Here is a 107,430-nt window from a genome sequence, read left to right as displayed (position 1 = left end):
AGGGGCCTCTAGCTCGTCCCAGCTACGAAGGAAAGGCAGCCTGACGAGCCTCCTTGGGATCCACAACGATGACGTCCTCATCTTCGTCTCCCCATTGTCGAGCTCTTTTCTGGCAACGGGACGCCCTTTCAGAAGACCTTGGTGGAGGAACCACCTCTAGGCGGACCTGCGATTGGGCACTAGCCCAGTTCTGTCTTTGCCAATTCTCCCTCATTCGATGCACGATCTCCTCCTCGTTGGCCATCTCCACACTTGCATAGAGGTTGCGACACTCTCGTCCTTGGCTCCTGCAGCACAACCGGGAATGGGAGGCCCCCGGGACAATGCACGAAGAAGAAAATCTCATTCCAATGCTTCACAGAAGAGGGGGCCCCAACCAATAGCTTGATGCTCTTCCTAGTTGAGAAGTAGTAGTAATCCTACTAGTGAGGTTTTAGCTGAAGGAGGTAGCTCACCATGCCCAAGGTCAACTCCATGTCACGGACCACACAGTAGGACATAAGGCTGAACAAAAATCTAAAGGAGTTCGGCATCAACTGTACTGGCAATACTTGGTACCACCCTAGCACCCCGGCAATCCCTTCATTCAAAGGAAACCTTAGCCCGACCTCCAAACTGTTCTTGTACACACATATCTCACCTGGCCAAACATCAGTTGTCGTCTCACCAGGTTGCGGACACCTCATCCTGAATTCCTCGGGGATGTCATACATAGCTCGGATCCGAGCCATATCCCCAAGAGACAAAACACAGGGTGTGGTCCCAAACTGACGACCAGCCCACAAGGGAAGCTCTACTTCTACCCTAGAGGGACCAACCTTGGCCTCCTCAACCTTGACAACCTCAAAATCCCCATCCTCAGACTCATAGCCAGAGCCATTAGAGCTCGACGAAGAATCAAACATAGAAGAAGAATGGGGGGATGAGGAAGACATCTTACCAAACTTGAAGCCAAGGAATAAGAGCAAAGGCTGAGCAATGCCAACCACACCTCGCCGAGCAATCCAGACAACTTCTCTCTCAAATGGCAAAGAAGAAATGCCCGTCCACCCCTTCTTATAAACCCTAGGAGCGCAAATCGATGCCAGATCAACGGTGGGGATCAAGTGCCGCCCTGACGAAGCTTGGGAAGACCAATCAACGGGATTGTCACCGCACATGCAAGGCCTCGGGAACCAAAGTGATGTTCATGACAAGCAACAGTCAGGGCATTTGTTGCCCCGGTTTGCCCTGTAGCACCAATCCAACCGACGCCGTGGATGCTCGAGGTTCACCCAAGACCATCAGTCCAATCAGCCTCTTGGGTCTCCTCGGGATGCTCAACAGCAAACACTGACCAAGGGAGGTTGCTCTGTGCCTCAGCCGAACACTCCACTTTTTGACTTTGGAACTGCAGGAGTGGTGTTTGCATTCTGAAATTTCAAGAGCAAGTTCCTCTGTCGAAGAACAGAGAGCCCTTCCTCGGCACATCGTTGTCGAGCATTAGAGAGCTCGACACCCTCCTCGATGCAGCATGGCCGAGCATTAGAAAGGCCCAGACCTTGAAACTCGGCCCCTTCCTTGGCACAGTGCCACCGAGCATCAAAGAGGCCCAAGATTCAGAGCCTAACTCGATGCCTTGACACCTTCCTCAGTGTAGCATTGCCGAACAAGAGAAAGCTTGGCACCCTCCGCGACGCAGCATGGCCGAGCATCAGAGAGGCCTAGACCTCGAAGCTCGGCATCACTGAGCATCAGAGAAACTCAAATGAAGCTCAACCCAACACCTCGGTGCTTAGATCTTGGTTATGCACGGCACCACGCAATACCTCGGCCGAGCACCCTCCCTCCTCGGCTCTAGAACTGGGGGAGTGGTGTTCTGATTCCGAAGTTAGGATTTTGGAAGTTCTACAGCCGACGATTGAAGGACTCCTCAGCCACATTCCACATTGCCCGGATCCCAAGCACTGAGGAACACCAAATGGACCAGACGCTCAACCATACTTCAACTTGGAAGTTCCTCAGCTGAGGAACCAAGCGGGAACACTTCATTCCTCAACTTCAAAACTAGGGGAGTGGTGTTTGGATCATGGTTGAGCTGGTCTTGAGAGACATGTGGCCACCCATTCATTGCCTGGTCAGCCCAACCACGTCGACATAGCTCTGCCACATCGGGATAGCTCAGCCGATCTACGCTACTATTGTGGCCCCCCATCTTATCCCCTTAGTCATGTCAACTACACGTCAATGCCGATAAACACAACTACATATAAGAGGAGAGAGGAAGACAACTCCGCCGGGGAATAGGACTCTAGCCCGAGGACCTTGGTGGAGAACCTCATCCCAATAACCCCGAAAGCCCAATCCGACCAGGACACTGATCTTCGGCTATAAAGAGGCATTCCCTACTCAAGGTAAGGGATTCCAACTTCTGATACCCATACTGTTACTCTGCTCGGACCAGCATCCTTATAGCTCGACTCGACCATCCATCACCTCCTACTAACTTGAGCGTCAAAGTGCCTACCTGGGGATAACACCTCGGGCCTCTGACTTCTCCTTTCTTGATCCCAGGTCTTGAAGTGCGGCCTCATCCTTGTAGCTCGGCACCGCCCTGTTGGCAAGGACTATCTAGTTGCTCTCCTCAGTTCGTACACCTTGGATTGAGCAACATCAAAATGTTATAATGAAACTATGTTAATAACTTTAAAATGTTTATTAAAAATACAAAAAAAATATAATAGGTTTAATAATATTCATATTATTAATAATTTTATATTTTTATGAAATTCATAATGAAATTATGTAATAACAATATAAGTTATAATTTTATGGATTATTCAATTTAATAACTAAATAATATTTTAAAAGCAATAATACAAAATTATTTAAATAAAAAAATATTAAAAATAGCTAAATAATTATGTAACAAAATATTTAAAATTACATAATAAATTTAAATAAATAAAATTTAAATAAAAAAATGATTAAATATTTTACATATTATTTGAATATTTAAATAATGAAATATTTAACATAATTAAAATTTAAATAGTTAAAATAACGAAATTATGTAATAATAGTATAAATTATAATTTCATGGATTATTAAATTTAGTAAATAATTAATATTTTAAAATTTTAAATAATGATATTATTTGATTAATTAAATAATATTAATAACTAAATCATATCATATTAATAACAAAATTATGTTATAACTTAAAAAAAATTATTAAAAGCACAAAAGTAATTATAACTAACGGGGCCCCATGCGATGCATGGGATGTGGCACCCCTCCCTATCCGTCGCCCCTATAGTCAAGACACTCTACCCCATCCCTGCTCTGTCCCTGGTGGATGGGCGGGTTGGAGGCGAGGCACTCATTCCCCATTGAGGAATGGAAATCCTCAAATTTTACATATTATTTGAATATGTAAATAATGAAATATTTAACATAATTAAATTTTAAATAGTTAAAATAATGAACTTATGTAATAATAGTATAAATTATAATTTCATGGATTATTAAATTTAGTAAGTAATTAATATTTTAAAAATTTAAATAATGATATTATTTAAATAAATTAATAACTAAATCATATCATATTAATAACAAAATTATGTTATTAAAAGCACAAAAGTAATTATAACTAACGGGGCCCCATGCGATGCACGAGATGTGGTACCCCTCCCTGTCCCTCGCCCCTATAGTCAAGACACTCTACCCCATCCTTGCTCCGTCCCTGGTAGATGGGCGGGTTGGAGGCGAGGCACCCATTCCCCATTGGGAATAGAAATCCTCAAATTTCTCCACCCCGAGGCAATCACCTAAAAATAATCTAATTTGTGGGTATTTTAAAAATAGGATAATGGGAATTTGGGGTATTTTAGGAATTCGATTATGACAAATTAGGGGTATTTTATAAATGAAATTGTGGAATCCTAGGATTATAATAATATGAGGGAAAACTTAGAGATATTTTAAAAGTCAATATCAAATCTACTAATATCTTACTGATTTACCATCGGGTTTGGGGAATTATATGAAAACTCCATCCTTGACTTGGAGCAAAAATAATTTTCCCATCCCCACCCTATCTCTTCCCCATCACTGTTTAAGATTTGAGAAAACTTTCCCCACTCAAGGTGGGGCAGAGTATTATTTATTCTTTATATACTATTTTTTAATAATTATTTTATGTTTTATATACTATTTTTAAATAAAATTTAAATATTTTCAATATAAAAAATTGAATACTAAATAATATTTTAAACATTATTTAAAAAAAACATAGTAAATAATAAAATTCTGTAGTAACTTTACTAAGAATATAAAATATAAATAAATGAAAAAATAAATATTATTGAAATAGTGGAAGTAGATTAAATAACTAAGAGGTATTAAAGCTTTTTATTAGTTATTTATTGTATTTTCATTATAAAGATATTGCCAACAATTACGCATTTTTGCTATAAATTTTCAATAATTATTGGAGATTAAACTATTGTTATTTGTTAGAGATAGACTATTAATTTAGCTGAAATTAGGAGTGTTCACTAGGCAATTCAGTTCGGTTGGAGATTGTTTGGCGAGCCAAATTGATTTGGTCAGGTTAGGGGGTTGGTCACTTGAAAACGACCAACCATTAGTGAAAACAAACCATTGGTTAATTAATAAATGTTCAAGTTTTTAATGTTTAGTGTAATTTACATTAATCATTTTAATTTAATAAATTTTCATTAAATCTTTACAATAATTATTTATTTATAAAAGATATTACTAATTGGCGTAATTTTCTAATTTCTATAAAATCAATAATTATAGTTAACAATTATCAAATAATTTAGAGGAACTCTTTAACTAATAATCCATAGTTTTTTAAATAAATAATAATTAAAAAATGGGAAATTAATCTACGAAAAAAATATTCTCCAAAACTATTTAAATAATAGTCCATTATTATTATTCAACTAAATAATTATGAAAAAAATTGGAAAATTAAATTAGGAAATTAATCTATTAGAAATTGTTTCATATTTATTTAAATAACAGTCCGATATTATTATTTTAATAAATAATTATGAAATAATTTAGGAAAATTATTAAATCTGTCCACACCGGTCTAGACCACTTGGTTGATTTCAACCACTCTTGGTTTTACATTAATTAACAAAAAACGATTTACTTTTAATTAAAATTAATGTAATTAACCATAATTACATTAATTTACTATAATTACATGACATTGATTAATAGTAAATAATTTAGGCTTAAAAGTAAATAGTTTACATTATTTCACATTAATTTATTGTTATTATAAATAACTAATTTACTGTACATTTTTGCTAATCAACAACAATTTCAATAATTTTTAGAAATTATCATAAAATATTGTAGTATATTGTTATTTAATTTACTATTAGTTAATTAGTTATAAAAAATTATTAGAATTGTAGGGAAGGCAACAATTGTTGTTGTACAAGAGCCGTGCAACTTGACTAGTGTTTCCTCCCAGCATCTCTTCCTCTTCTCATTTCATACCACTGGACGGCATCCGACCATAGGTAAATCTGTGTGTGTGTGTGTTTCGGTGGTTGTTTTTAGTTTATTTAAATTGGTAGATAAAGAATTGTAGGATGATGTTATGCTTTGAGTTTATTTAAATTGGTAGATAATGCCAATGTCTTTCATTACGACAGCTGCTAAATTCTTTATGATTCATCGAATAAATCCATTATATGCTTCTTCTTTTGCTCCAGTTGAATTTATGGAAGTGAATCCATCTACCATTTAGATTTTGCATTTGGTTGCTATCAAAGTATTTTTTTTTAATAATTGTGGTTGCTTTCAAAGATTATAACTCTTGTGATCAGTTAAATAATATTTTATTTGTTTGATAACATGCAAATATCTTAATTCAATCATATGATATTCTGCAATATCTTTAGGTTTGGATATAGAAGAACACTTTAAAGCCAGTTCCTGGGGATATGATATTCAATCATATGGGGGAATGGCCATTCCCGACTCTCCCCCACGGAATGTGACTCCCATTCCGGTCTTTGAGCTTTATTTTTTATTTTTGACAAAAACATCCCTTCGTTTCAACCCCTAATTGACCAAAACTGTTGTATGAGGAACTCCTTTTGTCCTTCAACCTTCATACTAACCGTTGCCGCCAATCTCATCTCTAGCAAGGTAAGACCACCGCCGACCATCCTTCTTCCTCTCCTCCTCTTCCTCCCCCTTCTTCTTCTTCCAAATCAATTGGCCTTCTTCTTACTCCTCCTCCTCCTCCTAATATGGTGGTTCGTTTTACAGATCCACCCCTATTTTGATTTGGATCCGTCCTTGCTCTGATTCATTTTGTAGATCTACCCTGCTCTGTTTGTTTTACAATTTGCCTCTTGCTTTGGTGAGACATAACTTGCTCTGTAACTTCTTTTGTTAAAGTTACATAATTAGATAATTAGTAGACATTTTACATTTCTGCGTAGTTAAACACAGTAAAGATTTCACGTCACAATATCTACATCTAATTAGTTCATCATCAACGTTGGTAGCAACAACTACATCAACAATTATCTTATCCCCATTATCAGCAACAAACAACTACCCAAAAAATAGAAAAGCATATCGGTTTACAATTATAAGTAGTATTTGGTATTTGGGTTTTGATAGGGTCACCTTACCTAATAGTTCTAATCCAGTTTTTACATAGAACTGATAAGAGGAAAGAAAAGAGTTTTGTCATATACATTTGATTTTACTCATTTGTCAAACCGTCATCCATAAAAGGGATTATAAGTGATTGGATTTGTTGAGTCTAAGCCAAGTTTCAATTCATAGTTAGAGATAAAGTGAATGAGAAAGCAATGATCCAATGGTGGGAAAGAGCTCAAACAATTTCATTACCTTTGAATACATTTATAGATTGAGTGAATAGAAAAGAATAAGAAAATAAAGAGAGAATCTCTCAGTTACATTATGTTATTTTAGAGCCAAGTGATCACTTAGATTTTAGATCTGAAAAGTTAAAAATATATTTTTTGTCTGAAATTTAAAAAGAAACATAGGTGCATTTCTACCTTTTAGAGGCTCTGAATTCATTAGTTTGTTTGTGTTGGATCAACCCTTTACCATCTGAAATTTATTGATTTTACTATTTTACCCCTAGAACATACTATTTGGAAATGTTGAATTCAATTTGCATTATCTCAAAAAAAAAATTTTCAACCTCAAAATAATATTGAAACAATACAAATAAAAAATAATAAATTAATAATTAAAAATTACTAATTAATAAATGAAACAATTAAAAATAAAAATATTTAACAACTATAAAAATATTAAAATAATTAATAATTACTAATTTACACAAATAAAAATTAAACTAATTTTTAAAAATAATGAAATAATTAAAAATTACTAGTTAATAAAAATAATTAATAATAATAATAATAATAGTAATAATAATGATAATAATAATAATAATAATAATGATGATGATGATGATGATGATGATGATGATGATGATGATTATTATTATTATTATTATTATTATTATTATTATTATTATTATTATTATTATTATTCACCGAACCACCATTGCAAGTTGTAGCGGTGGCAGGAAGACAGGGTAGAGAGAGAGTCATTCACACATGCAATGGTTAAGATCATTTGATTGCAAAGTTGAACATCATCCTCATATATTAGAAAAATCCTTGATGAAGGCCATCAAAATGCTACTCCTGATTAGCTAATTCCCCTCCTCTGTGCAACATTTATTGGTAGAGCAAGTGTTGCCATTTAGACAGCTTTTTGATAACACCTTAACGAAATGTTCCTACTATTTCCTTCCTTCCAAGGAAACAAAAAATAGTTGGTTTTCTGTACCACAGGTTTATAAGTTAGTTGTATTACTTTTGCACTATTGACATTAGTTCATCAAAATCATTTTTATGTGGAGGACAAAGCCCCACTCTTATTTTGGAGTCAACTAGCATGCTTTGCATGCCTTTATCAATGGACAACTTTTAGGTATATTTTCATGGAGCTAGTGATTCACACAGAAATGTTGCTTGAATATTTATTAGATCCTTTTTCATTTTTCCCTTCCTTGGGACAAGGGAAAACATGAGATTTATGTTTACTGGAAAGGTCAATCTGTAGGCCGGAATCAATAAAATTGCTCTCCTCAGTGTTTGACTGTATAATGATTTCTTTGAGCTGGATTGTCTCAGCTACTAGCATGAATTCTAGTTATCATTCATTTTTTCATATTTTCTCCATATATGCACTAGTTAGCAGGTTGTCAATGTGTGCTTGTTGAAAATATATAATAATTGGACTATTTTGAGATTTTTTTAACAGGGGCAGAATTGGAAATTTTGGATAATTTTGATTCCAACTTCTAGTTGAACCAAACAGCAACAATCGGAATCTGATTCCGTTTCCTGACTAAACCAATCTGGTGTCAGGTGATTCCGATTCTGATTCCGATTCCATTCCTGTCCATGAACCCTTCCAATTTGTACTTCCTAACAGTTAACAATAAAGACATTAATTATTATTTACTTATAATAAATTAGTATTTTATAATCATACATTTACCTCATATGGGATTACCACTACATTATAGCAACTAACAGAGGAATGCATTTGGTGTGGAGAATCCAAAGAAACATTTTCATCATTTTGGGCCTAAATTACAATAAACAAGTATCATTATCATCTATTGTCAATCCAACTGGTATATGTATAATTATTCAGGAATTGTAAAAAACAATACTTGTCTACCTAGCACAAGACTCCTTAATTTAGAAAAATTTGTAGCCATATCCTTTATTTTGCCTTCTAGGTAATTGATTTTATCTTTTAATTGTCGATTTTCAATCTCCAATTCAATACTCGAGACACATCTCCTTGGTTCAGGTCCCCATAAATCTGTTGGAGTTGGACTTAATCCCATCAAGCGCACTCGATCATGCCTTTCTAGCTTACTGATGACTTGAGCAAAAATATCATCTTGGGCAATAGTACTTTTCTCTGAGGATCTTTCATTATTTTGTTGAGAGGATGCAAACTCATCGATCTTTGACTACAATATATTAATTAAACAATTTAATTTAATTGTGTTCGTTTAAAAAGAGTAGCCCTATCTAATACTTCCCCAGCCTCTTTTGCCTATTTTCATATATACACAATTAATACCATTTGGTTAGAAAATAAATTTTAATAGTTACTCAGAAAATATAAAATTGAAATTTTACCTCTTTGCGAATCCGTACTAAACTTTTTGTTTCTGTACCAGTGGTTTATTTTCTTCAAAGCACAATTATTTTTGTTTACTTTGTTAAATGTCTAATAAAGAAAAATCAAAAAAGCAATATATTAGTATGTTTAAATAAAAAAATTTTAATAAATTTAATTTGCATACCTTAAAATTTTCAGATTGCCACATTTGAAGCAAATTTACCCACTACTCTTTAACAACACAATCCGTTGGAGGAGTAAGTTGTTCCGCTATTGGAACTTTGGGCTTATAAAGATCTCGATATAAAATACATTTCCATTGTTTCCATTTTTCATTTAGGTCCTTTAAGCACCACTCTTTACGATCATCTAAAACATCAAACTTATCCTGCATTGCATATGTAAGAATGAAATTTTATATATCATCACACATATTTCATTATTTGAAAGAAGTTCAAATCCAAAATACAAATAGTGAATAAATTGAAAAGAGTACCTTGATAAAACCCCAGGCACAATCTTTAGTTCTATTATTCAGTACTTTCTTCCAACTATCCACATCAATAGGTACAATATTTCCATTACGTGCTATTGTGCCAATAAACTAGGACAATTTTTCATCTTCTGGTTGATCATACTTATTGAAAGATACAGAAATACACTCATTGTCATTCATTTTATACACATCTTTACAAAAAGTAGGGCCTCTTGTTTTCTTGTGCTGTGGGGACTTTGCTTGTAGAGGTAATTAGTTTTCAGTTTCCTCCTAAGAATGATGAGAGGGCGTAGGGTCTATTTGGGGTTGAGAAGCTTGAGGGTATTGCAAATGAGATTGTTGTGGTTGTTGTGTTTCAGTCTCTTGTTCTTCAACTTCCCTATTTAATTAAGAATTTGGGACTTGTTGCACTTTATTTGTTTGAGATTGTTTTCTTTTTGATGCCCTAGAAAAAAATCCAAGGGAATCAAAATCAAGATGGTGCAACAAAGAAAGCCCATCTATGGTGTGGCCTTCAATATTCAGTGTTTCTTGAGGTAAGCTGGAATCGTGTGATATTATTTGCCAATATTCAGTCTTTCTTGAGGTGTGGCCCTCAATGCTAGACTGATAAGATCAAGTAAGTTGAGCACATAGTTCATAGATCATCTACACTAAACAAACTGATATGATTCCGTTTGTAAGCATAACCATTCACTCAAATATGAATCATTAAATGAAATGTAATTAAACTATGATTAGATGAATCAAATTTAGAACTGAAGCAAATCATAGCCCAGATCAATAAAATTAAGCTATGACAAAGAGAAATGCAATAAGTTGGTTATAGTTGTTGGAGTGAATAGAAATATCATCCATATGAATTAATATTGTCTTTGTAAACTCTTCATTTGCTTAATGTCATGGGTATGGGTCGGCTACCTAACTATCAACTGGGCTACCAAGTTGAGGTCAGGTCAGCTCAGGCACCAAATAACCACAACCTGAACTGCATAAATTTTGAATTGCCCAGAAAGATTCATGTTGAAGCATACATCCATAAGCACAAAAGGCTTATGAGATGATGAGTTGTTAGCTCCCTCCAAGGCTTAGTTTTTGATGGGGAAAGCAAATGAAATGTCTCACATCTGGGCTCAAACTACCTCTTTCATCAGACAATGCCTAACGTCACAGCCTCTTTTTAACAACTACTAGTTTTTTGTAGATGTCTCCACAAAAGGAGGTTCACCATTCTTTTCTTTCACTGAAAAAGTGAAAGAGAAACAAGTTCATGGGTTAAAATGGAACATTCCATCTCATTTATAGAAAACAGTTACAACTCCAGCTCGATTTGGATAAAACCTTTATGGGGGTTTATGGATTGGAGACATGTTTCTTGGTCTTGTCTCTGAAGCCATTTTCTCATAGCACAAATTAAGAACATGCTCAAGCATCAATTCATGGTACTAGAATCAATTCAAATACCCATTAATTAATAAACAAGTCTACATTAAAACAATTAATATTTGAAAAATTACATTAAGTGAAATTAAATAACGTATGATGTGCACTGTAAGACTTTTTTTACCAAGTGTATATTGTTGGAGGGAGGGGAAAAGGGAGAGGGGGAGGGGGTTGGGAGGGGGGAAGTAGGGGTTTAATGGGATTTAGTAGTTTTTTTAAGGAAAATGTTGCTTAGCCCTATAAAAGGCAATAATAAGGATATTGACATTTTTATTTTGGATAATCTATTTTTAGTTGATTTATTTGTAGGATTCTTCCATGATGGCTCCGTGTATCCACAAAATAATTAGGTAATATGTTTTTCAAAATGGTTTTACTTTTGCTCTCAAATAACATTAGATTATATAGGTATCATTTTTGGCATCAATTTAATTTTTAATTTTCATTAGAAATTTGATATAATGTGAACTTCAAATTTTACAACCAAGGGGGCCTTTTTTCGGATTTTGAGAGAGGGGAAAGTTGGTCAATGGGATTTTGATTCCCATTGACCAAGAAACCCATGTTCTTTTTTCAGATTTATGTGGGGACTAGGGAAAGTTTGTTTTCTTGGGTATCACTTGTAAGTGATACTCATCTCCTAGGTGGGTAAATAACTTTCTCACCTAGAGAGAAAGTTGCCAACACTTGTAAGTGATACTCATCTCCTAGGTGGGTAAATAACTTTCTCACCTAGAGAGAAAGTTGTCAACACTTGAATGGAACAAAAATGCCCCTTTTAATAATGGATTTTTATGGCTAGAATGGTCATTGCCTTATTTATATGAAAAATAAAAGAAGATGGGTAAATGCACATCCAAGTAAGTGTTCTCTCCTAGGGCCCTGTTCGCTTTTTGGTAAGTTACTCACCCGAGTAAATGCAAATACCTGGGTAAGTTTTTCCTAAGAAATACTTACCCAAGTAAGTGCATTTACCCATGTTCTTTTATTTCTTAGGTAAATAAGGAATAACCCATCTTAGTCATAAAAATCCATTATTAAAGGGGGCATTTTTGTCCCATTCAAGTGTTAGCAACTTTTGTCGTAGGTAGGAAAGTTATTTACCTACCTAGGAGATACCCAGGAAAATAAACTTTCCTTAGTCCCCACATTAATCTAAAAAATGAACATGGGATTTGTTGTAGGCACTTATAGCCTGGGCCAATGGCATGCATGCGTGTGGCAAGAGGCAGTGTGCAGTGCGGATCCAATGAGTGTGCGCACAAAGCAGAGGCCGGCGTGCAATGCGGGGCCAATAGCATGGCCACACGTGGTGGCCTCGGATGGCCACGCCCTCAAGGCCGGACCACATCCTGGCTGTCCACGTCCACCTACCTCCAGGCGAACTTAGGTATAAATAGGGGATGACGCCCCAAGGTGAGCACCTAGACACTTTACTACTAAGAACCTCTTTGCCTCCCTTGTTGCCTTGTTTGAACATTACAACCTCAGGCCTCGTCCACTTCTCATCACCCTCGTTCTAACTTGACTGCCGAAGCTTCCGCCTCAAGTTAGCACCTAGCGCCTCTGACATTCTCTCTCTCCACAAGTTCGACCTATCAGCCCTTAGTTACAGCGGACCTCAGACTCATTAATCAGCCCTCGGCTTGAAAGCGGATTTACCTTGTTGAGCCCATCCTAGGCAGCAACAATTGGCACCATCTGTGGGAATGTCGCTAAGACTTTCCTTAACGGAAGTTACACTCTAAAAAATACTTGTCTTAGAAAACTAACTCCTAAGCTTCAATTGAGATGGCAAGGAACACCAGGAATGCTCAGAACTTGGTCACGATGGACCAATTTCAAGCGGTCCTTGATCGGCTCAACAACTTTGCACAGAGGTTGGACGAGGTGGGGTGCCTGACAGGAGGCCGCTCTCAGGGTGGCTACCCCATTGGAAGCTTGGGGAACCATGGCGGACGGCTGTCTCTGGACCTACTGGCCATTGGCCCAGTCGGATCCAATAGGGCCAACCCCTCAGAGTCCGATGGTAGCCGATGTGCCAGTCAGCCGACGAGTGGACAAATCAACATAGTCTCACAATCACCACCGAGATCAAGGACACTGCTGCCAACGAGAAATCCCCTAGGACGAAGGCGGGTGATCAGGCCACCACAACCCTCCTTCAAGGGCCAAGGGCCCCGATGCCACACCTCTCCTCTCGTGTCTCGGAACTACGAGATCTCTTGAACGATATGCGGGCCAGAAGGAATGAAAATGTACCCACATCAGAGTACTCGGGGAACCGGGCCAACCCGTTCTGCATTCGAGAGAACCAGGATGAGGCCTAGGCCCCCATCAACCAAAAGATTGTTGACCTACAAGCTTAGCTTGGCGCCGTCAAAGATGAACTCCGTTAAGTTAAAGAGAGAGGAGCCGACGCCTCGGCAAGCCAAAACCCATCGTCTAGGAAAATGGACACCTTCACCACTACCATCACCTCGGAGCCCCTCCCGTTGCACTTCAAAAGAGTGTCGTCTCACTTATAACCATGCTATAGAAGCGTGGGGAGAGCTTGCGGTCCTACATCGACCGCTTCAAGAGGGAGGAGCTCAAGGTCTGGGACCTTAACTCCATGGTCTCTATGCCTGTAGCCATCAACGGCCTCTTGCCAAGCTCGGCCCTCAAGTGCTCCATTGCCAAGATCCCTTCCAAGTCCAAGGCGGGATTTCTAAAGAAAGCCCAGAAGTACATCGTCACCGAGAAGGCCTCGGCCGGTTACCATCAGGAGGAAGAGGCCGACCACCACTGCGGAGGCCCAGAGAAGAAGAGAAGAAATGGAGACAACCACAACAACAACAGCAATAACAACAACAACAACAATAGTAACAAAGACAACAAGAAGCCACCAGCCTCGACCTTGGCTTATAACAAGTATACACCACTCAACTCCACCCGAACACAAATCCTAATGCAAGTAGGGAAGAAAGAGTATGTGAAGTGGCCCGAGAAGATGAAGAGAAACCCCAAGAGGGGTAATTCGAAGAAGTACTGCAAGTACCACTGTGGCACCAACCACGACACCGAGGACTACTACAAACTAAAGAATGAAATCGAGTCCTTCATTTGCCGCGATCACCTGAAGCAATACATGAGCGGCAAGGCCGATGCCTCGTCCTCCCAGTAGTAGCAGTTAGTAAGCATCATCGACATCATCATCGGGGGAACGACCTCGGGTGGCTCCTTGGCCTTGGCCTGGAAGGCCTACGCCAGGCAATTGAACATCTAGGGGCTGGCTCCCAAGAATCCTTAGCAAAGTTAAGCCCTCACCTTTACGGATGAGGACTTGAAGGGGATCTTAGTTCCCCATGACGACGCGCTGGTGGTGTTGGTCGTCGTCGCAAATTTCATGGTAAAGAGGATATTGGTCGACAACGGCTCCTCAGCTTGCAAACGTGCCATTCGTTGGCTTCTCCGAGAATGTTGTTAGACCGGAGGGAAGAATCACCCTACCAGTTACGGTAGGGATAGAACCTTGGCAGGTGACGAGGATGAATGAGTTCCTGGTCATGAAGATCAACTCCTCCTACAACACTATCATCGAGCGGTTGACCCTCCACGCACTCAAGGCAGCCATCTCCTTCTACCACCTCGCCCTCAAGTTGCCCACTGAGCACGACGTCGGAGTCGTCCGGGGGGATCAACAAACCATTCGCTAATGCTATGTGGTAGCACTGAAGGGAAAGAACAAGGAGGAACCAATGCTCAAGTTCCCTATGGCCTCGACCTCAGGAAGGAACCAACAAGCCGAGACCAACTAGCCAAAGACCTCATCTCGGTACCCCTAGACGAGGCCGAGCCCGAGAAAACGATGCGCATCGGGTCTAACCTTCCTCCAAGAAGCCTTTCCAAGCTGGTAAGTTTCCTCAAAGCTAATGCCGACGTCTTTGCTTGGTCTACCACTAACATGCTTGGAATTACTCTTCGGTCATTACTCACAGGTTGAGCGTGGACTTGAGCTCTAGGCCAGTTCGGTAGAAGAAGAGGAACTTTGCACCGGAGTGATGGAAAGTCATAAGAGAAGAAGTTGACAAGCTACTCGATGTCAGCTTCATCCAATTGGTACATTACCCTAACTGGTTGTCCAATGTGGTTATGGTAAAGAAAGCTAATGGGAAGTGGCGGATCTGTATTGATTTCACAGACCTCAACCGAGCCTGCCCCAAATATAGTTTTCCTGTGCCAAGGATAAACCACCTCATTGACGCCACCATAGGGTATAAGCTACTCAGCTTCATGGATGCCTTCTCCAGATACAATCAGATCAAGATGCACCCCGAAGACGAGGAGAAGACCTCGTTCATCACCGAGCACGACACATATTGTTACAAGGTCATGCCCTTTGGCCTCAAGAACATCGGGGCCACCTACCAATGCCTAGTGAACAAAGTCTTCAAGCACCAGATGGGGAGAAACGTTGAAGCCTATGTGGAAGACATGGTTGGAAGACATGGTTGTGAAGAGCCTAAAGGCTGACCAGCACACCTCGGACTTGGCCGAGACCTTCTACATCTTGCTTGAAGGGAAGTTGTACAGAAGGTCTTTCACCTTGCCCTAACTCCGATGCCTCCACCAGGAGGAGGACAAGTACGTGCTCCAGGAGATTCATGAAGGTATCTGCAATAACCATATTAGAGGCAGAGCCCTGGCCCATAAAGCACTAAAGCAAGGGTATTTCTGGCCGATGGTTCAAAAGGACGCAACTGAGCTGGTGCAAAAGTGAGACTGGTGCCAGAGACACTCCAACATCTCCCATTGGCCAGCCACAACCCTTTCATCCCTCATTAGTCTATGGGCCTTGGCCAAGTGGGGTATAGATCTCCTCGATCTCTTCCCTCAAGCCACCGAAAATAGAAAGTACCTCGTCGTTTCCATTGATTATTTCACCAAATGGGTCGAAGCCAAGCCCTTGGCCACCATCATGGCCAAAATGATACAAAACTTCTTCTGGAAAAATATTATTTGCCGCTTCGGCCTCCCCCACATGTTAGTCACCAACAACGGGAAGCAATTTGACAATGTGAGGTTTAGAGAATGGCTATTTGCACCTGTAAACTTGTCTATTTTCTTCAAGTGTGTGCACCTTATTGAAGATTTTTCATTCTTCTCAACCCGCTCCCTTAGTTCTTGAGGCCAGCCCTGGTTTCTTGCTCTTTCCTTGGAATCTTGGATGTATACAATTCCTTACTCGACAATGACTAATTTCCAGGTCAAGGTTTATGGGTAGAGTATCAAATTGAAGGAATGAGAGGTCCATCATATGGATGGCCGAACCCTGCAGGAAGGTTGGGCGAAATTTCAAAAATTTCCTCTCCCCTCATCTGGGAATCACATTCCCTGTTTTAGAAAATCTGCATTTTCAATGATCAATCTTGAATCATAAACCGAACCAAATCTGAAACCAGAAGCAGGAGAGGGATATACCTGAAACGGATAAATAATATCTTCTAACGAATGTGTTCACGCCCAAAGAAAGACTCCAAAGACCGCTCCCACTAAAGATGACACAGTGAATGTTGGAGCAGGATCACTAGTGTTCGTCTAACGAACCGAACCCTTCACAAGAATTCGCTGGAGGCTGTGAGCACACCTTCAAATCAGCCTTTCTCCAAAGGCTGATATCAAGATCCAATCTTGATCGTTCCTGCTTGAAAGAGGAGATCAAACTGGCAATGTGGCGGCGACAGAGAGAAAATAGCGCAGTGATGCTATGTTCTCTCTTCTGTAACTCTTGCTCTGAGAGTGAGGATGTGATCTTCTAAGAGGCTGCCGCCCCCTCCTTCTCTTATAACCTTAAAGGGATCAGCTCCTAATCCTATTAGGAGTGGCTGGTCCAAATCATATTTGGATATGAATTCCCATTAAGTGATAAAGATAGACCCTTATCTTATCTGCAGATTAGATCAACCCTCTCCTAATCTTATTAGGAGGTTTCCAAATCTAAATCTCATTTAGATCTAGACTCTCTGAGTGGATAGGGTTAAGACCCTATCCTATCTTCTAATCTAATCTCAGATCCGCCCTTTAATTTAACTGATCAAATCAACCCAGTTCGAAATGGGCTTTAGGCCCATGAAGTCTTAGTGCTCAGTAAGTTTCCAAACTGTTGCCCAGTTGGGCTTCTTTGTATGGCGTGGGACCCAAACATTGATCTACACATCAGCCACATGGGTTCAGCCCAGCCTCTGTTACAAGGCCTGGTCGAATACACAGTTATGGACAATGCACCCCCTGAGCCCATGACATGGGCTCCTAATGGGCCCAACACTTACACTAAGTGATCCCTGGGCCAAACCACCTTATAAAAACCCAGGGACTGGGTAGATGCAAGATTAGCCCATCAGGTATTACCCTCAATGGTCTTACACTTAACCTCTCAGCCCATAATGATCATGCACTGCCCGACAAGAGAGGACCTCTCCCTCGGCTGCAAGGAACAATGCTGCACTCTCTACTCACATGGATCTTGGGAATTAAAACCTCTTGCAAACATTTTGAAATCATATATATATATATGATTGAAATCGGCTGCCGGCAGTCTTGGTTTCCATCAGAGAGAGTGCATCCCCGATCATTACCTTTGTCTGACAAAGGGGCTGATCCTGTCACTATGATCACCCACTCAGATGAATTCTCAGACTGTCCCAACATACCCAGGTTTTGACCCCCGCTAAGGATCTCACTGATTGGCATATAAAAGACAGCCCAATCCGACACCTAGTGCAGTATCATAATCGAGTCTAGGGGTCCGGTGTAATTTTTCAGTTTTGCCCACTAATCACCAAGGTCCAGGGCAATACTGGAAATCTGGTCCAGTTCAGGGTTTCAAGTAAACCTACACTGCATGTACCTCGGGTCTCACCTTGGCAGCTGAGACAGGCCACCCCAACACTTGGCGGCACACCAGTGTCAGCCTTAGCAAGATAAATCTCCCCAGACTTATCCAATGGTTGTGAACATTCTAAACTAACACGATTCTCATTAAGTGTCCAGTTTAAGGGTGTTACACAGAAACACACCACAATAACATGAATCAAATATGTATTTTATTCATTTACAATAAATGTCATAAGTACATCAATCTGATTGGAGCTAAGGGCATACACTATCTAACAGCTCCCACTTGCACTTAGGTCCAATTGGGTACAAGCTGGAGTCCCAGATTTTCCACGTGTTTCTCAAACACTTTTTGTGTGAGTGGCTTAGTCAATGGGTCTGCTACATTCTCCACTGACACTACCTTTTAAAATCAATCTACCGTAGATCCAGTGTTGTCATACAACAGTGGAATGGGTGATGTGCGGAATTCCAAATTCCAGAATGAACACCTTCATTCATAAGGCAGCCTCACTTATGGCAATGTGTTCGGCTTGGGTTGTGGACTGTTATTTTGCTACTTAGGACCCCTGTTTACTGACTTTCAGAAAACAACACACGATTCTATCGTGAAAACATACCTAGATGTAGACTTTCTATCATCTGGATCCGACTGGAAATCGACATTAGTATACCCCTGGATCTGTAATGAACTACCATCGAATACCAAACAAAACTCTTTTGTCCTTCGAAGGTACTTAAGTATATTTTTTACAGTAGTCCAATGCTCCTGCCCTGGGTTGGCTTGGAATATTCTTATTACACTCACTGCCTGAGCAATGTCAGGATGAGTGCATAACATGGCATACATGATGCTCCCTACGACTGAGGTATAGGGAATGTCTTTCATGCCCTCAATCTCCTCAGAGGTCTTGGGAGACATCTTCTTGGAGAGAGTGACTCTATGCCTGAAAGGAACATTTGCTTTCTTGGAGTTCTCCATGCCGTATCTCTTGACTATTTTGTCAATGTAAGCAGATTGAGATAATGCTATCATCCGCTTCGATCTATTTCTATAGAGTCGAAGACCTAGTATATAGGAACTAGGAAAGCTCGGCCCCAACTGGGAAGGTCCCTACAGAATCAAGCAAATCGTCAGTACAAGAAAAATGACTTTTAGCGGCAGTCCCTAAAACTGCCGCTATAGATTTATACCGACAGTCGGAAAACTACTGCTAGACGTTCTAGTGGCAGTTTTTACGGCTGCCGGTATAAATCTAAAACTGCCGCTAAAAAGCTTCAAATTTTACAACTAAGAATATACTTTTTTTTTTTATTTTTTGTTCTGTTATGAAGATAAGTCAAGTGCATGTTTCGAAAATAAAATTTAAAGAACAGTCAAGAGAGAGAGAGATTAGAAAATGATCTTATTTAAAAGAAAATTCATATTAATCTTGCCTTTCCCTTTACATCGCAGGGCCCCCCCTCGCTAGTTTTTCCTTGAAAAGGAAAGCTCATCCCATTGTTTTGGCGGACCAGTTTTTTAAGTCCGACAGATGAAGCACGACTAGAAAGGCAGGACAGTGGCCTGGACCAAGTTCCATTTTTGCAGAGTCTGTGTGAGAGAGATGAAGCCATTACTCATTACACAGCAAATAAAATGTGTAACAGGTACCCAATCACACCATAAAAAACGAATTTAGATGAAACCACTCGACCTGCCATCATCTTACATGTACCCGCCTGATAATTGTGCCAGATCAGCCCTCTCGAGAAGCACTCTTCCACTATACAACTTTACTAGACATGTTAGTCTCCACATATTTACATCAAATCATCAATACCTATAGACCAATTTGTGAGCAGATAAAAATCACGATTGTCGCCAATTAACACATGGACCAAAGTGCCCCCCATTTTATCTCGTTCAAAATCCAAATGAATCATTGCTTTCACCATCTGCACCTGTAAACTTGTCTATTTTCTTCAAATGTTTGCACCTTATTGAAGCTTTTTCATTCTTCTCAACCTTCTCCCTCAGTTCTTGAGGCCGGCCCTGGTTTCTTGCTCTTTCCTTGGAACCTTGGATGTATACAATTCCTTACTCGACAATGACTAATTTTCATGTCAGGGTTTATGGGTAGAGTATCAAATATTGCCTGAATAAGACAAGCCAGAATAATCAACTGTGTTTCATCAATATCAATATGACCCCTGATTAAATGAAGCTCTGAGTTCTCATCTTGAAGAGTCCAAGACAATAGATGCCCACCAGAATCCCCACTCAACAACTGCTTGAGATCACTTGTAAGACGAAGAGCAGTAACTGGATACTTGTGGGATTTGAGTACCTTGTAAAGGACCAACCTGTACTCTGGCACCTTATATCACTCAGCTCCACTCCTCCCATCCAATTAGTGGCCATCTTTTTAATCACATTGTAGTGATTAAAAATCCAAGGGCGTGCAGCTTTCAATTCAATGGACCCATAGAGCAGCAAATGGATTTGCAGACCAGCTAGCCAAACAAGGGGTGAACAGGGATCACTATTTCTGGGCTCAACTGTAAGAGTGCAAAACCAATTTAATAGTGGATACATCACATTGTAGTGGGGTATCCGAGGCTACTCATAAACTGTAACCCCTGTAATTTCTTTTTACTGATAAAAAAAAAAATTAGTGGCCATCTTGTTCAGGCTGCTAGCCTCATCAGAGGAATGCACCATGTGCCATACCTTGATGGCACCACTTTGATGGCCAGTAACATACCAATTTGTATCCATTCAATCAGAGAATGCTGCGTTTGTCACTGAGAGAATGAAATTAGACGGAAGTTGGGAGGTGTTGACCACCGCAAGGCCGTCACCATTAATGCTCCAGACTGAAAACAAAACTCCGGCAACTGCTGCTGTCATAATCTCTCCTGTAAGATCATTCACATAAATAGCTGAAATCGGTGCAGGAAACTCAGGTAGCTGCTTTATGAAAACCAAGGAGCTAAGGTCCCATAAAATAATGGTGCAATCATCTGAACCACTCACTATTAACATGTAAGGTTGGCTGACATAGAGACATGTGATCTTTGCTGTGTGAGCACAAAGAGTCCGCTCCAAATGCAAGTGTTGCGGACTACGGGGCCCACCCATACTGATTCTCCAGACACAAACCAACCCATCATCATCAGCACCAGTACCAAAATTATGCCATAATGGCTAACTCCAATACACTGAATCTGGTTGCCCCCATGAAGACTTTCATGTGTAGAGTGGAGTTTGTCTTGATCATAACTAATAAATCTCAAGCTACAATCAGGGAAAGCCCATGCAACATATTTGGTGAAAGTCCGGGGTTTAAGCAACTTATTTCCCCCAGCTACAAGGATCATATCATGATGAAACATGATGATCTGAGTTATTGAAGATGAACTCTTGCAGATTTCATATGGAACAAGATAGTTACAGTTTCGAAGTGGATGAGGAGAAGCTTCTTGTCACACCACCGCTTGACACGGGGTTTCAGGAATAACTGCTTTGGTGTCTGCCCAAAGTGATTAATCTGTGCAAGTATGGAGGCCTTCATTCTAGGGTCTGTGATAGAGTCAATGTCCACATTGCCTTCGTATGTATAATGGTAGAAAACATTCACAGCTTCTTCAGCTGCCTGTGAATTATTAAAAGAAAATAAAACATTGTAAGAAAAATGAAAATACCAAAGGAATACCAAGTTAAGATGAAAGCTGCTAGCAAGGATAAGTGTTATATCATTATATGCATAAGGATAAAAGATAAAAACTCCAAAATGCCCATAGATGAAGCTAAAATTATTAAGTGCTTGTGTAACATATGCAGATGAAAGAACCCACCGATTCATGAATTCCACCTAGGAGAACATACCCTAGTTTAAAACCTGAGCCCATCAAAATTTCCAGGCTCTCAATCAACCTCATCTTTCTGAAATGTTGCATTTCATCATTAATGGTCTAACAGAAATAAAAATAAAAATAAAAAAACTAATAGTTAAGCCATCCCACTCCAATCTCAACCACCATAACGAAAGGATGCCCATTGTCCATTCCTTCAATTCCTCTCCAATTTAGTTCATCAGAATATTGAGGTCAGATCATTCCATTAATGATGATATTCTTCTTCTATTTTCCTTTTTTTCCTTATAGGTGTGTCATCATGATGTATGATACCCTGGTACCTGTACAATGGTTCTGTACCATGTTGCATACCATATCCAACACTGTGTCTAGCAATGTCCTTGATGCATCTGGGTAACATAAAATTCAAACCACCTCTACCTCTTTCTTTTTATATTTATAATTTGAGCTAACAAATTTGAATCCAGGGCTTGCTAATGGTATTTTGTTTAAAAAGTGTGACACATTAATGTGCAAATGCTCACATGTTTTTATTAACTAATCATGTTGATACAAATGGTAAGCTACTACTTTTGTAGGATATACATGGATCAATAGACATGTATATGGTATTATGTGCATGTACATATACATCATATGCATATGCATGTAATATGTATACATTTATATTTATCTTGTTGCTTCACAATGAGCATATTTTGATTTTTCCCTTTTATTGGCTTCCACTTCTCCGTTGTGCTTCTCTTGTTTGCAGGTTTGTGGATGTTCTTCTCTTTGTATTTATTATGTTTTGCAGGCCTGTGCATATTCATTTGTTGAATATTTTTGTTAAAAGGTTGTTAATTCTCTAAGTATAGTACCACAGGGGTACTATTGTAATTTTCTCCTTTTATTTTTTATATCCTGTCACCCTAGTATATATACCAAAAAGCTGGCGCCGCCAGCAGTACTTTTTGGCTCTCAGATCTCTCTTCTCTCTTCCTCTCTTCTCTCCTGCATAACATGGTATCGGAGCGGGACTATTTGATCTAAAAGGAGAGGTCGAGTGAACAGTTTCCTTTGCACCAGATTTCCAGATCTGCCGCCCTCATCTACTGTTCGGCTGATTGAAGATCAAGGTTTCTCACAAACTGAAGTAACTTCTCTCCTCCTCTTTTTTTTGGTCGTGTGCCAGGGCAGAACCTGTACTAGGTCTGCTGGTTGGATGTGAGGTGATCAGCACCTCTTTCTTTCCTTTTTTGTGGGGTCGACTGACCCCTGTATAAATTGTAGGTCGTGAAGACCTTTTGTGAGCTGCAATAGCAGCTTTTATGGTGCACTGAAGGTCAGAGAGTGACCTGTACTTGCTGTAACAACATTTCTGTTGATGCGTAGGACAAGAGATGACCTGTATGCACTATGACAACACTTGTGTTTGATTCTGTAGGTCAAGGGATGACCTGTTAGTGCTGTAACAGCACCTGTGTTTTATAGAAAAGGGTTATGTTTCCAAAGAAAAAAGGGGTTTCCTTTCTCCCTTGGTGTTAGACCTTTTTTTTAAGGTTTTGTACCCACTTTAAGAGTTTTTGAATCTGTAATCATGAGTGGTGAAGATTCTACTACATCCAGTGTTTCCTCAATGCACAATGGAATGAGTGGGGGTGTAGACCTATCCTTTCCCATGGTTGTTATTCCTCTCGATGGATTAAATTATTTAGTGGTCAAGAGGGATCAAACTGTACATCACTGCAAGGGGAAAGATAGGTTATATAAATGGGAGAACCAAAGAACCCAATTCTGGGAGTGCTGAATATGATAGATGGAACCAGGAAAACAGCATGGTCATATCCTGGCTTTTAGTGTCTATGCAAACCTCAAATAAGAAGGAACTTTATGTGGGCTGAAACGGCAAATGAGATTTGGGAACAAGCAAAATCAACCTATTCTGAATTGCATCACTATGCAAAAATCTACCAGTTACAGGCAAAATCGTCCACTTGTAAACAGGGGGAGAGGTGTCTATCTATGTACTATTCAGACTTGACCTCTGTATGGAAGGAGTTAGACCATTATCAGAGTGTGGACTGGAAGTGTGATGAAGATGCAAAATTGTACAAAAAACTTGTTTCCCAGCAAAGAGTGTTTGCTTTTCTACATGGCTTGAACCCTGCATATGAATCTATCAGAGTTCAAATCCTAGGTAGCAAGGATCTTCCATCTGTCCAGGAAGTTTATGCTCTAGTACAATCAAAAGAAAGTAGAAGAAATTTGACAAACAATTCTGGAGGGGATGCAGTCATGTGGGCAGCGAAATGGAGTGTTACTACAGGTGGGGGAAATACCTTTAAGAAGGGGGGTTTTCAGAAAAAGATGGATGACAAGGACAAACTGTGGTGTACTCATTGCCAGAAACCCCGACACACCTGAGACACATGCTGAGATCTTCATGGGAAGCCGAAATGGGCTCAAGATCTGACTAAGAAGCAAGGTTCAGATTTGAATAAAAAGTTAGGACAGCAAGGTGCAAGAAAGCACACTATGGAAAATATGGCTACTTAGGAGAATCAGCCCCCCTTACTACTATGGCTCAAACGCATGCCTCTAGATCTGACCCAAGGGAGGATATTATTAATTCCTTCCATGACCATTTAGAGCTCTATGGTAGAGCAATTCGTTAGATGGATGCTCCTTCCTCAACTTCATTTGCGTCTACATCAGGTAACTCTGCCACAACTTTCCATGTAGTATCTCATACCCTTGACACTCCTTGGATCATTGATTCTGGAGCATCTAAACACATGACTGCTAAGCCCTCTTATTTTCAAACCTATCACCTCCTTTCTGGAAGAGACAAGGTATGACTAGCTGATGGATCATACTCTACCATAGCTGGTCAAGGAACCATTTCTCTTCCCTTTGGCCTTACCCTGTCTAATGTTTTACATCTCCTAAAATTTCCCATTAATTTGTTCTCTGTTAGTAGTATTACTAATTCCTTAAACTGCTTAGTAACCTTTTTCCCTTCTTAATGTGTGATCCAGGATCTGGCCTCAGAGAAGATGATTGGTAGAGGATGTATGGTGGATGGGCTTTACATGCTGGAGAATAAGGCTGGTCTTCAAGTCACAGAGTCTAAGAGTCAGTCTTGTAAGACTCAGGTCTATTTATGGCATAGTTGTCTTGGCCATTTATCTTTTAAGTCTTTAAAAATTGTGTTTCCAAAGTTGTTTAAGTCAGTATCAGTGTCAGAATTTACTTGTCAAACTTGTCAATTGAGTAAGTAGTGTAGAACTCATTTCTCTTCAAAGAATAATAAATCTAAATTTCCTTTCCACATTGTTCATTTTGATGTTTGGGGCCCTGTTACTTTACCATCTGAGAGTGGCTACAAGTATTTTCTTACCATTATCGATGATTACTCCAGATATACATGGGTATATACAATGCAAATCAAGGATGAAGTACCAAAAATTATCCAAGATTTTCAGCGGATGATCTTCACCCAATTTCAAACTGAAATACAAAATTTTCAATCAGATAATGCCAAAGAATATTTTCATAGTGATCTTATGGAGTTTTTTGCTTCGCGTGGCTCACTTCATCGTAGCTCTTGTGCCCGAACACCACAACAAAATGGTGTTGCTGAAAGAAAGAACCGACACCTTTGTGAAGTGGCCGGGGGGTTACTATTTCATATGAATGTCCCAAAACGTTTTTGGCTTGAGGCTGTCTTTTGTGCTACCTATCTCATCAACCGCATGCCCTCTCGTTGGTTAGAGTGTGTAAAGAGATTAGGCCGAATAGGCCCTAGTATCTTTTCTTGTAGTATGTTTTTATTTATCTATTAGCTAATGGGCCTGTCTTAATGGGCCTATTATTTCTTTTTTGCTAGTTCTCTTTATGTTATTGCCTAGCTGGCTGCCCACTTAAGGGTATACTTGTAATTATGCTAAGATTGAAGTTTAGTAAAAGGATTAGAGAAGGGAGGGAAGAGACATTCAAACTCTTCTTTTCTCCATCTTCTTTCTTTTGTGCTACTGTTCTCTTCTTTTCTCTCTAATTTTCCCAAGTTTACATCAGTTTTAGAGGACTAAATTACATCTTGGTATCAGAGCAGGTTTCTTTCTTCATTCTTTTCTTCTTTCTCTTTCCCATTCACCCTTCGATTAAGAGAGTGTATGGAGAGATAGGTTCTTTATAGTTCAAAGGATCTTTTGCCTAGTTGGTAGAGGGTTTGGAGAGTTTAAATCTGGCCGGAAATTGCCAAGAAGTGATGTTGTACTATTTTTGCCCAAAACCCTAGCCGATTAGAGATTTTCGAAGTTATAGGTAAAAGTGAAGCTTTGTGTGTGGTGCTCTGTGCTTGGGAGGTGCCTTTTGACTTCTAAAAGAGGGTGGTTCAGTTTTGGAAGAGGTTGGGAAGCTCTGGTAGGAGCGGCTGCATCTTCTCTCTTTCTCCCCAACAGCCGGACATAGTGAAACCCTAGTTTTCAAGCATCTGGGTACTGGTTTGACTTCAAGTAAGTTTATAAAGACCAAATCTCTGATTTTTTTATTTTTGTTTGATTAATGGAGCAATCTTGAAGTGAGTTCAAGCAAGTGCCGATTTCCGGGCTTGGCTTGGTAGATTCCGTTTTGACTTGTGTGACCATAATTAAGCTAGATGGAACAAATTATCTTGCTTGGGCATAGTCTATAAGGATTTATGTATGTAGTATAGGAAAATTAGGGTACCTCACAGGCAATAAAGTGAAACCCGAAGAGACAGACCCTAAATTTGAGAAATGGATGTAGGAGAATTATATACTCATAGGATGGTTGGTTAACTCTATGCAGCCTCATATAAGTCAACACTATCTCTGGATGTCCTCGGCCAAGGAGATATGGGACAGTGTTACTGAAACCTATTCACAGAAGTTGAATGTGTCTAGAGTCTACAAGCTGAAAAGTGATGTGAAGAACCTAAGATAGAGGGAAAAGAGTGTGGCAATCTACTATTCTATACTGAAATCCTTATGGTAGGAAATTGATGTTATGGAGACAGTTGTATGGGAGAGTAAGAATGATGTAGAAATATTTAGAAAGTTGGTGGAACGAAACAGGGTTTTTGAATTTCTTATTGGACTCAACCCTGAGTTTGACATCATTAGGCAAAATATTCTAGCTAAAGATGAAGTTACTCTCGCCTAGGCATATGCTATGGTAAGCAGTGAGGAGAGCAGGCGGCAGGTTCAATTACAGAATCCACCTATAGAACACTTTAAACATGCTGGAATAAAGCTGAAGGGTCCAACTGAGAAGAATGAGTAGGTATATGAATATTGCAAGAAACCGAGGCATACAAATGACACTTGCTAGAAGTTTCATCCTGGTTTTTTACCTGACCGGTTTAAGAATAACAACAATTTTAAGAATGGTAGTCAAACAGGAAAGCCTAAGACAACTAATGTTGCCACAATACCAGAAGGAGGAAATAAGGAGAGTGAAGAGAAGTCAACCATTGAATAGTTGGCAGCAATGAAGGCAAATTTTGAAAAGTATGGAAGGTTGTTAAATCATTTGGAGGCTACTGTTTCTACATCTCACTCTTCAGGCAACACATCATCATCATTAGCATTTGCTCACTTAGGTATTCGTGCTTCTGCAAACCATGCTTCAGTTTCAGGTAATCATAAAATCCCTTGGATCATTGATTCTAGTGCATCAGACCATATGACCAGTTTATCTAATCCTTTTTGTTCATACCACCTTCTCTCTAGTAAAGAGAAAATATCCCTTGCTCCCATTTCTGGCTAAGGGGACATAAAAACCCCTGATACCCTTTATTTATCCTCTGTCCTTCATGTCCTTAAACTTAATACTAATCATTTATCTATTAGCAGCTTAACTAAATCCATGAACTGTAGCATAACCTTCTTTCCCACTCATTGTGTTTTTCAAGACCTGCAATCTCAGTGGATGATTGGGAGTGGCCATGAGACGAATGGAATATACTTGCTAGACACGCCTGATAGAGCTCTTAGACCACCTCATGGAGTTGCCTTGGAGTCAAACTTGTCAGAGTCTGTTGACAAAGTCATGTTATGTCACTTTCGGTTTGGTCATTTGTCTTTTTCTGCTTTGAGTCATTTGTTTCTAGATATGTTTAAGGGAGTGCCTTTATCAAGTCTTCATTGTGAGTCATGTGAACTGGCAAAGCATTATAGACAATCTTATTCAGTAAGCAATAAAAGATCTATTTCTCCTTTTCATATTGTTCACTCTGATGTGTGGGGGCCATATCATTTGCCTACTATGGGGGGTTATAGGTACTTTATCCTTTTTACTGATGATTACTCTCATTACACTTGGATTTGTCTCATAAAATCCTATGATAAAGTACCAACTATTGTACAAAAATTTCATGAACTCATTCTTACCCAATTTAACACCCGGATCAAAATATTCCGTTCTGATAATGCTAAGGAGTATTTTAAGAAAACCCTCTCAGCCTATCTCGAAACTTTTGGGGGTATTCATCAAAGTTCTTGTTCCTACACTCCACAACAGAATGGAGTGGCAGAAAGGAAGAACCGGCATGTGGTTGAAGTTGCCAAATCCCTCCTTTTTGCATCCCATGTTCCTATAAAATTTTGGAGAGATGTTGTCTTTACTGCTACATTTTTTATTAACCGTATGCCTTTCCGGGTTCTTGGCTTCAAAACCCCCTTTAGCCTTCTCTTTTCGAATGATGATCTCTTCTCTCTTCCTCTCTATGTTTTTGGGTGCACCTTCTATGTGCATGTTCACAACCATCAAAGTTACAAATTTGAACCTAAGGCTCGTAAATGTGTTTTTCTGGGATATGCCCCCACGCAGAAGGGATATTGCTGTTTTGATCTAGTTAGTAGCACCCGCTTTGTATCTCAGGATGTCTCATTTGCTAAGTTCATGATTTTTAAAAATGAACCGGTGACCAAACCGGTCAGGGGTCCGGTTACCCGTTCGACCCGAACGACCGGCCCGTTCTGACAAAATAATAAAAAAATTAAAAAATTGGAAAACAGTCAAAATCGTTCAAACGGTTAACTGATCGGTTCAGCGGTTTGCTGACCAAAATCAACGGTTTTGGGGGAAAAAGCAGTTTTGGAGGAAAACAAAACCGGTCAGGTGACTGGTTCCCGGTTTTTCCGGTCCGAGCATTTGGTCCAGTCCGGTTTTGAAAACAGTGACTGAGTCTACTCCTTTCTTTAGTATTCCTCCTGAGGGGGAGAAATCTGAGGAACCCTTTGCTATCTTTCCAACAGTTCCTCTTTCTGTTCCTTTTGAGTCATCTGATGAGGTGTCCACTTCTCCCACTGAACATACCTCCAGTATTCCTACTCCTTCTCCACCTCATCCTCCTATAATTCCTCATCATCCTGTTCTCCAAAGGTGGTATCAAAGGCACAAATTCAGACATGGGCAGATTGTTTCCACTCCTACAGAAGAGCCTCTTGCTCCTCCCATCATTACTGTGGTAACAGGTCAACTTTCCTCTAACCCATCTACTTCTTTCCCAAACCTTGATCTTCTTATTGTTCTTTGCAAGGGCAACAGGAAGTGTACAACCCATTGTATCTCCAAACACCTGTCTTATAACTTTCTATCTCCTACCTGCTACTCTTTTCTTGCTTCTATTTCTTCCCATGTGATACCTAGGTCTGTACCAGAAGCCTTATCTAAACGTGAATGGTGGGATGCTATGATGGCTGAATTGGATACTTTGCATAAGAACCATACCTAGGATATTGTTGACTTGCTAGAAGGAAAGGAACCAATGGGTTGTAAATGGATATTTGCCATTAAATATTATTTTGATGGCCCTATTGAGAGGTTTAAGGCCAGGCTGGTTTCTAAAGGCTACACTCAAATATATGGTATTGGCTAAGAAGGGAAAAGACCCTTGTGCCCCTGCTGTAAGTGAGTACAATAACAGAAATAACAGAAAATAAAAAAACGCTTTAACTAGCCAAACATACACTAACACAAATAACTAAATTATTTCAACACTCCCCCTCAAGTTGGAGCATAGATGCCAATCTTGTCCAACTTGCCACACAAATCATTGTGTCGCACACGATGAAGACCTTTGGTGAAGATATCTGCAAGTTGTTCTTCTGAGCTAACATATGGAGTACACACTTCTCCATTTACAAGTTTCTCTCTAATAAAATGCTTGTCCACTTCATTGTGTTTCGTCCTATCATGCAGGACTGGATTAGCAACAATGTTGATGGCAGCTTTGTTGTCATAGTAGAGTGACATAGGATTGCTCACTACAAAACCCAGTTCACCTAACAGATTTCTTATCCACATGATTTCATCAACCCCATGAGACATAGCTCTATATTCTGCTTCAGCACTAGATCTAGCCACCACACTTTGTTTTTTACTTCTCCATGTGACCAGGTTTCCTCCAACAAAGGCACAATACCCACTGATAGACTTTCGGTCATCAACTGCTCCTGCCCAATCAGCATCAGTATATACTTCCACCTTTAAGTGACCATGTTTCTGGAACAACAAACCAGCTCCAGGAAACTTCTTGAGGTATCTAAGGATCCTCTCTGCAGCTTCAAGTGAGTTGTCCTAGGATTGTGCATGAACTGACTAAGGACACCCACTGCATAAGCAATATCAGGCCTGGTCATAGACAAATACAAGAGTCTCCCTACGAGTCTTTGAAACTTCTTCACATCTTTCAAAAACTCTTCCTGACTGTCTCCCCACTGATGATTAGATTCAATTGGTGAGTCAATTGGTTTTACCCCCAACTTGCCTGTATCTTCTAGTAGATCTAGTACATATTTCCATTGGGAAATAAAGATGCCCTTGTGAGAGCGGGCAACTTCAATTCCACGGAAATAACGTAAAGGGCCTAGATCTTTCACCTCAAATTGAGTGGCTAAGAATTTTTTTAGTCTCTGTATTTCACCCTCCCAATCTCCTGTGATCACTATGTCTCCACATACACAATTGGAGCTGCAATTTTCCCTTCACCTCTTTTCACAAATAGAGTGTGATCTGACTGGTATTGTTTGAACCCCATCTGTTGAACTGCTAAGTGGAACTTACTAAACCAAGCTCGAAGTGATTGTTTCAACCCATATAAAGATTTTTTTAACCTGCACACCTTTTGCTCACTGCCTTTGGCACAAAAACCTGGAGGTTGGGTCATGTACACTTCCTCTTCCAAGTCACCATTCAATAAAGCATTTTTGATGTCTAATTGGTGAAGTTCCTAGTCAAGATTTTCTACCAATGAAAGAAGAATCCTGATAGAATTCATCTTGGCTACTGGAGCAAAAGTCTTTGCATAGTCCACTCCATATACCTGTGTAAAACCTCTTGCTACCAGTCTAGCCTTGTACCTTTCAATAGTTCCATCAGCCTTGTGTTTTACTATGAACACCCATTGGTTCCTTCCCTTCAGGAAGATCCACCAACTCCCAAGTGCCATTTTTGTGTAATGCATCAATTTCTTCCTGCATTGCAACTATCCATTCAGGTTTAGATAAAGCTTCTGCCATATTCTTAAGAACGGGGACACTATCCACAGAAGAGAGGAATGCACAAGATGAAGGTGAAATGTGATCATAGGACACAAAATTAGAGATATGATGATTAGTGGTTCAAGATCCAACACCCTTTCTCTTAGCAATAGGAACATCAAGATCATTGATGACAAGGGAATCAACATTGAGATAAACAATCATATCAATAGGAGCAAGTGTACCTGGCTGATGAGACAGATCTTCCTCTGGCGAATCCGATGATGTTGGTTGCATAGTGTCAGGTTCCATGACTCTTGAACTCTGCTGGCTTTTATGGTGACGATGAAAGACCTGGAATGGAGGAGGGTCGGGTAAAGGAGGTAGTTGAGTTTTAGCCACCTGTTTCTCCTCAACTCTACTCTCCCTCTTAGGAGAAACTAAGAAGAAAGGTTGATTCTCAAAAAAGGATACATCAATGGAGACATAGTACTTGCGAGAGGTAGGATCATAGCAACGATACCCCTTTTGAGATAAAGGGTAACCAAGGAAAACACAAGGAATAGCCCGAGGATCAAGCTTACCTCGAGTAGGGGACAAGTTATGGACAAAGCAACGACACCCAAAAACATGCATCGGAATGGTGGACAACGGAGCTGTAGAAAACAGAAGCTGATGTGGGGACTTATACTCTAGTAACCGAGATGGAATATGGTTGATGATGTATGTAGCACACAAAACTGCGTCAATCCAAAAACGTTTTGGCACATTCATATGAATTAATAAGCCACGAGCTACTTCGAGAAGGTGACGGTTCTTTCGTTCAGCAACACCATTTTGTTGGGGTGTCCTGGCACAAGAGCTTCGTTGAAGTGACTCACTCGAAGCAAAAAACTCCATGAGATCACTATGGAAGTATTCCCTCGCATTGTCCGACTGGAATATATGGATTTCAGTTTGGAACTGAGTGAACACCATGCGTTGAAAGTCTTTTACAATTTTTGGCACTTCATCTCTAGATCGCATAGGGTAAACCCAAGTGTATCTAGAGTAATCATCAATCAAGGTAATGAAGTACTTATATCCAGCCTCAGTGGGTAGAGTAACAAGGCCCCAAACATCAGAATAAACAATATGAAATGGAAATTCAGATCTTTTATTTCTCAAAGGTAAAGAACTTCTACAATGTTTACTCAATTGACATGTCTGACACTATAACTGACTCACTGACAAGGACTCAAACAACTTTGGGAACATAACTTTTAATGACTCAAAAGAAAGATGACCAAGATGACTATGCCATAAATAGGCTTGACTCTCACTGGACAAACTCATGGACTCTGTAGCCACAAGACCAATTTTATTCTCCAACACGTAGAGACCATCCACCATGCTTCCTTTACCAATCGTCTTCCCTGATGCCAAATCCTAAAACACACATGAAGATGGAAAAAAAGTGACTGAACAGTTGAAGGAGTGAGTTATACTACAAATGGACAACAAATTTATAGGTAATTTCAGAACATCAGCACATTAGAAAGGGTAAGGCCGAGTGGGAGAGGTATGGTACCTTGGCCAGCTATGGTAGAGAAAGAACCATCAGCTAGTCTCACCTTATCTTTCCCAGAGAGAAGGTTATATGTCTGAAATAAATTTGACTTACCGGTCATGTGGTTTGAGGTTCTGGAGTCAATAACCCAAGGAGAATCAGTGGTATGAGATGACACATGGAAGGCAATGGCAGCGTTACTTGATGTAGACGCGAAAGAGGTAGAGGTAGTAGAACCAGAATCCATCTGGCAGAGAGTCCTACCATACAATTCCAAATGGTCACGAAAGGAGTTGATAATTTCTTCCTTAGGGTCAGAACCAGGATGCCTCTCCTGAGTTACCAATGGACTAGTCTCTGGCGAATTCATATTAGTTGAGTTATACTTTTTCTAATTCTGCTAACTTGGTTCTTGCCCTAATCAGGTGTTGACTTCTTACCCAAATCCTGTGCCCATTTAGGTTTTCCATGGAGATCCCAACATGTTTCTCTAGTGTGTCTTGTCTTCTGGCAGTGAGTGCACCAAAGTTTACTCTTATCATTTGTTCTCTTCTGAGAGTCACCTTTCTTAAAAGAACCTCCGACATTTGTATCTGAATTTCCCTGGACAGCAAGGGCAACTGACTCCCCCTCTACACAATTCATCACACTTCTTCTACTCTCTTATGACTGTACTAAGGCATACACTTCCTGAATTGATGGCAAGTCTTTACTACCCAAGATCTACACCCTGATGGACTCATATGAAGGATTCAGCCCTAGGAGGAAGGCAAAGACCCGTTGCTGAGATACAAGTGACTTATACGCCTTTGCATCTTCATCACACTTCCAATTCACATTTTGGTAGTGATCAAGTTCTTTCCATATCGATGTCAAATCAGAATAGTACATTGAGAGACTTCTCTCCCCCTGCTTGCAAGTAGAGGATTCAGCTTGCAGTTGGTATATCTTGGCATAGTGTCTCTGCTCTGAATAGGTAGACTTTACTTGTTCCCATATCTCACAAGTAGTTTTAGCCCACATAAAAGTCTTCCTTACCTGTGGCAGCATGGAAACCAAGAGCCATGACATCACCATACTATTCTCTTGATTCCACCTATCATATTCAGCACTTCCGTTATTCGGTTCCTTCACTCTCCCATTTATGTATCCTATTTTTGCCCTAGCAGTGATGTAGAGTTTTATTCCCCTAGACCACTCAAGGTAGTTCGGACCATCAAAGGGAATAACAACCATGGGGAAATTCATATCCATTCCCCCACTCACTCCATTGTGGCTCCCTAAAATCTCTAAAGTAGCAGAATTTTCAGACGACATGGTAAACACAAAGTTTTTTTTTATCTAAACTCTCAACTTAGGATCCCTCCTTATATCGACAAAAGCTCCACACACAACAATTCAGTTCTGGACTTAATCTGAGCACAAAAAACAACACCTATTTCCAAAGAAGAACTATGACGAGATTGATTTTCAGGTCTGCACGAAAAATAGTCCCAGCCTACTGGTTTTCCAGTAAGTTTCACCACAGAATTAATCAATAAGAGAGATCCTAACACACATGAGATCAGACTAACGAGCAGAGAAAACAGGTCATCTATGACCTACAGTCACCTTTTCACAGGTACAGGATCACACGATCCAAGAAATAAAAAAAAAGGGTATAACCCTCACAAAAGTCTGCTGACATTCAGTGGTTTGGATTCATTTGTTCTCCACTTGGTACACGACCAAGGAAAAAAAATAAAAGAAGAAAGAAAACTTTAGGGTTGTACCAGTTGCAGATCTGATTTGATCAGCCCAGATTCAGTCCTCTGTTCCGCCCAAATTCAGCAACTTGAAGAGAAAAACTTGGTCGCCCAGATTCAACAACCTTGCTCTGATACCATCTTGGCAATAAATCCGATTGAAATATGAGGAAGTAGAGAAGAGAAGGGAAGAAGAGAGAAAGAAGAATAAAGGAAGGAAGAAGAGAAGGTTTGGAGCAATGGAACAGTGCTGGCGGTGCCAGCTTCTATTATATTATATAGGGCGGCAGAACTAAGAAGGGAAAAGACCCTTGTGCCCCTGCTGTAAGTGAGTACAATAACTGAAATAACAAAAAATAAAAAAAAAACACTTTAACTAGCCAAACAGACCCTAACACAAATAACTAAATTATTTCAACAGTTACCAAATTTCTTACTTAGAAAGGTCAATGTGTTAAACAAGGTTCACAGTATCAGTTTCCAGAAAGACATCCATCCAAATGGAGTGACATTCAGAAGTCAGGAGAAAAAAAAAGCATGTGGTACAAAATTGAAGTGGCACACCAAGCTATTAGAAGGAACCTCTCAAGGGGAGACGGGGAGGTGAGGAGGATTGAAAGTACCGCTTCGGAAGCTGAGCTTATCACACCCCTCTTCCATGAGGGAGCAACTACAGCCTCTCAAAACACAAATGGAGTTAGTATAAAGGCACAGGATTTTCTGGTGGTCTGTGAAGATAGGCCAAAATGGAGGGAACAGGAACAAGCTTATCCGGTGGTAAGAATAGACAAAGGTGAAAGTTTAACCTTAACCACTTCACTGCAAACGCCAACTAAGGGGAAAAACATGGCACTACCTGTAATTCCTCAGATGCAAGCCTCGATTCTTCCTCATTCTCCTACTCTGTAATCAGGTATGGGTGTCCATTCGGTTTCTGTTACTGATATGCGTGTTCAGCCTGTTGCAGATACTCTAATATCCCATCTTGAAGGAGCAGATTTGGTGTCTAAAGGAAAGGATGAGGGTGTCAGTGGAAATCATGAACATAAGAAGAGGGAAGAGACAACTCATTATGAAGGTGCAAGGGAGGAGGTGGAGAGAATATGGAAGCTGATTTGTACAGAATGTGATTTAATCAGAATGAAGGTTACTTGGAAGTGAATCCTCGGAAAAAGGGATTGCCTAGTGAGGAAGGAGAGGGTGTTGAAATAGAAGGTGATAAGGGGACAAAATTGAATCCTAAAACAGGAAGAGATTATCAAAAGGTTGACCTTGGGGTGGGGAAAGAAGTAGTTGAAACATACCATAGGAAACTGTTTGAAAACGTGGGGTTACTGGTTCAGATCTGAAAATAGAATTGTATATATTCATAGGATTGTGGAAGGATTGATTTAGAAAGTTTTTTCTTTCTATTTCTTTCTTTCTATTTTTGTACTTTCTATTTTCTCTTCTTTCTATTTTTTCTTCTTTCTGTTTTCTTTTCTTTCTATTTTTCTTTCTTTCTATTTATTGCAGCAGCTTACTGTATAAATATGCCCATTGGCAATAGAATGAAACATCAGTATTCTACCATTCCAAATCATGGTATCAGAGCTCTAGGTTTGTCAATCTTGAGATTTTTTCGGCCTTCATTGCCAGTTTTTTGTGTTTTTCTCTTCTGGCCTTCAGTGTTGATCTGTAACCAGAAGTGTTCCTTTATTCTCCTTTCCTGCTGGCCTTATTTTTCCTCCATTAACAATGTTCGACATGACTGCAACAAGTGCTCCCATCCAAACCAATGAAGGAGCAACAAATTCTCATCCTCACACTGGTGATTTGCAGAATATTCAGGCAACATATAGACTGAATGGCCAGAATTACTTGAAGTGATCACAACTAGTGCGTACCTATTTGATAGGAAAAGGAAAAATTAGTCACCTCCTTGGAACATGACCAAGGTTGGGCGAGCCAAATTTTGATGCTTGGGACGAAGAGGACTCCATGATTATGTCATGGTTGTGGAGTTCAATGACACCCGAGATCAGTGATACTTGTATGTTTCTTCCCTCTGCAAAGGCTATTTGGGATGCTGTCCGACAAACCTATTCCAAAGCCCATGACGCTGCTCGTGTCTATGAGGTCAAAGTGAAGACTGTGGCAGCCAAACAAGGGAGCAAAAGTGTTACAGAGTATGCAAATCTGCTGCAAAATTTATGGCATGAGCTTGATCATTATCGGGTTCTTGAGACAAAGTGCGCAGATGATGTTGTGATCTTGAAGAATTTTATTGAAAGAGATAGGGTGTGTGATTTTTTGGTCGGACTGAATGCTGAATTTGATCAGGTCCGAATACAAATTCTTGGCAAAGAAGAAGTGCCTCCATTGAATGAAGTCATATCCCTTGTCAGAGCTGAGGAAAGCCGCCGTGGAATCATGCTTGAGCCTAAAGATCCCGAAGGCTCAGCCATGGTGGCAAGGGGAGGAAGTTATAGTGGTTCAAAGGGTGAGAACAATCTGGCTTGTGACACAACCACCCGTGACTCTAACGATAACCTCTGGTGCACCTATTGCAAGAAGCCCAGACACACGAAAGATCGGTGCTGGAAACTTCATGGGAAACCTCCCACATCCAGCAAGGAATGGGGAAATTGAGGAGTTTCAAAAGGAGTTCAACAGGCCCATAATGTCTCCACAACCCCGCAGCAAGAACACTCAAGTCAGGGACCATTTAATGATGAAAAAATTGAAAGGCTAAGGTGCTTCCTGAAATCCTTGAAACCAGGAAGTGGTTCTACCTCTCTTGCTCTCTCAGGTGAGTCTTTATCTCTAGGATTACATGCCTCGGCTAGTGTTTTTCCATGGATTCTTGATTCTGGAGCTACTGACCACATGACACCCTCTTCACTACATTTTCTCACCTATACACCCTGTCCTAGTAATAGAAAAATTTATGTTGCTGATGGTTCTTTCACCACAGTGGCAGGGATTGGGAATATTCAAATTACTCCATCCCTATTACTTAAAAATGTGCTTCATGTTCTTAAGTTATCCACTAGCCTTATCTCTATACATAAACTCACCCAGGATGTGAACTGCAATGTTGTGTTCTTCTTTCTTACTGTGTATTTTAGGACCAGGTTTCGGGGAAGAAGATTGGACTTGCTAAGGAAAGAGATGGACTCTACTACCTTGAAGCAACCAACAAATTATCTCACACTGTTATGCATGTCACACACGAGTTATTCTTATCTACCTCCAATAAAGATTTAATTTGGCGTCATCATTTCCGTTTTGGTCATCTTTCATTTCCTATTTTAAAAACAATGCTTCATTCCTTGTTTAAAGGAATTGATGTTGAAACCTTTCATTGTGATGTTTGTGAACTTGCTAAGCACAAAAGGGTTTCTTTCCCAATCAGCAATAAAAGATCTTCAACTCCTTTTTATTTGATTCATTCGGATATATGGGGCCCTTCTCAAATTCCCAACATTACTGGGTCCAGATGGTTCGTCACCTTTATTGATGATTGCACTAGGGTCACATGGATTTTTCTTCTTAAGTCTAAATCTGATGTGGGTACGATTCTTCCCAACTTTCATAACATGGTCCAAACTCAGTTTGGTGTGAGAATTAAAAGGTTTCGATCTGACAATGCTACAAATTATTTTAATCAGAATTTGTCCTCATTTTTTCAAAAATAAGGCATTGTGCATGAATCCTCCTGTGTTAACACTCCCCAACAGAATGGGGTAGCTGAGAGAAAAAATGGCCATCTTTTGCAAACCACCCAAGCCTTTCTCTTTCAAAATCAGGTGCCAAAACAATATTGGGGGGAAGCTGTCCTTACTACTGCCTACACCATAAATAGACTACCATCTAAAGTTCTTGACAACCGAAGCCCAATACAAGTCCTTTCTCAATTTTACCCTGATATTCGAGCCTCAAATAATCTCACACCAAGAATTTTCGGCTGCACTGCCTTTGTTCATGTCCATAATAAGGGAAAATTAGATCCACGAGCAATCAAGTGTCTTCTTGGGATATTCCTCAACTTAGAAAGGTTATAAATGTTATCATCCAGCCACCAAAAAATTCTACACCTCCATCGATGTCACATTTGAGGAAGGAAAATATTTTTTCACTCAACCTTATCTTTAGGGGGAGCCCTCATTAATGGAAGATAAGGCCTCGGATCTACTCTCCCTAGATGTATTACTCTCCTCACAGACATTCAATCATCAAGAATCACATCCCTCTGAGTCACATTCCTCTGAGCCCCACATTCCCGAGTCTCAACAAGAGTCAAACAACCCGACCATTGAACCAAATTCGGACACTATTAACCCCACGAATGATGTGCATGATAATGTGAGATATATGCAGGTTTACTCTAGGAGGAAAAATCCAGATCCTCAACCTGTGCAAGTCCAAGATTCAACTCCTAATCCAGATCCTGAACCTACACCTTCACAGTCTGAGTATTAGTATGACCTACCTATTGCACTGAGAAAAGGAACTAGAGAATGTACCAAACGCCCATTGTACCATTTAGCCAAATATGTATCATTCCAAAGATTCTCTAAATCCCATAAAAGTTTTCTAGCCAGCCTTAACACCATTCCAATTCCTAATACTCTAGCCGAGGTACTTTCTAATAAGGAGTGGGGAAAAGCCATGAGAGTGGAAATGGAGGCATTAGAAAAGAACACCACATGGGAAGTTGTGGATCTACCAAGAAACAAGAAGACGGTAGGTTGTAAATGGGTGTTCACAATTAAGTACAAATCTGATGGGTCATTAGAAAGGTACAAAGCACGCCTGGTAGCCAAGGGATATACACAGACTTATGGGGTAGATTATCAGGAGACTTTTGCCCCAATAGCTAAAATGAATACAGTAAGGGTGTTATTGTCGTTGGCTGCTAACTATAATTGGAATTTGCAACAGTTTGATGTAAAAAATGCGTTTCTCCATGGTGATCTAGAAGAGGAGATATACATGGACATTCCACCAGGTTTTGGAGAAGGCATTAAAGGGAACAAAGTTTTTCGGTTGAAGAAAGCATTATACGGTCTCAAACAATCTCCGAGAGCATGGTTTGGAAGGTTTACGAAGGTAATGCTGAGTACAGGTTACAAGCAAAGTCAAGGTGACCACACATTGTTTATCAAACACACAACCTCAGTGGGAGTTACTGCACTATTAGTCTATGTGGATGATATAATCGTTACTGGGAATGATAAAAAGGAGAAGGAAGCATTGAAAAACTGCCTTGCTAGAGAATTTGAGATTAAAGACTTGGGGAGACTAAAGTATTTTCTCGGAATTGAAGTTGCACATTCTAAACAAGGCATCTTTATCTCTCAATAAAAGTATGTTGTTGATTGTTTGAGAGAACCTTTTGAAAGAAACCTGAGGAGGAAAAAGAGGAGAAAAAGGAGCGTAAAAAGAAGAAAAGAACTGAGGTGCAAAGGCGGGTAATGTGAGAGGATTGGGAAGGGGAGAGAGGAGGACGGACTCTAGATGAGGAGTTGACTTCAGGAGGGACTTTATTGAAAGTGTATCCATGAGAATTATCAGTTAGAATGTGAGAGGATTGGGAAGTGCTAGGAAAAGGAGGGTAATAAAGGATTTATTAACAAGAGAGAAGCCTCATATTGTGATGGTGCAAGAGATGAAGCTCTCTGAACTGGATGGAAGAGGGATAAGAAGTTTTTGGAGGATTAGGGGTGTCAGTTGGTCCTTGGCTCCATCTTGGGGAGCCTCTTGAGGAATTGTCACAATTTGGAAGAATGAGGTAGTGGAAGCAGTGGAGGAGCTAGTGGGTAGATACTCTGTCTCCATTAAATTTAAGAATGTAGAGGATGGATTTTGTTGGGTGCTTACCAATGTGTACGACCCTAATACCTACAGAGAAAGGAATGAATTGTGGGAGGAATTGTGTGAAATTCGAGGTTTATGGGATGGGCCCTGGTGTTTGGGAGGGGATTTTAATGTCACAAGATACTCAGAGGAATCTAGCAATCATGTAAAGTCAATTACAACAAGTATGAGGAAATTTAACGGGTTTATAGAAGATCGTGAGTTAAAAGAAACTCCCTTGTTGCAAGCTAGATTCAACTGGTCTAACTTTCATGATAATCCTCTATGTTAAAACCTGGATAGGTTTCTATTCAACCTAGAATGGGAAAACTACTAGGGAAATATGGTCTCTAGAGCTTTGCCTAGGGTCACATTAGACCATTGTCCCATCAAGATCAGTATGGAATCCCTAATTAGTGGACCTAAACCATTTAGGTTTGAGAATATGTGGTTAACTCATCCAGATTTTGAAAGCATAGTGAAGGACTACTGGAACGAGGAGTTAAGGGGAATAAAGTGGAAAGGAATCAAATTTCATCAGAAGCTGAAGAGACTGAGAGTCAAGTTGAAGGAGTGGAATAAAGATCGCTTTGGTAGGGTAGAGGAACAAAAGTTGAACGTGTTCACACAAATTGAAAAGATGGACAAGAGGGAAGCCCAAGGGCTGCTGAGTGATCAGGATAGAGAATTAAGAAGGCAATTGAAGGACCTAGAAGAGGTTTTACTCAGAGAAGAGACTTGTTGGAGACAGAAGTCCAGGCACAAGTTGATTAAGGATGGGGATGGGAATACTGGGTTCTTTCATGAGTTGGCAAATGGTAGGAGGAAGAACTTAGTGGCTAGACTAGAGCTAGAAGGGTAGGTAATTACCAATCAAGAGGATATAGCTAGGACCTTTGTAGATCATTTTAAAGTTGTCTTTAGAAGGACATTGAATGAGAGGGTGCCTATGGAAGGATTGGAATGACCGAGATTAGATGGAGAGAAAAAGCAAGTTGGTTAGAAAGGAATGTTGAAGAAGAGGAGATCAGAAGGGCAGTGTTAATGATGGATGGATCTAAGGCGCCAGGTCCGAATGGATTCACAATGGCTTTCTACCAAGATTGTTGGGACATTTTGAAAGAGGATTTATGTGATGTTGTTAAGGAATTTATTGAGAATCATATAATAAGTCCAAGAGTTGATGCCACCTTTTTGGCCTTAGTCCCTAAGAAATCAGATGCTATCCAACCTAAGGATTTCAGGCCAATTAGTTTGGTAATTTAAAATCTTGGCTAAGGTGCTGTCTTTGAGGCTTAAATTAGCTCTCCCATCCCTAATAAGCCAAGCCCAAGGGGCCCTTGTACAAGGGAGACAAATAGTAGATCAGATCCTAATTGCTAGTGAGTGTGTGGAGAATATGAGAAGATCTAAAAGAAAATGATTTTTTTGTAAGTTGGATCTAGAAAAAGGCCTATGATTTGGGGAACTGATATTTTTTGGTACAAGTATTGAGAAATTGTGGATTTGGGAATAAGTGGTGTAGTTGGACTTTTGGATGTATTTGTTCCTGCCATTACTCTGTCTTGGTTAATGGAGTGGTGAAAGACTTCTTGCCAGCTTGTAGAGGTATCAAGCGAGGGTACCTTCTATCGCCTTTCCTCTTCACTCTAATAGCAGAGGTGCTTAGTAGAATGATCTCAAAGGCTGATAGAGAAGATGTGATTAAAGGGTGGAGAATAGGTAAGGATGGTATTTCGGTCACTCATCTCCAATTTGCAGATGATATTCTGATTTTCTGTGATAGGGATGATAATGAGAAAGTGAGAAATCTCAAGGATCTGGTTAGAAGCTTTGAGAGATTGTCAAATTTGAGTATCAACTTTGAAAATAGTTGTGTAGCTGGTGTTAACTTGGAGGATAGGGAGATGGAGGCTATAGCAAGAAGCTTAGGATGTTCTATCTTGTCTTGGCCTATGACCTACTTGGGGCTTCCGCTAGGGGCAAACCCTAGGGAGAGTAGCTTCTGGTGTCTAGTGGTAGAGAGATTCTAAAAGAAGTTAACATCATGGAGGAAAAACTATATATCCTTGGGGGGGTAGAATCACGTTGATAAGAGCCACACTTGCTAACTTACCAAACTATTTCTTGTATGTGTTTAGGATACCACACCTAGGGAAGCCAAGATGCTAGAAAAGTTGATGAGAGGTTTCCTCTAGGAGCTAGGGGAAAGTAAGAAGGATCACTTGATAAAACGGGAGGTGGTATGCCAGAACAAAGAGGAAGGGGGATTGGGGTTAGGGAATTTGATTAAAAAAAATAAAGCATTACTGGGGAAGTGGCTATGGAGATGGCCAGTGGAGAGAGAGAGACTTTGGCATGAGGTGGTGGATAGTATTCATGGTCGCTTAGAAAATGGATGGGATGCTAGAATATCATGGCAGGCAAACTTGGCAACACCTTGGAAAGCTATTCATGGCATTCTTCCTCAGTTTCTTAGTTTTATTAGGTATGATGTTTGCAATTGTGTCTGTTTCAAGGTATAAAAAAGATTTTGTGTTAGTTTATTTCCATTACGAATAATCCATAACACCAAATTGGGACTTTGGGTTTCATAGAGGTTTAAGAGAAGAGGAAATCGTGTCTCTAACAAATCTGTTAAGCCTACTTGATACAATGTGTTTGGACCCTTTTGAACCTGATAAACGGATTTGGACACCCCAGCAGAACGGATCCTTCTCATGCGCTTCTTTCTTTAAATCCATTACTCAGTCTACCCCCAACCAGCCTTTCCCTTTTAAGGAAATATGGTGTAGGCCTGTTCCCCCCAAGGTTATGGCTTTTTGCTGGGAAGTGCATTTTGGGAAAATAAACACCTTAGACATTCTATAAAAGAGAAGGCCTTTTCTCTGTCTCTCACCTTCCTGTTGTATTCTTTGCAAGTCACATGGTGAGGATTGTAACCATATACTGATATCTTGTTCATTTACTGCAGAGCTATGGGAGTGGCTCTTCTCATTGTTTGGTGCAGGTTGGTTAGGCCAGCAGATGCAAGTTTGATTTTGGGTGCATGTTGGTTAGGCCAGTAGATGCAAGTTTGATTTTGGGTGCATGTTGGTTAGGCCAGCAGATGCAAGTTTGATTTTTAATCCTGCTTTCTTCCCTTGGCGTCACAGAAGAGGAAGAATTATGTGGAGGTGTGCAAGAGCAGCTGATCTGGTCAGCATGAGAAGAAAGGAATACCAGAATTTTCCAAGAGATGGAGAGAAGCCCAGAAGAGATGAAGGGCTGCATTCTAAATAGGGTGATCTTATGGCTAAAATCACTGGCTTATTCCATTAATTCTCATTTAATGATATTTGGAGGAATTGGTTAGTAGTGGCTAATTGTTCATCCATAAAGACTAAAGTGAGTATGGCTTGGGAACCCCCTCCTGAAAGCTTCTTGAAGTCGAATTTCGATGGAAGTAGTCTTGGTAATCCAGGTCCGTCAGGGGTGGGAGGGGTACTGAGGAATGAGATTGGGAATGTGGTTCTTATTTACTCAGGATCCATAGGAGTTGGAAACTCTATTAAGGCGGAACTTACTACCACTATTGTTAGACAGTGTATGCCCTTAGCTCCAATCAGATTGATGTACATTATGTCATTTATTGTAAATGAATAAAGTGCATAATTGATTCACGTGATTCAGTGTTTTTCTGTGTAATACCCTTAAACTGGACATTTATGAGACTCGTGTCAGTTTAGAATCTTCACAGCCGTTGGATAGATTTGGGGAGATTTATCCTGCCAAGGCTGACACTAATGTGTCGCCAAGTCGATTGGGGTGGCTTGTCTCAGCTACCAGGGTGAGACCTGAGGTACATGCAGTATGGGTTTTCTTGAAACTCTGAACCAAACCAGATTCCAACATTGCCCTGGACCTTGTAAATAGATGGGCAAAACTATAATGTTACACCTGACCCCTAGACTCGATTATGGTACTGCACTAGGTGTCGGATTGGGTTTTCTTTGATATGCCAATCAGTTAAATCCTTAGAGGGGGGTCAAAACTTGGGTATGTTGGAACGGTCCGAGAATTCACCTGAGTGGGTGATCAGAGTGACAGGATCAGCCCTTTGTCAGACAAAGTGAATGATCGGGGAATGCACTCTGATGGAAACCTAAAATGTCGACAGTGGATTTCAAATGTGTTTGAAATTTGTTTTTACATAATATATTTATATAGAGATATACATATATATATATATATATATATATATATATATATATATATATTTGAAGGGATGAGAGATCCATCGCATGGACGCCCAAATCTTGCGGAATAAAGGGGTGAATTTAAAAAATTTTTCTCTCCCTTCAACTAGGAATCGCATTCCCTATTTAGAAAATCATATTTTCAAGGATCAATCTTGAACCATAAACTAAACCAGATCTGAAACAAAAGAAGTAGGAGAGGATTATACCTGATACGGAGAAATAATATCTCCCAACGAAGGTGTTCACGCACAAGGAAGGATCCAAAGACTGCTCCCACTGAAGATGGCGTAGTGCAGGATGGAGCAGAATCAACAGTATTCTTCTCCAAGAATTCTGTCCTTCGCAAGAAACAGCAGGATGGCACATGAACACAGCTTCCTATCAATTCATTCTCAAAGAACTGATGTCAAGATCGAATATTGACTTCTCCCACAACTGGAGATCGAACTGGATGTCTGGCGGCTGCAGGATGGAGGCGGCAAGAAAGATCTTTGCAGGGATTGCAGAAATCTTTCTTCTATGATTTCAGGTCTGAAGTGAAGGGATGAGATATCCATCACATGGACGCCCAAGTCTTGCGGAATGGATTGGGCGAATTTCAAAAAAATTTCTCCCATCTTTGCAGGGAATTGAATTCCCTATATTTAGAAAAACATGTTTTTCAAGGATCAATCTTGAATTAAGAACCAAACCAGATCTAAACCAAAAGGAGTAGGAGGGAGGATGTACCTGATACGGAGAAACAATATCTCCCAATGGAGGTGTTCATGCCCAAGGAAGGATCCAAAATCTGCTCCCACTGAAGATGGCGCAGTGCAGAATGAAGCAGAATCAACAATGTTATTCCAAAGAACTTGACCTTTTGCAAGAATCAACTGGATGGCTTGTGAGTACAGCTCCAACCAATCTTTTCCCAAAATATTGGAATCAAGATCAGATCTTGATATCTTGATTTTTCCTAAGAATTGGAGATCGAATTGAAGGTGATGGCGGCGGCAGGAAGGAGGCGGCAAGAGAGAATTCGCAAGGTGCAGAAATCTCTCTTCTTGTGATTTTCAGCTCTGAAGAGAATTGAACATCAATCACTAACCTGTTCACCCCTTTCTACTTTCATAATCTTAAAGGGATCAGCTCCTAATTCCATTAGGAGTTGCTAATCCAAATCATGTTTAGATTAGAAGTCCCTTTAAGTGATAAGGGATAACCTTTATCTTATCTACAGATCAGATCAGCCAACTCCTAATCTAATTAGGAGGTTTGCAGATCTAAATCTCATTTAGATCTTGGACTCTCTAAGTGGATAGGGTCTAGGCCCAATCCTATCAGCTGATCCATCTCAGAATTCGCCCCTTTTTTAATTAACAGATAAAATCAGCCCAGTTCGAAATGGGCTTAAGGCCCATTTAAGGTTATGTACTCACTTAGCCTTCCAAACTGCTGCCTAGTTGGGCTTCCTTGTATGGCGTGGAACCCAAACATTGATCTACACATCAGCCACATGGGTTCAGCCCAGCCTTTGATACAAGGCCTGGCCGAATACACTGTTATGGACAGTGCACCCCCTGAAAACCCATCTTATGGGCTCTATGGGCCCAACACTTACCCTAAGTGGTCCCTGGGCCAAGCCACCTTGTAACACCCAGGGACTGTGGGCAGATGCAAGATTAGCCCATCAGGTATTATTCTCAATGGTCTTACACTTAACCTCTCAGCCCATAATGATCATACACTGCCCGACAAGAGAGGACCTCTCCCTCGGCTGCAAGGAACAGAGTTGCACTCTCTACTTATATGGATCCCAGGAATTAAAACCTTCTTGCAAACATTTTAGAAACAATAATATATATATACTTTTATATCTCATATAAAATATACTTTGCAAAACAAATCTCAACGGTTGAAATCGGCTGCCAGCAGTCTTGGTTTCCATCAGTGAGAGTGCATCCTCGATCATTACCTTTGTCCGACAAAGGGGCTGATCCTGTCACTATGATCACCCACTTAGATGAATTCTCGGATTGTCCCAACATACCCAGGTTTTGAACCCCGCTAAGGATCTCACTGATTGGTACGTCAAAGACATCCCAATCCGACACTTAGTGCAGTATCATAATCGAGTCTAGGGGTTAGGTGTAACTTTCTAGTTTTGCCCATCTATCTCCAAGGTCCAGGGCAATACTAGAAATCTAGTCTGGTTCAAAGGTTTTATTAATCCTACACTGCATGTGCTTCGGGTCTCACCCTGGTAGCTGAGACAAGCCACCCCAACAGTTGGCCATACACCAGTGTCAGCCTTGGCAGGATAAATCCCCAGACTTACCCAATGGCTGTGAACATTCTAAACTAACACAAGTCTCATTAAGTGTCCAGCTTAAGGGTGTTACACAGAAACACACCACAGGAACATGAATCAAATGTGTACTATATTCATTTACAATAAATTCATAATGTACATAATTCTGATTGAAGCTAAGGGCATACAACTGTCTAACATGAAGAGGATGTGAATAATAATCTCTCCTAAAGGCCGTCACCCCCTCCTTCTTTTGTAACCCTAAAAGATCAGGTCCTAATCCAATTAGGAGCTGCTGATCCAAATCATATTTGGATCAGACATCTCTTTAGGTGATAAGGATAAACCCGTATCTTTATTTGCAGATTAGATCAGCCTTCTCCAAATCTCATTAGGAGGTTTCTAGATCTGAATCATATTCAGATCTGGACTCTCTGAGTGGATGAGGTTAAGACCCTATCCTATCTACTTATCCATCTTAGAATTCGCCCATATTTAACTCATTAAATTAGTCCAGTTCGAAATGGGTTTTAGGCCCATTAAGCTTATGTGCTCACTTAGCATTTCTAACTGCTGCCCAGTTGGGCTTCCTTGTATGGCGTGGGACCCAAGCATTGATCTACACATCAGCCACATGGGTTCGGCCTAGCCTTTGTCACAAGGCTTGGCCGAATATACTGCTATGGACACTGCACCCCCTGAAACCCATCAGATGGGCTCTATGGGCCCAACACTTACCCTAAGTGGTCCCTGGGCCAAGCCACCTTGTAACACCCAGGGACTGTGGGCAGATGCAAGATTAGCCCATCAGGTATTATTCTCAATGGTCTTACACTTAACCTCTCAGCCCATAATGATCATACACTGCCCGACAAGAGAGGACCTCTCCCTCGGCTGCAAGGAACAGAGTTGCACTCTCTACTTATATGGATCCCAGGAATTAAAACCTTCTTGCAAACATTTTAGAAACAATAATATATATATACTTTTATATCTCATATAAAATATACTTTGCAAAACAAATCTCAACGGTTGAAATCGGCTGCCAGCAGTCTTGGTTTCCATCAGTGAGAGTGCATCCTCGATCATTACCTTTGTCCGACAAAGGGGCTGATCCTGTCACTATGATCACCCACTTAGATGAATTCTCGGATTGTCCCAACATACCCAGGTTTTGAACCCCGCTAAGGATCTCAGTGATTGGTACATCAAAGACATCCCAATCCGACACCTAGTGTAGTATCATAATCGAGTCTAGGGGTTAGGTGTAACTTTCTAGTTTTGCCCATCTATCTCCAAGGTCCAGGGCAATACTAGAAATCTAGTCCGGTTCAAAGGTTTTATTAATCCTACACTGCATGTGCTTCGGGTCTCACCCTGGTAGCTGAGACAAGCCACCCCAACAGTTGGCCATACACCAGTGTCAGCCTTGGCAGGATAAATCCCCAGACTTACCCAATGGCTGTGAACATTCTAAACTAACACAAGTCTCATTAAGTGTCCAGCTTAAGGGTGTTACACAGAAACACACCACAGGAACATGAATCAAATGTGTACTATATTCATTTACAATAAATTCATAATGTACATAATTCTGATTGAAGCTAAGGGCATACAACTGTCTAACATGAAGAGGATGTGAATAATAATCTCTCCTAAAGGCCGTCACCCCCTCCTTCTTTTGTAACCCTAAAAGATCAGGTCCTAATCCAATTAGGAGCTGCTGATCCAAATCATATTTGGATCAGACATCTCTTTAGGTGATAAGGATAAACCCGTATCTTTATTTGCAGATTAGATCAGCCTTCTCCAAATCTCATTAGGAGGTTTCTAGATCTGAATCATATTCAGATCTGGACTCTCTGAGTGGATGAGGTTAAGACCCTATCCTATCTACTGATCCATCTTAGAATTCGCCCATATTTAACTCATTAAATTAGTCCAGTTCGAAATGGGTTTTAGGCCCATTAAGCTTATGTGCTCACTTAGCATTCCTAACTGCTGCCCAGTTGGGCTTCCTTGTATGGCGTGGGACCCAAGCATTGATCTACACATCAGCCACATGGGTTCGGCCTAGCCTTTGTTACAAGGCTTGGCCGAATATACTGCTATGGACACTGCACCCCCTGAAACCCATCAGATGGGCTCTATGGGCCCAACACTTACCCTAAGTGGTCCCTGGGCCAAGCCACCTTGTAACACATAGGGACTGTGGTTAGATGCAAGATTAGCCCATCAGGTATTACTCTCAATGGTCTTACACTTAACCTTTCAGCCCATAATGATCAAATACTGCCCGACAAGAGAGGACCTCTCCCTCGGCTGCAAGGAATAGTGTTGCACTCTCTACTTATATAGATCCCGGGAATTAAAACCTTTTGCAAACATTTTAGAAACCATAATATATATATGTACTTTTATATCTCATATAAAATATATTTTGCAAAACAAATCTTAAGGTTTGAAGTCGGTTGCCGGCAGTCTTGATTTCCATCAGTGAGAGTGCATCCTCGATCATTACCTTTGTCCGACAAAGGGGTTGATCCTGTCACTATGATCACCCACTCAGATGAATTCTCAGACTGTCCCAACATACCCAGATTTGACCCCCGCTAAGGATCTCACTGATTGGTACATCAAAGACAACCCAATCCGACACATAGTGCAGTATCATAATCGAGTCTAGGGGTCGGGTGTAACTTTCTAATCTTCCCCATTAATCTCCAAGGTCCAGGGCAATACTGGAAATCTGGTCTAGTTTAAAGATTCAATTAACCCTACACTGTGTGTGTGCCTAAGGTCTCACCCTGGCAGTTGAGATAGGCCACCCCAACCGGCTTGGTGGCACCACAGTGTCAACCTTATCAGGATAGGTCTCCCCAGACCGACCCACTGACTGTGAACATTCTAAACTAACACGAGTCTCATTTGGTGTCCAGTTTAAGAGTATCACATAGAAACATACCAAGGGAACATGAATCAAATATGCACTTTTATTCATTTACAATAAACTCATAAAGTACATCATTCTGATTGAAACTAAGGGCATACAAAATTGTCTAACAATATTATGGTTTCAAATTGTTTGCAAAAAGTTTTAGTTCCCAAGATCCATGTGAATGGAGAGTGCAGCACTGTACCTTGTAGTCGTAGGAGAGGTCATCTCTTGTCAGGCAGTGTTTGATCATTAAGGGCTGAGAGGCTAAGTGTAAGACCATTGAGAGTAACATCTGATGGGCTAATTTTGCATTTGCCCACAGTCCTTGGGTTTTCATAAGGTGGTGTGACCCAATAACCATTTAGTGTAAACATTGGGCCCATTAAGAGCCCATGGTGATGGACTCAGGCGTTCATTGTATCCTACAGAGAATTCGGCTAGGCCTTGTAACAAAGGCTAGGCTGAACCCATGTGGTTGATGTGTAGATCGGTGTTAGGGTCCCACACCATACAAAGAGAGCCAATTTAGCCAACAGATTAAAGGGTAAGTGAGCTATGTGACTTAATGGGCTTAAAGCCCATTTCGAACTAGGCCTAAGTCAGTTAATTAAAAGGGGGAAAAATCTGATTTATAACCTGATTTGGATCAAGAAACTCTCTCCTAATTGGATTAAGAGGCTGATCCAAAGAAGGCTATAAATAGGGGGTGAATTCCGCAGTTCAAACACACTCAGCAACCTGCAGAATTCTCCCCAGTTCTTGTCGCCCCTACCCAGTTCGATTTCCACCTGTGGAGCTAATCAAGAAAGGTTCTTGATATTGTTTCTTGCTAGAAGAAACAATCTGAAGTCGTGCTCACCAGCCCTTGTTCGATTCTTACCGAATAATTCAGGTTCTTGCTAAAGAACCATCCTGCTGATCTTGCTTCACCACACACTGTCATATTCAATGGAGGCGGGTTTTGGTATTCTCTTTGGGCATGAACACACACGTTGGGAGTTATGGTAATTTCGTATAAGGTATATCCCTCTCTTCCCTTCTGGTTTCAGATCTGGTCCAATTTTGATTCAAGAATGAACATTAAAAATGTAGTTTTCTAAATTAGGGAATACGATTCCTGGATGGGAGAGAAAGAAATTTTTGAAATTTCGCCCAACCTTCCTCTAGGGTTTGGCCATCCATATGATGGATCTCCCATCCCTTCAATAGTATCAGAGACAGGTTCACATTCTTGAACCAAAATCAGATATGATTTGAACCTGCACAAATAGGCAGAATCGGTTCTACCCGATTTGCGCAGATTAGGGTTTTCTCTGAGAATTCGGTTCTCAGCTATGGGCGAATGGTCTAAAATCATTATTTTTTATTTATCTACAATAATTATAGAAGAGTTCTATATTTATTTCTTGATTTATGGGTTGTTCATTTGGTGGAGATCGAAATCTTTTATTGGCGCCAACAATTTGCACACCTGCTATATCATTCTATTATATTCATTCTTGGTCTCCAATTTTTTTTTTTCATTTTTTAGACGGAATGCATAGGATTTATTCTAATGTAAGTTAATAGAGAAATTAAGTTTTTTCTATTTTTTTCATTGGAAGAAGTGTTGGTTCACATGGAGGAGAAGAAGACGTTTACGCAAATAGAAGATTTGCATTTTGCGATTTGCAGAAAATAAATCTGCAAACTGTGATTAACCTCTTTCTTGCAGATTTGTAGCCACACGATCAGCCCACTATTATGTTTATTTTCTGATTGTATATTCTCATTTATCAGCCATAATTAATTTCAGATCATCTTCTTGAATTGGACACCAAACCCTAGACAAATTCGACCCAGATTGGACCAAACTAGTTGGACTGAATCTATGGCTCAATAGGGACTACTCATAGCCCTAAAATTTTATAATGGGCTGAGGGTTTGATGGCTGATTGAAAGATGCAATTCGGCCCAGCCTATAAAACCCAGTATTGTTAAGTTAAAACTGATTCAACTATATGGGCCAAACTGCTTTTTTGCAATTCGACCCATGTACCTAGATAATGTTATATCATAATGTTATTGGCTCTAATGGGCTGATACTAATTTAACCTAACTATTTTAGGGTTTTACAGATAATTAAAATTGATTGGATCGATTGTGGTTTTATTTCATGCATGTGATGTATGATGTGTGATGTGCTACGTAGATGGGCCATAAGCACTTGGCTCATGTTAATTCGATAGTGGTTCTTTCGCACACCATGGCTGAATGCACATTATTGCCATGGTGACCTTAAGATCATTGGATGATCTCCCTTCTTGATGGGCCCCACATCAGCTTCCTCCTCAAGAGGAACCGTGCAGAACCCTAGCCATTTAGGGCCCATCTGAATCTGATTTGAAGAAAGTCAGTGGGAGTCACTTTGGTTTGACCTAAATAAAACTAGGGCATAATTATTCGTTCCCCCCATCACAATATAAGTGCATCTGATAAGGAGATTCATATGATGAACTCTCTAAAGGCCTTCCATCATTAGCATGAAGATGGGTCATTCAGTAATGAGGAGATGCACCATAAAATTGGGCTATCCATTTGCTATTGGATTTGTTGGATTGTTTCATAAGATGATAAGGGCGTCATAGACTGATGCGGGAGGGGCCTATCCTAAAATGGAAGACTTTTACGATACCTTGGCGTTCATGAATATGATGGGTAAGCACTTATTGGACAGAAAGGTTTAACCTAAAATGGCAATGAACCTTGTCTGGCAGAGGCCAAAGGGAAAGTTCATAAGATGAGTGGATATGATCATTCATAAAAGGTGGTGGGATTATGCAGTTGAAACAGTTGGCTCTATGCACTGTATGTGGTTTCCCACATTTCCAGAGACATATTTCGTAGTCTTCGTCACTAAGATAGGAGGGAAATCTCAGAGATGAATAAATGAAAATAAAACATAGATTAAAAACCATATCTATGTAGTAAACATGAATCAATTTAGGTTTTGGACTAATAATCTGCCTTGCCTTTTATTAGAAATGGCAAACGGACAATTCCCCAAGTTGTTGGGCGATAACAAACTTAAGGGCCCAAATTATACTGACTAGTTTCGTAACCTTATACTGGTGTTAACGTCTGAGAAATTGGACAAGGTTGCTAAGAACCCTGCTCCGGATCGTCTAGGTGATAGGGCTTTTGAGGCACATAGGAGAGCGTATAAAAAATGGGAAGATAAGAATTCTCTTACCCGGTGCTACATCATAGCCTCCCTCGACAATCCGATACAGAGACAATTCGATCAAATCGAAGTGTCCAAGGATATCCTAGATAGTCTGAGGACAATGTATGAAGAGAAGAATTGTTCTACTCGACAAAAGGTCTTAAAGCTATTTAATCCCACGTGCCTGTGGCATTACCGACTTTGCCACATTAATATATATCGTATCACAAGGTTGGTAAAGGATAGTCCTTTGGATTTTCTAACTGTAGAAGATCTTTCAACCTGTGAACATTGCCTTCAGGGTAAGATGACGAAGCGGCCATTTACGGGAAAGCCTAAAAGATCTACAAGCACACTTGACCTTATACATACTGATGTATGTGGTCCCATGAATGTTAGGACACATAACCAGCACGTTTATTTTATAACATTTACCAATGATTTTTCACGGTACGGTTACGTGTACCTAATGAGACATAAGTCTGAATCCTTTGAAAAGTTCAAAGAGTTCAAACAAGAGGTCGAGAAAAAGTTAGGGAGAGAAATTAAGTCCCTTCGATCAGATCAAGGTGGTGAGTATCTCTCTGACGAATTCAGGGACTACTTAAAGGAAAACGGGATTGTATCACAACTGGCTCCTCCTGCTACACCACAATTAAATGGTGTGTCAGAGAGGAGAAATCAGACTCTATTAGATATGGTCCGTTCACTTCTCGTCCACTCAGAGTTGCCCACATCCTTTTGGGGTTTCGCATTAGAGACTGCGATTTGCATGTTGGACCGGGCTCCAACCAAATCCATTCCTAAGACTACATATGAGCTATGGACCGGTAAGAAACCAAGTGTGAGACACTTAAAGATTTGGGCTTGTCCAGCACATGTTAAAAGAACTAGTACTGACAAATTGGAATCCAAGACTAGTCGTTGCCTATTTGTAGGTTACCCCAAAGGCTCTGTAGGTTACTTATTTTATGATCCAAAAGAGCAAAAGGTGTTTTATAGTCGAAATGCCTACTTTCTAGAGGAAGATTACATCCTAGATAACCTTTATCAGGAAGTTGTTCTTGATGAGGAGAGCCCAGGGGTAATGGGAGATGTCCCACTAGCTCCAGAAAATAACCAACCTAGAAGATCTACCCGGGTTTCCAGGCCTCCAGTTCGTTACGGCTATGACCAAGAAAATTGCTTGGTGGAAGCCACAACTAGGGAGGAGGATCCCATCACTTATACAGAAGCTATGTTGGACATAAATTCCTTGAACTGGGTAGATGCCATGAGAACTGAGATGGACTCAATGGAGACCAATGGAGTCTGGACTCTAGTAGATCCGCCCCTAGGGTAAAAACAACTGATTGCAAATGGATCTATAAGAGGAAGAAGGGCCCCGATGGTAAGGTTGAGGCCTACAAGGCTCGTCTTGTGGCGAAAGGGTACACTCAGAAAGAGGGAATTGACTATGAGGAAATATTTTCACTCGTGGCCATGCTTAAATCCATTAGGATCCTACTACCTGTAGCAGCATACCATGACTACGATATTTGGCAAATGGATGTCAAAACCACATTCCTGAATGGAGATCCTACTATAGATATCTATATGAAGCAAGTATAAGGTTTCATAGTTGCAAGTCAGGAACACATGGTATGTAAACTTAATCGATCCATATATGGATTTAAGCAAGCTTCTAGGAGCTGGGACATCCGGTTTGACTCTACCATCAAATAGTTTGACTTTGAGCAGAATCCGGATGATCCATATATTTACAAGAAGACTAGTGGGGATAAGTTTACGATCTTGGTTCTGTATGTAGATGGCATTCTACTCATTGGGAATGATGTAGGAATGTTAACTACGGTGAAAGTGTGGCTTTCGCGGCAATTTTTTATGAAAGATCTTGGAAAAGCCTCTTACATATTGGGACTTCGACTCTATAGAGATAGATTGAAGAGGATAATAGGATTATCCCAGTCTACATACATTGACAAAATTATCAAAAGATATAGTATGGAGAACTCCAAGAAAAGAAATGTTCATTTCAGGCACAGAGTCACTCTCCAAGTGTATGTCTCCCAAGACTCCCGAGGAGATTGAGGTCATGAGAAAGGTTCCCTATGCCTCAATCGTGGGGAGCATCATGTATGCCAGGCTGTGCACTCGGCGAGACATTGCTTTGGCCGTGAGTGTGTTAAGTAGATACTAGTCTAACCCAGGTCAGGAGCACTGAACAGCTGTGAAAACATACTGAAATACCTTCAAAGGATAAAAAGAATTTCGTCTAATATTCGATGGTAGTTCACTATAGATTGTTAGGTATACTGATACCAACTTCCAGTCAGACCCAGATGATAGAATATCAACATCTGGTTACATCTTCATGATGGGGTCCTGTATAGTAAGAATAGAAGATTCCACAACCCAAGCCGAGCACATTGTCGTAAGTGAGGCTGTCTAATGAATGAAGGTGTTCATTCTAGAATTTGGAATTCAGCACATCACCCAATCCACGGTTGCGTGGCAACACTGGATCTACAGGAGATTGATGTTAAAAGGTAGCATCAGCGAAGAATGTGGCAGACCTATTGACTAAGCCACTAACAAAGAAAGTGTTTGAGAAACACATGGACAATTTGGGTCTCTGGCTTGTACCCGATTAGACCTATGTGCAAGTGGGAGTTGTTAGACAGTGTATGCCCTTAGCACCAATCAGATTGATGTACATTATTTCATTTATTGTAAATGAATAAAGTGCATAATTGATTCATGTGATTTGTTGTGTTTCTGTGTAATACCCTTAAACTGAACTGATGTGCTGGATAGATCTAGGGAGATTTATCCTGCCAAGGCTGACACTGATGTGCTGCCAAGTTGGTTGGGGTGGCTTGTCTCAACTACTAGGGTGAGACCTGAGGTACATGTAGTGTGGGTTTTCTTGAAACACTGAACCAGACCAGCTTCAGTATTACCCTAGACCATGGATATAGATGGGCAAACTAGAATGTTACACCTGACCCCTAGACTTGATTATGGTACTGCACTACCTGTCGGATTAGGCTGTCTTTGATATGCCAATCAGTGAGATCTTTAGAGGGGGTCAAAACCTATGTATGTTGGGACGGTCCGAGAATTCACCTAATTGGGTGATCATAGTGACAGGATCAACCCCTTTGTTGGACAAAGTGAATGATTGGGGAGTGCACTCTCTATTGGAAACCTAAACAGTCGGCAATGGATTTCAAATGTATTTGAAATTTGTTTTTGCAAAATATATTTATATAGAGATATACATATATATTATGGTTTCAAATTATTTGCATAAGGTTTTAATTCCTGGGATCCATGTAAGTAGAGAGTGCAACACTGTACCTTGCAGCCGAGGGAGAGGTCCTCTCTTGTCGGGCAGTGTTTGATCATTAAGGGCTGAGAGGTTAAGTGTAAGACCATTGAGGGTAATACTTGATGGGTTAATCTTGCATCTGCCCATAGTCCTTGGGTTTTTATAAAGTGGCTTAACCCAATGACCATTTAGTGTAAATGTTGGGCCCACTAAGAGCCAATGGTGATGGACTCAGGGATTCACTGTCTCCTACAGTGAATCCGGCTAGGCCTTGTAACAGAGGTTGGGCTGAACCCATGTAGCTAATGTATAGATCGATGTTAGGATCCCACACCATACAAAGATAACCAAGTTATCCAACAAATTAAAGGGTAAGTGAGCTATGTGACTTAATGAGCCTAAAGCCCATTTTGAATTGGGCTTAAGTTAGTTAATTAAAAGGGGGCGAAATCTGATTTATAACCTGATTAGGATTAGCTGAATGATAAGATAAGTCTTATCCATTTAAGAGTCCAGTTCCAAATATCATATTTGAATCAAGAAACTCTCTCCTAATTGCATTAAGAGGCTGATCCAAAGAAGGCTATAAATAGGGGGCGAATTCCTCAGTTTAAACACACTCAGCAACCTGAAGAATTCTCCCTAGTTCTTATCGCCCCTACCTAGTTCGATTTCCACCTGTGGAGCTGATCAAGAATGGTTCTTGATATTGTTTCTTGCTGGAAGAAACAATCTGAAGTCGTGTTCACCAGCCCTTGTTCGATTCTTATTGAAGAAATCAGGTTCTTGCTGAAGAACCATCCTGTTGATCCTACTTCACCTCACACTATGTCATCTTCAGTGGAGGTGGGTTTTGGTCTTATCTTTGGGCTTGAACACCTACGTTTGGAGTTACTGTTACTTTGTATCAGGTATATCCCTCTCTTCCCTTTTGGTTTCAGATCTGGTCCAGTTTTGATTCAAGAACAAACCTTGAAAATGCAGTTTTCTAAATCAGAGAATATGATTCCCGGATGGGAGAGAAATTTTTGAAATTCCGCCCAACCTTCTTGTAGGGTTCAGCCATCCATATGATGGATCTCCCATCCCTTCAACTATCCAGGGAGTATAGCAAGTAGTGCAGATAGGTGTGGAATAGTTGATAATTGATGGTGCACAATTCGGCCGGTCCTAGCTGTTAAATGACCTTGCCTCTGAACGGAGCTACAGGGAACCTGAAATGGAGAAGATGATGAAGCTCTGGGGGGAACCCGGTGTGATTGCTCCGAAGCTCAAGTTAGAATTCTCTCAAGGGCAAGATAAAACCAGATGGCGCAAAGTTCACATACCCTGTTCTTGGGGGTAGGGAGCCTTTTATAACCACATCGCGCACTCACTTCTAAGCTTCTTTCAGATCGGGTATGATTATTTCTGAGCTCCTGCCAGTTCGGATGTCATCCCCTCTGGCTGGGCAGAACCGCCACTGCTCCCTTTGTCGGAGCCGTCTCTGCGGCTGGTGACAACGATGGCAGGTGGCGGTGGCAGGTGGCCGTTTGAAGTGCGGCTGTCAAGCGTCAGATCCCAAGTCAGTCAGGTGCGCCGCCCTTAGATACGGACATCCTCGGTGTCAGGTATGGTACGTTTGTTCAGTCTAGCATCCTGGAGGCGAAGTGCTGAAGTGGTGAGCGAGATGAAGTCTTGAGTTCGGATAGGGGTGTGTCCCGGACTTCCATGAGGTGGGCCAATTCGGGTCATTGCCTTGTGAGGCTCGGGGCCTAAGGGAGAGTTCGGGCACCTTGTAGGGAGTTCGGGTTCTTAGTAGGGAGCTCGGGCTCCTAGTAGGGAGTTCGGGCTCCTAGTAGGGAGTTCGGATTGCTGGTAGGGAGTTCGGACTGCTGGTTCCTCCCTTTGGTGCTCGCGCCTTGGGCGCGCTGTTGTTCTGAATTGTTTGCCTTTGCCACGTGTTGAGTGATTACGAGGTCGGGCCAAATCTTCCTTCATCAATTGCCCCCCACTCCTCGTGCTCAGGATCTTGCCCTGGCGCGGGGAGTTTGCAAGGTGGCAGGTGGTTTTGTCCCATACTTCGAATCTCGGTTGACTGATAGCGCGAGGTGCGTTGTCAGGGTTCCTTGGGTTTCTTTGAGCGCCCAAAAGGCGGGAAATGCGCTGACCTGCCTACAAATGCTGACAGACGTGACAGCACGCGCTTTATTTCAAAAATTCAAAAAGCGCGCTGCTGGGAGACGTGACAGCAGAAGTCTTTTCAAATTTGAAAACGTGTCGCTGCCGCCTTTAATGTGAGGAGATGTGAGATGGCGTTCTGTCAGTTTCAAAAAGACGTGCGCCGATGCCCTGTCAGTTTCAAAAAAACATGCGTCAATCACGTCTTGGTCTCAGGGGACGTGCGGTCAGCGCAACTGTGGGCCGTCGGATTGGCTTTGATCTGTGTTGTTACTTCTCGGTCATTGTGGGTATAAATAATGGGGGATCCCAGTCGCTTTGTCACTTCTGTGCTTTGCCTCTTGAGCTCGCGTCCAGGCTTTCAGTTCGCATTCAAGGTTTTTGCTCGTTCAAGTTCCCGTAGTCTGTTCAAGCCTTTTTCCGGGTGAGTACCTTCCTGGAATCCACCTTCTCTCCTCGATGTCTAGCTCGGATAGCTCAGACGGTTCTTCAAGTGGGTCGGATCCAGGTTCCACGAACCAAGTTGCATCCCCTGATAGTTCTAGCGAGCCGGAGGTAGAGCTCGAGGAAGAGTTCGAACCCGTAGGTAGAGTCGCCTCGGGTAGTTTGGCGTCCACCTATCGTCGGGGTCGGACATTAGAGAAGTTTGGCCCCTCGACCATGACGCCTGAGGGGCTCCAATCCCTTATTACCTATTACAACTTGCCTGGGGAGTACGCTTATTTCATACCTTCGGGTAGCTTTCCTTGGGAACACGGTCCTGATGAGATCGTGATATTCCGGGAGCAGCTCGCTGCGAGGCTGCGATTGCCTTTCCATCCCCTCCTTGTCGAGGTCTTGAACCACTTCGGCGTTACGGTCGGCCAGCTTCACCCGAACTCCATTCTTAATTTGGTGGGGACAATCTCCCTATTTTGCGAACAGGGCTTTCCTTTAGACTTGGAGATTTTTTCTTCCATCTTAATGCTTAAGAAGCAAGCGGGTCCCCTTTCGGGCGTAGGCGGGCATATTACCTGTCTCCTCGCCTGGGTTTTAAGCTTTTACATGAACTTCCCAACAAGGTCCCGGCATGGAAGCGGGACTACTTCAGGGTGCGAAGTGTGCTAGGGTGGCCGTTTCAGACCGGGTGGGGGATGACCGCCCCTGACTTCGGTGTTACGCTTGACAAAGAGATGGTGAAGGGCCTCCGATAATGGGCACGGCTTGGGCTAAAGTGCCAATAGTATCTGACGGAGGCCAAGCTCATTGCGGCCGGCCTGAGTTCGGATAGGTTCCTTAGAGGTTTTGTTTTGCTTTGTTTCTCTTGCTTTTTTCTGATGTCGAACTCTTTTTTGCAGGTGTGATGGACTCAGAAAGGACTCGTGGTGGTCACTTGTTTCAAGGCATGAAGAGGAGGAAGCGAGTCGCCAAGCGAACTCGCGCCGAGCTGCCTCGGGATGCGGAGCCCGAGGTACCAGGCTACCCATCAGAGGATCCGCCTAAGGAGCCCGAGATGGCTCCTCCAATGCAAGAAGCGGCAAGGGCCCCTTATGCTGAGACTACTTACACGGGGGCTCCCACCTACTCTGGTGTTCCTGCTTACTCTGGGTCTGCTCATACGCGAGCTGGGCCCCTAGGCTCGGGGGCCCCAGAGGAATTCAGGAGTGTGCTGTCGCCAACCCACGCTCTTCAGAAGAGTAAGGAGGCCATTTTCCCCGAGAAGGTTGCGGCATGGACTGATCTCCCTCTGCACTAGGTGGCCTGTCGTACTGTCACTCATGCCATGGTGGTACTTGCTGTCGTTCTTTTGATCACTTGTTCTTTCTTTTTGGTAGGTGAACTCTTCTATCCATGCCTTGGCGGCCCAGGTTGAAAGAAGCTCAAGGCAGGCGCGAGCTGCCGAAGAGGCTCTTTGTGCTGCCGAGACAACTTCCCAAGCTACTGAGGCGGCTGCTCGCGCTGCCGAGGAGGCTGCTCGCGTTGCACTGATCAGGCAGGCGAGAGTAGTGGTGAAGCACATGGTGGACCTGAGGCTGGATCTGCAGCATCAGGTTGAGTACCTTCAGGAGGACATTAGGGAGAGGATGTAGATCTTTTCTCAAGGCATCGAAGATGCCAAGAAGAAGGCCGTCGATGAGTACATCGCCTCGCCGCGCTTTGATGACCGGATGGTGGACTCGTACAGAAGGGGTTTTAAACTAAGCCGGTGGATGATCCGGAATACGTACCCCAAGCTCGATATCAGTGTCATATCCACTTCGTGCATAACTCAGGAGATGGCCAATGCTGCTGATGGTGAGCCAGATTCCGAGGGTAAGGCAGGGCCTTCGGGTATCGTTGAAGTGCCTTCCGATAATGAAGAAGTAGCTCTGGGCCTGTAAAAATAATTTTTTTTTTTGTTCGAAATGTACTCCCTTATTTTGAAATGGAATGACTTTTTTGGTTAAGTGTTGGTTGTTCTTTCTCCCGAACTGAACATATTTGCCGAACTGACCATACGTCCGATCTGTTTCCTGCCCAGGTTACTGCACTCGCGTGGCCTGTTTTGGTGTTAATACTGTCTCTGAGATGCCGATGTCCTTGTTAGCTCGTTGTCTTCGCTTCGCCTTTGGCTGACTTTTCTTTGCTTGCCTATGCCGAGGTTCCTTAGTTAGCTCGGCATCCTAGTCCTTAGGCTTTAGTAGCAATTTTATCTACTTCGCTTGGTGGTCTATAGGTAGTATCGCCTTAAATTGACGATGTTCCATGTTCGGGGTACTTGCTTACCCTCTAAGGTTTCGAGATCGTATGCCCCTCCAAGTGCTTTCTTTACTCTATAGGGCCCTTCCCAATTTGGTCCAAGTTTGCCCACGCCGGGTTCGGGTACCATGATCTTACGGAGAACCAGGTCGCCAACGCGGAAGCTCCGCTTCTTTACTCTGGCGTTGTAGTACCGAGCTACTTTTTGCTGGTAGGCCGCTGTTCGGATGTGCGCGAGGTCTCTTACCTCATCCAATAGGTCGAGGTTGGTGCGTAACTCGTCTCTGTTTGTCTGATCATCATACGCTTCTAGTCGTAGTGTAGGTATTTTGATTTCCGCCGGGATTACCGCTTCGGTGCCGTAGGTGAGGTTAAAGGGGGTCTCTCCCGTGACGGTTTTTTCCGTAGTTCGGTGAGCCCATAGAACACTTGGTAGCTCGTCCGCCCACAACTCTTTAGCTCGGTCTAGTCGTGCTTTCAGTCTGCGGAGGATGGCTCTGTTCATTACTTCTGTCTGACCGTTTGCCTGCGGGTGTGCGACCGATGTGAAGTTCTAATGAATTCCCATATCTTGGAACTTGATATCCTCGAACTGTTTGCCGTTGTCGGAGATCAGTACCCAAGGTAGCCCGAAGCGACATACTATGTTCCTCCAAAAGAAGTTTTGTATGTTTCGGGCTGTGACCGTGGCTAGAGGTTCAACTTCTATCCACTTTATGAAGTAATCTACTGCCACCACTAGGAACTTTCTCCCACCTGTTGCTGGCGGGAAAGGCCCCAGGAGGTCGATGCCCCATTACGCAAAGGGCCATGGATTGGTGAGGTACTTGAGGTCGGCAGCAGGCTGATGGTGGATATTGGCATGCTTCTGACACTTGTCGCATTTCTTGACGAGCTCGACCGCCTCTGCCTTCATCGTTGGCCAATAGTATCCTTGTTGAAGTGCCTTTTGGGCGAGGGCTCTGCCCCCTAGGTGTCCGCCGCACAGACCTTCATGGGTGTCGCGTAATACGAGTTCGGCTTCGGCAGGTCGTAAGCAACGCAGGTAAGGGAGCGTATAAGTCCGTCGGTACAACCGTTCGTCTATTATGACGTATTTGGCTGCCTGGCGCTGCACCCTCTTGGCTGCATTGTGGTCCATAGGGAGGGTTCCATCCAGCAAGAAGCTCGCGAGTGGGTCGATCCAACTCGGCTCTACTTCAAGGACGGGAGCGACCTCCTCTGCCCCACCGAGAATGCTAGGCCGAGGTAAGTCCTCTATGTACACGGTTCTCATGGTGTTGTGACTCATGCTGGCTAACCAGGACAGGGCATCGGCCTCAGTGTTCTCTGATCTCGGGATTTGTCTGATGAAGTGTGACTGGAAGTTGAGCAGAGCCTCCTTTACTTTGGCCAAGTATGCGATCATAGTGAGCTCGCGTGCTTCGTATTCACCTGTAACCTAGTTGACCACGAGATGAGAATCACTACAGATAACTATGTGCTTTGCTCTTACTTTTTGCGCTAGGTTCAGCCCGGCTATCAGTGCCTCGTACTCCACCTCGTTGTTGGATGCCGCGAACTCAAAGCGTAGTGCGTATTCCAATTTCGTGCCACCTGGGCCGCGTAGGACTATTCCAGCTCCGCTGCCCTACTGGTTCGAGGAGCCATCTACATGAAGGATCCAGGGCTCCTCATCCTAGTTCGTGTTTGGCCTAACCAGGAGAGATGCCACACTGGCTGCTACTTCACGGGGTTCAGACTCTATTGGCTTGGGAGCTCCGAGCTCAACCGAACTGGGGATCTCGGGCTCAACCAGCCCAGGGGCTTCAAGGCTGAACGTGCACTCGGCGATAAAATCTACTAAGACTTGGGCCTTAATAGCAGTTCGTGGCTTATACTGGAGGTCGTACTCGCTGAGCTCAATGACCCACTTTTTTAGCCGACCGAAAACCTCGGGCTTAAGTAAGACTTGCCTTAGAGGTTTGTCGGTCAAGACCACGACAGTGTGAGCCTGGAAATACGGGCAGAGTTTCTGAGCTGCAATTACCAATGCATACGCTAGCTTTTCTATCTACGGGTATCTCGCCTCTGCTCCCTACAGAATTTTACTAACATAATACACGGGCCGCTGGATCCGATCTACTTCTTTTATTAGTACCAAACTGACCACCTCGTCGATTGTCGAGAGGTACAGTTCTAAGACTTCACCCTCCTCGGGCCTGGCCAAGGTTGTCACAGTAGTGAGGTAGCTCTTTAGCTCATCGAACGCGAGCTGGCAGTCTCGGGTCCATTCGAACCCTTTGCCTTTGATTGCCTTAAAGAAAGGCAGACAGCGGTCTGCCGATTTGGACATGAAGCGGCTCAGGGCGGCTATGTAGCCGTTTAGCCTCTGAACTTCTTTTACTTTTCGAGGTGGTCTCATATCTAGGATGGCCTTTATCTTGTCCGGGTTGGCCTCAATACCGCAGCGGTTGACAATGTACCCTAGGAACTTTCCCGAGGTGACACCGAAGACACATTTGTTAGGGTTTAGTTTCATGCTAAATCGACGCAGAATTTGGAAAACAGAATCTAAGTCTTGTATTAACTCCTGTGAGTACTGCGTCTTGACGACCATGTCGTCTACATAACATTCTATTTTCGTGCCAATTAAGGGCCGAAATAGCTTATTTACAAGTCTTTGGAAGGTCGCCCCAGCATTCTTCAGTCCGAAGGGCATGACCTTGTAACAGTATAGGTCGAACTCGGTATGAAGCTAGTTTTTTCCTCATCGGACTGGTCCATCCTGATTTGGTTGTAACCTGAGTAGGCGTCCAAGAAGCTTAGCAGCTCATGTCCCGAGGTCGCGTCCACTAGGCGGTCAATTCTGGGGAGGGGGAAGCAGTCTTTTGGGCAAGCTCGGTTCAGGTCGGTGTAGTCGACGCACATGCGCCACTTGTCGTTTGCCTTTTTCACCAGCACTAGGTTGGCCACCCAGCTCGGGTAATGAACTTCCCTTATGAAGTCTGCTACGAGGAGCTTTTCGACCTCCTCATCAACCGCCCTCCAGCGCTCTGGGGCTAAGTTGCGTTTCTTCTGTCTAATGGGTCTGACTACAGGGTCAGTGTTAAGTTTGTGAGTTATAAGGCCAGGGTCAATACCGAGCATATCGGCCGCGGACCATGCAAAAATATCTAAATTTTGAAGTAAGAAACTCCTAGTTCGGTTCGTGGAGGCTCCTTGACGGAAGCACCGATCTGTATCGTCCGAGTTGGATCCGTAGCCGAAGTCGGAATTGCGACTGTTTCCTCTGTAGGCGAAGCTCGTTCCTCGCTCTGCTCCGTAGGCCGCTCCAGCTCGAGGTTGTCAGCCGCCTTGGTTTTTACCTTCAGGGCGGCAACATAACACTTGCGGGACTCAAGCTGGTCGCCCCGCGCTACCCCCACACCGAAGTCTGTAGGGAACTTCATTGCCAGATAGTAGATGGAGACCACTGCCCGTAGAATATGCGTAAATGGCCGTCCTATTATGGCATTGTATGGGGAGGGGGTCGCGACCACCAGGAAATCGTGGTCGAGTCTGACCGCACAAGGCCATGTGCCGACTTCCACAAGTACTGTTATCTTCCCGAGGGGCCTGACTTCCTCTCCGCTGAAGCCCACCAGAGGAGTGTTTGAGGGCTTCAGCTCGCTTCTCTACAACTGTAGCTGGTCAAATGCCGACTTGAAGAGGATGTCCGCCGAGCTACCTTAATCCACAAGTACGCGCCTGACTTCGAAGTTGTTGATCCTTAGTTTTATGACGAGCGCGTCATCGTGGGGGTAGTGGACACCTTGCGCATCGTCTTCCGTGAAGATCTTTTCTTCTGTCTTCGGCCTCTTTGGAGGGTTCTGTTCTTCTTGGGCTGCCTCGCGAATTGACATCCGGGCTGATGCCGAAGTACACCCTGCTACCACTGAACCTCCCACTATCACATGGATGGTTCCCCGAACTGGCCTCTCTTCCGGAGGCTGTTGTTGCAACGCTTCGGCTGGTCTGCTGTTGGATTCGGGGGCATCCTTTCTGTGCTCCCCTTGCCGACCTGCCTTATTGTTATTATTATTATTATGATGTACAAAATTTCTCAAGTATCCGCGACGGATGAGTCCCTCTATCTCGTCCCGGAGATTATTACACTAAATCGGTACTATGACCGTGATCTGTATGAAAACTACAGTACAAATTTTTATTTCTCTCGTTTGGATTCCCCTTCAGGCGAGGTGGCCACTTTACGTATGGGGCGTCTTTGATCGTCATCAAGATCTCGGTCCGCCTCGTGTTTAATGGCGTGTAATCTGTCCAAACTGCCAAGGGAGCTTGGGACGGCTGGCTCGGTTTCGCCTCCCGGGCCGGGTTTCTTCTGTCACCTGGGTTGGGGGGCTCACCTTCTCTTTTCCTTTTCTCGACCCCGCCTTCGGTCCTTTGGTTGATCTCTTCCTCTGTTCTCATGAACTTGTCCGCGAGTTTGAGGAATTCGGCCACGGTCGCGGGCTGGCTGGCTACCATGTGCCATTTAAACTCCTTGTGCGTTACTCCTCTCTTGGCCACCGTGAGCTGTACCGCGGGGTCTAATCGCGGTATTTGCAAGCACGCTTCATTGAACCGCTTGATGTAGCCCCGGATGGATTTTCCTTCTCTCTGGACTACTCCGAAGATGCTTTCCTCAGTTCTGGGGCACCGCTTGCTGGTAACGAAGTGTGCTGTGAAGACCTGCACGAACTGGGTCCAGCTTCTTATTGACCCTGGGGCTAAGTTCCTGTACCAGGTGCGGGCCACCCCCCTAAAGGTGGTGGTGAAGGCCATGCACATGCATGATTCACTGGCCCTAGCGAGGTGCATTTTGGATTGGAAAGCATCGACGTGGTCGTTGGGGTCAAAGGACCCATCATACTTGTCCAAAGGTGGGAGCTTGAAGTCTCTGGGCATGGGGACTACCAGGAGTTCTAATGCGAGGGGGGAAGGAAGTAAGAGAATCGGGGCAGCTTTTACCTCGTCCGAGCTCGTCTCTTCCTTACCTCTAAGCTCGGGCAGGAAACGGGTGGCAGTTCGGCGACTTCGCTAACCCCTTCATTGTTGAGTGGGCCTGGTACTGGCGCTGCTGGCTTCTGTGTTGCCGAGCTCGATGGGCCCGGAATGTTGGTAGCCTGCTGCTAGGGCGCTAAATCGGTTCTCTGTGAGCGAGAACTCGAGCCTGGAGTGCCGAGGTGCTGACCTTGCGGGCGTGGTTCCTGACCAGCCTGCGAGCTGCGAGGCAGGGGTGATTTTTCTTTCCCTTCGGCCTGGGGATGAGGCATGGCTGTTAGGGGGGTTCTGGAGTCGGGAGGCTTCTCCCTGGTGAGGGCGTCCACCCTGAGGGGAGGCCTTAACCGGCTTCGGGGCAGGGTGCCGAGGTGGAAGCAGTGACTGGTTCAGGGGTAGTTAGGGGAACTGCTGCTAATAGTGATGTTGAGAGAGGTGGTGTAGTACTTGGTGTTGCTGGAGTTGATGCTGCTGGAATTGTTGCATTTGGGCTTGCATTGCCCGCATGCATTGCATCAGGTCGTCAAACTGGTTCTGGCGGGTCGCCAGGGGGACAGCAGTTGGTTCAGCAAAAGTTGTTTCGATAGGGAGTGGAAGAGGGACGTTCATGGCAGGAAGGTTTACGGGCGCCACTGTTTGAGGCGCATTCAAGCTGGGGATCCCATCCACCGGAAGGGGGGTGGTGAACTGTCCAATGCACACCACGGGGGCTTGGAGTTGTTCCCCGGTGGTGTTCATCTCTGTGCCACGTCCGGCATTACTGGAAGAAGCCATGAGTGTTGGGATTTTTGGAAGAAGAGGAGGTTATGAAAGTTTTAGAGGGAGGCTTTTAGAAGCGATTCCCACAGACGGCGCCAATTGATGGTGCGCAATCCGGCCGGTCCTAGTTGTCAAACGACCTTGCCTCTGAACGGAGCTACAGGGAACCTGAAATGGAGAAGATGAGGAAGCTCCGGGGGGAACCCGATGTAATTGCTCCGAAGCTCAAGTTAGAATTCTCTCAAGGGAAAAATAAAACCAGATGGCGCAAAGTTCACATACTCTGTTCTTGGGGGGTAAAGAGCCTTTTATAACCACCTCGCGCACTCACTTCTAAGCTTCTGTCAGATCAGGTATGATTATTTCTGAGCTCCTGCCAGTTCGGATGTTATCCCCTCTGGCTGGGCAGAACCGCCACTGCTCTCTTTGTCGGAGCCGTCTCTGCGACTGGTGACGACGGTGGCAGGTGGCGGTGGCAGGTGGACGTTTGAAGTGCGGCTGTCAAACGTCAGATCCCAAGTCAGTCAGGTGCGCCGCCCTTGGATACAGACATCCTCGGTGTCAGGTATGGTATGTTTGTTCAGTCTAGCGTCCTGAAGGCGAAGTGCTGGAGTGGTGAGCGAGATGAAGTCTTGAGTTCGGATAAGGGAGTGTCCCGAACTGCCATGAGGCGGGCCAGTTCGGGTCATTGCCTTGTGAGGCTCAGCGCCTAAGGGAGAGTTCGGGCTCCTTGTAGGGAGTTCGGGTTCTTAGTAGGGAGCTTGGGCTCCTAATAGGGAGTTCGGGCTCCTAGTATGGAGTTCGGACTGCTGGTAGGGAGTTTGGACTGCTAGTTCCTCCCTTTGGTGCTCGCACCTTGGGCGTGCTGTTGTTCCGAACTGTTTGCCTTTGCCACGTGTTTTGTGATTACGAGGTCGGGCCAAATCTTCCTTCATCAATAATAGAAGGGGACTCCAAGGTGGTAGTGGGATGGCTACAAAACCCAGACTCTATAGTGTGGTGTTTTAGGAATGAAATTAAAAAATTCAACTGCCTAACAAGGAGCTTGACAGTGAAAATACAATGGGTGGGGAGATCAGCAAACTCTAAGCAAGGGGTAATAGGGAAAGCTTGTATTGGGCTCAATTGTAAACTGTATCTGTTTTCTATCTTTTGCCTTTCTTCCTACTGTTAGGAGAGGATGCAGCTCGTGCCTCTCCATGGGAAGCTTGTAACTACATTAGTTTTCTATTAATGAAATTTATCCTTCTTATTTATAAAAAAAAAGGATACATGTTTTTACTTAAAAAAAAAATCCATTGCCTAGGCGACACCTAGGCACCACCGCCTGTTGCCTAGCCTCGCCTTGGCGCCTTGAAAACTATTTCTGCCCACTTTTATGTGGTGAATGCCCATCCCAATCTCACCATTCAAAATATCCCATTGATAAAAGAGAGGAGGGAAAGTGGAGGTTTTGAGGTTGATCCCCAAGTCCTACCCACTTCTGCATTTTGCAAAAAATATACATTTTTAAACATTTAGGAAGTTGTTTTCCATGTTTTTCTTAACTCCAAGGAAAATGCTTTCCAAGAATTCTAAGTTAAAAACCTGGAATGTTTTCTTTTCCAACACTTTTCTTGTGAAGCAAACAAAGCTTTTTATGGTTCAACAATGACTAAACCCCAAATCATAGAAAATCATGCATCACCAATGTTGCATGGACTCTCCCAAGTGGATGAAGTGTCTATGTTAGACACGTATCAGATTCCAACACTATATGGATTTTTTATCAGCACTTCAACATAACATTTTCTTTTATCTATTGCTTATTTAACATAAATGAAATAGCCAATATGCTTCAGTAACAATGATAAAGTTCAAGACCTTTTATTATCGGTATATAATATTAGAATTTGAACAAATATGGACTATTTTAATAGTTTATATTTTTCTATACACATGACTGCGAATCCTTGTTTTTTCTTCTTGCTGAGTCAGACTCCAGGAGATGCATCAGATTCTGATTCCCATGTTAGAGACCACAGAACACTGTTCACCCACTCCTGTGGAAAAATAACCACCTTTATCTTAATCAATAACCTAATCACCTATTAGAAGTTCAGAACAACTCTGGGATTCATATACCTTCATTTATGCTTCTAACCTTGCCACTCATTCACCTCAACAAAGTTCGTCCTATGGAAAATTTTCTTGATTTCCAACCACTTAGCTACATAGAAGATATATCTCGTATCATCAAATTTAGCTTGAATCTGAAAGTCAGACACAGAACATCTAAAGGATAGCGGTACGCATGTAAAAGTTTTCCCATTCAATTCAATTAGCAGGGAATTATCTAGGTGCCAGTGAGGGTGGAGTGCATTTGCTTTTTTACATGGGTAATTATGATAGCCTATATTTCTGCTGATTTTTCCTAGCAATACTTTTGTTTCTCATTCAGCAGGTTCATTGGTACCCAATTATGTTACCTACATTTTCATTCCTGACAGTGACTGACCTTGTTATTCTGCCAAATCAAGGAAGAAGGATATTCATGAAAATCAATCGTCAAAGTTTACTCCATACTGTAAGACAGTGTAATTCCATGTTTCATATTGGAAGGAAGAACAGTAAACTAGTCTGGTAGACTTGTGACAAGAATACCAACATTGACTTCCAAGAAAGTGTGACCACAAAGTAAGACGCATTACCTGCAAAACAATGACAATTTTTTTGCAAAACCTCAAGATCAGTAGAGTGAAGAAGGAACCTTCATATTCACTCTATAAATGAAACATTCTTGGAAAATGGTAAGGTGATCTAGTCATAAATAGAAACATGGAACATGATCTGATTGTGCTATTGTGGCGATTGAAGAATTGAGAAAAGATTTTCTAGGAGGTGGCCAAAGAAACTTGACAAATAAATAAAGGTAGGCGCATGGTTGCAAACTCCTTTGGAAGAGGATAAAGAGTACCTTTCCCAAAGATGCTTCACCTGTGTTCAGAAAACAATAGCCTAGGTGGGAGTTTTGAGAGGCTGCTAGATTCAGAGTGAAGGCAGACATCCTATCCTAAGGTATTTGCAGACAACAAAGATATAACCATCTAGAAGGGCAAAATCCTGACAGCAAGACCCTTTTTTTGTTGAATCAATTCTGTTTGCAATCAAAACCTTGTTATTGGCCTCTAGTCCAACATGCTCAGAGAAGGTTACCCATACAAAGATCATCACAATCATCATCTAAGCCTTATCCCAACCATATGATGACGGCTACATGAATCCTTTGCCATGTCATATCCATACAAAGATGTGGCTCACTAATTCATATATCAGGGGTGTTAGAGTTAGCTGAATAAGGGTAGAGTAGTCATTTCATTCATTTTAAGTTATGTGCTTATGTGGCAGTTCTAATATCACTCTTATAGACATCCTGTCACATACTTAAGTGGGGGCAGTTTAGTCACTGTACAATATTTAGAACCCCTAATCCATATTATGGTCGACTGGTAGGGTTTAAGCTACCATGTTCGAACTGCTGAAGCTACTAAAGAAAACATGGTATCAGAGCGCTAAAAGAAAGGGAAGAAGGTTGTGGCACCAAGGTTCATATTCTGCAATTTCTTCTTCTTCTGGGTTCTTCTCTGGGCAGCAAACTCTAAGGTACTCAGCTTAGTTACAACAGCAAGTTTTATTTTTTTTTAGGACTGCCGCAGTCTCTATTTCAAGTGTTAGGAAGGTGTGGCAGTCCTAGGCTATCAGTTCCATATTGCTGTCACCATATGTGACAGCTTTGATTGTGTAGTGGTGTTCACCCTCTATTGAGCAATTCAAGAGGGTTTGTGTGTAGTTAGTTGAGTTGCTGAGTTATTGTTATTGAGCTTTATGTTTCTGAGTCATCAGTAGTGGTGTGAACAAGAACAAAGTCTGTGTTTTTCTTTTTTTGTGCTGGAAGGAGTGGTCGAATAGTCTATGTTGAGTGGTCCAGATTGTTTTTATTTAGTTAGGAAGTTGTTGGGCCTTAGGCCCATTAGTTTATGTTTTTTAAGTTGTGACTGTTCAGCTTTTAGTAGCCGCCCTACTAAGGGCATTCTTGTAATATCTCATCTTTAAGTTAAATATAAATATAATGAGAGGTAGGCAGCTAGGGTTAAGTTTCACAATCCTGGTTGACCTCCTACTCTTTTTTTCTTCTCCTTCCTTCTCTACTGCTGAAATCTTCATCTTCCCCCTCTTTCCTTTCACAAGAAACTTGACTGAATCAGCAAATAGTGATTTCTACTTGGTATCAGAGCAGGCCGAAGGTTCTTGAAGTTGTTCTCTCATGCAGCCCAAGATCAGCCGATTGCATGGTGATTTAAGAGGCTGATCGAAGCTCTCAAGTAAGCTCAGTTTTTGGATTTTTTTTATGGATCTGTGTGCCCTGTAGCTGGTCTAGGGTTTCTCATCAAAATCAGGAAAAACTAGAGAAAGGGGAAGAGTCTTGTTTTTGTTGGACTCTTCATTTTTGACCTAGGAAGTGGTGCCCTATTTTTTTAGGGTTCCTTGGAGTTTTTTGTAAGGGGCGATTCAAGTCCTGTTTGGTTTGGAGGCTTCTAGAGAGGGTGGCTGCCTCTTCTCTCTCTTCTCCCATCCCACATAAAAGGAATCTTTTGTGGGAAGAAAGTCCAGGACACCAGGAAGGTGTTGTTGGTTCCAAGAGGTGTTTTGTTTCATCTTGCTACAAATTTTAGTTATTTCCTTTTTTGAGAAGCATGGAGGGCCACGGAGTTGAAAATAAGCTCGGGAGTGAAATGGGACCCGTGGGAGGAGGTGCTGGAGACCTTTTCGGGGCTGGGACCATTACTACAGTTAGGTTGGATGGTGCAAATTACTTGGAATGGTCACAATCTGCAAAGATGGTCATTGGTGCTCATGGGAAATTAGGGTATATCACTGGTGAAGAGGTAAAACCCAAAACTAGCAAGGTACAGGTGGCACTGGTGGAGTCCACTCTACCTTCTTTGCTCACACAGGTAGTTCACACGTCACTGCAAATTATGTTTCCACTTCAGGTAAGGAGGGACCTCCTTGGATTATAGATTCTGGAGCCTCAGAGCACATGACCCATAGCTCCACTATTTTTTCTTCTTACCAGCTCTGTTCTGGCAAAGATAGGGTCTCCACAGCTGATGGATCCCATGTTCCTATTGCTGGAAAGGGATCTGTCAAGATTAGTGATTCTATTTGTCTACCCTCTTTCCTTCATGTTCCCAGATTGAGCACTAATTTGTTATCTGTTAGTAGTTTGACTAAGAACCTGAACTGCTTAGTAATTTTTTCTCCTGGTCGTTGTATTTTGTAGGATCTGGATTCAAAGATGACGATTGAGAGTGGTCGTGAAGTGAATGGAATCTACCTCCTGGATGTACTTCCTCCTCATCAGAGGTATCATGTCAGCAGGGATAGTGATTCAGGATCTGTGAGTCAAATTATGCTTTGGCATAATCGTTTGGGTCATTTACCTTTTTCTTCTTTGAGTTTTTGTTTCCAAAACTTTTTGAGTCTGTTAGTCTGTCAAGTCTGGAATGTAAAGGTTGTTAACTTGGAAAGCATTGTAGACATTCATTTAAACCTAGTAATAAAAGATGTTCTTCTTCTTTTGATGTTATTCATTCGGATGTGTGAGGCCCTTACCATGTTCCTTCTATGGGAGGCTATCGCTATTTTCTCTTATTTGTGGATGATTTATCACGATACTCTTGGATTTACCTGATGAAATCCCACGATGAGGTACCATCCTTGGTGAGGCAATTTCATCAGATGGTACTAACACAGTTTGGAACAAGAATAAAGGTGTTCAGATCTGACAATGGAAGGGAATATTTTGAAAGACACCTTGCCTCATATCTGTTAGAATATGGTGTTGTCCATCAGAGCAGTTGCCCCTACAATCCACAGCAGAATGGTGTTGCAGAAAGGAAGAATAGACACATTGTTGAGACTGCAAGAAGCATGATGATCACATCTACAGTCCGGTTCGGTTTTGGGGTGATGCAGTTCTCACAACAGTATATTTGAATAACAGGGTGTCTTCTCGTATACTTGGATTTAGCACCCCATTCAGTCTCTTTTTTCCTGAGGGTGAGATGTTTCATATTCCTCTTAGGGTGTTTGGGTGTGTTTGCTTTGCACATATCCTTGGTCCTCACTGCTCGAAGCTTGATCCCAAGGCAAAGAAGTGTGTCTTCCTTGGATATGTAGAGAATTAAAAAGGGTACTACTGCTATGATCCAGTCTCTAGGAGCCGATATGTTACCATGGATGTCACCTTTTTTGAATCCACGTATTTCTTCTCAAAGAATCCTTCTCAGGGGGAGTGTTTTGGGGAAGTGAGTCAGCAATCTATTCCTCTCCCAGTTCTAGTCCCTGTGTCTACTCCTGTGCTTGACCACCACCTTGTGGCACCTACCTTGCCACCTCCTTTGCGTTATGTTTCTCAGCATTACTCACGACAAAGACTTCACAAGGCAGTTGATTCCACTACAACAGAACTCACACCACTTCATGTCGATTCCTTGGAGACTCCAGATTCGACTGACATGGATTCAGGTATTCCTCTTGGTCCCACTACTGTTTCAGTTCCCATTGATCCTACTAGCTCTGTTACAGATAACCTTGATCTCCCTATTGCTCTCAGAAAATGGAAGAGAAAGTGTACTGCTCATTGTATTTCACAATACTTATCTTACAGTGGACTTTCTCCTTCCTACCGTGCTTTTCTCTCCTCTCTTGATTCAGTGTCTATACCCAAGGGTGTTAGTGAGACTCTCTCCAAACCTGAGTGGAAGACAGATATGCAGGAAGAGATGGAAGCTTTGATTAAGAATCAGACATGGGACATCGTGGACCTACCAAAAGGCAAGGAGACAGTTGAATTCAGATGGGTTTATATAGTAAAATATAAGGCAGATGGAAGTATAGAAAGGTAGAAGGCAAGACTTGTTGCAAAAGGGTACACACAGACCTATGGCATTGATTACTTAGAGACCTTTGCGTCAGTTGCAAAGATGACCTCCATTCGGATACTTTTTTCTCTTGCTGCCTCGTACTCTTGGCCCTTGTTTCAACTTGATGTGAAGAATGCTTTCCTAAATGGGGATCTGCAAAAAAAGTGTATATGGATCTTCCTATTGGTTTTTACAATGATACTGAAAAGGGAAATGTATGCAGACTTAAGAAGTCACTCTATGGCTTGAAACAATCTCCCAGAGCATGGTTTGACAGATTCAGAAAGACCTTGATTGCTTTTGGCTACACTTAGACTCAATCCGATCACACTTTGTTTGTGAAGCGCAGGGGATCTTTGGTATCAGTCCTAATTGTTTATGTGGATGATATTGTTGTCACCGGGAATGATTTGAGTGAGATTGATAGTTTGAAAAGGAACCTACATAAAGAATTTGAAATTAAGGATCTTGGAGAACTGAGATACTTCTTAGGCATTGAAGTTGCAAGATCGAAACATGGAATTTTTATCTCTCAGAGGAAGTATGTCTTAGACCTTCTTCAAGAGACAGGGAAGCTTAGAACAAAGGCAGTCAGCACCCTATCGATCAGAACCATAAAATCAATGCATCAGAAGGTGAACCAGTAAAGGACATTGGGAGATATCAGAGACTTGTGGGTCGGCTGCTATACTTGTGTATGACAAGACCAGACATCTCCTATGCAGTGAGTGTAGTAAGTTAATACATGCATGCTCCACGAGTCCAGCATTGAGAGGCAGTTGACAAGATTCTTGCTTATTTGAAGGGACACCCAAGCAGAGGCATATTGTTTACTGATCATGGACAGTTGAAACTAGAGGTTTATATAGATGCAGATTGGGCAAGATGCCTTGATGACAGGAGATCAACTTCAAGAGTGTACACCCTAGTTGGGGGTAACCTAGTCTCATGGAAGAGTAAGAAACAAATAGTGGTGGCAAGATCAAGTGCTGAAGTCGAATACAGGTCATGGCACATGGAGTTTCTAAACTTCTCTGGATCCATTCTCTGTTAGAAGAAATTGGTGTACAAGCAGAAGAACTAATGATGCTATACTGTGATAACCAGGCAGCAATTAACATTGCCCATAACCCAATCCAGCATGACCGAACTAAGCACATTGAAGTGGACAGACATTTTATTAGAGAAAGGGTAACTTCTGGAGAAGTTTGTCTTCCATACATTGCTTCTGATCTGCAGCTCGCTGATGTTCTCACAAAAGGTGTTGCAAAGAACAAGCTGGAGCATGATCTACGCAAGTTGGGAATGTATGACATTTACTCCCAACTTGAGGGGGAGTGTTGAGTGGTCCGATTTGTTTTTATTTAGTTAGGAAGTTGTTGGGCCTTAGGCCCATTAGTTTATGTTTTTTAAGTTGACTGTTCAGCTTTTAGTAGCCGCCCTACTAAGGGCATTCTTGTAATATCTCATCTTTAAGTTAAATATAAATATAATGAGAGGTAGGCGGCTAGGGTTAAGTTTCACAGTCCTGGTTGACCTCTTACTCTTTTCTTCTTCTCCTTCCTTCTCTACTGCTGAAATCTTCATCTTCCCCCTCTTTCCTTTCACAAGAAACTTGACTGAATCAACAAATAGTGATTTCTACCGTCTACATCAATGTTCTGACTTGACATTGTTGTCTACATGCTAGTTTACATCTTTTTTTTTTAATCTGAAATGGTAGACGAACCTGTCTAAAACATCAAGCTCGTAATCTAAATGGTAGTTTACATAATGGTGGTTGATTGTGACTGGTTTTGAACCTATTCTTTGTGTTTGGAGACTGTTGTAGTGTCTGAAACATCAAACTCTTGACAACAGTACTCGGTTGGTGACTGGGGTTTCAGCATTAGAAGGAGCATTGGGAGGACATAATGGCAGCAATTGGAGAAGGTTGTAGTGATCAGAAACCGAGTGTGGTGATTCCCTCCGACTATCTGGGTGTGCAAATGGCTTCAATTAAACTTAATGGTGAGAATTATGTGCCATGGGCCAAGTCAGTGGAAGTTTTTCTCAAGGCAAAGAGGAAAGTGAAACACGTTAGGGAAGATAAACCATTAACTGACTCTCCAGGGTTTGATGACTGGGAACAGGAAGATGCCCAAATCATGATGTGGTTATGGAACAGTATGGAACCCAAAATAAGTGCCAACTTTATGTTCTTAAATATAGCTAAGGACATATGGGAACATGCCAAGAAGATTTATTCTGGGCAGGATAATACTATGAGGGTATATCAGCTCTATCAGGAGTATTTCGGTCTACAGCAAGGGAATAAAACCCTAGAAGAGTACTATGCCAATATGAAAAACCTCAGAAATGAACTCAATGTTTATCATCCCCTCACTCCAAATATTAAGGTTCAACAACAACAAAGGAAACAACTAGATGTCACTAGGTTCTTAGTGGGGCTGAAATCAGAGTACGAACCAGTTAGAGCCCAAATATTGGGAGACTCTACTCTTCCTACACTTGAGGAAGTATTTGCACAGCTTCACAGGATTTCCTTGGGATCTATAGAGAATCTCACACTGTCTGATAGATCAGTATTTGTAGTAGCCAGAGGAGGTGGACGTGGTACTAGAGGGGGAGGACATGCATCCCGAGGGGGTCCTGATGGTTCCATATTTGGCCGTGGTGGTGGTTGTGACTCAAGGGGAGGCCATGGTAAAGGAAAAAGTAACTCTACTAGGAAGTGTACCCACTATGGCAAGGATGGACATTCAGTGAATTTCTGTTATAATTTCCATGGTCCACCTTCTACATGGGCGGCTAATCATGCAGTAGTTGGTGGGGTTGATGTCAATGATAACCAACAGACAGATCTAATGCCTTCCACATCTACATCTGTTTTCGGGAAAGAGATGATGAGTGTACCTCGCGATGAGTATGAGAGGTTCCTCCAGGCTACTTCACAACATACTACAGCCACCCTTGCACACTCATGTATAGCTTGTCTGGCATCCAAACCCTCTCCCTGGATTATTGACTTTGGAGCCTCTAATCACATGACCGGGACTCCAGGTGTGTTCTCTTCCCTCTCTGAAACTTCCACATCTCAAACTGTTACCCTTGCCAACAGTTTCTCTTCTCCCATCTGTGGTGTTGGTAATGTTGATATGACTTCTCTTTCTTTATCATCTGTACCTAAATTTCCATTCAATCTTATGTCACTCAGTAAATTAACTAAGACCCTTAATTGCTCTATTACATTTTTCCTTTCCTTTTGTGTTTTTTAGGATCATAAGACGGGGAAGAAGATTGGTGGAGGGCATGAAGCCAGTGGATTGTATTATCTTGACGGTGGTGGATCGTTAGTTGCACTTCAGACTTCACTCACTCCTCTACAATGGCATTATCGGCTGGGTCATCCATCCCTCAAGGATCTTAAGATACTGGTTCTATCTTTGAGTCGTTTATTGTCTTTACAATGTGAGTCATGTCAGTATGGGAAACACAATCGGGTTTCCTTCAGTCCTAGAGTTGATAATCGTATGTTGAGTCATTTTACTTTAATTCATTCAAATGTTTGGGGTCCAATTAAAATAGTCTTATAATGGTTACAAGTATTTTGTCACTTTTATTGATGATTGTTCAAGGATGAGATGGATTTATTTAATGAAAGAAATGAGTGGATTATTTTCCATTTTTCAAAAATTTCATGTTGAAATACGTACGCAATTTGGTGTTCCAATCAAACTTCTTCGTTCAGATAATGGTCATGAATACTTTCTTACTTCCTTTCAACAATATTTAGAACATGGCATCATTCATCAAACTCCATGTGCATCCACCCGTCAACAAAATGGGGTGGTTGAATGAAAGAACAGCCATCTCCTTGAAATTGCTCGGTTCATTCTTCATCATATGAGTGTTCCTAAACGATTTTGGAGTGATGTTGTGCTTATTGCTTGTTTCCTTATTAATCGGATGCCCTCCTTCGTCCTTCATGGTCAGTCTCCCTTTTCTATCCTATTCCCTACCTTGTCTCCCTTTCCATCAACACCCCAGGTCTTTGGCTGTGTATGCTTTGTTCACAATTTGAGTCATGGGTTAGACAAGCTGGATGCACACTCTATTAAGTGTATCTTTCTTGGCTACTCTCAAACCGAGAAAGTGTATCCTGTTGTTGCTCCTGTCCCAGAACCTTCAAAGCTTGATCTTCCCATTGCTTTACAAAAAGGTAAACGTAGTTGTACCCTCCATCCCATTTCTATATTTGTTTCAGTCCCTCACCTTTCCGCTTCACATTGCCAGTTTATTTCACTATTGTCATATATCTCTATAAAGAGGCCCTTACTTCACCCGAGTGGTGTCAAGCAATATATGAGGAACTCTCTACTCTTCAGCATACTCAAATGTAGGAGTTCAATACTCTTCCTCCCGATAAGCATGTTGTGGATTGTAAATGGGTTTATACTGTTAAATACTTGCTGGATGGTAGTGTGGAGCGTTTGAAGGCCCGACTTGTTGGTAAAGGTTATTCGCAGTTGTATGGGGTGGACTATATGGAGACCTTCTCTCTAGTGGCAAAGATTGGCTCCGCCCGTGTCTTAATTTCCCTAGCAGTTATGTATGATTGGCCCTTGTTTCAACTTGACATTAAAAATGTCTTCCTTCATGGTGGCCTTATGGAGGAGGTATATATGGAGCAATCACCTGGGTTTGTTGCTCAAATGGAGGATGGTAAAGTGTGTAGACTGAAAAAGACAATTTATGGATTGAAACAATCTCCCCGTGCTTGTTTTGGGAATTTTAGTGTAGTGAAGAATTTTGGAATGAAACAATGTCAGGTTGACCACTCAGTGTTCAACTATGATTTAGAAACCGGAAAGATTTTATTAGTAGTCTATGTGGATGATATTGTCATAACTGGCAATGACAAATTGGGGATTTGATAAACTAAAGGTCTTTCTACAAGACCATTTTCAAACAAAAGACCTTGGAAAGTTGAAGTATTTCTTGGGTATAGAAGTTGCCAGATCAAAACAAGGTGTAAACCTATGCCAAAGAAAATGTCATTGATCTACTGGATGAAACAGAGCTACTAGGTGCAAAACCAGCTAAAACTCCCAAGAAACCAAATGCTAAGTTGAGTAGTGATATAGGTGAAATATTTGATGATCCAGGAAGATATAGATGGTTAGTGGGGAAGCTGAACTATCTGACTATCACAAGACCGGACATCTCCTTTGCAATCAGTGTGGTGAACTAGTTTATGTAAAATCCTCGAATACCTCACTGGAATGCAGTTCTTAGAATTGTAAGGTACCTGAAGGGAGTTCTAGGCCGTGGGTTATTGTACAAACCAGGAGGAAGACTTGAAGTAGTTGGGTATACAGATGCAGATTGGGCAGGCTCAGTGTCAAATAGAAGTACTACAGGTTACTACACATTCATTGGAGGAAATCTTGTGACATGGAAGAGTAAAAAGCAGACAGTTGTGGCAAGGAGTAGTGCTGAAGACGAATATAAAGCCATGTCACACACTACATGTGAATTACTATGGTTGAGGAATCTCCTACAAGAAATCGGTCGGATTCTCAATGGACAGACCTATGAGATTGTACTGTGACAATCAAGCTACAATTCACGTCTCATCTAATCATGTTTTTCATGAGAGAACAAAGCACATAGAGATTGATTGCCACTTTGTGAGGGAGAAAGTCCTTACTGGAGAGATAAGCACACAACATGTGGCCTCGGGTGATCAGTGGGCAGATTTGTTTACAAAAGGTTTAAGCTCAGGGAGAGTAAACTATATATATAATAAGTTGGGGTTATATGACATATATTCTCTAGCTTGAGGGGGAGTGTTAGAGTTAGCCGAATAAGGGTAGAGTAGTCATTTCATTCAGTTTAAGTTATGTGCTTATGTGGTAGTTCTAATATCACTCTTGTAGACATCCTGTCCCATACTTAAGTGGGGCCAGTTTAGTCACTGTACAATATTTAGAACCCCTAATCCATATTACGGTCAACTGGTAGAGTTTAAGCTACCAAGTTCTTCTTCTTCTTCTCTCTACTGGTTCAAACTGCTGAAGCTACTGAAAAAAAAAAGGGGTAACCATCTATCAAGTGTGGCATAGCCCAAAATGATCAATTGACCACTTTACTTCCTTGATCCATACTGAGTTATTGATCTAATTATTACCTATTAGGAAACATCTGGCTTTTTGACAATACCTCTTTTTTTTCGTTATACCACATCCATTTCCAGGTAAAAGGGGATGAAAGATTTTACCATAAAAGAGACGAAAATAATTGAAACATTAAATATTGAGAAAATTTCTACCCCTTTATATATATATATAACTCAGCCTTAATCATAACTATTTTGGGGTTACCTACAGGAATGCAGTCCTGACAAATGGAACCTATAGAACAACGGGATATAAAGTCTCCCATCACTACTATATCCATTAAAAAAGAACAGAAACTTATCTTTCAATTAGCATACTGGGAAAGTGTAGAAGATCTGGATCCCCTATCAAGAAATCAAATTGGTCTCTTATCAGTAAACCATCATTGTTGTCATCCTCCAGCATTATAAATTCAGAGGCATGAATAAATGGAGGATCCTTTATAGGTTCCACAGAAACTACAACCTGGGCATCATTTGCTCCATTTTTGTTCATGCTGGAGACATGGATAACATCTTTTCTCCAAAGAAGTTCTCATTTCTGCTACAAAGAAATCAAAAGGATAAATAAAAATAGGAGCATAGTCATTGCAAACATGATTTGTGAAAGATAGATCTAAAGAGGCTTAATAGGACAAGTCAACTGTCCAAGACAAGAATAACAAAAACCCCATAAAACTAAGATTAGTGTTCAATTTAGACAAAGACAATGTAGCGCACTGCATAATACCCAAGATATTGGATTGACTAAGGGCATGATTAATTACTTCAACAAGACCTACTAATGTCAAACCCTTCCCTTCTTTTCCACCTTTGTTAACAGAAAGTCCACTCCATGCTAAATCCTGAAACTGCATTAGCATAGGAGAAAGAAAGATGGTGCCAGATTGTGAACTGAGAGTGACAGAAATATTCTCCATCAGATCTGAATACGCTATCTCAAATCCAGGGAATCCTCTGAAAAAGGTCAGGATATGTTTCAATACCAAAATGAGTATTTAAATAACTAATAAAAAATCTTACCACATTACATGACACATACTTTTATTTTTGTTGCATTTGATTAGGAACCAAAAAATGATTATTGAGTTAAGATGTAATATTAAACAGTCTCCCACACATACAATATAGCAGGGGAGAGAGAGAGAGAGAGAGGGAGAGGGGGGAGAGAGAGAGAGAGAGGGGAGGGTGGGAGGGAGAGGGATGATATAATTGTAAAATACAGGTTTATGTTGAATTCATGATCCTAATAACGGATCCACATCATAGAGAAAGACCTGCACCAGTGCACCCATGCCTTGCTTCGTAAATTTAAATTGATTTTAGAATGGGTAGAACCTTACCCAAATCTGGGACTTATCATGTTTTCAGTTGCTTTCAATTGAATAGGTAATGAAACAAACTGGGATGCCGAGGACAGAAATAATTGCCATGGCAGAAACAATGTTACCATTTATATCAGATACTGTGTAGGTAAAGGAGTCATTCCCAAAATAATCTTTATGAGGAGTGTATCTAAATAGCCGTCCATACTTTAAAAGTGACCCATGGCGTGGCTGCCAAGATAAAATAACAAAACATTATGATCTTTGAAGAAACCTTATAATACAGGCAATGCATTGCATCTGAAAATTGACCAAAAATAGTGAGGAAATGTAACATAATGATTTTATATCTTTAGTCTAGAAATTTTCTTCTGGAAAATGGGTATCCATCATTTTTTTTTGATAAATGATTGATAATTTATTCATAATAATCAGAATGAAATTACAATACAGCCTGCCCAAAGGAGAGGCATGAGCTGATACCTCTCCTCAACAGCAACAAAGTACTACATCAGACTAGGAGATGAAAGTTTACAGAGATGCCCAGAATAAGTGTTCCCTTGATACCCCTTGCTTAGCTAACCCATCCGCTATGGTATTAGGCTTATTAGCTATTCTACCCACCCACTGATAATTAACAGTCATGTTCCTTGAAAACCAATTAGCTTTCCTCATAATATCCCTGTAGCATCAAATAATTGAAGCTGGATTTTTTAACCAACCCACAATGACTTCGGAGTCTCCTTCAATAAGCAAATTCTGAACTCCTAACTGGTCTGCAATCTGAATACCTTGTACTGCCGCTAGAAGCTCTTCTCTAATAGAGTCTCCTATACCCACGGAGCCTGAGAATAAAGCTAATATATTACTATCTTTATCTCTCAGCACCCCACCTATCCCTGATGGACCTAGATTTCCTTGGCTGCTACCATCAAAATTCAGCTTTGTCCAGCCTTCTGAAGGAGGCACCCACACAGTTGGTACCCTATTCTTCCTGTTACTGCTACTAGCCACAGCTATCCAGTTCCTCCAAATGTCATCAAAGGAATATATTTTAAAGGAATCCAATGATCTCAGCCAATGGATTGCCCTGGTCAAAATGCAATCCTTTACGTTCTGAATATTTCTCTCCTCTTGGAAAATCCTCGCATTTCTTTCTTCCCAAATTGTCCACAAAGCAACAGCTCTAATGCACCTCCGCATTGTTTTACCAATTTTTGTGAGCCACACAAAGAAGGAAGGGTCAAAGAGCTGATCTACGTCTGTGGTCAAATTCCATCTGCAACCAAACAAAGCAAAGATCCAACCCCAAATAGCATCAGAAAAAGAACATGTTAAAAGTGAGAGCAATCCTCACCATTAGCCCTGCAAAGTACATACCAATTAGGAGACAAACTCATAAAACACCTTCTCTTCTGCAATAAGTCTGAAGTGTTGATTTTCCTATAGAACACCTCCCAGCAGAAAATAGTAATTTTAGGAGGTACAGGTTTAGACCAAATCTCCTTCGCTGGGAGACCCACTTGTCCCGAGGGAGAGCAAAGGGACTTAAAGAAGGCGGCACACGTGAAGCAACCTTTTGGATTAGGGGACCTAAGTCTCACATCAGATCTTAAAGGGTCCAGAAAAACACTTTCAAGTAGTGACAAAATGTCTGAAACACAAGAGAGTTCATAATCCCACAAGCCTCTACGAAACCCAAAGTCCCAATTCAGAGAGGATGGAGAAACAGATGTTGGAAGAAAGTGAGAGATTGCTTTACCCTTGTAGTAAGAAAGGGAAACTGTCCTTAAGGGCAGAATTGCCCACCCAGATTTCTTCCCAAAACAAAACAAAAGTACCAGAATTGACATCATACTTGATACAGTTGAGGAAAAAAGGGAGAATACTCTGAATTGCTTTCCAAGGAGTTGCCAACGTGGCTCGATGTGATACACAACCAGCATCCCATGACCCATCCATTTCCCGAACTGCCATGTGTACTATCTATCACCTCATGCCATAGCCTCTCCTGTTCTAAGGGCCATCTCCACAACCATTTTCCTAGGAGTGTTTTATTCTTCAAAACTAAGTTTCCCAGTCCCAACCCACCCTCCTCTTTCCTCCTATACACTATTCCCCAATTTATTAAGTGATCCTTTTTTCCCTCCCCTGGCTCCCAAAGAAAATTTCTCATTAATTTCTCCAACTTCTTGGCCTCCCTAACAGGAATCCTAAACATAAAGAAGTAATAAATCAGCAAATTTGCTAAGGAAGCTTTCAATAATGTTACTCTACCCCCTAAAGAAATATAGTTCCTTTTCCACGAGGCTAACCTTTTCTCAAACTTTTCCAGAACCGGGGCCCAAAAGGTGCTCTCCTTAGGGTTGGCTCCTAGAGGTAGATCTAAATACTATATGGGCCAAGAGGAAATGGGACAACCTAGACACTCAACCACAGACTCAATAGTCCTCTCAACCAGATTCACACCCACCACATAGCTCTTTTCCATGTTTATTTTAAGATTTGATACTCTCTCAAAGCGCTTTATCAAAGATTTGAGGTTACTTACTGTTCATAGCTCTTTTCCATGTTTATTTTAAGATTTGATACTCTCTCAAAGCGCTTTATCAAAGATTTGAGGTTACTTACTGTTCTCCTATCACCCTCTTCACAAAAGATTATTAAGTCATCAGCAAACTGTAAGTGGGTTACCCTAATCCCATTCCTTCCTATCCTCCAACCTCTCACTACTCCTTCCATGTCTGCCTTAGAGATCAAACTACTGAAAACATCTATAACTAGGGTAAAGAGGAAAGGGGAAAGGGGGTCACCTTGCCTTAACCCTCTAAAAGCTAGGAAGAAATCCTTGACTACCTCATTAACCAAGACCAATTGATTTAAGAAAATAATCGTAATTTTCCAGATGGCTCCACTAAGCCCAGAAACATGGTCAGATCACTTGATTTATGTTTTAGCAATAGTCTTCTAAAACTTTGAATCCTACCATTGATGATTCAACAATACTCGCATTGTCACCAGCAAAATAATCATTCACCAGCACATCAAAAGCAATTGACTCATCCTCCCAAACAAATAGGGTATCATTGTAAGCTCTTGGAAAATATTCACCTTCACAACATTTAAAAAAAAAAAAAAAACAATCAATTTTCAGGTAGAATAGTGACAGACCTTGTGATAGAACACATTCAATAGCACAAAAAAAAAAACAAAAACCCAGTTTATATGCAATTTCTGTGTATAATGAAACCCATTCTTAACAGTGAGACTGCACAGACAATTCTTTTCCTTTATCAGTAACAAGGCACAGATTATCTGAACACCATACAAGAAACAAAATCTAAAAGTTGTCATAGTTTAATCAAAACCCTGTTGATGGTAAAAAATCTTGTGTACAAGAAGCATACCAGGACTTTCTGGATAATGCTTGGCTATTACTGAAAATGAAAAAAAAAAAAAAAAAACAGGATAATAAAGCTCCAATTGATATTTGGCTAATAATTTAAACTCAAAGATCCAAATATCCCCCACAATCAAAAAACAGAAAAAAAAAAGACAATAACCCTAAAAACTAGAAAAAGAAAACCCAGAATTGAAAAAAAAAAAAAAAAGAAGTTGCCATGACTTATTTAGCCCATAATAATTCTTAAAGCAGAACCCAACCATCCAACTTGCTCTCAGTTTTCTCAAGGTTAGGAAAAGTACATGGAACTCAATGTGCATTTGCAGCAAGTTTCTTCCCCTTCTTGCCCTTCTGGATGCTTCTCTCTCCCATGATCATCCTTGAGAGAACATCTGCCTGCTTTGTATTTCCCTCTGCATTTAGGCTCCTGATCAAATCCTCACAACTACTTTTATCAGTGATCCCACCTTTCTGCATAATCTTACACATTATTGCATATGCATTGAGGCTCTTTCCTGCTGCTAAAAGTGCATCCAATGCCTTATCACAGGTTGAAAAGCTAATGTTACAATCTCTATCCAAACCAAAATCTAACAATTTGAAAGCAGCAATTGTCTTTCCTTTTTCACAGAGAACTGACAGAAGACTATCAAAATCAGGAATGCAGTCATTATTCATCAATAGTTCAATTCGACCCAGGGCTTCCTCAACATGACCCCTCATGAGAAGGGCCTCCAAAATTTTAGGAACCAAGTCAATATTCTCCTTCACCCCTTTCTCTATCATGCTTTTCATCACCCGACTAGCAGTTTGAACCCTTCCATCATCAAATAGACTCTCCATAACTGACCTAAACAGTGGTGGGTCTGGAAGATGCCCACTTTCAATCATACCATCCAAAGCAGTCTTAGCATCAGCTGGCTCACCTTTCCTCAAGAAACTCTCAACAAGTAATCTGTAGGCATCAGCAACTGATGGTACTGCACGTCTGTTCATGATTTTAAGGATCTCAAGAGCAGATTCTGGATTCCCCTCCTTTGAATGACCACAAATCAAGTTATTGAATGAAACTGGATCCTGAACACCCCTTTTCATCAGGTCTCGGAAAAAAGCTTCTGCCTTCCCTGTCTGTCCATTATTGCATAGATACTCAATAATTGGATTGTAAGCACTTGGCTCCATCTCTGATGAACTAGATGGGTTCAATAGGATCTCCTTCTCAATCACCTTATCCAATAACTTAACAGCCCTGTCAAACGCCCCCGCCTTGCAAAAGTTTTCAATCAAAACACCATAATGTGCTGCTTCTGTTGGAATATGCAATCGAATCATCGCTTTAAGCACATCAGCACCCCACTCCAAATTACCTGATTTGCACTGGGAAGATATCAACCTTAGGAAAATTGAATTGTCCTTTGGGGCAAGGTGTCTTTCCATCATCTCCTTCACAAGGTTTTGGGCTTCAGCCATTTTCTCTGCATCACAGAGTCCCGGCAACAGTGTTGAGTAAGTATTACTATTTGGCTTAATTGCGAAGGAACCCATCTCATCAAACAATCTCAAAGCATCATCAACGCGGCCCATAGAGACATAACCTTTGATCATAGTCGTATAACTAATCACATTTGGAATTAAATTCCTAGCCTTCATTTCCATGAAGAGCTTCTCAGCCTCTTCCAACATCTTAACCCGGAAATACCCATTAATCATAGTGTTGTATGTGATCACATCAGGATCAATCCCCCGGTTTTTCATGTCATCGAAGAACCTATTTGCAGTTTCCACCCTCAACGACAGGAAGAAACCCCACAACATAATATTGTATGTATGGCGGGTAGGCGTCACCCCTTCTCTGAGCATTGCATTGAAAACCCGTTTTGCCATCATATATCGTCCCCGGCGCATGATCACCTTGAACAAGGCATCATAAGATTTGATCGTCCGTTCAACACCCAGTTCGTTCATCTTCTGAAAAATCTTTACCGACTCCTGGACAATTCCAGCTTGCCCGTAACTATTGATAAGAACAACAAACAAGTCTTCATCCCATTCGATGCCCTTCTTAGGCATGTCGAATAGGATGCACCGGGCATGATTGAGCTTCGAATGTCGGCCCAGGATTTCCATCATCTTCAAGGTGGTCGAACGGTCATGGCGGTAGCCAGTCTTTACAACCCACCTGAAGAATTGCAGAGCGTGCTCCCAGTTCCGGGCGCCATGCAAAACATTCCAAACAAGCGAGTGATCGAATTGAGGGACCAAATTTCTGATCGAATTCTGTAGTCTGGTCGTCCACTCTCGATTCGCCATCATTCGGCAGATTATATCTTCTAACTTTTCTGGGTTTCGAAGCTTACCTCTTGGGGTTCTTTGAGGGATCGTTCCTTCTCCGGTCGCCGCCGTATCTAGTTCAGCCCCCACCGCCGGCGGCTCTGAAACTGCATTTGCTTCATTCAAACTTGAGCTTCCTTCGCTGGCAGAGATGGGTTCGCTTGAAGGAGGCTCCGTGGAGGAAATTGTACAAAACCCATGAAGGAAGTTGAATGATGATAAACTGAGAACTTTACAGGCCCTAGACGAAATGGAAGAACTCCATGGAGATATCATGGTAGCAGATGAGGAGGATCTGTAAGCCATTATCTTCGGGTCCTTGCAGGATCTACAAAGTGATTTCTTAGAGATGGAAACTGAAACAGTTTTGCATCATTTGATATTTGCTGGGAGGCTACCTCTTCAGTTCTCCCAGTGTTCTAGCCTACTAGGGTTTAAGCTGATTCAGGGGAGGGGAGAACCGGAGAGGGTTGACAATTTGCCGGGCTGGGCTCGTCATAATTGTAACGTGTATTGGGCTGGACCAGAATGAACTACGATGACCTGGTTCCAAGTCCAAGATGAGCCTAGATATGTTCAGTGGGCCTCCAACAGCCAAAGTTTTTCCCTCAAAGACTGCTTCTTGGGCCATAAACAATTATTTATTAAACTAATGGAATATTTCTATACGCATTAATTTGTATTTTAAGGTGATTTTGTTAACATGCATTCATTTTTTTTTAATTAATGATCTGAATCAAGTTATGAGTCTTCATTTTTCTCTTGGGATTTAAACTCTTGTTTTATAAAAATAATAATAATAATAATTCTTTATTTCTCTCTCTAGCCTTTGCTCTCTAAATGTTTAAAAGAATCCTAATTTTACATGACAAAATAATTTGTGGAAGTGTTTTAAATAACCCGTGGATGGCCTTAGGGAAAATGAGTTCAAACCATCTCATTGTTATTATGAAATAGAAAGAGAGAGAGAGAGTATAACCAAATTAAGGGTATGTTTGAAAAATAAGTAGTTGGTTGAATAAGTTCTTATTTTTAAGTATGTATTCAAATAAGTGATCATTAGTTTTTGGGAGGTTTATTCTCAATATATATATTCAAACAAGTGATTATTTTTAGTACTTATTCATTTTATGATGTTTGGTGAGCTACTTATAACAAAGTTCTTCTACTTGGGGAATAACAATTATACCCCTAATTTAATATAGGCATATATTTCATATGTATGTATTATATTGACACACTTTGAATAAAAAAACAAAGCAAAATAGTACACGGTACCAGCTAGGGGTCGATTGGGCAAGATCTGAAAAAAAACTAATGAAAAGGGAAAATTCATAATTAGTACCTTGCACTTTGGGCCTAGTGTTACTTTGTTCCTTAATTTTAAAATGCGACAAATCCGTACTTGAAATTTCAAAACGTGTTAGTTAACCAGCCATTAAGTAGCATTTGAAAAGATATAAAATGACCTTCGAGTGTCATCTAATTCTCTTTATCAACTATCCAAACATTGACAAAAATGAACAGTCTCAAATCCTTACCTTTTCTATTCAATATAGTTTTCCAAGCACTAGAATTAAATAATGGGGTTTCACGAACCTAATGTAGAGATTCCACAATAGTCTATATGAAGTAGGTCATTTAGAATTCTGTTTTTATTCCTTCTTTGTTCTCATCTTGAATCTATGTCTTCTATAGTCTATATTACTTTGTATTTTAGGGTCTGTTTGGTTCGTAGGAATAGAGGTTCGGAATTGGAATCGGAATGGTCCATTTCGATTCCAGCCGTTTGGTTGGGTGGAATAGGAATCCAATTCCCATTCCAAGCGGAATGGCAATCCCCCATTTGAGGGAATGGCCATTCCCGACCCCTCCCTAGGGAATGTGATTCCCATTCCGGACTTTGAATGTCTTTTTTATTTTTTGGACAAGATTGCCCTCCTCATTTTCAATCCAGTCGAAGAGATTGGGAGAGCTGAACAGAGAGCCGAACAGATTGGGAGAACTCCATCGCCGAATAAAGAGCCAAACCAACCTCCGGCGAGGTAAGACCACTATTGAACCATTATCCTCCTCCTCCTCCTCCTCCTTCTTCTTCGAAATCAACCGCCCACTGATTGAATCTTCTTCTTCCTCTCCTCCTCTTCCTCATTCTTCCTTCTTCTTTTTCATTAACCGACTAGTTTTATCTTTTGCAGATCTGCTCCTACTCTATTTGGGATCAATCTACTTTTCACTGCTACCATTAACGTTTTTTCACACCAGATCCAGACAATCAGTGAGTATAGTTCATGTCAGCAAAATATTCATACATTGAAGATTCACACCAGATCCAGGCAATCGTTGGAATGGCAGAAATAATCAAAAGTCAAAATAGGTAGTTTTTTCTTTGTTGACAGGTAGTTGATATGGTTATTACTGAAGACTCATCCCTGTTTCTGATCGAATCCTCCAACATCCCCAACTGTGAGTTTGTTTTACAGGTGTGTAGTTGCTATAGGAGCCAATAAAGGGATTGGACTTTGAATTAATTGGGTTGTCGTGTTCTGCCTATTGTGTAATTTATGCACAGTTAATTTAGGCAAGTGTACCTTAGTCAAATATGCGCATAATGATGAGATGAGTGCCGATCCCAAAGAGACTAGATCACAGTACCAGATTAATTTTAAACTAACCTAAGTTGAACTCATGAATCAATTAAGTGAATAAAAATTAAGAAGAGTTTATGCAAATCTAAAACTCAATAAAACTAAATCAATGAATCAATGCAGCTAGGGTTTAGATTTCATTAAATCAAGGTTATATAATTACCTATTCAATCCAACTCAAGACCAAAATTACCCTAAAGTATATTAAAGTTATTTGCATGTGATGGTGGATTTCCCTAAATTAATTAACAAGCTTTCTCAAGTCATGTTAATCCTTTATTAATCCAATTCTACCATCGAATTTCTAAGTGGTTGTCAAAAGGAAAAATAAGCATTAAGTTCTTTGGAAACCTCTAATCGTAGAAGGAGATTTGACTCACTAAGCTTCCTTGATTCCCACACATAAGCTAATCATCTTTCGATATCATAGTCTAGCATGTGATTTTTATTGCTTAAGGATCTAATTCATAACAATCCTTTAGTCAGTCATGCATAAATCATCGAATCATTAAAAGATTGGCCAATTATTTTAAAGCACTAAGCACAACAATAAAAATTCCTCATGCAAATAATAATAAGGTCTTGAATTGAATTAATCAAATAACTATATAATCCTAAGATCAAAATCCATCTAAACCCTAGCTAAGAGAATTTAGCTAGACATAATTAAATTCAACAAACTCAAGAAAATTAAAGAAAAAATCCAACAAAAACACATCAATGAATGAATACAATAACAAGAAAACTTTAGCATAGGTAGAAGACAAGTGCAACAACTAAGCATTTTTCCCTCTTAGATTCGGATTCTTCCTCTCCTTCTCTAGCGTGTTGAAACTGCCTCTTCTTTGCTCTTCTATTGAATTTTTTCTAAGGATATGTCCCTTTGCCTTGAGTTTATGGTCCTTTTTATAATGCAGCATCACCCTCAATTGCCTCTCCATGCAGACTCCCAAGTCAACACAAATTAGGTCTCCTAGTCTTGATCAAAATTGAATTCCTATTTCTTCTACACTACCAACTATCAGACCCAAAACTTTTAGCTCAAATTGCACTTGGTTGGCAGTGGAATTAGGGTGTGTGATAAACATAAGAGTTGTAGCCCTATCTCTTAGTTTTAATTATCCGTTTAAATCACCTCATTCTGAATTATAGGCAAGAAGTTATATCCAAAATACGGGAATTATATCAAAATGGGAAATTTCTTTTTTTTTTGTGCATGCATATCAAATCCGATTTCAATGGATTCTCTTCTTCATGGCCACATCATGGAACATCATTGTTGCATGGACTTTCCTCTATGATTGTCTTGATAAATTAAATCAAGTTCTTCCTTAAAATTTTATAATAAAGCTCTTAATCACCTTGCAAGACAATTTCATCATAATTAGTGCAATACCATGCTAATTCCAAAAAGCATCATTAACAAAATCATCAAGTTAGAGGTCTGTATATATATATATATATATAGGCTTATCAAATACCCCCAAACTTAGCTTTTGATCGTCCTCGAGCAAAATATGAATAAAATCATACTTAAGATCATAAATTGATCATGTTTTATCTATCTTGATTTTCCAAAGTATATGCCTCAAAAATTGCATAAGGCATATAACTTAGAAAGCATTCAAAATACCACTCAGGAATTACATAAATCTTATGCTAACAAAATCTCATAATGAAAATTGAGGTGTATGTGTGTGTTTTTCCAATTTTCAAGTTTCATGCATGCTTCTTAACTAAAATTATGCAAATCAGTGGATCTTTGAAATTGATCCTTGAAATTTTTGGATATTTCATAATCATTCTCCACTAATATAGACAATTATAAAATTTTAGATCAATAGGTTTTTATTAAGCTTGTAATGTGAGGCCTAGGTAGGGGTTAACAAAGAAAGGATAAGGAATTACAAAGCAAGAGAGCATAGAAGGATATGCACATATAAATGTATTTTTCTAAATATCCCCATATTCTTTATTTTTCTTTCCACATATATCACAACCCCCAAACTTATTTCTTTTGATCTTCTTGGGTAGTAAATAAACTTTTCAGTACATAATTTTAGGCTCATGATATATTCTAAAGCCTCTTTTTTTTTTCTTTCTCAACACTTTTTGTTTCATCTTCCCTTCTTTCATTCATCAACATCATTGTGCAAAATTAAGCTCTCTTGAAGGGTAGATCATGGTTTTTTGGGTTTGACAGGTTAAGTATAATGAGTGTTAAAGAAAAGAATTTGAATAGTAGCTAATCATATGCTTTGCATATGCCATTCTTTTGAAAAAACTTAAAAGTGTAACTAAGGATTGAAATATATCAATGTTGGCTTTAAAAGGCTCAAACGATCCAAATATGGCCTAAATCATCTCTAAAGTAATATGTTGTCTAAAATTTCGCCTCAAAGGCTAATCAAACAAGTTCTAAAATATCACATAATGATCATAATGTTCCATATAATTCACATAATTATTCACTAAGTTGCACACAATTCACAAGATCATGGCATAATGTGCTCAAGAATTTCAACATTCATGATACAATAGAATTAACACAAGAGTCAATCAATCCTCAAGATTAGCATTTATCTTTCTTTTTGAATCATATCCAGTTTCTATCAAGAATTTATCATAGGCTTTTAGTCATCAAGAAAAATTCAGCAATCACAAACTTAAGCTAAAACATATTTTGAAAAATTTTGGTGCAATCATATCATGCTCTCGGGTTTATAAAAAATTTTCACAAAAAATTTAATCCTGAAATTGCAATCTCCCCCTCTCCCCAAACTTAAATGTAACATTGTCCTCAATGCTAAGCAAGTTAAAGAGCAAAAATAAGGGAAAGAAACTTCCTTTTGAGTTGGTCTTGGTTTTGGCTGCACATGCTGAAATTTCATCAATCAAAAGAAAAATGACAGTAGCAAGAGAAAGCAAAAATTAAAACAAAACTTAAAAGGAATAAAGAAACATGAAACAACTAGAAATCATAAAGTGCATAAATGTAAAATATAGTTCTAATTATAGTCGTCAACTTGACTTTGTTTCCATTTTCATGGATCCTTCAAGTGAATGGTGGATTTGAAGAAAGAATTATGTCCACCATCAATGTAAGACTTCAATCTTTGCCCATTGACTTTGAAAGTCCCCTTAGTTTCATTAGATACTTCAATTGCACCGTAAGGAAAAACTTTAGTCACTATGTATGGACCACTTCATCTTGACCTTAGTTTGCCAGGAAAAAGCTTCAATCTAGAATTATAAAGAAGAACTTTGTCTTAAACTGTGAACTCCTTTTTAATGTGTGCATCATGTCATGCCTTGGTTATTTTTTTATAAATCCTAGAATTCTCATAAACTTGGTGTTGCCATTCTTCAAGTTTAATTAATTGCATATTTCTTTGTTCACCTACGGCTTGCAAATCAAAGTTAAGCAGTTTCATAGCCTAATATGCTTTATGCTTTAATTCAATAGGAAGGTGACAAGTCTTACCAAACACTAATCTATAAGGAGACATCCCAATAGGTGTTTTGAAAGCTATCCTATAAGCCCAAAGTGCATCATCCAATTCCATTAACCAATCCTTCCTAGATAAGCTCACAGTCTTTTCCAAAATATTTTTCAATTCCCTATTTAAAATTTCTGCTTGTCCACTAGTTTGGGGATGACAGGGGGTAGCAATTTTATGGGTAACACATATTTAATTAATAGATTATCAAACTGTTTATTGCAAAAGGGTTTACCTTCATCACTAATGATTGCCCTCGGTATACCAAATTTAGTAAAAATATATTTTTTTTCAAGAATTTGATTACAACCTTAGCATCACTAGTGGGACATGCAATTGCTTCCACCCATTTACTCACATAATCAACAACAACAAGTATATACTCATTATTGAAAGATTTTGGAAAGAGACCCATGAAATCAATGCCCCAAACATAAAAAATATCACAAATAAGAATATTGTTTAGGGGCATATCATTTTTCCCTGATATATTACTTGTCCGTTGACATCGATCACAAGAACTTACATGGGCATAAGCATCCTTGAATAATGTAGGCCAATAAAATCCACTTTGTAAAACTTTTGCCACCGTCTTGAATCGTCCATGGTGTTCACCTGCTTCTTTGTTATGACAAAAACTAAGTATACTCCACACCTCTTCCTTTGGTATGCATCTTCTTACCATGCTATCTGCACAAATCTTGTATAGATATGATTCCTCCCAAAGATAGAGTCTCACATCAGATGAAATTTTTTTCTTTTGATGAAAAGAAATGTCAGGGGGCAACTCATTACTTAGAAGAAAATTAGCAAAACCAGTATACTACGGTTCATCATTATCATTCACAAAGCATAACTTTTCATCAGGAAATTCATCATGCAAAGGGTGTTCACCCATGCTCTCCACATATTCCTCATCCAATCTAGACAAGTGATCAACTAACATGTTTTCAAGGCCTTTATTATCTTTGATTTTTAGGTCAAATTCTTGCAACAATAGAATCCATCTTAATAATAACCTAGGTTTTGCATTTGTTTTATCAAGTAAATACTTCAATGCAGAATAGTCAGTATAAACAATCACTTTAAACAAGATCAAATAAGGTCTAAATTTTTCAATAGCAAATATTACAACAAGTAGTTCATTTTCAATTGTTGTATAATTTTTTTGTGCATCATTCATGGTTCTACTTGCATAATAATTTCTTTGTGCATCATTCATGGTTCCACATGGGGGCCGAAACTATAGGGGCTTGGATCAATTTCTCTTTTAAATAATTAAATGCATGTAAACAGGCACTATCAATTACAAAATGTGCGCCCTTCACTAAAAGATTAGTTAAAGATCTAGCAATTTTAGAAAAGTCCTTAATGAACCTCCTATAAAAACCTGCATATCCAAATGAACGTCCTCCAACAATTTTAGAGGAGGAAGTTTTTCAATTAATTCAATTTTAGCTCTATCCACTTCAATACCTTTAAAAGATATTTTGTGGCCTAAAAAAATTCATTCCCTAACAATAAAATGACACTTTTCCCAATTAAAAACAAGGTTAGATTCCTCACATCTTTTAAGCACCAAAGACAAACTATGCAAGTATGCATCAAATGAAGATCAAAAAATAGAGAAGTCATCCATAAATATTTCCATAAAATCATCAATGAAGTTTGAAAATAGAGACATCATGCATCTTTGAAAAGTAGTAGGGACATTGCACAAACCAAAAGGCATTCTCCTAAATGCAAATGTTCCATAAGGGCATGTAAAGGTAGTTTTCTCTTGGTCTTCAGGAGCAATAGGAATTTGGTGATAATCAGAATAATCATCAAGAAAAAAATAAAATTCTTGACCAGCAAGTTTTTCAATTGTTTGATCAATAAAGGGAAGGGGGAAGTGATATTTTGTAGTAACATCATTCAATTTCCTATAGTCGATACATACCCTCCAACCTGTTACTGTCCTTGTAGGGATTAATTTATTGTTTTCATTTTTTACTACAGTGGTCCCACCTTTTCTAGGCACAACTTGCACAGGATTTACCCAAGAAGAATCAGAGATAGGAAAGATAATACCTGAATCAAGCCATTTTATCACCTTAATACTTCTTTCATATTAGGATTTAACCTCCTTTGGGGTTGCACCATAGGCTTGAATCCCTCTTCCATCAAGATTTTGTGCATGCAAACTAATGGACTTATTCATTGAATGTCACCGATGCTCCATCCAATCGCCCTTTTGTGTTCCCTAAGCACCCTTATCAACTTTTCTTCTTCAAGACCTATCAAGTAAGAAGAAATAATCATAAGTAAGGTAGATGAATTCCTCAAATAAACATATTTTAAATGCGAAGGAAGATGTTTAAGTTCAAGAGTAGGAGGCTTCTCAATTGATGGTTTGGCTTTTGAAGAAGAAGAAATATCCAAAGGCAATTTTTTCTTTGTCACAAATCCTTTTTGCTTTTCTCCCAAATAACCTACGGCCTCCTTATGCTTCTCATTTAAAATTTGTTCCTTCACATCAAAAGAGTTAGCAATGCAATTTTTTATGGGATTGTCTAACCTAAATGCATGAAATTTTCTCTCTACCAAATCATTAATGCAATCTATCATTAAGACTTCTTTTTCATCATTTGAATGTTTCATAGCCTTAAACACATTAAAAATAACTTTCTTATCATTAATTCTAAGGCTAAGTTTTCCTTGTTGGACATCAATTAAAGCTCTTCTTGTGGCAAGAATATGTCTCTCTAAAATTAGGGGCATATCATAATCTTCTTCCATGTCCAAAACAACGAAGCCAACAGGAAAAATAAATTTATCTACTTTTACCAAAACATCTTCCATTACTCCCCTTGAATATTTGATACTTTTGTCAACCAATTGAAGAGAAATAGTGATAGGTGTTGGCTCCTTTAACCCAAGCTTCCTAAAGACAGAAAAGGGCATCAAATTAATGCTTGCACCAATATCACATAAAGCATTATCAAAATTAAATTCTCCAATGGTGCACGGAATAGAGAAGCTCCCTAGATCCTTGAGTTTTGGAGGTAATTTTGTAGGACTGTTGAGCATTCCTCATTAAGTTTTACCCTCTCAAACTCTTCAAACTTTCTTTTGTTTGAAATTATTTCCTTCAAGAATTTGGCATAACTTGGCATCTGCGAAATAGCATCAAGAAGAGGGATATTAATATGCAACTTTTGAAACACCTCTAAAAATTTAGCAAATTGCTTATCCAAGTTAGCCTTAAGAAATCTTTTAAGAATAGAAGAACTTCTCTTTTTCTCCATTGATGACTCACAGTCTTCTTCTTTGGCTTCAAGGTTTTGGCTTTCTTCCTCTTTTACATGCTCATCATATTTTTCTTCTTTTCCAAGTTCTTTTCCACTTTGCAAAGTGATGGCCTTTACTTATTCCCTGGGATTCTTCTTGGTATTTCTAGGTAATCCTCCTTGTGGCCTTCCCGAAATTGCTTGAGCAACTTGTCCAATTTGAGTTTCCAAGCCTTGAAATCTTGCCTCCGTACTGTTGATAAATTTTGCCATCATATCCTCCAAATTTGGCTTCTTCTCTTGTGGATTTTGTTGATGTTGCTGTTGAAAGTTGGGAGGTGTTCTTTGTTGGTTATTACTCCAAGAAAAATTTGGATGGCTTCTCCATCCTGTATTGTAAGTGTTGGAGTAGGAATTGAAATTGGACATGTTGTCACCATAAGAAATAAAATTAGCTTGTTCGGAAGAAGAAGAAAAATGATTTCCTACTTGATAGTCTACACTAGTGTGTCTCCCTTGCCCATAAAGCTCACAAGAAGGAAAGGGAACAGAAGAAACACTTATAGCTGAAACCTCGAAACTTTCCAATTTCTTATTTAATGCAGCAAGTTAAGCCGATAAAGCAGTGATAGAATCAACACTATAAATTCCAACTCCATTTTTATTTGTTCTCTCATTGCCCCATTGATAACTATTGGCCACCATCTTCTCTAAAAGTTCATATGCTTCTTTGGGAGTTTTCCTCATGAGGATACCACCTGTAACTGCATCTAACATTGAACGATTAGATTGATTAATGCCACTATAAAAAGTTTGCACTTGCATCCAAATAGGTAGACCATGGTGGGGACATTTCCTAAGTAGTTCCTTAAAACTCTTCCATGACTCATATAAGGTTTCATTATCAATTTGTAAAAAAGTTGTTATGTCATTCCTTAATTTAGTTATTTTAGCAAGTGGAAAATACTTAGACAAAAACTTTTGTGCCAAGTCATTCCATGTAGTAATCGAACCTACAGGAAGAGAATTAAGCCAATCTTTTGCTTTATCCCTTAAGGAGAAGGGAAACAACCTAAATCAAATGGCATCATCACTAACTCCATTATTCTTAAAAGTATCACATATTTCAAGAAAATTATCAATATGAGAGTTAGGGTCATCGTTAGGGCCAAAAAATTGCACACTCATATGAATTATCTGAATGATTGCAGGCTTGATCTCAAAATTGTTCGCTTGCACACTAGGCCTCCAAATGCTTGATGTAGTACCACCCAGAGTAGGTATAGCGTATGAGCTCAATGTCCTTGGATTATTTTGGTCTTGAGCCATCTTGTTCTTTTCTCCCTCGTTTGCTTTTTCAAATTTCTTTCGATTTCTTAATCAAAGGGTATTAATTCTCCACCACTAGTGTGTGTCATGCACTAGAAACCTACAAAGAAAAAAAATTAATAATTTCCTAAAAAAAATTTTATAAAGCCAAACCCAACAAAAATTAAAATAGAATAAAATTTTAAATCCTAAACTAAAACAAATAGATGTTCAATCTAAGGCTAATTTAGGTAGTTTTGATATGCAATAAACTAGTCCTCGGCAATGGCACAATAAACTTGTTGTGTAATTTATGCACAGTTAATTTAAGCAAGTGTACCTTAGTCAAATATGTGTATAATGATGAGATGAGTGTCGATCCCATAGAGACTAGATCACAGTACCAAATCAATTTTAAACTAACCTAAGTTGAACTAATGAATCAATTGAGTGAATAAAAACTAAGAAGAGTTGATGCAAATCTAAAACTCAATAAAACTAAATCAATTAATCAATGTAGATAGGGTTTAGATTTCATTAAATCAAGGTTATATAATTACCTATTTAATCCAACTCAAGACCAAAATTACCCTAAGGTATATTAAAGTTATTTGCACGTGATGGTGGATTTCCCTAAATTAATTAACAAGCTTTCTCAAGTCATATTAATCCTTTATTAATCCAATTCTACCATCAAATTTCTAAGTGGTTGTCAAAAGGAAAAATAAGCATTAAGTTCTTTGGAAACCTCTAATCATAGAAGGAGATTTGACTCACTAAGCTTCATTGATTCCTACACATAAACTAATAATCTTTCGATATCACAGCCTATCATGCGATTTTTATTGTCTAGGGATCTAATTCATAACAATCCTTTAGTCAGCCATGCATAAATCATCAAATCATTAAAAGATTGGCCAATTCTTTTAAAGCACTAAACACAACAATAAAAATTTATCATGCAAATAATAATAAGGTCTTGAATTGAATTAAACAAATAACTATATAATCATAAGATAAAAATCCATCTAAACCCTAGCTAAGAGAATTTAGCTAGACATAATTAAATTCAATACACTCAAGAAAATTAAAGAAGAAACCTAGCAAAAACACATCAAGGAATGAATAGAATAACAAGAAAACTTTAGCATAGGTAGAAGACAAGTGCAGCAACTAAGCCTTCCTCCCTCTTAGATTCAGATTCTTCCTCTCCTTCTCTAGCATGTTGAAACTGCCTCTTCTTTGCTCTTCTGCTGAATTCTCTCTAATGATGTGTCTCTTTGCCTTGAGTTTATGGTCATTTTTATAATGCATCATCACCCTCAATTGCCTCTCCATGCAGACTCTCAATTCAACACAAATTAGGTTTCCTAATCTTGATCAAAATTGAATTCCTATTTCTTCTATACTTCCAACTGTTAGACCTGAAACTTTTAGCTCAAATTGCACTTGGTTGGCGGTGGAATTAGGGTGTGTGATAAACATAAGAGTTGTAGCCCTATCTCTTAGCTTTAATTATCCGTTTGAATCACCTCAATCTGAGTTATAGGCAAGAAGTTATATCCAAAATACGGGAAATTTCCTTTTTTTGTGCATGCACGTCAAATCCGATTTCAATGGATTCTCTTCTTCATGGCCACATCATGGAACATCATTGCTACATGGACTTTCCTCTATGATTGTCTTGATAAATTAAATCGAATTATTCCTTCAAATTTTTACAATAAAGCTCTAAATCACTTTGCAAGACAATTTCATCATAATTAGTACAACACCATGCTAATTCCAGAAAACATCATTAACAAAATCATCAAGTTAGAGGTATGAAAAAAAAAAAAATATATATATATATATATATATATATATATATATAAATATAGGCTTATCACTGCCTCCCTCTTGTATAAGGAACCCCTATATAAAGGAAATTGGAGAAACAGATCTAGATCCTCTTGGTAGCCGGAGATCAAAGTCAATAGGTATAAATTTAGTGCAATCTTTTGTTTTTAATTTAATGGATGATTATTTTAGAATATCTAGGTTATTTTCTTAAGACAGTTTGTTTTGAAAAATTGGTTTTGTTAGAAAGGTAATAACCTCCTCCAAATGTTTTTTCCATATTGACATCACATCCACAAATTTTCCCTTTCTGAAATTGGTGGAATGCATTTGTTGGTTGTTTCTTTAACATGGAATTCAGATGGTTACATATGGATAAATTATGACATAACGACCTATCCGATATACTTGGGCATTTGTACTGTGGTTCTCTTTGGAGGGCGCAAGTGCAACTCGTGGTGGGGAGAGTGATTGGGTGTAGTTTGGTTTGGTTTTCCTGCCTGCCTGAATCATTGATAACTCTATTTATTGAAGGTGATTCCCCAAGGAGGGAACTTGTAGATAACAGTAAGATTGGGTGGGTGGTTGTGGTTAACTCAAACAATGTGGTGTGCACTGTACAGACATTTTTTTTATATCATGTTTTAATTTAAATTTGGAGAAACAGTTTAATTATTACTAATAGCTGATAAAAACAATTGTTAGACTTAAACACATTTTTTTGGTGGAAAGAAAATTAGATGAAACAAAAAAATTAAAAGGGCCTTAACATATGATGCTCTGGATTGCAGGTTTTTTCCCCTCAGTTGTTCGTGGAGATGGCCTTTCTCGCTATCATACAGATTTCCATGAGATTGAGGTAGTGTCCAATTTCATTTCATCGTTAGTTGAATCATCAACTATGTTTTCAGTCCTTAGTTGGGTTGACCTACCTTTCTTTCAGCAAATTGGCTTTGGGAACTTCAGCCGCATCTTCAAAGTTCTGAAGAGAATTAATGGTTGCATGTATGCAGTGAAACATAGTATAAGGCATTTGCATCAGGACACAAAAAAGTACTTCCTTAATGCTTCTTAGTTAATCAACCTGAGTTGTTAGAAATGGCTGCTTATGCTGTTGTCTTTGCAGAAGGCAAGCTCTGATGGAAGTTTAGGCTCTAGCAGCTCTGGGTATGTGTACCAGTCTTTCAGTTTCCCTTTCCAAATCCTTGCATAAATTGTTCTTGCGTTAATGGGATTTATTCTTTGTCAGGGTCTCATGCAAACATTGTTAATTACTATACCTCTTGGTTTGAAAATGAGCACCTCTACATTCAAATGGAGTTCTGTGACTACAGTCTATCCATTAAAGAACCTTCTCCATTTTTTAGTGAGGGAGAAGTCTTGGAAATTATGTATCAGGTTAGTTTGAATTTTTCTTTCTTCTAGTCTTAATGTTGGGCTACATTCTCTTATTTTTAGTTAAAGATCCCCTCCCAAACTTCTACAAATGCCAGGTATTGACATATTTGTGTACCCAGAAAAGAGAGAAAATGAAAAGTTGTACTAGTCTTTTCATCTTTTGTATAAAGATTCATGTGAATTGTCATCATTTGTAATGGGAGAAACAAATGGTATTATGCATCTTCTATAGCTTTGCACAAATCATGTCTGCTCAAGTTGCACCCCCATATAGTAATGGGTCAATCAATATTCAATTTCTTCAAGGGGCCATTGCTTGGTGCAATGTCAAAATCTAGGGCTGAGTCCTGACAAGCATGAGAATGTGGTTTTGAGTATGAGTAGCCACTTCATGTTAAATATGCTGTATGTTAGGTCCATGTTCAGTCCACCCTCCTATGACCCTAGATTGCTAGGAGTCTGCATCAAGTAATGACTATTTGTAGTATCTTGTTGCTGCTGTTATCTTTCAAATTGACAAATTTCAGTCTTTTCCACTAATTGTTATTTCTGGTTATTATGGTACCAAGATATCTACAGATTGCTCAGGCATTGCAGTACATACATGAACAAGGAAAAGCTCACCTGGATGTAAAACCTGATAATAATTATGTCAATAATGAAATTTATAAGCTTGGTGATTTTGGTTGTGCAACTCTAATCGATAGGAGCCTACCAATTGAAGAAGGTGATGCACGTTACATGCCCTAGGAGATCCTGAATGACAAGTATGAACATCTTGAAAAGGTTGACATCTTCTCCCTAGGGGCTGCCATTTATGAGCTTGTTAGAAGATCACCATTGCCAGAATCAGGGCCTCAGTTTTTGAACCTCCGAGTGGGAAAGATACCATTGCTTCCTAGGCATTCTCTACAATTCCAGAACTTAGTCAAGGTATAATACTAAAGATGTTCACTTGTGTAGCATCACTTGAATTTTCTTTTCAAGGGAAATCTTTTTTTAACCTGAGTTCAAAAAGACATGGTTTAAAAGTATTGCTACTCTTGAATCTTTTCATTGAATCATGTATTTTTTTTTCACTTTTTGCTCCGACAATTTGATAGAAGACCTGTTACATTACATGAGTTTGAAAACGTTGAGATATTGTATGTTAAGCATATTGACACACCTTGTATTAGACTTATTTTACTGATACTTTGAACCTTACTATAAGACAATCTGTTGTTTTCTCTATAGTAGTAGGGACCTGTGCGATGTAAGGGAAAATTTGAAAGATTTAATAATTTTATTTTTCATTTAATATTGGTTTATAAAAAATAATTATTGTTAATTGAATATAAACAAATATTTTTTAGTAAATTTAGTTTTATTAATAAATTGTAGTAATTTTAATAATTTTTATTCTTTTTATTATTTTTAAATGAAATTTTGATTAATTTTAAATAAATAAAAATAATTATAAAAGCTAACATTTGTATTAATTCCACTAATAATTAAAAATCATATAGGAATGACAATAGGGTGGATTTAGGGCAGGGCACCCCATCCCTTTCCCTACCCCATAGTCAAGACACTCTACCCCATCCCCGCCCTGTCCCCAATGTCACGCGGATTCAGGGCAAGGTAACCACTCCTCAATGTTGGGCGAGTTCGGGGGCCAGACACCCCACTCCTCATCAAGGATGGAGAATCCTCGAATTTCCCTGCCCCGTCCCCAATATTGGGTGGGTTCAAGTAGAGGTGTAAATTGGGTCGTGTTGGGTCGGCACGACACGACCCACATGTGGCCCGTACAAAGTGCGAGTCGTGTCGTGCTGGCCCACGAGGCATCCCGGGCCATGCCTCCCTCCTCTAGGATAATTTGGGGGGTCAGTTCAGCATGGCCCATGGTTCGAGCCTGTGCCGTTCCATGGGCCGGGCCTTGGGCTAGGCCATACTGCACACCAAGCCAAGCTCAAGGCAAGGCACCCACTCCCCGTCCAAAGTTTTTAAAATTGGACTAGATAGGGAACAATTCTGGTGTCGAACGGTCTGATTGTTCGGTCCGATGACCCACTCTGACAAAAAAAAAATTAGAAAAACAAAAAAAGGCCAAAAACTATTGTCCAAGTTGTCGGTTCAATCGCCTAGGTCAGTGGTTCGCTAACCAAATAAACGGTTTTTGGACAAAAAGCGATTTTGAGGTGAAACGATGTCTGGTTCCCAATTTTTCTGGTCTAACCATCTGGTTTGATCCAGTTTTGAAAACACTATCCCTGTCAACCCAATATTCAATTGATGATAGAAATGATCAAAAGGATATATTGAGTATCAACCACATGGTAAATTTATGAAAATTTTGGAAAATATATTATACTTGTGTAATTTTGAAAATTTGTTCAAATTTATTTAAATTTTTATTAAATAATTTATTTCCTTTTTAAATGGTTTACTTATAGAATTATAATAATCTATCTTATAATTTCTAACATGAACTAACCAATAATTTCCTTTTTCCAATATTATACTAATTTATCTTAATAATTTGTGTAATTATTTGTTCAAATTATAGTTTTCCATTTCCCATAGTCCTTTATCTTTAATAATTTTTGATGATGCACAATATGGCCAGTCTTAGCTGTCAACGATCTTGCCTCTGAACTGAGTAACAAGGACCTGAAATGGAAGGAGAAGAGAAGCTCCGGGGAGGACCCGACGTAAGGGCTCCGAAGCTCAAGTTAGAATCCTTCAAAGGCAAGATAAACCAGATAGCGCAAAGTTTGCATACCTCGTTTCTGGGGGGTAGGAGCCTTTTATAACCACCTCGCGCACTCACTCCCAGGCTTTTGTCAGATCGGGCATGATTACTTCTGAACTCCTGCCAGTTCGGATGTCATTTCCTCTGGCCGGTCAGAACCGCCACTGTTCCTTTGTCAGAGCTGTCTCTGCGGTTAGTAACGACGGTGGCAGGTGGCGGTAGCAGGAGGCCGTTTGAAGTGCGGCTGTCAGGCGTCGGATCCCAAATCAGTCAGGTGCGTCACCCAAGGATACAGACGTCCCTGGCATCAGGTACGTTTGATCAGCCTGGTGTTTCGGAGGCGAAGTGTTGGAGTGAGCGAGGTGTCTTTGAGTTCGGTTTGGGGAGTGTTCCGAGCTGCCAAGGGTCGGCTCGGGTCAGCTTTGCAAGGCTTGGGGAGCTCGGGTTCTCAGTAGGGAGCTCCGAGTTCCTAATAGGGAGCTCGGGCTTTTGGTAGGGAGTTCGGGCTCTCGGCGGGGAGCTCGGGTTCTTAACAGGGAGCTCGGACTCCCAGTAGGGAGCTCGGACTCGTGGTAGGGAGCTCGGGCTCTTTAGGGAGCTCGGACTCCTAGTAGGGAGCTCGGGCTCTTAACAGGGAGCTCGGACTCCCAGTAGGGAGTTCGGACTCTTGGTAGGGAGCTCGGGCCCTTGGTGGGGAGCTCGGGCTCCTAGTAGGGCGGTCTGGAGTTCGGGCTCAGTAGCGAGCTTGGACTTTGCTTTCGGTGCTTGCTTCAGGCGCTCTACTGTCCCGAGTTGCTTGTTTCTGCCACGTGTCGGGTAACTGCGAGGTCGGGCCAAATTTCCCTTCATCAATTGCCCCCCACTCCCTGCGACAAGGGTCCTGTCTGAAGGGATGAGAGATCCATCCTATGGACGCCCAAAGATTGCGGAATAAGGGGCGAATTTCAAAAATTTTTCTCTCCCTTCAACTGGGAATCGTATTCCCTATTTAGAAAATCATATTTTCAAGGATCAATCTTGAACCATAAACTGAACCAGATCTGAACCAAAAAGGAGTGGGAAGGATTATACCTGATACAAAGAAGTAATATCTCCCAACGAAGGTGTTCACGCCCAAGGAAGGATCCAAAGACTGCTCCCACTGAAGATGGCGCAGTGTAGGTGGAGCAGAATCAGCAGTGTTCTTCTCCAAGAACTCTGTCCTTCGCAAGAATCAGCAAGATGGTACGTGAGCACAGCTTCCTTTCAATCCTTTCTCAAAGGACTGATGTCAAGATCCAATCTTGACTTCTCCCACAACTGGAGATCGAACTGGCAAACAGGGCGGCAAGAACAGGGAGGCGGCAAGAGAGTATTTGCAGGGAGCAGAATTCTCTCTTCTTGATTTCAGCACTAAAGAAAAACTGATGATCTGTGTGTGTTGTGTATCTAAAGGCTGCCGCCCCCTTCTTCTTTTATAATCTTAAAGGGATCAGCTCCTAATCAGATTAGGAGTTGCTAATCCAAATCACATTTGGGTTAGGAGTCCCTTTAAGTGATAAGGGATAATCCTTATCTTATCTGGAGATCAGATCAGCCATCTACTAATCTGATTAGGAGGTTTCTAGATCTAAATCTTATTTAGATCTTGGACTCTCTAAGTGGATAGGGTCTAAGCCCAATCCTATTAGCTGATCCACTTCAGATTTCGCCCCTTTATTAACTAAATAAACAGCCCAGTTCGAAATGGGCTTTAGGCCCATTAAGCTCATGTGCTCACTTAACCTTCTTAACTGCTGCCCAGTTGGGCTTCCTTGTATGGCGTGGGACCCAAGCATTGATCTACACATCAGCCACATGGGTTTGGCCCAGCCTTTGTTACAAGGCCTGGCCGAATACACTGTTAAAGACAGTGCACCCCCTGAAACCCATCAAATGGGCTCTACGGGCCCAACACTTACCCTAAGAGGTCCCTGGGCCAAGCCACCTTGTAACACCCAGGGACTGTGGGCAGATGCAAGATTAGCCCATCAGGTATTATCCTCAATGGTCTTACACTTAACCTCTCAGCCCATAATGATCATACACTGCCCGACAAGAGAGGACCTCTCCCTCGGCTGCAAGGAACAGTGTTACACTCTCCACTTATATGGATCCCGGGAATTAAAACCTTTTGCAAACCTTTTAGAAACCATATATATACTTTTATATCTTATATAAAATATATTTTGCAAAACAAATCTCAACGGTTGAAATCAGCTGCCGGCAGTCTTGGTTTCCATCAGTGAGAGTGCATCCCCGATCATTATCTTTGTCCGACAAAGGGGCTGATCCTGTCACTATGATCACCCACTCCGATGAATTTTCGGACTGTCCCAACATACCCAGGTTTTGACCCCCGCTAAGGATCTCACTGATTGGTACATCAAAGATAGCCCAATCCGACACCTAGTGCAGTATCATAATCGAGTCTAGGGGTCGGGTGTAACTTTCCAGTTTTGCCCATCAATCTCCAAGGTCCAAGGCAATACTGGAAATCTGGTCCAGTTCAAAGATTCAATTAATCCTACACTGTATGTGCCTAGGGTCTCACCCTGGCAGCTGAGACAGGCCACCCCAACCGACTTGGTGGCACCACAGTGTCAGCCTTGTCAGGATAGGTCTCCGCAGACCGATCCACCGGCTGTGAACATTCTAAACTAACACGAGTCTCATTAAGTGTCCAGTTTAAGGGTATTACACAGAAACATACCAAGGGAACATGAATCAAATATGTATCTTTATTCATTTACAATAAACTCATAAAGTACATCATTCTGATTGAAGCTAAGGGCATACAAAACTATCTAACATTGTCTTGGCGCGGGGAATTTGCAAGGTAGCAGGAGGGTTTTTGTCTGTGCTGAGCGCGCTTGCTCTAATTTGATTTTCAAAAAAGGGCGCGCGCTTGGGAGTCGTGACGGCAGTTGTTCGGGAGTTGCACTGCGGACGCTTTTATTGCGAGGAGACGTGCGTCGACACCCCGTCAGTTTTGGGAAGACGCGTGCCGACACCTGTCCTCTGACAAGACGTGCGCGACGCCTCGTCGGTTTCGGAGAGACGTGCGCTTATTGGTTTTGGAAGACGTGCAGTTTACCACGGCTGTGGGCCGTTGGATTGGCTTCGATCTGGGCCGTCGCTTTCTGGCCGTAGTGGATATAAATAGCGCGCGGGGGGGGGGGACCCTGTCCGTGCTACTGTTGTATCTCTTGAGCTCGCGCCTAAGTTCCAGTTCACGTTCAGGCTCTTCAGCTCGCGTCCCAGGTTCCTTGCTTGTTCGAGCTTTCGCGGTCTTC

The 107,430-nt window shown here is 40.8% G+C and overlaps 1 protein-coding gene, 1 non-coding gene and 1 pseudogene across 3 annotated transcripts; 2 read left to right on the top strand and 1 right to left on the bottom strand.

Moving 5' to 3' along the window:
- Positions 1-19,486: 19,486 nt before the first annotated feature.
- On the bottom strand, positions 19,487-87,891 carry LOC104586482 (large ribosomal subunit protein mL102 (rPPR5)-like). 2 transcript variants are annotated; one of them, XR_016076590.1, is made up of 4 exons: positions 85,386-87,891; positions 81,806-81,911; positions 81,123-81,312; positions 19,487-21,690 (listed from the first exon to the last, which is right to left on the bottom strand). XR_016076590.1 is itself a non-coding variant. In XM_010243732.2 (2 exons), the coding sequence occupies exon 1, from the start codon at positions 87,718-87,720 to the stop codon at positions 85,393-85,395; it is 2,328 nt and encodes a 775-aa protein (XP_010242034.1). In that variant the 5' UTR covers positions 87,721-87,891; the 3' UTR covers positions 81,169-81,312; positions 85,386-85,392. The 2 variants fall into 2 exon arrangements, 1 of the variants encoding a protein (XP_010242034.1); XM_010243732.2 differs by lacking the exons at positions 19,487-21,690; positions 81,806-81,911 and having other exon boundaries at positions 81,169-81,312.
- An 8,672-nt stretch (positions 87,892-96,563) lies between these two features.
- On the top strand, positions 96,564-102,318 carry LOC148791713 (wee1-like protein kinase; annotated as a pseudogene).
- Positions 97,670-97,776, top strand: LOC148791714 (small nucleolar RNA R71). The gene has a single exon (XR_016076836.1). It is a non-coding gene; the product is annotated as a small nucleolar RNA R71 (small nucleolar RNA).
- Positions 102,319-107,430: the final 5,112 nt, after the last annotated feature.

This window comes from Nelumbo nucifera, chromosome 5, assembly GCF_055504915.1.
Source record: "Nelumbo nucifera cultivar China Antique chromosome 5, China Antique-T2T, whole genome shotgun sequence".
NCBI lineage: Eukaryota > Viridiplantae > Streptophyta > Magnoliopsida > Proteales > Nelumbonaceae > Nelumbo > Nelumbo nucifera.
The sequence above is the reverse complement of the archived record's forward strand: the minus strand, read 5'-3'. Positions and strand labels throughout refer to the sequence as shown.

Coding starts and splice junctions, on each gene's coding strand:
- LOC104586482 (XM_010243732.2), bottom strand. CDS start 87,720: ATGGCTTACAGATCCTCCTCATCTGCTACCATGATATCTCCATGGAGT.